Source organism: Kryptolebias marmoratus, linkage group LG9 (assembly GCF_001649575.2).
Source record: "Kryptolebias marmoratus isolate JLee-2015 linkage group LG9, ASM164957v2, whole genome shotgun sequence".
NCBI lineage: Eukaryota > Metazoa > Chordata > Actinopteri > Cyprinodontiformes > Rivulidae > Kryptolebias > Kryptolebias marmoratus.
This window is the reverse complement of record NC_051438.1, coordinates 16,700,381-16,827,879: the sequence shown is the minus strand read 5'-3', so window position 1 is coordinate 16,827,879 and position 127,499 is coordinate 16,700,381. Positions and strand designations below refer to the sequence as shown.

General features: G+C 37.2%; 2 protein-coding genes across 8 annotated transcripts in view; one reads left to right on the top strand and one right to left on the bottom strand.

Moving 5' to 3' along the window:
• Nucleotides 1-6,205: 6,205 nt before the first annotated feature.
• Nucleotides 6,206-118,168, top strand: spock1 (SPARC (osteonectin), cwcv and kazal like domains proteoglycan 1). Of its 4 annotated transcripts, none has more exons than XM_017427224.2 (13): nt 6,221-6,356; nt 6,857-6,994; nt 62,521-62,529; nt 65,595-65,640; nt 77,340-77,420; nt 87,652-87,766; nt 91,602-91,734; nt 96,528-96,648; nt 109,869-109,988; nt 110,267-110,488; nt 112,091-112,153; nt 112,777-112,914; nt 116,801-118,168. In XM_017427224.2, exons 2-13 carry the CDS (start codon nt 6,860-6,862, stop codon nt 116,995-116,997), a joined length of 1,380 nt encoding a protein of 459 aa, XP_017282713.1. In that variant the 5' UTR covers nt 6,221-6,356; nt 6,857-6,859; the 3' UTR covers nt 116,998-118,168. The 4 variants fall into 4 exon arrangements, with proteins under 4 accessions (XP_024864083.1, XP_017282713.1, XP_017282715.1 ...); XM_017427226.2 differs by having other exon boundaries at nt 6,240-6,356; nt 6,860-6,994; XM_017427225.2 differs by having other exon boundaries at nt 6,244-6,360.
• Nucleotides 118,169-122,259: 4,091 nt separating this feature from the next.
• The window catches only part of bicc2 (bicaudal C homolog 2), a 13,640-nt gene continuing 8,400 nt past the window's right edge, over nt 122,260-127,499 (bottom strand). For 3 of the 4 annotated variants that reach the window (XM_017427109.2, XM_037977275.1, XM_037977276.1), the window contains exons 15-19: nt 125,751-125,914; nt 123,679-123,886; nt 123,421-123,584; nt 122,850-122,949; nt 122,260-122,761 (exon numbers count right to left, since the gene is read on the bottom strand). In XM_017427109.2, the coding sequence (XP_017282598.1) occupies nt 122,631-122,761; nt 122,850-122,949; nt 123,421-123,584; nt 123,679-123,886; nt 125,751-125,914 (767 nt within the window). In that variant the 3' untranslated portion in view covers nt 122,260-122,630. The remainder of the gene's footprint in view (nt 122,762-122,849; nt 122,950-123,420; nt 123,585-123,678; nt 123,887-125,750; nt 125,915-127,499) is intronic. The other variant, XM_037977274.1, reaches the window with a different exon arrangement.

The window sequence follows — 127,499 nt, the reverse complement described above, 5'->3', positions numbered from 1 at the left end:
TTAGAGTGCGGGTTTTTGTCTCTTTCTTACTGTTTATTCAATGTCACATGCTGTTTTTATTTTGTTTTTTAATTATGTAAAGCACCTTGAAATGCCTTGCTGCTGAAATGTGCTATACAAATAAAATTTGATTGATTGATTGATTGATTGAAAATCAAGGGGACAAATTTTCCTTAAAATATTCATTGATTTTTTTTGAGCTTTTTCAAGATATCGTTCTGTACAATATGCTGAATGGTTCCTATGTAATGAGAATGTGTTCTAAAAAGTGTTCAATGCAACACAATAGTGAACATGCTTCTCTCAAAGAAAGTGGTTTCCTTTATACTTCTGCCTATTCAAAGTTTCAACAACTTAAAACAGGCAGATTTACCTTTTTGTTACCTTCAAGAAAACTTTTCAGTTTTTCTGCGTATTTTTATTTTCATTTTAACAACAAAAATAATTTACTATGCAGTAGTGATGTTAATCATGAAGTGGTTTGTTTATATTAATAAGAAAATAATCATTTCAAGACGAGTTTGAAAACTTTCAAGGGTAATAATGTATTTCTGAATGTACTGAACAATATGGTGACTTTATTTTGTGCAGTTATATTTTATTTTAAAGAACACGTACCCCTATATTCGCCAAAATTTATTGACATAAACAATGTACACCCCCCTTAAAGATATTTTCACTAAACACATTAGAGTCCTTTTTTAATCAATCTATTGACTTCCCGCTTCTTTTTATACTTTTCTACAAACATTTTTGGGTGGTAAAAATGTACCAGACCAACAAAGAAATGTTGTGATCAAACATCTCCAAGCTACAACAAAGCTACAGAGATATTAAGGGAAATAACAAGAAAACATCCATTTCTCTTCTTTGAAGAAGATTACATATAAATGTAGAAGCACCCAAATAAAAGAGGAAAACATCAAAGCCTATTGGTGGTTTTTTCTCACACAGTCTATCTTTATCTGTGGTATTTTAATGTGTTTACATTCTGAACATGATCTCTTTCTTTATTTGGGTTCTAGATTAATTCTGCTTTTAGATTAGGCACATTACCTTGATGAGGAATTGATCAGATTATGTATATAGCACAATAAAAAAACATCTATATGGATTCTATAAATATTTATCATCCTATTTGCTTATGTGATTCATGCTACGACTTTTCTCTTTTCATCCTCTGTGGAATGTCATGTCTAATTGGATATAAGAATGCCCCGAAGAGCTCTGAAGAGAAATGTCATTTTTGTTTTATGTTATAGAAATGATACATGTTGAGACATTTATTTTTTTCACCTCGCATAATGGCAGCTCAGACACAAAATCCTCCTAAATGTCTGATCTCAGGCAAACTTTCTATGGGGCCACTCAAGCGAAGGTGACATTTTCATGTGTAAAGTTACATATGCAAAGTTCAATAAAGCCCTCTTCACACAGGATAAAGACATTGCCTTGACACAAAAATCAGCCTTCAAGTTGATGGATTTTGTATGGTAGTGGAGAGGTCTACATGCATGCATTAGGAACCCAGTGGGCTCTCCATAGTACCTGATGAAACATCATAGCAAGTGGTAGAACAAGGATGGTTTTGACATGCTTAAAAGTTCTGTAGCAAGATTGGAGGGGTTTATTGTTCTAAACAATTGTGGTTTTATCATGTGCTATGAAGCCTAACAGGGAGGCTATGACACTGATGTGGAGCCTGCTGTGTTTCTAATGTGCACATGTAAACCTTACTAAAACCCTGCAAAGTCCATCACTTTCTGGGTTTTTTTTTTTGTTCTTTACATTATGGTTCATAATAAAGTATGAAGGGGACCACATTAGAGCCCAAACTGGCCTCATGCCTGGGCTATAACTCTAGTGTGCTATTGTAGTGTGATGATTTTCTTCCTCTTTTTTTTTTTTTTTGCACAAAGCTTCATCCAAACACAGTCTGAGAAAGTCATGGGCTTATGTGATCTTGGTGTGAATGTGCTGCTGACTTATATAGCCTGGTGAGGGCACAGAAGAGCTTCTCAAAAACATGGAAAATAGCAGGAAAAAAAACTTTTGGAGCGCAGTAGTCTCATAACTGCCTTCAAACTGAAGGAGGTTTTCCAATTTTTCAGCAATCCAGCCACATTTTAATTAGACGTGTTGTCATGGAGGACTTGGTGGAGTCTGAATTCAGTGTGAAGAAGGCCTAAGACATAGTTCATCACACTTGTTAACTTCTAAACATTGCCCACCTTCTTGTGTCTTTCTCTGCAGTCTTGAATACACTGCTGTCACGCACATACACACACTCAACCTAAATCTTGCTTCATCATTGTGTTTTCCTCCTTTACTCTTTATTATTTTCTCACACCATCTGCACTTGCTTCAAACTTGCTGCTGGGATATTCACTGTTCTCCTTTGCCTTGTTTCATAGGTTTTGATTTTCATTATTAAAAAGTGACTCCCCCACAGCTGCTCTCATGCTTTATCTTTCAGAAATAAAAGGAAAAGAAGAGAACCACTGACTGAAGTGGTCCTTGAGGGGGGAAATTTTGACTCAACTATCATAAAAACACAAGCTGGCTTTAAAACATGACTTCAGATGGACAGTTTATATTATTGTTTTCTTTTACATACTTTTCACTATCACCAGTATTATTAAACACACTAAATGACCAACTGCACTGCATAGTGAATAAATCTTTTCTTGTTGTTGCATACATTTTAGATTTCTGCTCAATAAGAACTAAATGGCCAAATAAAACAGAACTGGAAATATCAGTAAGCATTCGACTGCTGGATGTAATTGTGTTATTTTTCTGAGCCTGGCTTTAACTTTAGCCAAATTTAATTATAAATGTCAGGAAATCATTTAACACAAGCTCCGTGACGATAATTACACTCTTCCTATAAAAAGGAACTATACACTGTTGTAATTAGGTGTTATGAAATCATTTTGATTGTAAGCTGCTTATTTCCCTTTTTAATTAAGCCTCGCACAAAGTGCTTCACGTTACAAGATGAGAAATATGCTTGTAAAGAGAAAAGTTCTCTCTGTTTTTCTGTTTTATGCAAACCTTCACCTTTTGGCTTCAATCTCATGCAAATGTGGCTTTTGTGTGTTATACAACAATCAACAAAATAATGCTAAGCATTTATTTATTTATTTATAAAATAGCTGTTAAAATTAAAAATAGCTCTTCGCTTCTTAATTTAAAGGCTCATAGGTCACAAAGGTTGTATTGTTTGTTGCCTGTTTTTCTCTTGTTACACATAGTAAACCTTAAATGTGTCTGTAGAATTTAGAAAAACTTGCTATAACAGCAACTTTACATGGAAAAAAAAAGAAATTTAGTTACTTTTTATATTTTCTTTACATTTTGATTTCCAATTTGTTTCATTTTTAAGTGTGCTATATTGATTCTTACCTTGATGTCTTTATTTAATCAATTCAAATCACTTTATTCATCCACAAGGGGGCAATTAGAAGGCACAAAAAGTAGCCACCCACATGCAGAAACAAAAGATTAGGGCAGTCACAGCTTTACTGCATATTTTGAGCATTAAAGTCTAAAATTTCCCATAAAAAATACATGATAAAAAAAACAACCAAAAGTAAAAACATAAATACCACTTTGAAAAAATTAAAAACACATTGAATTAGGAAAGTGCTGTGTGCAACTTTATTTGGCTGAATGTCAGCAGAGCTACACAGGATGGGTAGGGAGTAAAGAAGCTGGACAGCCCTGGGGACTAACATTGCCCTCCTCCTCTGAGTCCTGTAAAAGGGACAACAGAGTCTGCATCATGGAGAAACCCACTCAAACACCAGGAAAAGAGTATATGAGGGATCCTGAAGAATCCTGCAAGCACATTTTACAGTTCGCCAATCAAACAGAGGAACTGAGGAACTACAATGTCCTATGCTGTGGAATATAAAAAAAGCCATCCAAAAGGGTTACAAAAAATACTCAACCAAAGATTTTGTAGGATCCACACCATCCCTTTTCTACATTTATGAAGAAAAGAGTGAAGTAAAGTCTTCAAATGGGATTGTGTGCAACAAAGAGCCACTGAGTGTGACTCAAACACAGGCAAAACAAATTTCAGCTCCTAAATTGTCTGTTCACTCAACCCATTGCCCCAGTAACTGAATAAAATTCATAATCCAGTCATTAATTAACTTCTAAAGACTTAATAAACCATTATAGAGCAGTTAAAACTCATTAGGTTAAAAAGGGCAACAGTGACTCATTTCTTTTTAAATGTGACCTGTTCTTTTCAGGTTAACTGTTAGAGTTTTGTCTTCTTGGTCAACTAGATTAGCTAAACCTAACATGTGTCAGGAACATCTTTGACACATAAGTATGAAAGTTGTGTGATAAACAGCAAGCTGAGCAATGATGAGAACAAAGGGAAACAGAAAGCTGATCACTTCATGGAAAGATGAATTAACTAACAAAAGAATGCACACATGTTTGCATGCCATTGTTTTGTTTAAAACATGGAAAAAAGTTCACTCCTGATGCTGGAATTCATCTTTGGTGACAAAACATTTCAGACTTCTTGAGACAGCAGGCTAAAACAAAATAAAGAGAAGTTGTAAAAATTGTGAAAACAGGCTAAAACAAAACCTCCCATATCCGAGAGGTGAGTTCTGCCACTTTGCTGACATCTGATATGAACTGCATTCATCTACAACAGCGATTTCCTTTCATAGCATGTGAGCATTACCAAAAGAAATTGTGCTACTGTACCAGCCAGAATTGTTAAAACCTTTCAAGTGTGGCTGAGGGAAAATAAGCAACTGCACTGAGCCACTGGCCCCAAACAAGTCAACATAACAAAACATATTAGGCACAAAATACTGTTTTCTTTACTTGCCACAAACATTAATGCAAGCACTAAAGCAATGAATTTGTCAAAACATAGAGCTAAAGAACAAAGTTATGAGCATTAAAAATAGATTAAATATTTAATATTGTTTCCTTTAGTCACAAAGAATAAGAGCCTTGAATATGTGACTGCAGCTATTGCCCAAAATCCCAACATCCCAAGCTAAGAAAAGATGCCTAAAAATCCTCTCAATCTGTAATTGTGTAAAAACTGAACTGTGAAAGACATCAAAATTCCTGTTCTGCAGTTCAGTTTTCTAAAGTCCAACTTTTTGTGACACATTTAAATTTTAAATTATATTTTTACTGTGAAGTATGACTCAGCTATACACTGTAAAATTGGAAAAAGTTACAGCATAAAAAAAATTGGATGGAATAGTAATAAAGGTGCTTCAGTGTTTATGTAATGGCATCTCTAAAAACTAGAGACATTGCCTCTTCTGTGAAAATGCAGTATGCTGACTTTGATTAAATTTGCTGAAAAGGTGGAAACTGAGTTGTTGAAACAAAAAGAAGCACAATACTATTGAAAACCTAAAATGAGCAAAATACTTGCAAAAAAGTGAAAAGAATCAAAACGATAGCTTAAAGAAACATTAGACAGCTCTAGCTAAAAGCTGAAAAAAAGTTGAACTAAAAACTAAAAGTGAAGTAGCAGATGTAGATAAAAATAGATGTAGATAAAAATACACCAAGAATGCTGAATAAAAATCTAAAAGAAAAATGTTTTCGAAGGAACTGAATTGATCACATTGTCTTTCAATGGGAAAGATATTTCTAAATAAAGTTGATTTAAAAAAAAATTAAAGTTACATAAAAAGAACTGCCTCGGAATTCATTTCCTGAATGAGCTGGACGTTTTGATATATGAATGACTTAAATAGTGCAAAGTATGCAGACGTAGTTGGATTGTAAAAAATCGTTCGGACACTAAAACACAGGAATGTGTGCAAACGTTGAATCAGTGCCTTTATGACCTGCCTCTGTCCGTGGTGCTGAAACACGCCACACTGAACAGACAAACCCATCCTGCACGCGATCACTAACACAAACTGGCGCAGATTTCACGCTTTGTGTGATTTGATTTTTAGAACAAGCTGGATTTCTCCAAGTGGTGTACTGAAGCAGAATCTGTGTTTACATGCACACAACAGAGCTCTGACTGGGTCCCCAAATCCTGCCTGCGCTTTGGGTGTGAACATAAAAATAAAATCCGCCAGCTGAAAATCAATGACACGGTTAGAAAGAGAGAAGGGAGGGAGAGGGGGCGGTGTCTGATGACCGAGGAGGGGGAAGGGGGAGGAGGAGGAAGAGGAGGAGGAGGAGAAAGCTCCCGGTCCGCTCGCTGCTCCAACCCCCCCTTTTTTTTTCTTCTTCCCTTCAGTCCTACCAGCAGTCCGGTGCTGCCGGAGTTCCCGCTGCCTCCGTGGACTTTATTCTCTCCATTTGAAGCTGAAACGGACCCCAACGAACTATTTCGGGTAGGTAAGGCACTGTTACTGGACTATCATTTGCCAGGTAAATAATAATTATTATAAACAATAATAATAAATTAGCTGCCGTCGAGTTTTGGGTGATGGGTAAAGCAGCTGAACCCGAGACAAAGCTCCGTGGGGGCGACAATTGTGTTGGCGCCGTTAATTGCTTTGCAAATTAGGAGCTGTTTGTTTCGTTGTGCCCCATCTGCCGCGGTGACAACTCTCCTGTGTTTATAATCCGATTAGACAAAGGATAAGCACTTTGATGAAATTATCACTCCACTCCCTATAAACAGGGGTTAGTTTTGGTTTTAAATGTTCCTTTAGGAGCTTTTATTTATCAGAATGTATGAATTTTGTCTTAAAAAGTGCTGAATTGCACTTTTTCTGTTCACAGCCAACACTTGGCAGCATCCTGTACTCTTCTATGTGTGTGATTCTCTTCTTAGGCTCCCTCTATCAGTCTTTTTATGAAAACCTTCCTCTTCTGTCTGTGCTTTCAGAAGATGCTCTTCTTCCTGCTGCCTGTCTTGGCTCTCTTGCTGAGCAGAGAAACAGCAGTCTCCGGCACCAGTCAGGAGAAATGGCCAGGCACTGTGGCTCAGTACAACAAGGACCGACCCTGGAACAGATTCAGAGATGTGAGTTGCTCAGACAGAGAAACCCAACATCCAGCCACAAAGAACGGCAGCATTACTAGGCTCAGTTAGCATGTGTGGATATATTTGTTAATGTGTGCATGTGAGGGAGATGGAGCACACTACGCCCTTGATGCACCCAGTGAGTGCTTGAGCACTTGCCAGCAGGCATAATCCACCTTGTAGAAACTCAGCAGGTTGGAGTCCTGGTTGAAAGCCAGACTGACTCTTAGACAAACAGCATTACACTGCTGCACATGGTGGAATAATTCTCTTATGAACTGGCTGCCTGAGTTATTCCCTCATTGAACTGCTTGATTTTCCTCACCTTTCTTGATATTCTGATATTTTAATAGTTTTTTGCATTGGCCATATTACAAAAGCAGCGAGCCATTGCATGTAGAATAACTGACCTTACAAACAAAAACCACTAAAAGTTTATTGTTTGTTTGCTATTATTGCCTCAGTAAACATGTAGTAACATTCAATGATCAATCCAGTTCTGATACAGTGGGTCACAAGTTTGTGTTGTCAGTGACCTTCAACAAAACAAATTTTAAAATGTTTTAGGCAGATTTATATGCTTATATTGATGTCAACATTTTGTTTCAGGCCAGTTGAATCAGATGCATGTTTACTTCTTTTTTTATTAAAATTTAAAGGCTCGGGGTGCAAATCAGATTAGGGTTGATACTTTGGTCAGCTTTTGAAGGCCTTTTTCTGTCTCATAAAATCCTATATGTTTTCAGTGGATGACAGTTAAAAACATCCTGAAATTTAGTTTAGACCTTATGTATTTATTTATGCACATATGTCAGATTTTCCAAGTGTTTTTATCTACTTCTTGTAGATGTTGACTGATATAACTTTTTCTATGGCTGATGTCAATTTTCAGAAATCGTTGCAACCAATAGCCAATATACAACACCATATTTTTTGGGGGGCCAATATGTATTTTTCATTTTGTAAAAGATAACAGTGATTGCTTTACTTAAATAAACATATATTTAACAACCCTTAGAAGAACTTAAACTCTTATAAATAATGTATAGAAGAGCATTCAAGACTAAAAAAAAGACTAAATTTTGGGCTACAATAAGGTGGTTGTAGCAGCAGCTGCTGCATCTTAATTTTCTTATTTAGTATTGATTAAGTATCTACAGGCATGGCCAACTGCCCATTTTTTTTGAAGTGGCCAATATTGGCTAAAATAGGTCAACCGCTTAATCAATCTAACTTTAAATTATTGGACACTTCCTTCTTTGAGTTTTCCTTTATCATTGATTGTGCTTTACGTATTTACCACTGCTAATTGGTGGCATTTGTGTATTTCTTGTGTTGCATTGCCACATTTTTGAGCTCTATTTGCACAGATGCACTGAAGAAAAGAAGGTTCTATTGGATAATTAAAAGTCCCTTGAATGGAACTGTATTGAGATATACTTTGTCCTAGTGGCAGCAAATGTACCCCGAAAGCGTGTATTGTATAGCAGTGATGTCCAAATAACTCATGACATGTACACATGTGTTGTTGCTGATGCATTACATGTAAGATCTTACTGGTTTTTTTAGAACTGCACAAGGTGTGCAATCCAGGAAGCTTTCTTAAATCAAAACTGGAGAGTGTGGAGTTCCAAGGTTTGAACTGCAAGCTAGAGTCACCTGCAAATTAATCTCACTCCCCTCCCATTGGAGAATCGTTAGGGTCTTTGTTTGCCTGGCTCACAAGAGAGACCTTTTGGTAACATGCAGGAAGGTGTGAATTAAAGGGAAAATGACTGGGTATCAAGCTTAATGCTCCATTGTAAGTTTTAAAAAGCTGAAATCTGAGACCCCCTTTTGTCTTTAAAAGTGTTTTTTTTTTCTCTTTTGACATGCATGGCTTCCTTTACTCTCCTCTCAGCACACTTCAGGACAAGACTCAGCTGTGCACCTACACATCAAGGATAGGAGAAATTCTTTTCAGGATCAAAATGTTGATATTTTGGACTGAGAAGACAGATGGTTTGAGAGGAGAGTGGAAACTAAAGCTTTTCTAATGTGTTCAACATCAAGAACCTGAACTGCCCTTGATCCTGCTGATGTTGATTCTGTTGTATCAACTGAGTTTAATATTGTGAGTTCCTACGGTTTATTTTTATTGGAAAGGGCATGATCTCCACCTACACAGCCAACTCTTCTGGGAGCCCTAAAAGGGTTATCTCTTAGGTTATCTTAAATAATTTACAAACTGAGAACAGATCTAAGCACTCAGAGATGTTTTTGCATGTCTGAGAGTCGTTGAAGAATTAGGGCAAAGATTGTGCTATGTTTTGACTATTTTGAGTAAGAAAAAAATCCCCTGAACCCTCATTCCTACTTCAGATGCAGTGCTGAACTCACTGGCTCTTAAGTTATTTCCATGCTGATAGTGACAGTAGAGTGGCCATGCTCTTAATGTTGTGATGTCCTTCTCTGCCTGCTGACATGGTTCTCCAGACATTTCGGCAGACTGAGGGGGAGTTTTGGCCTTATTAGAAGTGGCCTTCCCTCTTCAGTTACAGGAGCTGTGATGTGAGAGATGTCCATGACAGCATCCTCCCAGCTTGAGCTTGGCTACCTGAGGTGTGTGTTTCTCTGTGGCTCTCTCTTTCTGCCGCTCTGTGGTCTCCTGTGCAAATGAAACTTGTTAATGGCAAACTGTCAGCCGCGGATGGAAGAGAGCAGCGGAGAAGCGGGAGGAATCGGAGAGGGGGGAGAGAAATTGCAAAGGATAGGGGGGAAAAGGCTGTGACATTTATGTTTAATATTTCAGGCATTGCTGCCACACAAATGCAGGGGCTGCTGGGGTGATTACGTGTGTGTATGTTGTCTGACCTATTGCATAGGGAAACCTGCTGGTTGCAATTTGTCTCCTGCAGCACTGGCTGTTGTTTGTTCCTCTGTGTCTCCTGTCTATCTCTTTACTTCCTTGGTGATTTCTGTTCTTGATGATGCCTTAAAATGCAGTTCTGTATGAATGCATGTCAAACTGCTATTACTTTCATTCATAGGGATTTGTCATTCAGCAAGGAATCTGTTTGCTGTGTTACTATGGGTATGTTTGCACACATATCCGACTAAATATTTCTACATACAAATACACAGTTTCTCCAAGTTAATGAGTAGAGCTGTTATTGATTAACTTTATAAGATACAGTAGATGTAGAGAGTAAATGATGAAACAGGACTTTTAGTTTTGCGTTATGAAGGAGTATATTTTCATAAATCATTGGTGTTATTAGCAGAATAAAATCAAATAATTTAATTATGGCATAGCTTAACATGCTCTGACAATCACAACAATTGTTGACATGTAGTTATAGATAACTCCACACTTTGTGGAGACATAAAGACATGAACAGAGGTTGACTGGTTTGGTTTTTTCGATGGCTGATGCCAAAATGTAGAAATAAGGGAAGTCAACAAACATTGTATTTTAGTAATATTTTTTGTTGTGTTTTATTTTGGATCCATATATACAGTGACATTTTAGTATACATACATCTACTAAATAAAAACAAATAAAGAAATAAAACATGATTGAAGACATTTGGGCCAATGTTTTACAGCAAGGCGAAGGATATCAAATATAGGAATAACATATAGCCCAGGGTGTTTTAGGAATTTATCCCAAAGCATGTAATTTTTTATTTTTTTTGTTTCTTTTTTTGCTGTTGCTGACGTATTTGACAGATACTGTTGTAACATCAAGCACCGCTGCCAGAAAAAGCACTCTCAATTTCTGAAAACACATTGACACAAGGACATAATGTCAAATGTAACAACATTGTTCTGCCCACAGAGGTGCCTGCCTTTTAATTAACTTAGTATGTTCAGAGGAAGCCAATACAAGTAATTAAAGAGAATTGCAAAAACTAGCCTTATTATTCATCTGGCCAATCACATAAAAAGCTGCTTACTTTTTTTGGCTTTTTACAAGAATATTTATAGGGCAGGTATGACATAAATGATAATTTAGGATTGCAACATTTTTTGGAAAAAATGGTTTAGGGGAGTGACTTTACAAATGTTTTTTCTTTTAGTTTAATAATGTTAATACTCCCTCTTCTTAGTACTGTTCATCAAAAAGTATGTTAAAAAAATGTTTCAATGTTTCAACAAGTCTGGATTACTTCAATTGCCAAATAGTCTACTTTTGCACTGATAGAAGAAAGTCAAAAGAGCTGAAAATCTCAAGGAAAATTATTGTTTGAGAAGGTCTAATGGAATAAACTGTATAAATATTGAAATATGTTTTGCTTGTTTGTTTTGTTTTTGACCAAACTATAAATAATATGAATATTGAGGACAAACAAGCACATAACAAAATTCAATACCACTTTAATCTTTTGTTTTCCTTTTCATTTGAAGCCCAGTTTATAGCAGTACTTCAATCTTTTTCTGACAGTCCCCTCACCTTTTTTAATTCTCAGTCAGCCGTGAAGTCCATTTTTCCTCTCATATTCCTCTCTTTATCTCACATTTTTCCTCTGTCTGCGGAGCTCTAAAAATGACCCTGTGCTTCCTCAGCCATAGCCTTCTCCATCTCCCCCCTTTTCCTCTCCCTGCCCTCTCCTGTGACTCCCACCTCTCTCTGCTGCTGTCCTCTGCCTGCCATGTTTCACTCTGCATCCCCGTTGATGAGCCACTTGTTCCCTCTCCTGCATAATGCATGAGTGTCCATGCTCTGGCAGAGGAGCCAATGCAGGAGTTGAGGAGTCAAAGTTCACGGGAGAAAAATAGTGTTTGATTAATTCTTTTCTCCAGTTAATTGCTGAGTTGTAGTACGTAGAATGAGGAGTGAAAGACACTGGAGCAGTGTTTCAGGCATGTCCACTTTTACTAAGGAACGAGATTCAGTATTTTTAAACTTTTATTCATAAAAATGCCAATGTCTGTAACTTACGTATTTGATGGAGAAATTGATATTTGCTGGCTTGCAGACAAAATAGACATTTGTGCGATGGACAAATGTTAGACCTGAAATAAGTGTGTGTAGATAGCTTTCCAGGACTCTCACAATTGTGTAAATCTGTGTTTCTTGTGAAAAATAAATGCTTTCATTTGTTTATTTTTGACTGCACTTTAAAGAAGTAGCTGCTTGGCATATACCTAAATTTCATTGTAGAATCTGTTTCCTCACACATAAATCTGACCAACCACACTTTTCTCTTTTATCAATTCACTTGTTGTTGTAAATGCAAATCTGTTTTTTTTTTTTTTTTTCAATTTTGCTTCAGCTACAGTTACTATTTTCAATTTTTCACCAGCTTTTATGCAAACAGAGAATAGCTGCGGAGAATAAGCTCCCATTTGTATGCAGCTCTGACTTCATCTGCGTTTCTGTTTCAGACAGGGTCAACTTTGTTGTATGGCTGCCGCTGCCATGTGCCGTTGGCTGCATCAAAGTATTGTCGTCAGGAGAGAAAACATCTAAATATGCCCGGTACAACTGGAACGGTGGAATAAAAACTGGCAAAAACAAAAGGCCTTATTAGCCAGTCCAAATCTGGTAACAAAGCTAGAGCCATGGAATATCAAAGACTAACTGGGCTGATTTACATGTAGCTGCAAAAATAGTGTCCACAACTTCAGCAGATTAGAGATTCGGTCTGCTCCTCTCAGGCAGAATTATGACCCATATTTTTGGAGGTTATGTAGCTAAAATTACTTGTTCACTTTGCATTCTTATAGGATGATGCCTTGAAGTAGAAGCAAGTAGATACAGCATATTTATTAAGTAGTTTAGATTTACTGTATGAGAGGCAAGCCCAGAAGGCAGGAGGCATGTAGTGATAGCATTCAGATTTTTGTAGTTTTAATAACGACAGTTGTAAAATCCCCTCATCTTTTGATGTATACTGAATAGTTACTTCTTGCCAGGGTAAACATTGCATCATTAAAACATGAAAAATGTTACTTATGAACTCACTTTACAGTAGTCATAATGTTAAGGCTTACTGATGTAGACTAGCAGAAATACATAAAGTTAAAACAGATACTTTTGGCTTTTTCCTTCTTAACTTAAACTTTAGCCTGGGCTTTGTCAGTCTGAATTTTGCCGCTTGCTTCTGTTTGTACAAAATGTATTCCAACACTAACATGCTTTACTGTCCCCTGACACAAAATGCTGCCGTCACCATTCTGGAAGCCTCTTTGTTAATCTCAAGAAGTGGAAAATTTGCTTTAACTCTTCTGAGCCTGTTGTTTGTTTCTCATCAAAGAGGCTTAGCTTGTCCTCCCTCCCTTCACTTTTTTTCTGAGTGAGATCCTGCTTCATGATGTCAAGAGTCTAAAGAGGCACTAAATCATATTAAGGGGGAACACGAAATGCCTGTAAAGTCCTAGACTGTGTATTCATTTTACAAATATTGAGCTAGAATTGAGTGTGGTAGTAGCTGAAAGTCATTCCCAACAAATACTCTGAGTGCTGTCAGATCGTACTCAGAGCTCTAACAGATAATGGCAGATCTTTGTTTAACCCTCCTGTGGCCTTTAAGTCAACTTGACCCTAAGTTACAACTGCTTCTCTTCCTTTCTTCGTGATTTTTAAAATGTTGACATCAACTGTCGAAGCCAACTCTGCCTGTTTTTCAGCAAAATGTCTCATTAACCTTTGGAGTCAACTCAATTCAAGTTGTCCACCATAACTGATTGACCTTAGTAAAAATGGCTATTACACAGTCAATTTTACAGATATTGAGCTAAAACTTGTGGTATACCGAAAAGTAATTCCCAACACATGCGCCAAGCACTAAAAAATTACGCTTTTTTTTTTCAAGATTTGACCAAAAAGGCTAAAACTCCTTTCCTTTTCAAGTTAAGACTATCTTAGTTTCCAACTCTGGCATGAAATGTTCAGGCAATAAGCATTCCTTCAAGGAAAGCAAGGCCTTTACTTAGTTGATGAACGTAATGGAATGTAGAGAATAATAGCAAAGTGAATGTGGAGCATTAAAGCGGCCTGTCTCTCACAGTGGGAATTAAATGCTGTCAGAGTTTATCAGCAGCACACTCTTCCTGAGATGACAGTCTCTCCAGAGCTGCCAGTCAAAGACACCGGCTCTGTTTTCCTGTTTATATGGAAGAATGTGTGAGTTGCTGTATGTGTGTGTGTGTTTTATTTTTTTTATTTTTTGTTGTTGTTTTTTTTTTTGCAGTGGAAGCACTTGACATTTTATTTTTATTTCAGAGTTGGTCCTCTGCCTTGTTTGATTTTTTTCACTTGTTTCATTTATGGAGGAAAAGGTTTTGCTGAGCACGCGTGTTCTTTTTTAGTTCTCTCTACCTCACTGTGAGCACATTCACACCTGGAAGCTTTACTCCTGTATACTTTATTTATTTATTTTTTTTTTTCATTTTCAGTGTATTTGTGTTTGTACCCCGTCGTGTTTCGCACTCTGATTGGTTAGTTATCCAGCAAAAGAGGGGGAAAGGGCAGGGTGTAATTCAAAAAAGCACCCATGGAGTCACCTTCACCCCTCCCTCCACACAGACACACACACATACACATACAAAACCTCTCTTTGTGATTGTTTCCACCACACAGACTTTCTGTCGGTTTGGCTGCCTACCTGTCATTTCTTCTTATCTCTCCCTCCATTTGTCCTTCTCCTCTTCAGCTGCCAGTTTACCTTCTCTTCATACATTCTGTCATCTCTCTCCCATTGCCGTTTCCATTCTTGTTTAATTCCAGATAAAACAGCGTGCTTCCAAATGAATCTTTTCACGTGATTTTTGCTCTTCCTGCTCATTTTATTGTTTTCATTTATAAAGCATTTTCATGTATTGTCAGATGAGAAAATTTACATAATAATTATTGCTCTGAAAGACTTTGAGTCTGTTGTTTTACAGAAATAAATACTGGATAGTTCTAGCTGTGATGCATTCTTCTGTATTGTGTAGTATCTCCTGTGCATATTGACGCAGGCTCACACAGATATCTTGGGGAGATTGATCACTGAGAGATTGATTATTGAATTTCCAGGACTCAGACTGGAGCCCTGATACAATCTGTGGATGTCTAAAAAGCCAGACACACAAGAACAACACAAAATAAAATAAAGTGGAAGATGTTCAGCCACAGACAAGACAAAGATTTCCTACTCTTATATGTGAGTGTGTGTGCATGTATGTTGGATGGTTCGTCCAAAGCAGTGGAGCAAAGTGATTTCCAGTCATTTTGGCTGCCGCTTACAAAACAGGAAATGGGGAGAAGATGATAGCAGATGAGGTGCTTTAACGAGAAGCCAGTCAACTTACTGGGCAGAACAGATGGACAGTTACAGAACTGAGAGATATGAGAATAGTGAAATCCATCATCAGTACAGCATGAATTTGTTTGAGTATTTTTATTAATCTTTGTCATGGCCGCCTCTTCCAAATTACATTCTTTCTGTTTGGAGGTGTCACTCTGTGCTGATGTGAAGCTCTCTTGCCAAGCTAAGTCTTTTGAAGAGATGCAGTTGGATTTGTCGCTTAACACAACACAGCAAAACCGTTGTAAGTTCTGTATTAGGATGTCTTACTTTAAGTGATATTCTCCAAGAATGAGATGCAAAAAAAGCATCACTGTTGTCACTGCAGAACTTGTACTACACACACAGTTGATAATAATATATGTTTTTACCCATCAGAGATGCTTTTTTCATATCTTTTATACTCCAGTTAACCTCCTTTTTAATATCTCTGGGTATGTTATAGATAGATAGATAGATAGATAGATAGATAGATAGATAGATAGATAGATAGATAGATAGATAGATAGATAGATAGATAGATAGATAGATAGATAGATAGATAGATAGATAGATAGATAGATAGATAGATAGATAGATAGATAGATAGATAGATAGATAGATAGAGCTCATTTTCTTTCCATGGCTGTCTGCCTTTTGCTAAAAATCTACACTATAATAATGATGGGGAGACGTCTCTTTGTGAACATAGTGTGTCTATAAAACTGACAGATTTTCATTTTTCACACTTCTACAGCAGCTGGTCTTGATGGGGGTGGATATCTGTCTATGTGTGAGTGTGTGTGTGCGTGATGGTAATGAGCCGAGTTACACCTCCTCATGTCTTGCAAATGAAGACAATTATGCATAATTTTATGCAGAAACTATCCATAGATTTTTTTTTTATCATCATGTTTTCCTGCCTGCAAAGATTTATGTCATGGTAGTTTTTTTATACATGTTTTTCGGAGCACTTTTCTTGTCGTTGATATTGATGAAGCTGTCACCCCTGCTGTGTGCCATTTCTAGTGTTTGATCAGATGTTTGTTTCCCAGGCTTTGGCAGTCTCTACTTCTCCCCATATATCTGTGTTTTATTTGGCTTCCTCCATTCTGTTTTATAGGTTGAATCTATGAGTGCAGATGAGTCTTAGCAGCCTTGTTTGCCTCCGTATTACCCTGCTATCTAGGAAGTCATTCTTGGCACAGTGTTAATGTTGTTGTGCTGATAGTATAAGGTCTCTGCTCTATGATTTATGGATTACTTAAAATACTATGTCTTGGATCATGTCAAACACTTACACAACACTGCTTAAAGTTGGAAGTGTTTTTGTTAAATGTGGTCAAAACATTATGCTTAAAGTTCAATAGTTCAGTCAAATACCTTCTGCTCAGTCTTAATTTGATCTCTTTTTGAGGACTCAGAGACAATGTAGGCTATACATCCACACTGAAAAACTAAACTGCATGCTTGTAGACTGAGAAATAATGGTTAATCTACAACAATATGTCTCTTTTTGTGCCCTCCAATATGTTTCTGCCATATTACGAACCTATTTTTTCTTCCTTTTACCACGTAATGAGTTTTTTTATATGATTTATAAACTAGCCTAAAACAAAGATTGATTGTGTCCACCACCACCCTCCCCCCTGCTTGTTTCCTGTAATCACAGACATTGTTAGTGCCATGATGAACGCAGTTATTGCTTTGCCCATGGTAATAGCTGAGGCAGATAATCATACAAACAGCATTTAAATTGCACATTAGTTTATAGAAAATGCTGTATGGCTACATAGTGTATTTTGGTGAAAGTATGTTCTGATATGAAATGAATTAGGCTATATTTGCAAAGTGGGGACTCTTGCTTTTGAATGTCGCCTTTCCAACCAAAGTGGTGCAATCTAGTATAAATCATGGGCTGTCTATTTCTCTTTTTCACACTTCCTCGGTCCACATTTCGATCAGTGTCAGCATCGCTCCTGTACTGTACTTCTCTACCTCTCCTCTCACTGTGATGTTCATGGCCTCTAAAACCATGTCAGATTGAATTGGTCATTATCTAATTTTTCTCCCCTGAGGGCAGGGATATGGTTACTGTTTGTGTGTGTGTCTGAGTTTGTGTGTGTGTGGGTTTGAGCATTGTCTTGTCTGCTTCAATAATTCAGACGGTTTCTGCTGCTACACCTTATGTGATGCTCGAAGAAAAGAGACACAGAGAGGAGGAGAGCTGAGAAAGGGAGGGAAATAGTGACACAGTGATGATTCAGATCTGTTCCTTCTGGCTTTTAGTTCTTTTTACTTATTTTTACCTGATTGCTTTCTAGATTTAAGGTATAACAGCATATTTAAAAAACATAAAAAGTCATGTCATTATGTTAACATCTCTTTGACAGCTACAGCTTTCCTCTGACTCTACAAAACTAGATCTACCTCAAATGAAGTCAGATCATGAAAAAAGGCTGCAAGCTCTCACTGACTGCAGTAACATCTTCCTAACAGCAGCAAAATGCATCAAGGAGCTTCTCCACTGAGAAAACTTTGAGAAAACTTATAAAATAGCTTGCTACCTTATCCATCAGGTGCCCGTAGCACAAAGTCACACTTCACCGCAGCGCTCACAAGTAGTCATGATTAGTTCTTTCAATGTTCTATAAAAACATACAGGTTGTCTAACCTCACCTTTCTGAGTTTGTATGTGTTGTTCTGCAGTCTGTCTTGCAAAATGAAAAAAAAATGCTGGATGACTTTCTAATATTTACAGTTTCATGTAACAAAGGTGACTGATTAAAGTTAATGTCATTTACAGCTTTAAAAATTGAATGTCTTATGATTATATACAAAATACTCTTTAATATATTTTAAATTTCAGACTCAAAGGTGTTAGGTCAAATCCATGTGTTTATCTAAAAGAGCAATTTGAGTTGTGATCACATCAGTATATCTTCTTATTTGTGCATGGTTATATGTATTTTTAAAATCAGGTTGTTTTGAGGTTTCCTCTGCAAGCATTAGAATTCGTTTACATTAGAAATGTTGTGGTTTGCTTTTCTAATTCTTATTTTATTGCACATTTATACTTGCACTCTGTTACTTGGAGATGAGAGGCATTATTTTATGACATTGTTCGAACAGTTATTCCCTGCAGTACTTTTGTTGAAAATAAGAAAGTGTTGAACCCTGAATCCTGTGAAGCAGTGAATTTTTTATGTTGCTATTATTGTTGCTGTTTATGCTCACTTTAAAGATTGTATTGATCAGATAAAACAAAACAACCCAACAAGTTTTTGTTGTTACTTAGGAAGGTTTCTAACTGAGTGAAAAATCCAGAAATATATAAAGTGCAAAAAAATAAAAAGATAAAGAATTTTCTAAATACTAAGGAAATAATCTGTAATGGATTTTTTATTATATCCTTAAGCAAAGAAAACACAGCAATCTTTCATAAGATGAAATAGGGTTATTTTATCCTACAATTCTTTGCAGCAGTAAACACACTCACAAAGACTTATTATTCAGGAGTCATATAAATAAATAAAAGGTTAGGGAGGTGAGTCTAAATGTGGTCACATTTGCAGTGAAGTAATCTTCTTCTAAGTCTTAAAAATATAAAAAGCCTAATACTCCTTAATGGAATCCATACCGCCTGCTGCTTTTCATGCCAGAGATTTAGTCTGAGCTCTAAAACTGTGAAAAAAGACAAAGTTGAAGCCATTTTGATCAAACAAATTCAAAATTGTATTTCATTTAAAGCTTTTAATAAATTGTTTGGGTTGGGTTGTTTGGGTGTAACTGTATTATGTGTAATACTGCAGCATTTGACACTCAAAACCACACATTTTAACCTTATTTTGCCACCAGTAAGAAAAGTCAAAATGTCACAAAAGCCATTTGGATGTATCTTCTGGGGAACACTAATATCTTTACCAAACTTGATGGGAAATCATCCAGTACATGTCATGACAAATAGATTCTGTCACTTATAGAGTCAAACTGCTATAGTTTCTTTATCTTTTTTTTTTTTTTTTTTTTGAAGGCAGGACAGAAAACGTGTCTTCCATTTTCACTTCACCTGCATGTGTTCTGCAGCTTTAATCTCGGTATCACATTTCAGCACCATGGTCAGCATCAGACTTTCGTTGGCCTTTGTGTTGGTGTGCTTCTGCTGGCAGAGTAGTGGTGAGTTATTCTCCTCTCTGAGTTAAGGGTCATAAATTAAAGTTAAGGTGGATAAAAACCGTAATGTATCTGTTGAGCTCCATGGGTTGCTGCTGATCTGTGTGACACTGGAGCCGGAGGAAGAGTTAGTTTCTCGCTTTTCTTTGCCAACTTTGTTTCTGTTTTCTCTGGCACACCACAGCCGCTCTCCAATCAGATGTCACAGTGTTGTCTGTGAAACAGCTGGCTGGACGTCCTGTTTCAGCCTGACTTTCAAACCCAGAGAGACATCACTAAACAGATTTAGGCCAGATGGTGTTTTTATCCTTCATATAATATTTTACTCCTCTTTTATATATTTGAAAATATTTGTCAGAAGGGAAGACTAATCCATAGACATATGTTATTTTTATACAAATAGTTACCAAGTAAATGTAGTTAGAGAGATGTTTTAAAGAATACAGCTAATTGGATCACAGGAAGAAACCTACTTCTTCTTCATGAAATGATGTACTGTCATTCATTATAACAAAAACAGAAAACAGCAAGTCTATGGTTTCATCAACCATTTCCATTAGATTTATAATTTTAAGTCTATTTTGCATACATTTTTACTACAATTTTCTAATCTAACTCAAATATCTTAACATTATATTTTTAATAAAGTTTATTTCATTCAGTATCATAATCCAGATTAGTTATATTGCACACTGGAGAAAATTGCATATAAAGCACCATTCAACATGATTTGATTTAAATTTCAAACAAATCAGGACACTACAGCTGATTAGACTAATGTAAATCATTGACTGGATTATTTTTTTTCTATATTGTTTCAATAAAATGTTAGATCAATAACATGTCTGCGTGCATTCTCTGATGCATGGGATCATTGCCTTTGATCTGTTTCCTTGTTCATCTTTCAGTTAGCAATATAGAAAACATTAAACTTTATGTGGTTGAGGATTACATTTGTTGAACTGTAAAAAATGCATTGAATCTGTTTGAGGATGTCCTTTGTTACCTTGCTTTTCAATGCTGATGCCCTTAATGCAATAGTAAGTGGCCATTATGTCAGAAAGATGCAAAGAGAATTGTTTAGTCACTGCAGCATTGTTGATTGGTCATGATTATATGGCGATAAATGTCAGTGACTTAATTTATTTATAGCTATGTGATGTTTGGAATCAAATTTGCACAAAAATGTATATTTTCCATTAATGTTAATCACGGGATGTTGTTCAGCATGAACAATTACTGTATGTTGCATCTTTAAGGTGACTTGAATGCATTCTGAGTAGATTCAGTCTCTTTCAGATGAGGTTAAGAACACATAAAAACAGGTATTGACTTGTTTTGTGTTAAAGCATTTTTCATTCAGAGTCAATGGTAAGATTTATTCACAAAGATATTAAATTGAGAACGCTGTTTGTGTGGGAGAAAAAACGTTGTCTTTGCATTAAAAAGATGCATCTCCAAAGCAATTATGGCAAACATAAAACAGCATATATTAAACTCTATCTATTGCATCTTTCATGGCCAAATCTATAGATATCTGTATAAAATCTATAGAAAATTTACTTAATTTGTATTAGGGTCAGTGAACCTGTAAGGTCCTAAAGGTGGTATAAAATGTAAAAATCAGCACCTATTTATAGTTCTTATACAGTACTGCTAAACTTTTTCTGTTGTGAAAAATGACTGTGGTCTGAAGCTATGCAGTCCAGCAGTCGATGTTTTCTGTTGACTTGAAGTCCACCCACCTCATAACAGCGAGAGTGATCGAACCACAGTTCTCATTTTCTTCACTCCATCACTTCTCGGAGCATCTCCTACCTGTGTGCTCCAGTAGTGATACAGGCACAGTGTATGTGTTGGGAGCATTGGGAGCATTAGGAACATTGGGAGCAGCGGTTCCAGTGTTTGCGAGCAAGGGGGGAGGACATGGGAAAAATAATGAGGCCAAATACTCAGTCATGTGTTTGGGGAGGGATCCAGGGAGATTGATTATGCGGATGTCACACACAGAGAAAGAGAAGGGCCAGAGTGAGATGGATTTGGCTGTGAAAATGAATACATGTAAATGCATGTTGGAGGCTGCCACATGAATTGTTTGACACCTTTAATTAAACTCAGCTGAGTCAGCTTCTGTGCTGCAGCTTAAATCAGATTTTAATGAGTCACAAGCCCAGCAACCCACATGGGACCAGGCCTGTCTCTTTAAACCGCCACCCCCCCTTTCTTTCCGTCTGCCCTTTTGTGTGTGTGTGTGTGTGTGTGCACTCCTAACCTTGAAGAGCTCAAGCCTTTGGCACATTCCCATCGACTTTCTCATGGATTTTGGATAATAAGGTGTGCTGGGATGTTGCTGATCAACACTGGGAGCTTCTTTTATCTGGAACGAACAGATAAAAACTGGTCCATTCCTGCCAGTACTGGCAGTCGTGGCTTCCATGTGGATAACGCCTTTTTAACTGCTGCAATTATGGGATTTATTCAGTCAGAGCCTTTCATTTGCACTGCATTAGACTCTCTCTGATACATAGTTTGGCTAGTGTCATCACCTCGACTTGGCTAATCACACGTCTTGTAATCGGTGCATGCTTTGAGTTAGAAGGTATGCAAAATGTAGAAAACCTATTCCAGTAATTTCCTTTTTTTCACATTAAAGACCGACCATCCCTTGACGGAAGACACCTTTCATACTAAGACTATTGTATGATGAGAAATGATGACGTATGTGTTGTGGATAATTCTTAACCACTACCACACCAAATTTTTGCTCAGTATGTGTAAAATTAGTTACAGAGATTTTTGTGTTTGCTAAGGTGGCTAGTCATCTTGAATGGGGCTGACTCCAAAACTTAATCAAATGCAAAGATGCATCCTTTTGTAGCAGGAGATAACTAAGGATTGTTATTAAAAAGTCAATTTAGCATTAAATGTTGAATGTAATTAGCTGAGAGTGAAAATACATCTGTTGCTTGTGTAAACAATGTAGCTGTTTGTAGTAATAATGACTTTATGTTGTGCTTTTGTTAGAGCAACGCCTATTGTCTAGGATTAGATGCTCTGTTCTGTATCAGCTTGTTTCATGTTTGCATAGTTGATTTGTAGTTAAAGATACATTAACATAAGGTTTCAAACATTACTTTCTATTGCCAGTAGAGAATGACAGATTAGCAGAAGCAAATGAGCCCATTTATGCCACTTGCGCAATGCGAAAACATTGAGAATTTGATTGGGGAAGGGCTGAAAGAACACCAGTGGGACAATCTGAAGGATCTCTATTTACTTATGCATTAGTTTTTTCATGCATTAAAGGAATATAGCAATTTAAGTGGTGGGCAGCCAGCATAGATTAAACTTTAATTGGAACACATTTAATTAAGGATTCATGAGAGGAGCATTTACAAACCTAATACAAGATATAATCAGACTGACATTTAATGTACTTTTAGTGGTGGGTTTAACAATCTTATATTGCGTTTGAAGTAATCAACAACACTTGGACTCCCTATGTACTGGCAGACAAATATGCACGCACATTTGTGAGCACATACACTCAAACAAGAAGGTTTATGACCCCTTACTTGTGTGTGTTATTACTCTTTATTACTGCAGCTTGTCATGGTGAGAGCTCTGACATTTAGATGAAAAACAGCCGACATCAACACTCTGACTTTTTCTGGCCTCTTAGAAGGAGAGAGTGGGTGAGAGTTCTTCTGAATCACTTCCTCTGAAAGGACTTTTTTTTTTTTTTAATTGTGTGTGCCCGGGTTTGTTGTGAAGGCATTTGGCATTCAGGATGCTGCCTGCTATTATAAATTCTGCATGTTCGTTTTCAATTTATTCACTTTCTAGGATAAGACTCAAAGTTCATACCAAACACATGACAATGTTAAGAATGGAAATACACTGATTGCAGTTTTTAAACTGATTCCCATTTCTGAATTTTTAAACCTCCGATTTTTTTTTAAGATAACTTCAAGATTTCCTGACTAAAGTGAGCTAATAGCTAATTTATTTGCTAACAAATAAAACCTAAGAATTCAAAATTGTTGCTTTAGTTTAACTTGCTAAGACCAACTTTCAGCCATCCTAAGTAAAGTTTCCACAACAAAGACATGCTATTCTTAGCACAGATTAGCTGCTTAGCTATTTTGGGTTTATGGGCTAGACAACAAATCAGATTTTATAGTTTTCCTGATGTAATGGTCAAGCCACCAGTTTTCTAAGGGTTGGAGCTTATAGGTGAAACCAGCTGGGATCCTAATTTGACATGAACTGTCCCAATCTGATATAATAATTATTGACTGATTTGCTGTAAATGGCAGTAATGGCTCATTTCCAATTCAACACTTAAAAACAAAAGCCAGTGCGATATTGACCATGTCGCTGGCAAGATACAATAGCAGGGTTAACAGAAGGTTTCTTTTTTTGTCTGAAGTTGGATTTCTTCCTATTTACTGTCCATTTGTGTAACACTCAGCTAAGGTTAGAAAACAATCATGTTGACAACCTGTTTAACAGAAAACCTTCAGCAGTTTCTCTGTGCTGAAGCGTTGTTGACAGATCTGTCTAACTGAATCTTGTCACTTACAGAGATTTTGTTTCTCACTTACAATTTCATCTAGTTTTCCCATCAAAGTTCCCACTTCGAGTCAGTTTGTACTGAATGAATGTTCTTTGGAGACCTCCTGAAAGGGCAAGTGATGCAATGCTTTATAGAAGCACATTGTTACTGTTGTCATTTTTCATTTATTTTGTAATGCGAGTGATAATAAAAAGGTCTATCTAATTTTAATGCTGAATAAGACAGGAGATAAGTTTTAGGTGTTTTACTAAAATAAGGAAATTTATTCTTTATTTTTCAATTGTCTTTATTTAATTTCTTGTGTCTTGTGTGCGTCCTAGTCAAAAAATAGCAGCTGATTAGTTTTAATCTATCTTTTTTTGTTCTCTTTTCATGTCTTACTTGATCCTTTTCTATCATCGGTGCAACAACAGGTAAGTCTTTATTTTTCTGTTTGTTGACTGCGTGGTTGACTGTTGTGTGTTTGAGTTGGAAACAAAAAGACAAATGCTTGCTGAGCTCTAATCGTGGAATCCTTCAAAAATATCCTGCATGATAGTTGTTGAACAGTAAAGGTGGGTCCGGAGAAAAACAATACCCACTGACTGTTTTAGCCAAAGTGGGCTGTTGTGCATGTTGACTGGTTTTTGTTACAGTAATTGTGACTCCAGGGATTTGGGCCATTTTTCAGCTCTCTTACACACACACATACACATGAACACACACATGCTGAGGCAAATACACAAAAATCTGTGCTGCTGGCAGGATGGCTTGTTGGCTTCAAGTATGCCATATGTGTCTTCGCAGGTGCAGCCTTGGTTACCACAGCACAGGCCTCCAGGCTCACATGTGACAGCAGGGATTTAGCTTCTCTGCTCTGCTCTTTGCCTGAGTCGACACAGGCGTCGGATAATTTAATTTTACCTCAGTGTGATATCACCACAAATAGCAAAAACTGTACTGCAATTTTAGTCTCACCTCTGCTAACCGGCAAAATAAACTGAAATAACCATGCAGGTGATGATGTAACCCACCGGCACAGTTTTGTACAACGGCACAAGGTGTGATCACACTAATGTGGATGGCATGATCTCTCTGAAAGTGTTTAACTCTGAGTTGTATGTAGCCACCTGGCAAAAGGCAACATTTCACATTTTCACCTTCATTTGAACATCTCTCATACAGGAAGTGAAATAAAAGCCGACATAATTTTAAGGCCAGAATTGCAGCAAATTTGGGGCCTAGCATTGCTTGAAGGAATGCTTAACACCCATTGTCTTTCATGCCAGACTTGATGCAAAGAGACAAAGTCATATATGTTTTAATTAAACATTGCAATTATGTGCAATCTTGTACAGGATCTTGTGCAAGAAATTACCTCTCAAACTGTATGTTGAGGATGACTCTCAGTTACTACAAACTCTTAGAATTTTAGCTAAATATCTGTCAAACTGAATGATAAAAACTCTTTTGTGTTGGTGCTGGTTTATCAAATATTTTGCTAATGGTAGAAACAAAAAACACACAGATGCTGGCAAAAGCATTACCTTCCCTTGATCTTTGGTAATGGGTGATAACAATTGATAAAGATAAAACTAATCTTTTCATGTGAACAACTACAGTTTTAAAGGTAAAGCAGAATTTTAGTTGCTGCTGCAAATTTCACATTTCCTGTAAAAACAGAATAAAGGGAAGAGCACCCACTAGTCAGCTACAATGGCCTCAAATAAAAATTCAGAGTTTAAAAAATGTTTTAATTGGAGACAAGATAACCAAACCCTTGACAAGGACAGCATGTATTATCTAACTTTTTTATAATTTTTTTCTGGAAAGACACACTCTTTAAACCCACGGGAATACAAAAAAACATTGTTTTTATTGTTAGGACTAATACTTATATTCAGGTATGTTATGATGCAAGAAATTCACATATGAGTAGTTTACCTTCAAAATCAATTTTATAAGGACTTTTCTTCTGAAAGTGAAAATGTGTTCTAAGTAAAGTAAAAGTAGATTGTTCATTGTTAAAAATACTCTGGAGAATTTGTTCAGACATGCTTCCCAGAGCCCAATTATGAAACTTGTCCTCTTTATTTTGCGTCATTGAAAACTTCTTCTTCATATTCTGTATGGATGTTATTCTGGTCTTTTTTAAAGAGTAATGCAAAGAAAAGGACTGCTGTATGAGTCCTCATATATCACTGTAGCAAATATTGCTGCATTTAGGGCAAACAAACATGTCTATATATAGCAACAATAATATTTCTGATGGCAGAATAAGTCAAAGCAGTTATATAAGCCTCGGTTAAAAAAGTGTGCACAGCCATTAGACTAAAACCTGACAGTTTGTCAGTAATACAGTTCAAGTGTATGAGTTAGATGAGGAAGACACAGTGAATCAAATTGTCAGAGATATGAAATATAATCAATGGTTCTTTACTCAAGAAAGGTAGTAATTTTTAAATAAAACTAGATACACTCAAAGCTGGGTTTTTGTCTTATCTTCATTGAAGTGGCTAGTCAGAGCTCTCCCCACACATTTTATATCTCAATTAAATTCACTTTACTTATCCAAATCCAAATTAACACAGTTTTTCAAAGAACCAGAAGTCTTGACGTGTTTTATAAATTATCTGCCTACAACATTTTTTTTTTTCCATGCTGTTGCGCTGCCTATAATTGTCAGAAGCAGCAGGAGTGAAAGGTGGGTTTCTTCTGCAGTGCCGTTTTTAATTTGCGAAAGAGATTGTGTGTGATTTGCAAGTGTGGCACAGTAGCAGCCTCCTTAATTATTTGAATCTCCCAACATGATGAATGTCAGGATCTAGCTGTAAATATTGTTCTTCTTTTTCTAAACATCGCATAAAAAAATTGTCATGCAGAAACCAGCTTTAAACCACCTGCAGTAATAGCCTTGCTCAATATGAGATGTATGTTTTGTTTTGTTTTGCTTTAGTAGACATTTAGCATAAGTGTGAAATCATTACTCCTGTGATTGCCACTTGTGATGTTATTTATGTGTTAGAGCTTATATCTATAGGTGTGCATTGATATAACAACTAACACAATTAAACTAGCATTTCTCCAAGGAATGTTCACCCTCATGCATACCAGAGTTTTAAGCAAGCATCTCATGCAATCTGTCAAAGTATGTGTTGGGAATAACTCCCAGCTCCTGTCATACCAAATTTTAGCTCAATATTTGTAAACACAACTGAGTTGTAGCCTTATTTTTTGTTTGTTTGTTTGTTTGCTAAAGATGATTAGCTGTGTCAGTCATCTTCAGTCAGGTTGACTTCAAAAATTGATAAATTGTAAATGTATATACATCAATTAATTTTCAATAGTTTTGTTAAAGTCTGTCTAGTGATTCACGAGATATTTTTCTAATAGACAAACAAACACAGACACAGAGTTAGCGGGTGAAAAACATACTAGAGTGGTCTAACAAAACATATTACTGAAATTACTTTCAATTAAGTTCATGTATGCAAGATTGTTTTGTTAAAAGATTATTGTATTGCTCAGTTGTTCAACAAATTCATCTTCGCCTCCCACAACTAAAAAGGAACTTGGGCCAATTTGTCTCCTATAATTACCTGTAAACAGATTCTGACCCTACCCAGGCTTTTTCATATAAGACTTGACTTGACCAATGATTAAATGAGGCCTCAGAGCTGCTGCTGGGCAGTGAAAGTAAATGCTCACACGGCTCATACTGGTGAAGTAAAAGCCTCCATCATGTTTACACTGGATTATGTGCACCTTTGCTCTGCTGCCTTTCTCTTGCTGATTTGTTTGTTTACTCTGCTCATGCCCACTGAATTGCAAAGTCAACTAAGTCCTACCAAAGCTCAGACCCAAATTATTTGCAACAGTTTTGGGGGTGTTTATTGAATATTATTTATTACATAGAACTATAAAACTTTTGAAAATGCCAGCTTTTAAAAAAAATAGAAATATGTATATTCACCTCCCCAGTAGTTTTCCGTTCATGCATGCCACTCCCACCTCACCTGCTCCTCGTTTAGTCCACAGCTGCATCTCATAATCATCTTTCCCTCTGTCTTTAAAACCGGTCTCTGTTTTGTCGCTTGTCACTGGGTCATTCTGTTTCTCTTGCCATGCTTGTTGTTTCCTCTTGTTCATGCCATGCTCACTGTCTTCCGGGTTCCATACCTTGCCTTGTTTTGCCATTGTTTTGGATATTTTGTTATTGTTAGTTTTCTTTTTGCTGCCATGTCAGCTGTTTGTTTTGTTAGTGTTTTACTTTATTAGATTAGTTTTCCTTTTGTAAAATGAGTGCGTTCTGGGTTCGCCTCTGTCTCTCCACCTTCTGACAACTCCAGGTAAAATTCTTTAAAGTTTGTGGTTGTATTGAGGAAAAGTTCAAGGGGTATAGATTCTTTTCAGTGCATTGTAATGTGAGACTGTTTTTTGTTTTGTGTATTGATTCTTTGTACTGTTTTGTACAGTTAAAGCAAGGAAAGTCTCAGTGCTTTGGGTGTTGGGCCATAAATGTAGCTGAACCAAAATGATTTTAGCATGTAAATTTACATTTATTTAGTTTATTTCATTATTTGTTGTCAGTAAATCATTTTTTATCTTTCAGTACTATTATTTGTTTGGTACGGTCTGTTAAGCACTGAGGAAGGTTCAGAATATCTTGAGCTTGTAAACTTTCAAATATACAAAGCTATTTTTCACCATTTGATTGTTGAGGCCATCCAAGCTTGTGTGCTTTTTGTTGATCTGAATGAAACTTTTTGTATTTGAGTTCTTTGTTTACCCGAATCTCAGACATTTTGCTGATTAGGATGCACACCCATTATTAGAAAAGGCAAGAACATACCGTCATACTCTGTCTTCTCAACCTTTGTTCGAAAAATCAAGAAACATTTATTGAAATAACTGATTCCGAAGCAAAGGAATGACAAGAGCAATATTTCCTCTGGTGTCTGCTTCCTTTTTGTAATCTAATTCAAAATGGCTGTGACAGATCAGTGCAAATCAGGTTAGAATCTGGAAGACCAAGACACTTCTCAAAAGAACAATTTGGGGCATTGTTGGAGAAGCAAATCCAAAGCCTGATTTACCTGCATAAATCCTGAGTGAGTGTGTGTGATCTGACTCTGGAATTGTGGAGCCCAGTTTATTTTGCAGCTGCACCTTTGAAAATATGACCTTTGCAGAAGACCCATCAGACCAGAACCTGTTCTGCATCTGCACCATAAAATTCAGTGTCAGAGGTTCTTTTATGCATACAGAATTACATTAAAAATGTCTAAATAAAGAAGCGTGAATTGATCTTGCTTCGGGCTAATGCTGCACTCAGTGACACTTGGAGCATTACATTGGTAGGGGGATGAATGGATTCAAGAAAATCCCTGCAAAATCTGGCAGCAAATATTGTGATTTCTGTGAAAATATGAAGATAAAACATAAAAAAGATTGTTGACTTACAATGGTGTAATTACTTTAAATACACTTCAGCAAACTACATTGAGAGATGTTGAAGGTTTTACTCTGACCCAATGCATTCGCAAACTGTAAAACTAAACAGAAAAGGCTGAAATTACGACCAGTGAAAAGGTTAGGAGTAAGGTGGAGGTGCATGATAGGTTTATATGGACAGAAAGCCACCAAATTGAAAAGCATGGCTTTGGAAAGTGACAGCTCCATTACTGCTATCATCCATTAATGACCGTCCGGGCTATTAGTGTAAGAAATGAATCCAGGTGTCAGAGAGACAAACAAACACATTGCTAATCTCTGTTCTCATCCATGGTGTCACCAGCCCGACATAAATAAGGGCAATGGAAAGTGAGTGGAAAGGTCACGGGGACGAGAAAGAGGAAGTGCACCCTGAGAACAATGTGGCAAGAGGGAAAAATTGTGACAAATGAAGAGCTGACGAGGACGTTTGTGCTTGCTGGATGAATGAAAATTGTTCTTGAAGGTATAAAAACAGGGTAGTAAAAGGGAAAAAAAGAAAGTATTGAAATAGTTTATTCTGCAAAAAGACTTTCTGTTTGAAGTTTGGAAAATGACTACTGTGTCTTTCTTTCTATCTTCTGAAGAGGCAGTTTTGAGTCATTAGTGCTCCAAATGAGTTCAGCTGCAGAGAGACGAATAAATAAAGCGCTGATCTAAAGCCTCAATCTGGATGCCAATCAACAGGGTGTTTGTGATGAATGAGTATGAAACTGTTAATGTGACAAAAAAAAAGAATGGGCATGTTGGTCTGTCCTGTGTTTCTTTGTTCTTTATTAATAAAAGTTTCCTCTCTATGAGTCTCAGAGCATAGCCTTATCAATCACTTTTCTACCTATTCATTGTGTTACTGTTAGCTTGTTCTCTCTATTTGCCTTTTCATACCCGTATACCGTCACCTTTTCTGTTGTATTATTCTCTTTCATTTGTTTTTTTACCACAACTCCTCCAGTGTTGGCTCTTCTTGTATTTTACACACTTCCCACAGGCCTTTCTTCTTCTCTCTGTCTTTCTAAAAATGAGAATCTTACCATATTGGCTTTGAAGTACAATCACACATTTCCTCCAAATGGGAAAAGACAGAAACCAATAATTTATTTTTGTTGGCCTGCAGGCAAGCTGTTTGCTGTGTTTGTGTGTGTGTGCATTCCAGTCAAGAGCAGTAAATGCGGCAAACGTATGTTGCTTTTATTATAAGAGAATGTACAATTCCATGGTTCATACTAGGGACATGGTATCTTCACAGTACTTAACGTAATCTACCACAGATATACTTACTCTTTGAAATATTTTGACAAGATATAGATCAAATTGTACATGGTGTAATATGAAGATAAATAGAAGTATTTAAACATATTTCAATCTCTACTTTGTAAAAAAAACTAAAACTTTCTCCAAGAGCTACACATTGCACAACATCTTTACTTAAAACTTTGGCATTAACTGTTAGATCCAACACTGTATGTTAGTGAAATATCTCATGAACCTATAGAAACTGTCAAAAAGGAATCAATGAATGTACGTCTACAACAGATTAACATTTGGAGTTAACCCAGTTCAAGATGGCTGCCACAGCAACTTGGCCTTAGTAAACACATAAATGGCTAAAACAAAATTAAATTTACTAATATTGATCTAAAGTTTGATGTGGTAGTAGCTGAGAGTCATCCTCAACACTTAGTCTGAGTGCTAACACATCTCACGAGATCTTGCAGTATCACATGAGATTGTACATAATGTTGCTTTAGGTTTGACCAAAACGGCTATAACACTGTCTGTTTTTATTATAAGATGATCTTAGTTTAAAATTCTGGCTTAAAAAATCGACTGGCGATAAGTATTCCTTCAAGGAATGCTCGGCTTCTAATTTGTTCTGTTTTTTCTCCACAAAAACACACCGAGATGTCAGCAGAATATGTGTGTGTGTACTCTGAGTGATCTGATTCACATTCTGGGAACTTGCTTTGTGTCCTCAAAAGAGATACAGTAAGTCCCTTCAATGTGACTCTGTCAATAGATTTATGTCCCCATGAGAACAAACACACACAGACACACACACACACACATATATATGCAGAAATGCTTCTCAGATCTGTTCAATATCACTGCAGAGTTCATATTAGATATGCACTTAGAACAAGCTTGGTTCCTGGTTGCTGTGTTGTTGTCTCATACACACTGAAAGACATAAATAGAAAGTTGTGGCTAATTAACTTTTAAAATCTTAGAGACAAGAAGCAGACTTGTAGCTCTGGCACTGAAAACAACAAGAAGTTATATGTGGCTGGAATGCAGCATTGGAAGGTGGAGTCGGACAGAGTTTCGATATAATGACCAAACTCATCGGCTCCTCTCAACCCGTTTAATTGCAGAGGACAGTTTTCTAATGAGCCTGGAGTAGAAAAACTCATTGGACAAACTTCTCCAGGAGGCAGTGAAAGTACAATTACATTAACTTCTGCATTATTAATACCATCTGTATTTCTTATTTAATTAAGTGATTAACACATGCAGAAACGGTTGCTTTCAGGGAAACTTTTCATGTGGCCAATAATATGATCTCTCAAAAAAAATTGTAAAATTATCCTCAGTTCTGCATAAACAGAGAACTTCTGAGAATATCTTTTTTAAAATTACGGGAACAGATTCAACCGAAGGGTGTGAGGTGATGTCTAACTTTTATTAGTTGCAAAACATTTTCTTCAAAGAGTCACATTTTCCTTTAAAATCATGATTAAATGTTGAACCTGCATAAAAAAAGTTCACACATTTATCTGAAGTGTAAAAAAACCTTTATTAAAATAAAAGTGGTCCTTGGTGCTAATTATCAAAGTAAACATGTTTATCTCAATCACACATTACAGATGGTAATTGCGACTGTGTTTTATTAGCTCTAAAGACTGACCTCAGAAGAAAAACAAAGTTTTTGAACTTAACCAACAAAGACCTTGTTTTTTTTTCTTAGAAGTTTTAGTTAAAAGGATAATTCAGACTATCTTAAGTGGGGTTTTGTGGAAAAGTTAGACCAAATAATATTTTAGATGCTGAAGGTAGATTTATGAACAACCTCAGTTTGGAGTTGATTTCTAAACAGATTGCCAAATTAATGGCTAGTCTGAACCTTTTAAAGTTTACTGAGCCTGTACAAACAGGTAATAATAACATTTTTTTTTTGCACAAATGCAAACTAAAACTTTAAAAATGATTATCTGACCTTGTATTTGCACTATAAGGTGCAATTTCATGGCGTGTGGTTACAGAAATGGCATGCTGCTGTTAATTTGTATAAATTTAGTATTTACTCTTTTTTTATGCAAAACCATCTTTGAGAGCCACTAAATTATCCTCTTGCATAAAAGAACAAACTTGCATCTATTGAAATAACATACTGTCAGAAAGTTGGTTCATTTTTGGCTACAATAGCTGCTCCTTTTCTAATGTAAAACTTTTCCTCATCTTGCTGTGTTTCACATTGTTCAGTATATTTATTGATTAGACAGGTATTCAGCTTTTTCTTCATTTAGCCTCTCTGTCATCTGTATGTTTGGCTGCTTGCTGCGATGAAACCACATTGGCCTGCATGTCACCGGGGAGCCTGAGGCGCTGATGAAAAAATGATTTAATCGTGTTTTTTTTCCATCGGAGCCTGTGAGCGCATGCGTTGAACTAGTGTCCTTTTCTGTCCTTCATTTTCAAATGATTTGTGTATTCCCTCTATCGTACATTCAAGAAGATGGAAATAGGTGAATAGAGACTAGAAAATAAAATCCCTACTGTGAATAAAGGAGCCTTGAAATTACAGTCTTGCACAGCAAAATCCCCATTCTGCCCCTGCGGTCATCACTCCCTTAGCTGTTTGATGACACTGTGTTTCAGCTTTGCCTTGATCTCTGACCTTGTTTGAGGCTTGCTGCGAGCCTCGCTTTGATTTGTTTACTGTTTGTCCATTGCTGTGTTTTTTGACAAAGAAAATGCAGGATTGGAACACATCCATCAAAGTAGATCTGAGGGGAGAAAAAGATTTAGCCAATACAACTGCACAGGTTTTATGGGTGCAAATGAAATGTGAAGATAAGTTTGAAAACCCCTGAGGTAACAGACCATGCTAATAGTCAAATCAGAGAAATATCAGGTGAAATTTAAACATTTTGAAGATGGCCCATTCTATTCACCTTGTGATACTTTCTTTTTCAAATAGTTTGGACTATTGTCCTTGATTTTTTTAGTTACTGCACTTGCACCCCAATGTACCTACAGTTCACACAGGCACACCAAAAAAGAACAATAAGAGGAAATACATTGTCTGCTCTTATGAGTCGTGATTCAGTGGACTCCACCAGGGTCCACAGCCACCGGATCTAAATCCAATCGTGCACCTTTGGGATACGGTTGAGCGGTGGATTGACATCATGAATGTGCAGCTACTGTATGTTGCTTTTCTTTCAATATGGACCAAAATCTCTGAGGAGTGCTTCCAACACCTTGTTGAATTTATGCCACAAAGATTTAAGGCAGTTCTGAAGGAAAACTAGGGTTCAACCTGGTACTAGCAAGGTTGTACGTAATGAAGTGGCCAGTGTGTACGAGCTAAACTGAGGAAACTTAAACACTGTGTTCAGAGCATAATTTGGTAAAACAGGTAACGTTTTTCATCTTATTAATTTTGTCTACTACTATCTGTCTTTTGTGGATAGTTTATGGATGATAATGACCATTGCACAAAGACTATTTCAAATGAATTTTTATTGTTTGTAGTATGATATCACAAGTGGCTTAAAAATGAATTAAAATCCATCCATGTATTTGGTTTTGGAAAAAAAATATTTTCTTTTTATTGGAAAATAAGTAAAAACTCTTTTTATTCAATGTCCATGACACATTAACATTTAACACGCTACTTGCTTTTCCATTTTTCAACACTGTCTATACAGAATAGCCATAGATGCAGCCTCCTTGTCTTCCAGTGAGGAAAGAAATTAAAATAAATAAAACAAAACCTTGTTGTCCTAGCAACCATTCTTGGCCACAATGACTTGAGAGATCATTTTAAGTGTCTGCTGTCTGGAATTTCTCCAAGCTTATTAAAAACCTTAATAAAAGCAATTGAGTTAAATTAGCTTTAAGGAGAGGATTGTTCTTGATGGAGTATTCAATTTAGAGTCTGTTCAGGTTAATTGCAAGAGAGTCATTTCAGACACAAGTTGCATTAGCTGCACAAATGTGATGCATCCTTTACTGAGTGTATGGTATGATGTGTGTGTGTGGGGTTGGGGGTGTGAGCGTGTGTGTGTGCGTGGGGGTGTGTGTGTTGTCAGTTGGCAGCTGTACAGCTCAAGTCGTTGTCTTCTGGAGAGATAAGAGCACTCAATATCTTATCAACTCTTACTCAAGTGTGCTTCAAAATTTTTTTTGAACTTCCTTTAATCCTTAAACACTAATATGTTTAACTCATGATACAAAAACACAAACTAATACATCTTGACCACCATGTTCAGCTGCTTTACGCCATTTTTTTGTTTGTTTGTTTCGGCACTCGCAGTTTAATTCCACGATCACACTTTCTCATTTTTCACATAGGTGTTCAGAACTTGTCTTCTAAGTGGGTTCAAACTTGGAGAAATGAAGCACAGTTTGTGAAATACATGTGGCATGTACGGCATACATGTAAAATTTGCAATGCATTTCCCCTTACGTCTAGTACTTGCCTATGCTTTGTAGCCTTGGCGAAATGTTTAATTGTTGTAGCTTTTTTTTCTTGCGTTCACAGATGGATATAAAGAGGGCCACTTTTTATCGTGTAAACTGCCTTAATAGGCTTCAGATGATAAGAGAGGTTTTTAAAAGCAACACAATGTATGTGTTGAGGACTTTTAGTGAAGACTGAAGGAAGGCATTTGAGTGAGTCCTGCTGTTGTCTTGACTCTTCGGCTGGACAAATGCCTTGTGTAGTAATGTTGTAGTTTGCCTAGTAAAAGCACACTCATAGGCCTCAGCTACAGCTGTTATTTCTTCTATACAGATCATCACAACAAGCAACACCTGTGCATTGTACCAATAAAAAGAATCAACACCAAAAAAGGACAGATGTAGGTCTATAATCACACCAGTGGCAGTGGACAAAATAAGCAACCACTACCATTTTTATAGAATTGTGTAATGTCATTGTTATTGTTATGTATTGCTATGTTATTTGCATCACTAAGATGTTTACATGAGCTTCATGTGATGTTTCAAAGTTGCTGCATGTACCATAGAATTTATTAATTTGACTAATACATCTGTGGCAGCCTTGTTTTAATGGCAATCGTGCTGCATGTGCTAGAGAATAAAATGCACGAAAAACAATATTGTTATATTTTCTTACAGCCACATATCTCAATATGTTGATACATGAGGCAAAAAAGTGTGACGGGGTAAAACTGCTGCAGTGACAACCAAAATATTTGTCTTTCTGTTTTGTTGAATGATCTGCTTGTGAATTTGTTCAGGGGAATGTTTTGTGCTTTAAAAAGCCACCTTGTGCTATAATTTTATGGAGAGAGAAAAAGGCGCACAGCAGCTTTGTTAAATGAATGTGACGGATGTGACGGTTCTGGCAGCCCAACTACAGTAAAGTGAAGTTGCTGTAGTCAAGTTCCAAGAGCTCGGATATGTCAGCTGTAGGCTGTGTAAGATCACACTTGGCAGTCTGTCTGGGGACTCGCTGTCCTGTTGTCAGCGATGATGGAAAGGTCTCAATGAACACAAGAGTCAGATGGGAAAATTGCTTCTGAGTTCTGTCTGTACGGGCCGCGCTTCAGCTGGTGGGAAGGTGTCCAACTCAGCTCAAAATGTCACCCTGTGAGCAGAAATGTCATCTCATGGAATAGAGAGTCATCAGTAGAAAGGCAGAACATATTTATAGTGCAAACTCATTTACCTAATTTTAAAAGAAGTCGTGGCAATAATGTAATTATGATTTTATTTTATTTTTTTAAGTATTGAAAAAACAGAACAGCTAAAACTTTCACATATTCCATCTCTGGACTATATGCATGTTTTGATGTTGTGAAAAAATGCCTAACCTTCTAGATTAAGTAATTTTAGAGCAATTAATTGTTACAATCTTGCATACTGAATGTGAAACAGTAACTAGATAAAAGGCCCTGAAAATACAAAAGAATAGTTTAATTATTTGGCACAGATGTCCACAATCTTTTATCAGTCCACAAAGCATATTTACAGTTCTCATATTTGAAAGATTTCATAAAGAGTGACCTAAGAAGTCAAAACTGTAGGATTTCAACAAGATCACAAGGATGAAATCATATATTAAAACCAAAGAAGGATTAAATTGAACTAAATAAATAGAACAACAAAAGGCTAAAAATCTAGCATTAGATTGCAAAGACAATCGAGGTATGATAATAAAAGTTGCAGAAACCATGAGTTATAGAAACATGGACATTTATCACAAACAGGACCAAAGATATTTAAAGCAAAACTAAGGGGAGTACACACAAGGTAAAACCCATTTTATCTATAAAACAGAAACGCAATCACCACCAAACTTTGACAAAAAAAATGAAAAGTACTGCATATAAAAGGTTTCAAAACATTAGCAGGTGCAAAGTCCAGATGACACACTTGTGGCTCCTCACCATGTTTGTAAGATAATGTATGCAAACAAACTGAGACAAAAAATATATCCAACTCTTTTTGTAAAAACCTGGTCATTTAGGTGCTTGGTCAAAATGATTATTACAATGCATATTAAAAAAATCTAATGTCACATAGAGTTAAAGGAAATTTTCATAGATTTTCCGTTTTGAAATGTTTGAAAAGAGCAACAAAATGCATCGATGTGAGGTTTTAACTGTACAAACTGGCTGCCATGTAGCTTCTCTTGTCAAACAGAATTTCTGTTTGACAAAACTACAGCTTCAACCTTTAACCTCACTTTACATTTTTTAACTTTTTACCTCTGATTCTCTCAGCAATAATCCATTCCCTCTCTGCGTTTTAGTATGCATAAAGCACCGCTTCCCTCCTCTATCTCTTCTGCAACTTGAGCTGCACTGGCACACATATTCCCAGTTACAAAGATCACAGCAGTCGTGCAGACTCACAGGTACGCAAATGAAAAACTGGCTCCTTTTCTGGCATCACATTCAGAAGGTTCGAAGTCAGAATAAAGTAACCTTTCATCTTTACAGTGGGGATAAATACCTACACGTTCATTTCAATTACCTTTCCACTCCACTGTCGGTGTTTTGATTAGCTCCCTGTCAGCTTTATGATTATGAAGCTGATTATGGTGAACACAACAGTTGTGATGATGATTGTGTTTATTGACTGTTGCCTCATCTCTGGCACAGTTTTTCTCAACACAGCGTGGACTGTCTGGTTGGTCTAAAGAAGATAATGGAATTTACTTTCATGAGAAGTATTGAATTAGGTTTTAAAAATACTATAACAAAGCTGGTATGATCATTTACTGCATGTATAGTACCATTTCTCTGGTTTTATTTTCTTATCCCATTGTCCGACTAAATTCATAATTAAACTGTTTTTCACACCATTTAAACCTTTTATTTCACTGTATGAGATGGTGAATATGAATTTGTTGTTTCTTAAAAACCTTCAATACATTTAAAATTTAATGGGTTGGATGAAATGGGTTATATTACAGTATTCGGCATCTGAGCAGTAAGGTCAATAACAATTTTTTCCCCCTTTTGTGGAAAATGACTTCTTGTTAGCTCACAGTTTTGACTACATAACGGGGGGCATTCGAGCACATGGCATGAATAATTTCTCTCGTCTCTTTGAAGATGTCTTAAAACTCTAACAAAGTAAATAAGTTTAGAGCAACACTAACCGTCCATATGACATTTTTATCATCTGGATCTCGTATTTTACTCCAGAAATTCAGCATAAACTACATACAAAAGTATTCAAACTTGTCAACTACAAAAAGGTAAGAATCATCCATTCATCCATCCAGCCATTTAGCCATCCGGCCATTCATCCATTAACCCATCCATCCAGGAGGTAAACCCAGATATCCCTTTCGCCAGCAATACTCTCCAGCTCCTCCTGGTGAATCTGTAGGCATTCCAGTGTCAGACAGGATACAAAATCCCTCCTCTGAGTTCTGGGTTTGCCCAGTTCTGGGTCTCCACCCAATGAGATGTGCCTGGAAAACCTTGATGGTAGGTACCCAGGAAACATCATGATCACAGCTAAGGGTTGGAATGTTGTAAATTAAGGGTTTTGCCTTTTGGCTCAGCTCTGTCTTCATCACAGCAGATCAGAGGAATGGCCTCAAAACTACAGGCAAGGCCCCAAGACTCCCAGATTTTTAAACTCCTTTAGTTGAGGCAACCCTATCCTCTAACCTGACAGAAGCAATCCACCATTTGGATTTTTGAGCAATAAAAAGCTAAAAATATGAGAAAGTAGCTAACAGTTTGTGAAAAAAGCTAAAATTCAAATCTACTACAGCTAGTTGAATTATTTCTCAAGTAATAATATATCATTTAAGTGACAAAAAAGTAGTATAAATGCCCAGAAGACTAGCTTATTTGCTTATAAGTGAAATGTTTTATTTGGGATTGTGATAACTTCATGGAAGGGCATCTGGCATAAAACACTTGCCAAATCTTCAGTGCAAATTTGCTTGCTGTGGTGACCCCTGCAGAGGGAGTAGCTAAAAAGGGGGAAAAAAATGAGTCAAATGTTTTATTTGTACACAGAAGACACTTTTTAAGTACAATTCTCTTCCTGAATTCAGTCTCCTAAAACACAAATTTTTCATTTTTGCTTATTGTTCAGTGTAAAAGAAGCATTTTAAAAACAGGACATCAATGAAAGGTGTGAAAAATGTCATCTCTATTACAGATGACACTCTTGTTTCATACGTGATGCTTTTGTTAAATGAGTATGAATAGGACTATAAGTGCACTCAGCAAGGAGTGGTTTGTCTTGAAACAAGCAAAAACATATGAGCAGAAATAAAGACCCATTACCACGGCATTAATTTCTAGAATAGAAGAGGAGCAAAGAAGAGGAGAACAAAGTGGGGAACAATCTGCTAAATTCTGCCTCTTTATGCAGAAGCTCAGATCTCATTTAACAGCAATTAGGACGAGAAAATGAAGGATGTAAGAAAGACAAGATGACACGATTGAGGTTGTCTTGTGACGTTCAAAAAGGGAAATGAAAAGAAAACTTTAGTTAATGGGAAAACATGACAGCAATGACAATGAGTTCCTGGAAATGCATCTGTATTGTTTCTTTTTTCATTATTGGTGAATGACATGAAAGTTCACAGATAAAAACAATGGATAGCAATACACTCTTCATTATAAAGTCCACGCAGGTCTTATTTGACAAAGAGTCTGCAGATAGTCCAGCTGGCAGGTTTACACAGCGTATCTCAGTTCTTGTACTGAATGGCAAACCAGCTGTCTGTCTTGGTGAAGGATGTAGATCTCCTTCATTATTCACAGCAGCTTCCTAAACACAGAGGGACCTCACAGAGAAGCCCCCACTCAGAGAGCTTCGACCAAAACAAATCTGCATTTACAGCAGGGCTTCTGAAAACATTATTAAACTCCTCCATCACCCTTACTGAATTACTGTTTGAACAGCATGACAGGAAGCGTGTCTAAGGAGCGTTGGAGTTCTTTACATGCTCCACATCTTAATCCAGAGAGATTTTGTTAAGAGCTTTACGCATAGATAGATATTTAAGATCTACAGAGTGCTCTTTAGCGGAGTCATTGTAATTTTAAGTGAGTGGATTGCTTCAAGCCCCACTTTCTTAAAGTATCTTAAGTATGAGTCTTGTGGGGGGTTTTGTCCGATTCTATCAATCCTGTAACTGCATAGTTAAAAAAAAAAAATAAAAATTTTGTTAAAAGCATTAAGACTCAAGCAAAAAGTCACTGTAAAATGTTGGATAAGCAGGCTGCTGGGTGTAGAAAAAGATTTTTCCAGGGAGCAGCTGGGAAAAGTCAAGACGATGGAGCGTGTAAAAGCACCTCCTTTAGAGCATGACTGAAAGATTGCTGACTTGATTTATATTGTGGTTCAGAAAATAGAGAAGAGCTTCTACTTACTCGAGGAACTTTGTCATTTTTGTCTTAGAGGCTATGTAGAATTCTGTAAATTTAACCATATTGGAGAGGGACAAATTCAACATAGATTTTCATATTAGAGCAGGGACTTGCTATCTGCATATTGCATTTAAAGGTTTAGACAGTATACACCCAAATGTTGTTCTCTCAAAAACAAACTATAATGCCGCACCCATTTAGAACATGTGGTTTGGTTTGAAACACCACTTCACCCCCCCCAACTGAGTCATTTAGTATTGAATCATAACTTTAGTTTAAATGAACTGATCAGCGATCAAAAGCTCACAAAAAAACAACCCCACGCCTACTAAAGGTTGAAAAACAAGAAATAAACAGCAGTCTTTAGAAGGAAGAAAGCATTGTGCAGACCTGCCTTGCTTAAGTTTGCATCACAGCCCTGATAAACTGACTATAGGTGGATATGGTTCAGCCACACTTTCCAAAAAATTAAGATAAAGCAAGCAAACAAGAAAATAATATGAATCCCTGTCATTTTTATATATCTCTAAAATGTTTTGATGAAAGAGTAGCAAGAAACTAATTACATGACCATGTTCAAAGGATTTCCTTAGTTATCCAAAAATCTAGTATAAATAAAGCTGCAAGTGAGTTGGCAGGGTCCCAATCAATGCATGCTGGCATGAAAACCATGTAGTCAGACCAAGTGTGTCAGTTGCTTGTATCACAATAAAAAATAGGTTCCTAGAAAAAGAATTATGGATTTTTGTTAAATGTTTTGAAGTTTATAACTTTAGGCTGTTGGAAGCTACATGACACATAGTTTTAAGCTGTGTATGACTGCAGGTATTACCAAATATTAATGTGTTCAATTAGTCAATAGCACCAGGCTGATTTAATGCCTACATATTTAGTAACAAGTAAACAACAGATCCTGTCAAAAAAAACATAAGGGCGATCTGTCTCCATGTCAGTTACTCTGCAGGGTGCGAACATAAACGGCATCCAGAAAAGCAATCCCAACAATTTATTAGTTGCAGTGAAGGATGGATGAAAAGAAGAATTGATGGCACTGGTAGTTCAAGGTAAAACTGGGTGAGATTTAACACCCTGGGGCCAGTTTCACAGAGGCAATTTGTATGACTATTTATATGCAGATGGTGAAAATAGTGCCAAACTGCCAACATATCGCTTCACAAATGATTACCACTCAGACTGCAAATTGTAGATAAATATGTCTTCAACAGTGCTTTTCTGTACATGCACCCATGCATCTCTCGAGCATGGCGTTTGGTTTGATGACTGAAATTCCAAAAATGAACAGAAAAGAAGATGGTGTCATGTTACAGATTGCAGCGAACATGAAATGAATCCCAGATGCCAAGATGTATATAGGATACAGAATCCTCCAGATAAACTTGCTTGCTTGTGAACTGTGAGCTCAGTTGTGGATTTTGAACGTTTAAAAATATGAATGTTATTTCAAATGAATGCTGCAGGAATCCAGTGTGCTTGGTCAATGACAGTTATTTATGAGATTACATTGGAAACATACATTGTAAATGACAGGCCGCAGTCATGGAGCTGCTGAATAATGTTCAGGTGAGTAATGTGGCCAGTCAGGGTCATTGTTCTGTTTACTTTGTCCATATGACAGAAAGTGAAGGACAGGATATAAATTCTCTGTATCCAACACCATGAACACGCCCAAATCAAAACCATAAATCAGCACTGTGACTACAGTTATTGCATTAGAATCGAACAGTGTGCAGTCAAACTAAAATGCAACACTTCAAAAAGAAGACTTGAATTTTTCGTGAAAAGTTTTCTGATTGTGCTGTGCAAACTAGAAACTAAGCATTTTATGTGAAAATGCAGTGTGGATGCTGAGTGCTGAATGACTTTGCTGAAGAAGCTGAAACAGTGGTTAAATCTAAAAGAAGCAGTATACTAGTTAAAAACTTAAAGAAGCAGAGCATAAGCCAAAAGATTTGTCCAATCTATTTTCTTTACCCGCTTTTCCATTCAGAGTTACAGTCAGCTGGTGCCTATCTCCAGCAGTCACTGTGTGAGAAGCGGGGGACACCATGGACAGGTCGCAGGTCCATCAAGGGGACACAAAGAGGCAAACAAGAACAGATAACCATTCAGACTCACTCACACCTAGTACCAATTTTGAGTTATCAATTGACCTAACCTGCATGATTTTGGTTAGTGGGAGGAAAACCACGTCTGCGTGGAGAAAACAGAAAACTCCACACAAAAAGGCCCCAAGCAGCAGGCGACCCTGTGACCTTCTTGAAGTGAGGCGACAACTCGAACCACTGCTGTGCTGCCAAACTAAAAGATAAAAAAAGCAAAATACAAGTTAAAAATGAAAAGTGGCAAAATACTAGCTAAAAGAAGTGGATAGTATGTTTTTAAAAAAAAAGAAGAGACCTCAGTGTATTTTATTGTGAAAATATTTGTGAATAGTTTTTGTTTTTAATGTGAAAATGTTACAAAACTCAAGTCATTGCACCCATTTTCTGAATGAGCTGTTATGATATAATAATGGTTGAAATAGCACAAAGTATGCAGAAATATATTTCAAAAAATGTGCAAAATATTATTTTTAAAAAACAGAAAAATTGTGTAAATGCTGAATCAGCATTAACACAATAAGGATGCAATTTCTTTATAATCAGGAACTGTTTTCTTCTTGTCTGACCTGTAAAGGTTGAAAAGAAGTCTTCTATCAAAGACAATGAGCAGGATGAAACTTCTCTCAGGAGGGCTCATTAAATTGTATTTTGCTCCTTCTAATTTGGAGTGAAGGACTTTCTGGGTGTCATTTCAAACATGAATCAGATTGTAGTAACAGTAATACAATTCTCTCTTCAGATACAACCATGCAGTGCTGAGGGTCTGATAGAATCAGCTGTAATAATTGCACCAGATCCTCATGGTTCCCATGCACAGACCGCACATCCTTCTGCCAATCAGTGCAGTGATTATTCGGTTGTGAGGGCCAGTCCCCATGTGGGCTTGTTAGGGACCTGATGTTGTTTGTTTGTGAAGAGAGCGAGCTGAGGTAGTGGCAGGTTGTAATGAAAGAACCTGCACTCTCAGACTTCTTCCCTCAGTGTCTAAAGAAGCCAGTGTTTGGTTCTGTTATCAAATGTGGGAATTGTAAGAAAATGTACATATGTGTTTTTCTACTATTAAAAAAATCCTATTACACTCCTCCTGTTCTTTAAATCAGGATCAGTGATTATGCTAAGATGCTCCCACTCATGTCTCCACCCACCAGTAAATAACAGCCATCAGCTTGGTTACTTTGTTTTTACAACACTGGTTTTATGCTATGCTATGGCATAGCATAATATCAAAGTAAAATAGTCTAAAAAATAAAATAGTCTAATTTATCTAATTTTTGCAATTGGACAGCCTAGCTCGAATGAACAGCAACTTTGCTGCTAATTTAGCCGCAACTAGATTGGTCAACCTAGCTCCTTTAGGTGTCAGTTCACCCTGGTTAGACCACCAGTACCATTTTGTACCTTCTAGTTAGGCTTGTTAATTTGACCAGTCATCAAATATTGTATTTCAAACATTGTTTAAAATCTTAGAAAAAGAATACATAGTCACTTTAATATTGCAATAGCAGTCATAGTAGCTATTGGCTGCCCTGAGCAGCCAGTAAATGTTTGCTTCATGGTTCACAGGTTTGTGTATAATAACTATTGTCAAAGTAACTTTAAGATTAAAGGTAAAACCTTTATCTAGGTGATAAATTAGTGCTTTTTTAAAGTCTGGGATTGTTTTCTGCATGTACCACTTATTTATTCCGAAAGGAAGCCCAGCTTCCTAAAAAAGGGTTTGATCTCCTAACCATATGTCCTTATTCAGATAAAGAGATGCTGTAACCAAAAATGGACCCAAAGTCACAGAAAGACCCTATGCCTGGGTCAAGCTAACCCAATAATTTGAGCAAAACGTGTTTCTATGCCAGAGTGTGTATTCGTACTTGTTAGGTAAAAAAGGTTTCAAATTGCTAGAGATTCATCACGCCAAGCTATAAAACAAAATCACCCTGTGGTTACCCCTGTTGGGATTTTGTTGTTGTCTCTTGCTTTTCTCTTGCTTTTCTGATAATAAAATCCCAGTTTTTGTCATCACTTGGGTTCTTCTCTTTTAAATACTCATCGAAAAATCCCCAACATTGTGAACCTTGCCAGTGCACATGCCGCTTTATTCATGGTTCATTTAGGGTAATCTGCTAAAGCTTCTCACACATTGGCATGTAATCAGTGTGTAGTCCTTCTGTTCCTTTTAAAAAGCATTGTGGATATTTGGATCATGTTGAGCATCCATTTTGTTCTTCTCCCTGTCTCTTTGTCTGGTGTATTTTTTTTCCTTAATAGGAGATTGATCCAGGGACTTTACAACAGGGGTGTCATTCAGGCTTCCTGATCTTGACTGAAGCTAGAGAATAGAGCTCTGCCAATTCAAAGCAAATTGTGTGGAAAAAGTGATATGAGTCTACCAGATCTACAACATTTGGTATATCAATATAAACTACAATATTTTCAAAATCTTCAAAAATGACAAAAAAAAATACCATGTTGACCTTAAATATGAAGCCCACCACTCATTCTAACTCAACAAATCCTTTTTCTATACACTCAGATGAGTCATAGGTTAAACATGTCTAAACTGTCGCATTATGTCCAAAATTACTGTGTCAATAACTTGCTATTTGTACCAAAAATGCATATTTCTGTAGAAAGCAGTGGCATTCAAAGAATATAGACAAATGGGAGAAGTGACAGCAAATTGTGAATTTCAACAAGTCTATTAATAAAGCATAATTTACGTTTAAAACAAAAATTAGCATCATAAGGTGAGCTTTTTATCATAATGGATGAGTTGATAAGGGCAGCTAAGATTGTTTTAGAGACTGAAAAATGGCTAAATGTCAAAATTTAAAAGATTGTATAAAAGGAAAAGTTGAGACTGCAGTGCATGAGTTGATGCTTGAATAAGTGCATATTACACAACCACTTTTAAGCCAGTGTTTTAGACTAAGATCATTTAATGATGAGAAATGACAGTTTGGTCAAACCTCAAAAACAGCCACGCACAATTTATGCAATATTGCAGGATGTCATACTCAGAGTATTTGCTGTGAATGACTCTCAACTACTACCACATTCAATTTTAACTCAGTATCTGTAAAACTGTCTGAGTTATAGCCATTTTTGTGTTAACAGTGGTGGGTGATAATGAATAAGAAACATGAAAGAGGACATTACATCTGCTTTTGCATCTGTATTTTTGTTTTTAGACTGATGCAGTAAATGTATTATTTCATAATTGTATTTTTTATATATTATTTTGTATAATTATTACATTTGACCTTAAACATATTGTTTTTTATACATGTTTGTTGGTATTTATAGTTTTTGTCAATACTTCAAGTCAATAAACATTTGCGTTTATAGTTGTTCTCAAACCATGCAGTTCTGTAGGAAAGCGTGATGGAAATGAGCCTTGAAAAGTGTTGACAGAACAATAACTGCAGCATTCATCCTTAAAGTTAAAAGGCAGTCAGTGTATTGTTTGTGCCAGCTTTGGTTTTGACGGAGTCTTTTTTTATTGACATGAACATCTCCATTGTCTGCAGCTGAATTCAAGTTTTTTCTCCTCCAACATCTTACATCTGGTTTTGTTTTATCCTTACTGCTCTTCTCCTCTCCCTGTTCTCTGTAGGTTTTCATCCTGCACTCAGCTTTCTGATTCAGTCTGCTTTTTATTTTCCTACGTCAGCACCTTCCCTTCTGTTTCTTTTGTTTCCCTGACTGACTCTGTTCCTGAGTAAGCCTTTTAAATTCCTGTGAGACGGTGTGAAAATTAGCTTCTGGCTTCTGTGGGCTGTAGATATGTGTGTGTGCGTGTGCATGTGTGTGTGATAGTAGTGGTAGTGAGCAGTCTCACTATAGACTTTGATCAGACGTAATGGGGACTTCTGTTTCCCTGATGGGTTTATGTAATGAGAAGCACGTACTACATCTGCAGGTACAATGTGACCTTGTTTGGTTTCATTTTCATAGAAGTTTTAAATGCTGAACGTACATGGTAAAAATGGCCGTCATTTAAATTTATGAGTCCAAGTAAACACAGATATGACTATCACAAATTTTTAAGGCTTGTAAAATTAAAACCTTAGCATTCCTTGAAGGAATACTTATCGCCTGCCACTTTTCAGGTTGAGCTTCAGACTAATACCATCTTATGTTGAGAAATAGCAGAGTTGTAGCCATTTTGGACAACAGACAAACCAGGTTGACTCCAACAGCTAATGCTGAATGTTTAAGCAAGATGTCACCCAATGAGTCCTTAGAGTATGTATTGTTAAATATACTCAGCTACAACTGCACTAAATTTTAGCAAAATATCTGTAAAAGTGCCCGAATTATGGCCATTTTTTTTTTGTAGTATTAAAGCTGAGTTAGCCATCTTGAATTGAGCTGTCAGCAAAAGTTATTCAGTTGTTGTCATACATCCAGTGATTACTGTCTGCAAGTTTCATTACAATTTCTCCAGTGTTTCATGAGATATTTTGGTAACAGACAGACCTTTTGGCAGCAGGTGATAATACCTCATTAGTTGTATATACATGCTGAAAAAAGATTTTATTTCTAATTCTTCACATCATTTTTTACTTCAGTAAACAATTATGTGGATTTCCTACACATGCAGGGGCATATATGAAGAGAGAGAGTTTATCTCTAGCTAATTACTAAAAAATATTTTTTGATTAGTTTAATATTTACTAAACACAAACACCTTGTTGTTATCTTTGCTGCAGATGTTTGTGTTGTCTACTATCAGATTGAAACTGGGTGTAAATGAGAACAAGTGAAAACTGTGAATCGGGTATTTCAGCTGAGTCCAACAATGAATGAATAGAGGTTTACATGAGTACAAAAGATCCACTTTAAAATCAATTTTCTTTCCCACAAGCAACTGAAGCTTTTATTGTATGCAAAAGTAACTTTATTCTATTTGCGTGTGTGCAGTAAGAAGAGAGTAATGTTGTTTTATCAGTGTTTAGTTCAGACCATGACTGCTACCTTATGTTGTTTTTTTTGTAAACTATGACCTTTTGTTATTTATTGGAGTTTTGTATGTGTAAGCAAAAAAAACCCAACAAAATTCTATGAAACTCAGATTTTTCTTGTGCACAAGGTTAACAATTTATTTGGAAAGATGCTTATGCTGAAGTATCTTGGTATTATTATGATACAAAAAAACTAAATTATTAGAATTTTTTTACTTTGCTTTTGTTTTTTTTACTTTGTCCTCGTCAAAACGGTCGTGGAGGGAAGTGGATTTTTAAAAAATTGTCAGTCTACCAAAAGTGCAGGAAGTGAAACGGCTCAAGGTTTGTTAAAAATAGTGGCCTACTGGCCTCTAGAGTGATGTGCACATATATAAAGCACCTTGAGACAGTCTTTATTCAGGAAAAAGAACAGAGATCGTTTTAACTGTTTGCAGTTAAAATTGAATAAGTAAAGTAGTACAATATGACTTTTTTTTTTTATTTGACTTTTTAGTGATGTGGATGGCCTTTTAGGTTAGACTGTCCTCACTAGGAAGGGTAGTTTGTTTTTTAGTCTTTGCTTCTGGAAGTGTTTCTGTTTGTTTTAAACAAAAATAGCATTAGGCTTTTTTTCCTGTTCTGCTGATCCAACCCTAATTTTCAAGTACCCTTAGTTAAGATCATTTTTTGCAATGTGAAAATTTAATTTGTGTTTTTCTGCTGTTTCATGGACCAAATCACAATACTATTTCTTGAGAACGCCGATTATTTTAAGTTATATGGATTGTTTTAAAATTCAAAAAAATTAATGTTCACAAAAAGTACTTTTTAAGGAAATTTTCAACTAATTTTGAGTAGTTACACTTTTATAATTGCTCTAGTTATTCCTCAACTGTTTAAATTTCTTGGAGAAAGAAAATAATTGTTGCTGAAAAAAAAACTGTGGCATTCTGTTCGTTTTTTTTGGTAAATTGAGCCCTCAGTTTCTTGGGAGATTTCACACCTGGTAGCAGATGGAATTGCACACTGTAGTAAATTACATTGTTGCCTTTAGGGAACTAATCTAAATGCTGATGGTCCCTTTATTCTATTGTCATTACACTGTGCAAACAACATTTACCTCAGAATGATGAGGTAAGGAAAGAAAAACAGCAGTTTATTGCCTCTCAAAAGTGAGGTCTTTGTTTCATTGAGCTCCTCAAGCACCATGTATTTGCTGTTTCAAAATCTAACACAGTATTCTTTTTTAGCATGAATTATATATTTTCTTTTCCTGTTATTTGTACTTTTTTTTTGTTAATTCATCAGACTGCATCAGTATCAGACTTTATGTTTCTTCAAATTATATAAGCCTGAATAATCTCCAGCACATTTATATTGGCTAAGCTTGAGAAAATAAATAAAATGTTTTGTATTGTGGCTGAACAAATTATTGCCTATCTTGGTTTAAAACATGCAAAGTAGTGGGCATCCCTTCAAAGTATGCTAGTTTAAATTTTCACTTGATAATATCACAGGTGAAAATTCGAAAAAAGTTAAAAAACAAAAACAACTGGACTTCTATTCTGTAGCTGAAGACGTTTCGCTTCTCATCCGAGGAGCTTTCTCAATTGAGAATTGAGAAAGCTCCTCGGATGAGAAGCGAAACGTCTTCAGCTACAGAATAGAAGTCCAGTTGTTTTTGTTTTTTAACTTTTTTCGAATTTACCATGGCCTGGATGACTGAGAATCTACACCAGCACACAGGTGAAAACCATAAAATAATATGTATTTCTTGTTAGTACAAGAAACTCTGAAAAGTACCATGTAAAAGATAAAAGAGTAGAAAGTTTTTGTGTATTTGTTTTACTTGCAGCTAAAAGATAGGTGAATTAACATTTATTTCTTCCCACAGAAAACCTTTTTTTCCCACGGACCTCTTCTGAACTTTTTTGCATGTACTTTGCAAGCAGGCATGCATACAGTCAAAATGTCAGAGTACCGGCGCAGAGCGGTGGAGAATGAGGTGGAGCTGGTTAGAGAGAAGTACGAAGAAACCAGCCCGTGACTCATTGGGTTCGGGGACAGCTCCAACATGCCAAGGGGAGGAGCAAACCTCTGCAAACTTACAGAGGGGGAAATGAGGTGGAGGAGAAACAGGAGCAAAGGATTAAACAGAGCAGAGTAATGCACTTAGAGTAAAGAAAGGACATTTATCTCTCCGTCCTCCTGAGCTCTCGCCTTGTTTCCCCAGAGGAGCAGATAGATAAGAAAGCCCGCAGCATGATTGGCTTAAACTCTTGGCTCGTTGCCACCGCTGCTCTATCGCTGCAGAATAGCGGCAGGTGCTGAGGGATTCTGTCAGATAGGATGGTATTCAAACAAGATTGAATAGTTTTGTTCAGGAAGTCATCTGACGGAATTTAAATCAGCGTATTTGAATTCGGCGTGTGAACCGCTATCACAGTCCCTTTACATGTCCTTTGCATAATTTCCTCCAATTTTCATTCATTTTAGGAGCAACACTCAGAAAGATATCTAATTACAAAACGTGAACTCTCACCAAGAGAAAAAAAGAGGAGCCAAGCAGCCTCATGATTACATTTCAACAGTTGTGGACTTTTTACTGTACTTATCTGTGTTTTCCTTTCTCAGAGGCTTTCCAGCAGCTCATGAATACAAGCTGCAGTGACAGCAAATGTGTCATTTAACTACAATAGGTTTCCCTCTAATGCAACAAATTAAAAGTCCAGTTGTCAGTTTAGGAAAAAAATATAGATTAGTAAAGATCAAGCATTTTTTATCGGAATGTATGTTTCCTGGTACCTTTTATAACAGAGTGGTAATTCACAATAACCGCCACAGCCACATCTCGTGAGATGTGCTAGCGCTCAAAATATGAGTGGAGGATGACTCTCAGCTACTAACGTATAAGCTTTAACTCAGTATCTGACATTTCGAGGAAGTTATAGTCATTTTTATGTTGGCAGATGTTGAGTAGCTGTGGCACCCAACTTGAATTAGGCTGAGTCCAAATGTCAGTCATTTGAAGATGTACATCTAATAATTACATTCTGAAAGATTGAACAAAATTTTAACTCAATATCTATTAAACAGAGTTATTTTTAATTAGCAATTTGTTGTATTCACTAATTTTGTTAAGTTGTTTAAACTGGGGTGACTCCATAATTTATTCAAGAAGGATGTAAATCCAGTAATTACTTTTTGAGTTTCATTAAAACCAGTCCAATGGTTTATGAGATATTTAGCTAACATTCAAAACAGGTTGATGCCAACGGTTAAAGCAAAGGTTTTATGCTGTGTTGAGGATCAGTCTTACTTACTACCACACCAAATTACAGCTCAGTATCTGTAAAACTAACTGAGTTTTATCAAGGTCTCTTAGCTGTGGCGGCTATTTTGAATGCATTATCCTTAAAAGTTAAGGATGTTTGTTCACTAATTCACTAATTACTTTCTGAGAGTCTAACTGAAGTCCACCAACTGGTTCATGAGATATTTTTCTAACAGTATAGACAAACAAGCACACAGACACAAGCAAAAACATTATTTCACCACCTTTTGAGTTGGCGGCGGGCGATAAAAATATACTCAGCTGTTTTTTGTTGTTTTTTTTATTTTTTCAAACTGATTTCTGCTGCTCTTTCAATCTGCATCCCTTTCTAATATAGTATTCAGGTTTGGGGATTTAGATGAAGTGTAGACAGCAGAAGAAAAGCAGGTGGGCCATTACCAGTTTGCAATTTTCACCCTGCAGATGTACGTCTTCCAAGGGGGGTATTGAAGCAACAGCTGTCAGTTAGAGCAGAAACTGTGGAAATGTTCACAGCAAGGTTTTGAAAGATGTTTTTTTTTTTTAAACTGGGAGCAGATTGAAGAGACATCCCTGGTTGCTGTTTCACACTGCTGAGAGGTTATAGAGATCTGACCAGCTGTTAGCCGACCACAGTGGAAGAGTCTGTTTATCTTCATCTAGCTTATGGCTGCACACTCACTGATAAGAAAATGAAGGAGCCGCGCTGACACATTAACTGACTGACATGTGGTCAAGTACTGTAGACAAAAACAAACGGCTGGGGGCAGCAGGTCTGTGTCGGTGACAGGCAGAGCTAGTGACATGTTGTCTTATCTAGTATTTATTATACTGAATCCACCAACCTGTTATCTCCCAAAGACTCGGATCTTAGGTTGATCTCAACACGCTCGGGAGCTGCTGAAGTCTTGTGTGGTGAAGAAGCGCTGCTCTGACAGCAAACTGTAACATGAGCCGGGTGTGCGGTGAAGACGTCGAAATCAAAGCTGAATGGGTTTTTTTTTCCTGTCAGTTTTCTTTTGCCCTTGGCTGCCTTTATTCTCTGCCTTATTTCCTGTCATTCTGTTTAAGTCAAACATGTTGGCTCAACTTTTTTCCCCTTTATCTTTGTTGCTTTTTGACTCTTTGACTCTTTTAGTCAGTTGTTCGTCTGTATGGGATGCATCAGCATTCACATTTCTTGACAACATATAAAACACACATTGTACTTTTACAATCCAGAGGCTTTTTCTTGCAATTAGCAGTGTCCACTGCATGTAAAATAACCTATGAGTAATAAACTATGTAACACATAAAAACGTATAAGAACAGGGATAAATAAAAGAAGAGGGAGTAAAAATAGTTTCAATGTTTGGAAATAACTAGTAATAGTTGAATCAAAGGTGTCATCCATTAAACCTTGTCACCTGTATCACTTTTCAGTGTGAACACAGCTCACAAGCCTCAACTTCATGTGTTATAATCAGCAAAAGTGCATTTTAATGAGGAAATATATTGAATGTTTTAGTAAATCTGTAACATTTTCCACCATGAATCAAAGCAGCTATTGCATTTCTGTTGTAAGACTGGGATTTGGTAAACCAATGAATGCAGATAGAAGTAAACATGATCAAAATTTCTGATAACAGTTCATTTGTAAACAAAGAATGAACATTCCTCAGGGGAGTGCAGTATCTCACTGGGCTGCAACAGTTAAAGATGAGCTGGCAACTCAACGTTCCAAGAAAATTGTCTTTTTTTTCTTCAGCTTTTGTGTGCACAGTTTGCTAAACTGTGTTTTAGGCCGAGCACACTATTATGTTGCACACCTCCACCCACATTGTATCTGCTTCACCCCACTTGGCACAAGGTGGTAGCCCAGTGACAAACTACCTTTAAAGTTTAAAAAATATGCAAGGCCAGATTAAAATTTGGAAAAAGATTCAAATGCAAGATTGAGAAGGCAGAGGGCAATTTTACTAATTAAAAGTGATAATTAAATGTATTCTAAAAACAGAAATCCATAACAAATATTGGTCAGCGCAGGAAATAGCACTAACTTGGAACAAAGAAATATTGACTTCAAACAGTGATGTGTTTTATGTAAAGCAAATCAAGTCCCATACAGGATAAACTGTGGGAAGTCAAGATTAAATGTGCAGCAGCTGCGACAAACACGCTTAAAGTTGATGCAACTCAAAGCTAGGAAACAAAACTAACTGAACACTGAACAGAAACAAACAAGCAGCAGTGAAGTAAACTAAACAGAGGTTTTAACAAAACATTACATGAAACTAAAAGACAAAGTGAAAACTGGAGCATGAAAATCTACAAACCATAACAGAATGTTTAAACTTCTCTAAATGGGAGAATTTAAAACTAAGTGTTTGCTGCTATTGTAGACATACTGTAATGAACATCTTTTCTTGCCTGTTAGAAAGCTATAAATTTACCTATTACCAAAGTCTGCCAAATAGTGAGCGGTAAAGGTGCCAGAATTATCCAACCACAGTGCTCGTCACATGAATGATTAGGTTGTGAGCTGTGACACTGAACCAACATGCAAAATACTACAGCTGAAACAAGCTCACCAAAGATTGTTACAAATGTGATTAAATATAAATAATATATAAAGGCAACAAACCTCTGTAACAACAAAATGATTGAAGTAAAAGTTACAGATATTCCAAGACAATTAAAATACAGAGTAATCTTGTGTGAAAATTGAAAATCTATACCTTCAATAAGCTGCCTAACCCTTGGTCCAAACAGTGCTGTTGTCATTCGGAGTAACTGGCTTAAATGTTCATTTGTCAGGCAACCAAAATCTACATTTTTTACTATTTTATTTATTGCTGAGATTAGACTACCTTGATATGTAGAAAGTCAGGACAAAATAAATGTAGATTTCTCTGTCAACTCATCTTTGAGAATTCAGTTTTCTGAGTCAACCTTTCTTTTTGTTCCTTGCTTATTTAGATAATGTCATGGCAATGTGACATAACACCATCTTCTCCACTGCTTTGACACAGACTGAGGATGAATCTGCAACCTGCTTTGGGTCTAACCCCCTTTTTTCTCACAGCCTTGGGTAAACAAAGTCAAATAACTTGTGGCTTAAAGAGTTCTGCCATTTATTGTTGTTACTGCAGTCCATACTGTAAGTTTACTGCTAGAAGTTCAGCCTTTTACAGCTAATTTTCACTGCCTTGGTCATGTTCTCCTTTTGTATCACAGCAAGCTTGTTGCCCCCCACTCCACTCTTATAACACTTTTTGCATCACACCAATGCATTTGAATGCAGTGCAATAGAATATGTGGGTTGGGTCTGGAATGACTTGCCGTTCGGCCGTAATCCAGACTTTGAGAATCGCTGCTTTAACAGCATCTTTTAGTTTTTGCTTTACATGCAAGTACAAACATTTAGAAACGGGCATGAGTGCAAGATAATAAAGGAGTAGTTGTAAGTTGTTTACTTTTCTGTAGTTGCTTTTTTTCTCTTTCAGTTGTAGCATAAATCCAGACTGATGCAAAGCAGTGTTCAAGACTCATTTTCTCACCAAGAAATTCTCTATTCTGCCTTTATTCTGTGCCTCATTCCAAGAGAAAAAGAAATCACTTGACATTTGAATGGAATGATAATTGTCATTCTCCCATCCCAACTCTTTTTTCCTCTCTGCACTAATTGCTCCTGTCATTTCTCCTCTGTTTGTCACAGTTTTTTCTATACGATCTGCTCTGCTCGTTTCTCTCAGCGTGTATGCACAAAAATCTATTCTTTCTCAGAACTCCACAATCAGTCTTTTCCTGTTTCCCATCCTGATTGTTTTTCAGAATATCTCTGCTCTGCTCTGCTCTTTTTTTGCTCCCTTTTTTCCACCACTTTTCTTACTTGTAATTTCTTGATTTTTGTGTTCAATATCCTGACAGAAAATAGGTCTTAAAATGAAAGGAAGCCCGTTTCAATGGCCTACTGAGAAAAGAAGATTGTTCTAAAAAGTGTGAAAAATAGCGAGATGTGTTGGAAAAACAGACTTGTCAAATGAAGGTTTCCCTCTCATTAATTTAAAAAAAGAAAGGACAGAATGAAGAGGAAGCACTTTTTTATGTTGGCTTTGAGCCACGTTGTTCAGTTCTCGGATCTGTTGGGGGTTCTGTTCAGTAGAGAGGAAGAGAGTAGATGAATGTGGGGTGGGAGGGTCGAGGTAAAAATAGAAAGCCATCAGGAGTAGAGGAGGGGAATAAGCAGAAAAAAACTCATTGGTCACACTTGTGAGAGACTGGATTATCTGTGAATGTTCTTGTCATCAGATTGCCAGATTCTTACATAAATTAGCAGTCTTAGTTTTTTTTCTTCTTCTTTGTTTTCTTTCTAAATTCATCAATCTGGCCATCCTTTGTGTCTTTATTTTGTTTTATCCTCTTGTTCTTATTTAATTATGTTTGTGTGTGTGTGCATGTGTTAGAAAATTATCTTATAAACCACTGGATGGATTTTGATTAAACTCTCAGGATGTTATTATTTGATGTATATCCTCACTTGATGAACACTGGGAGTCACCCCAATTCAAGATGGCCAACAGACTTATTCCCGCCATGGTGATCGCTGGAGATAGGCGGTAAAGAAAATGAATTAATGAATGGCTAAATATGACATTACATTTGGAAAACTGTAGAGCGTAGGAAAAAACAACAGTTTAATCTGTTAGCCAAAAGATACGGAATTTAATAAATATGTTAATTTAAAAGTTGAAAAAGTGCAAAAAGTTTAAATTGGATTTTGTGTTTCATGCTCAAAAGTGTTTATTGATTTTTAAACATACAGTAGCCCAAAATATTCTGTTTTCACAGCACTTAAGTATCTGCAAGGTGAAAGTTGGAAAAAAATCTTTAATAAAGTAGATTTTATTCCCTCGAAGAATGTTTACTTCTTCCATGTTAACTGAGAATATCTGCTGTTATTGATTAATGAGGCAGCAGCTGCAGTGATTAATCTTCTTTCAGAGTCGATGTAAACATATCCAGTTACCTACATGACCTCAGATTGATTTTGATTTGAGTGTGGCATGGTCATGACACTGATAGCATGTACAGTATTTCCCTCAGAGTCACACATAAAACCCACTAATCTGAATTATTTATCAAACATGTGACAACAAGGCTTCATAAGATCTAATAATTCTGATACTTCAAATCAACATAATAGTTTCAACTACTCTTGTCAAGAAAAAAAAAACTTGCTCGTAGAAGTTTTTGTGACATTCAATGAAAAGCACTAAAAATATGAGCAGTGACAGGAAAGAGTTGTGCGGTAAAATTCTCATAACACTCCATCGACAACAAGTTCTGTTTAGCATTCCTCAGTTCTGCTGGAGCTCAGCAGGACAGTAATCTGATGCAGTGTATTTCTGAAAGCCACTCTCCCCCTCTGTTGTGCTATCTGCTCACAAAGCTCATATATCAGCTTCAGTGGCTGCTGATCAGATCAGACTATGTAGCCTAAGGAGAGAAGTAAAGATTTGGTAGGAAAGGGAAGAAAAGGAGAGACAGAGACAGCGAGAGAGGGGCTAAGTTATGAGGCGTTTGGGGAAAAGGATGAGAAAGGAATCCGGCATCATTCTAGGGTCCATGAATAAAATGTATGAAAGTACACTGTTAATTTTTAATGCTGTTTAGTTTCCACCGAGAGCATCAGATTTGCATTCTCATTCCCTGATTATGACATCCCACATCAGCATTACAGGCTTGGGTTTGCCTATTTTAATGTTAATGTGAGTATTTGCTCAAGCTCTTGCCACTTATAAGTGGGAGTACAGTGCCCCATTTGTGAAGGTTTTTTATTTTTATTTTTTTTATTTTGCTGGGAGAGGCTGATTGGGTTGAAGCTACTCCCTCTTTGGGTCCCCTGAGAATCAATTTAGCTCCTACTCTCCCTTTTTTCCTGTCACAAACCTCCTCAGGGATTCCACCATCATTGGAAATTTCATGCCCATTACGTTAAAATGGAGAAAAGCGTGGAGTGAACCGTCATGCTTTCTGTGCTTTTCCGTCCTGTGTGAGAAGGGATGATGTGTTGGTGGAGATTTAATATTCAAGTTTTCAGCCACCTCCTGCTGATTTCCACTGACATTCTTACAGTAAAATCTTTAAATCGCACCATGTGTGGTTGATGATTCGTTGTAAAAATGTAGCAACACAGTAAGACTGATAAAAGAAACTTTGTTTAACAGGGATTTGATAATAAGATTATACAGTAATGACTTTATAGTGTATAAAGGCCTAAAAAAAGCACAAGACTTAAACGTGACATATGTCTGACATTACTATCACCCACCTCCAAAGACGAAGCAGCAATAACGTTTTGCTGTGTCTGTGCATGTGTGCATGTGTATGTGCATTTGTCTTTAGCTTTGGCAAAATATCTCATAAACCACAGAATAAATGTCATTGAAACTCTCAGAAAGTAATCATTGGATAGACATCTACGACTGATTCATTTTTGGACTCAACCCAATTTAAGATGGCCCCACAGCTAAGCCACCTCATCAAACACCAACATGACTGTAACTCAGTCACTTTTACAGATCTTGTGCTAAAATTTGGTGTGGTTGTAGCTGAGAGTCATTCCCGCCAAGAGAGGTCATACATAATGTAATTTACAATGTTTGACAAAAACGGCTGTAACTCCATTCCTTCCCAGCAAAAGATGATTTTAGTTTTAAATTCTGGCATAAAAGGTTGCGGGCGATATGCATTCCTTTAAAGAATGCTAAGCCTTCAATTTACATAAGATTCTTACCAAAACCAGCTTTCCTGGCCATCATTCCAATCTTTGTCTTTACACACACTTGTTTTCATATTTACAAATTCCATTCAAACAAATGACTGTATGCTTAACTTAATCAGGTCAGTTATTAATTCTACCAGCGTGGAGCATTAAATAGCTTCAGTCAGTAGTAATGATGTACATTAGGATGGCTCCTCTGGAGTGGTCTCAGTCCCTTACTGATGAGATCCCATTTCTTTCTGAGCTAAAATTCAGAAGCCGTGTTTGTTTTGGCAGCAAGACGGTCTGGAGCAGTCAAGTGTGTGTTAACACAATCCCAGGAGAGAAGGCATCAGCAATGATACTAGAGAAACAATTGCTGCCCGTCAATCTCACAAGGGTTATAAGGCCATTTCCAAACAATTTGTCCATCGTTCTACAGTGTGAAAGATTTGCAAGCAGAGAACATTGGAGACAGCTGCCAATCCTCCCAGGAGTGGACGTCTTAGCAAGTTCACCCTGAGGTCAGACTGTTCAGCGCTAAGAGAAACTGCACAAAAACCCAAGAGCTGCAACTCAGACTCTACAGGCCCCAGTTAGCGGGTTAAATGTTAAAGTTCATGACAGCAGAATAAAAAGAAAAGAATGAACAAGTGCGGCTTGTTTTGCAGGGCTGCCAGGAGAAAAAATAAATCTTGCTAAAAAGGAACCCGGCAGCACAGCTTGCAAGGTTGAATCTGAACAAACCACAAGGTTCTTTAGTCAAACATGGCCAAATTGGAGAATTTTGACTGTAATGTACAGTCTCTTGTTTGTTAAAAACCAAATACAGCAAATCAAAGTAAACACGTCAAAACATAATATTAAACGCAGTCATGCAAAGCTGCTTATGTGTGTCTGTTTTACAGCTTTGAGACCTGTGAACATTTTTTATTAGGTCATCTATGAACTCTTAATCATACCAAATAATTTCAGAACAAAACATTACCTATTGTCACATGATGCAATGTGGGCCAGACTTTTCCACCACAAAATGTGAGACTTTTACCGGTATATAGAAGAATTTCAAGATGTTGCTGCCAAAACTATTGACTTGAGTGCCACATTTAGTTTTCCACCCTCTAGTTTTGCATTTTGGCTTAATTTATTGTATTTATTTTGTCAAGAATGATGCTGGCATGGTTTAATAAGTCTTTTGTTAGTGATCATCTAAGGCTGCATTTAAAGTTGTGTAATTTAGAAATTTCTATCCAACAAATAAATGTTTTTTTGTAATTTTCCCTTAATTCCTTAAACACTAGTACTAAAATAAAAAAGGTGTTCTGACTCTTTAACAGCAAATGTTAAAGTAAATAATTTATTCACACAGAGGAATTTTGGTCTTTTCAATGACTCTGCCAAAGAAAAAAAAAGCATTTCTTTGTGTGGGAACTAAATCTGTCATTGTTAATTGATACAACTAAAACTTTGACAGTTAATATAGCCCTTGTCATTCTTATATCATGAAGGATAATGAATTTTATTTCCCAAACAACTATCTACATAACTAAAGTTAAGAAAGCATTAATCAGAGACGCGGACAGTTTAGTCAATATCCTGACTGCAGGTGAATCACATCAGTTAGGAAATCTTAAATTAAGAACTAAGGGAACAATTGGGTGTTTGAAAACAAGAATATGATTTTTTTTGTGTGCAATTCAAAACTGAAAACAAAAGCTTTGGTCACTTGCCTATAATATAAATCATCTCCTCAACACTGTGTTGTAGCAGTTCAGAAAGACCAAAGCATTAAATCTGAGTTTGACAATAAAAATGGGGTTCACATTGCAGCCCTTGCATTTTTTCTGATTTGTAGTTTCCTTCTGAATGTTCTCATTTCTCGCTTGTTTTCTTCCTCTGGGCCATCTGACTGAACACTGCAGCCTAGATTAACTGGATCATCTAGCGACTAAGCAGCAATATCTAATGGAACCGACTCACTTTGATGCAGAGGTGTTTAAATACTGACATGCAATTAACCCTAATTAAAATGAAGCTAAATGAGCACCGTGTAGTTTTGTAATAAAAACATTCCCTTTTTACTGACTTGTACAGTTCTGCTTAAATAGATTTTCAGTTGAACCCTTAAGCAAACATGAAAAAAAGATTTAATTTTACTTGGCAACCATCTCCTGCAGAGCGTTCACAACTTTGAACAGACTTTGATCACTTTTACGCTCACTGCTGATCAGTTTAGCACCGCTTCCATCAAAGGTGGTATGATAATAACGACAGAGTTTTATCTTCTCGTAATCTCTTTAAAAGCTATGAATGACATTGGGACAGTGTCACAGTGAGCAAAGGAGGCAGTTAATGCTTTAGAGATCAGCACATTAAAATATTAATAGGGGACTTCGGCAAGGAAAGGTCATCCCTGTGACTGTGGCTGAATAGTAATAGGGTTAATAGCAACAGCATGAACTTCGAGTAACGCCGGCTTGTATACAGTATAAGTTCTTCTGTGCACTGATAGACCCCGCTGCTGAATTCTATGAACAGATTAAACACGTTTGTATGCACAACATGGTTGTAGCTGCGGGTCAAAGTAAACTCAGCAGAAAATGCCAACAAAATACAGACAGCCCAGATGGTAGAGAAATACACAAGACAACAAATGTATTCGTTCCACAGGATCTGAGTCAGATATGCTATACAAACTGAGTTATTTTCTGTGAATCACTGGGCTGTAAGCCAGCATCGTCAGCAGTTACATTGGGTGCTGCAGAACCAAGTACACTGAATTTGAACAGAATATGAATGAAAAGTTGTACATTTCAGCAAGTATCAAGTCAATTTTAAACTATTCAATTTTACTTAGCACCTTGGTCAAAAATGCAAACTACAAGTTATCCTAAGAACAAATAGCAATTTGTTTACAGTCAGACAGCGATGAAATGAAGACAAACAGAATGTTTAAAGTTTTTCTTTGGCCAATACTTTGAGGATTTGTAGATATGACTCAGTAGCCTGGGAGGATCTTCAGGGACCTTTTAGATCACTGTCTGATCAGAAGAAAGAAAGACTACTGCCATTACACGTCTGCACTCAGCAGAACTGATCATTTTGACAGTAATTAGGAGTTTACCCAGATGCAGGCATGACCTGTTTCTGGGAAGCCTCTTCCAGAGAATATTGCTGTTTCAACAGTAAATTTTACAAGGCTGGATGTTGAAATTTCATGTAGCGATGAAGTACACACACAACTTCAGAACATGACATGTTAGATAGCAATATTTGAACAGATGCACTTTCCTTACTGCTTCTGTATGAACTGAGAAGGTAAGCATCTGCTGTAAATCAAATGGAGCTTAATAACTGTAACTTATGAGCACCGTTATACAAACAGAAGTTTTGGTGCATTCACTTGTGTATTAACACAATGTCAAGGGGAAAACTCATTAGCAATGATCATAGAAGAGCAATTGTTTCTAGCTAACAGTCTATGAAGAATTATGAAACTGTTTCCACTTTGGGAAAGATTATTCCCTAGTTAAACATTCAGGACAGTTGCAAGATTTTTTTCCACCTGTGGATTTCCTAGCACGTTCACCCTGGGGTCAGACCATGCAGTGCTCACATAAAGTGCAAAACAACTCATAGCTGCTGTACATCTTAGACTCAATGGCTTCACTTAGCAAGTTACATGTATAATTCTTTCTTAACACAATTTAAAACAAGGCTAAGCGTGTCTGCTTTGTTTGTACTGATTGTCAGAGACTCTCTGACAGAGAGCCTCTTCTCCATTAAATATCTGCACATTTTTGGTTTGCAAAGTTGCATCTGAACAAAACATAAGACTTTTGTGATGAAGTTCTTTAAACTGAATGAACCCAAGTGATGATATTTGGCCATGATGCACAGTTGTTTTGTATCTACTAGACATGAACACCTTGCAGGCACTAAGCCAACCCTGTATTCCTCCTCAGAAGTCAAATGTGACTCATCTGTCCAGCTGCTAAAGCTCGGCTCAATATCAGATCACACCACAGGACAATGATCCAAAAAATATCAACACATTTTGACTAGGTTGCTGTCTAGTCAGAGTCCAGGTTTCAGCATGATTAAAAATGCTGGTGTGGTACCTTAGCTCTTTCAGAAATAAAATCATACTCGTATGTTTTGTTCACACACTGTTTCTGCTTTGTGGCAAAACTATTAAGTGAACAACAATGCAATGTATATAATATGCTGTGTACTGTGTAGTTTTAGGACCTAATATGGGTCAGAGCATGTATTTATTTGCTGATACATCAAACCTTCGAAATAAAGGGGGTATACTTACTTTTGTCATTTAAAAAGATGGATGGATGGATGGATGGATGGATGGATGGATGGATGGATGGATGGATGGATGGATGGATGGATGGATGGATGGATGGATGGAATAAAACTACATTTTAACTCCTGCCTTCATTTTTGCCCAACTTCCCAGCCTCTCTTTACTCCTCCTCTTTACTTTCCTTCCTTTATGCTGCGCTGCCACTCTGCCTGTACAATTTGCCCTGATTGTGTTTCAAATTACATGCCACATCAAATAAGGCCATCTCATATGTCTGTGAGCGCAAGTGTGTGCGTATGTGTGTGAGTCCTTTGGTATTTTCCCACCTTTAGAATCAGATTCGCATTAAATGGATCTTTCAAGTTAAACTCAGTATTCAGAATGAGTAACAAGAGGTTGTAAAAGATCTGATATATAGCATACTGTGCCATAATTACTGACATTACTTTCTTTCTCTCCTCTTTCCCCTCTATTTCTGCTCTGCTCTCTGTAATTACTTAAAGGAAGCTGAGGTAAGTACAGTCTTTGTTTCATTATCTTGATACGGTTGTTTTGAAACCTTTCACAGTACCTCTAGAAGCCCCAGACATAGCAGTGTTTGTTTAACATTTTCTTCCAGGAATAGTCAAAGAGCTGAAGAGTTGATGTTGATTTAAATGCACTGCAGGTTTGACGTCTGGTCAGACATTGCAATGGTGTTGATCAGCATATTAAAATCGAGATCTAGTGATTTTTAAGATTTTATATTTTCTTACAAGTCTTTGAAGTATTATTAACAAGTCTAGCTTCATTAAAAGAAAATGAAAATAAATATTGTCAGTAATGCTAATGGAAAATAAATAGTTGTTCATTGTATATGGACACCAAAGTACAATTGGATTGTTTGAATTCAACCGTAAAGACATTCGGAAGGCTTTAAGTGAAAAAAGTGGCCATGGGGCTCTCAGGGCTTTGTGTAAGTCTGTAAAAAACACTTAGGACTCTGGTCAGTGCATTTATTTTCTGTATTACAACAAAATAAATAAACCTAAAGGAGCATGCAGTGCTTTGAAGACTGCAAAGGCAAAATCCCTTTTCCTAACAATAGCCCTTTACTTATGCCTGCCTACACCCACCCTCTTAGCTCCAGCTCAAAGTTCAGAGTGTTATTGGTTAAATTATTCTACTACAAATTAGGACACCTGTTCAAGAAAATGATAAGCCATCAATGTCAATACAGCTTTAAATAAACAAATGCATCATCCATACACCCATTGGTAGTGTATTAGTAGTTATCTACCCTGGAACAGACTTTGACATGTGTCATTCTTTTAGATTTTATGAGGAAAATTGATCATGATACATCAAAACACATCAAACCATTGGGACAATAAAACATTTTGTCACAAAGACATTACGTACATTTGTGTTCATGTTTTTCTCAAGAGCAACTCTTTCTTTTAAAGTATGCATTTGAAAAATCACGCCTTCGCCCTTCCCCTACATCACAAAAAAGTATTGGGACACAGGCGTGAGCTACCATGAAATGTAGAGTAGAGCTAGGTGGTAAAATGGTGAAATGGGATTGCAGGTATTTTGATAATGTAGGAATATTAATGGCTGTAAAAGTTTTAGGTAGCTTGCTCTACATTGAGAAGTGGCCAGTTTTCAAGCAAGCACTAAAGTCTGTCATTCTGGGAGCCCACAGAGAAAAAGTTAAGCAAAGCTGCCTAATCCTCTTAGCTTGCATGGTATAGCTCATCTCTGTTTAGCCTAAATGTTTTGGGTGGAACTCACGGGAACTCATGCTTGTGTACTTGAGGAACATGATGTGGAACTTATCTTCATTGTCGTTGGTTACATTTAAAATTTGCTTTAAAAACACATAAAATGTGAGGAACAGTCTGTGAACAGAACTTTGAGCAGTTTTGCAGAGAATTTTAAGCACATAATAAAACTTTTCTAATAAAGACAAATTAAAAAAGATTGATATCAAATAAAAGGAAGAAACAGGAGACATTGATTAAGGTGTGATTCAGTGGATGAGCTAATTATGTTTTATCTTCTCAGTTCAAAGTCCTTTGTGTTGGATTCAGTGCTGGCAGTCGTTATTGACAAAAGCACTGGATTCATGATCATCTATCCATTTTCTTAGGACTTTCATCTTTTCTTGACGTTTACTCTCCAGTTGTCCACCATACTGCCCCCCCACCCCCACCCCCACCACACACACAAACACACACAACTGCCCCAACCTACCTCCACATCTATCTCTCTTATTAAATAATGAAAGAGATAAAGATCCCACTTTCAGAACCAGCAGGTTTCTCTCCCTTCTTCACAGAGTGTCAGCGACACAGACTCACTCCCTGCTGATAAACATATGGTTCGCTCTACTTGAACTACAGATACCACCTCTACACACTTTTGTGCATGTGTGTGTTTGTGTGTGTGCTGCCATATCCTAACCTTTTTTCTTTGGTCATAAAAACTGACCTTGTTTACTGAGTCATAAGTGATGAATTGTGGTGGTATGGTGGTATTTTATAAGGTATAACCTACTTAGATTTTAAACATAGGGCAAGAAACGCATCAGGTTTGAGTTAAAATGCAATTTTTCACAACATTAATCCTGAAAATTGAAAAACCGTATTAAAGGAGAGCTTATCTGTTGCACGCTGGCAAAACAACAGTGTCGGACACACATGGAATTATAGGCCAAGCTTGAAGTCTTATGCAAGAAACCTATGTATTTTAAATGTCACACATTTGTTTAAGTGCACATTTGGTTTGTCCACTGAGCTACTACAAATGATTACTTACTCAAACAACATCATTTGGTTGATTTCCGTTCATGTTATTTGTTATTATGTTATAACAAATTACTTTTTATGTCACACATGCAAAGTAAAACAGAAACATTTAAGCTGTTTTCTTATTGAGAATCACGAGTCCAGACAAAATAAGTTGTTTCTGACAGAGCAGAAAATATTCTCTCAATAGATCTACAACAATTTTTAACTCAGAAAATCTAAATTATCTTCTTCTTTAGGCTTAAAGAAGTTCATTATTTTCTCCTTTGAATATTTTCAATTCAGTAGACTTGTTCATTGACTGTTCTGAAAAATCTATGAAATCAGTTTTGTTTAAATTAAGAACAAAAATTGCTAAACAGTCATTTAAGATGTTTTAAACTGCAGCAAAGTTGCTTTTTTGTTGTTGTTGAGTGTAAATAACTATGCTGTTTCTGATGTTTTTAATTATAATTCATCTCCTCTTTAGATCTTGTAACTTTTTTAATATTCTCCAGTGCATACCCTGTAGATTTCTCGTATATATGTCCCTATTCTTAAATATCCAGAGAAGTTCAAACCTGACATTGTTTGTTTTATTTCTACTGGAACTAACAATTTTATTTACCAATGAAAGTACCATTCCTTGAAGGAATGCATATCACCTGGCAACGTTTTAAACAAATATCTCAGTTGATCCATTAGCTTTCAGAGTATGTGATGGGGATGACTCTCAGCTTCTACCACAACAATTTGTTTGTTGTTAGTTTGTTTTCCATAACCCAGTTTCTTCTGTATCCACACAGGATGACTACTTCAAAAGCTGGGCTCCTGCCAAGTCTCTTGACCAAGGTGAGTTGAGCTGTTTGTATGGATCCTTAAAATTTTAAGTAGTAACTCGGTGGTCTGTGTTGCGATCTCGTAATCTTGAGGCTGCGGGTCCAAGCCCAGGTTGTGTCAGGAAAAGGTATCCAGCATAAAACAATTGCCAAATCTCTCATGCAAGTTCATTTTTCGCAGTGCCCCCCGCAGAGGGCAGCAGCTGAAAGAAAAACATTAATTTGCACTGCATGTGAGACAAAACTGTTTCAAACTCCAGTACTTACTGTTTAGAAATATTTGCTTGCTTTTTTTCAAATGCCAAACCTTTTTATGTGATCAAAACCATTTTTTTAATATTTAGTCCAAGAATTTAGAACATTTGACTTTGACATAATGATAAGTTTGATAAGTTCAGCATAACTGCAGTTACGATAAAAAATAAGCATGTCATCTTGGTGTCATAATGCTTCTTTAGTGCATGGTTTAGTCTTTTAAACTTCATTGTAAAGCATATTTTCTCAACTAGGGGTGTGCATATGTAATATGTAAAGTTAATACTTCTTTTTATCACTCTCTAACCTGATGGAAACACAAATTTGTGTGTGAATGTGCATAAATATCAAGGCTATTGTTACTACTTTATCTGTAACACTTAAGTATTTAACTTTTTTGGACCACCAGTTCCTTTCAACTACGCTAGACATCAACTCATTCACATTCGAACTGTCCAATGCACACACATACTTACACACACAGTTTGGGGGGGTTAATTGATCTGCAGCTCTCTGAACACCAAAACAGACTTTAAATCTTTCCACCACTGAGCTTGCTCTGTTCTTTGCCGGCTTGGTTTTGCATATCTAGCACAGTAACTGCAACTCTTCGGGGAAAGACTTGCTGAGCAGGTTTATCTGGGCCAGCTCCTCACGGATACAGAGACTAATGAGAACAGCCTCGCCTCAGTGCATCAAATTCCAGTGTTACTCTTAGAGACAACTCGAATGAAAAGGTAAACAGTGCGCTGTTCGGGGACTAAATTCATATGGAGAAATGGACAAATCCTGCCTAAAAAAGTCTATCAGGACCAATGCCTGATATAGTGGCTAAAAATTACCCCAGAATTTCTGTAGAAACAGTGGGCTGATTTCCTTTATGGATAAAGCTGTCAAAAGATCACATATAAAGGCTGTTCGATTGTGAATACAAACAATTCTTTTAAATATATATATATATATAGTTCTAATAATAATGCCACCTCACAAAATCACCATGCACACAAGTTAACTCAACACTGGCTCTGTGATCTTTGCCTACATTTACTACTCAGAGATGTTTCTAGCCAAAGAGTGCTCTGTTTTTATTTCCACACTGTGCACAACCTCAATATAAGCACAAAAGCAGCACTACGCATGTGCAAAATGTCACAGTTAGTGTTTAGAAGACACAAATGCAGACAACTAGGCAGATATCTTTCTTACAGCTAAAGCAAATAAACAGAAGAAATCTGACAAACTACTTCAAATAAAATTCAAACTGGCATCCAAACCAAAACAGCTAGAGGGCTGGCGGTAAAAACAAAATATAATTTGATCATTTTATTTAAAAAAAACTAAAAAGTGTTTACATGAAGAGAGGTGACTGGAGACTAAATCCTACAAACAGGCCTGCACTGCTCAATAAACATAGGATTATCTGTCAGTAAACACTTTTTGTTGTAATAATAATAACAATAAATCTGGTAAATCTTTTGGCAAACTTTCTTAGATGCTGACAATAAGGTGAAGCTAAATGTGGTCAGATAAATGTCAACGTAAATAAATATTAGACTAAATAGCTGAATATATCTAGTTTGAGGTTTTTGGATTGCAAGATTTTTTTTAAAAGTTAAGATTTCTTATACAATTAAACTAATGAACTCAGACTGGCCCAGTGGTTTGGGAGGTTGTCCTTCAGTCAAAGAGTTGTGGATTTGGTCCTCAGTTCCTGCAATATGCTGATGAGTCCTTGGGCAAGATACTGACCCCCCACTGCCCCTGATATGCTTACTGATATATGAGCGAGGTTTAAAAGTGCTGTATATAGTGTGCTCATTACATAATAGAAAAAGCACTGCGTGTGTGGGTAAGTAAAAAATATTGCTAAGAGCTTTGAAGAACCTGGAGGGATTGATAAGGTGTTTTATAAATATGGACCTTTTACCAAATCTAAAGGTTAAATTAGAGCACAAAAATATTCTTGGCTTTTATTGTAGTTGGAAACATGGTTATTTGAAAAAAAAAAAACAGTGTTGTAAAGTAAACTTTTCTGTTCAGTTGTGGGGGGCGGGGTTGGACTTTTAAAGATTGGATTCCAAAATTTTATTTTATATTGATTGAGGTCATTTAAAATATTTAACTACTGTCTTCATAAAACTATCTAGTACTTATAAAAACATAATTAGGTTTTTACTTTTTATGTTTTGCTTTAATACGCAGTTGTGGTCTCTGATTTAAATCATTGACATTTATTGGTATTTTTTTCATGTCAGGAAAAAAGAAATTAATCTTGTGAATAGGAAGAATTTTATATATACTATATGAATATACATCCCCTTTAATAACATTTAATCACTGAACTATGGAGGCCCATGCGAGTCATTTCTATGTTTGTGGGAACTTATTAATATCCACTTTAAAATAATAAAGCATTTACTGACATCCTAAACTATTAGCATAAAATATATTGGCTATTTAATTATGATCTAATGAATTTCTTCTACAATAATGAAAGCAAACCACCCTTTATTTCAACTTTTACTATGGAGTTTTATCAAATGGGCTTTCTTATAATTCTTTTTATCAAAGTGACTTACCATATTATTGCAGAACTCGTTATCTTGATAAGTCATAAGATCGTATTATGTGATCAAAACTGCACATTTTATTTTTCCCCTCAGCAGTATGCCTCAATTGTCATTATTTTATTTATTTATTTATTTCTGTTGTATTTCAGAGAAAGGGTTTATCATACAACAGGAAGTTGGATTAATCAAGTGGCTAACAAACTAGCAGAGCAAACTGATCACTATATATTGCTTCTTATATTACTAGTATCAATCTGTGACAGATATTTTATTCACACTTTTGATCAAATTGTGCATGAAAACATGTAAAACTAGCCTTCTCTAAAATGTAAAAATTACTCATTTCTGTGTTATTTCTGGTCAAAACTACAAAGAGACTCATGTGGCCCCAGAGCCACAGGTTGCAGTCACCTTTCTAAAAATCCTCTTCTTAGTCTTCTGTTTGTCTTTGTGCTGCAGAGCTGAGAATGCACTCTGCAGTCACCCCCTCCCACACAAACTGCACAGCTGGGAGTAATGGACGGCAAAACAATTAGACAACAAATAAGTAAAAGGCATCAATCAGACAATCTGGTCCCCTTTTGGGAACATTAGCTGGTGTCATGTGTAGGAAACTCTTTTCCAGCGCTTTTTATTATCGCCACTGCAGGCGTTACATCCAGCTGTCTTAAGTTGAGTCAGGAGTTTGACTGTAAGAAGATGCATTATGGAGAAAATGTCAAAATGCTTTTGATAAAATAAGTGACTCATTGAGAAGCTGTTTTTTTTTTTACTTTTATCTTTAAAAGTAAAATGTCAAACCATATGTTGGGCCATTTGAATCAAGCTGCAGGCTTTAAAAGGCTAAACTGATTTACAAAGTCACGGGTTGCAGAATCTTTCAGGTTTTTGTAGGAAGCATAAATGTGAGGAATGGCGGACAAACGTACGCATAAAGAAATCTTTGATTTCTTATAATCGGGATGTTTGATGAGATACTGTATTGACAAGTGTGACAGCAGCTCTTGATTGGGACTCAGTGCAGCCCCAAGGATACAGGCATTAATCATCAGCCGATTGATGAATCTCAGGCTGCCCTTGGAGACTCATCAGCAGCAGGAGGGTTGATGGGAGGAAATCCAGTCTCCTGATCAATCACTCAACAATTAATGCTCTCCTCAGTGACATGAATGAATTCAATGGGATCACGAATGGCTTATTGGTGATTCCAAGCTGTTAAATCCATCACCGGTAAATTACTTTTCCAGACTTGTGGTTTAATCTTGATTGCCAGCTGAAAGGCAGTTTTTTAGAAAGTTGTGGCAAAATTAAAATAAACCTAAAATACTGCTTAAAAGCTGTAGCATCAGAAATACAATTTCTCACTGCTGTGAAATCTTAATTTTAAAAAAACTGTTTTGTCTACTAGGCAAATTATAAATTCTTCAGTTTTGACAGCATTTATTACTTATCCAGTATTTGATTGATTATTCTGCTGATTATTTGAGTGATTAAATAGGAAAGAGCTTTGTTTCATTAAAAGCAATAATAAATTATTAAAAATAAATTTAATTAAATTGAAAATAATTGTCTTATCAGGGGAAGAAAAACAATATTAATTAATGTAGCATGCCTTGAAGGGATGCATACAGCCCAACCTTGCATACTAAAGTTTCAAACATAGACCTTGTGTGATCTGTTAACACACACAGACACACATGCACACCCACACACGCAGGGAATTACATGACTGCCCACCTTTCATAGCAACAGACAATAAATAAAGTGCATGCATCAGTGAAAGAAACTGAACCCATCAGTGAAATAGTTTTGCAGACACTATTTACTGCAATCAAGTAGAGTTTAAATTCCTAAGTAGCTTTTAAGTTTAGCCACAATTAACATACCAGTTTCTATCTCCGCTACCAATAAAACTGATTTAGGCTAAAGTGCTAAAGCTTTAATGGTGAGCTAATTTGCTTAAACAAAAGACATAGCTAAAAGTAATGTAGCCTTTCTTTCCTTTGAATTGGTCCCAAAGTTGAAGAATTTTGTAGCTTTTTCTCTGATTTTGCTTTTTGCTGTTTTTTCTGTCTTTCTCATCACTCCATCAAATCACTTCTTCTACACTAAGGTTTTAGCATTAGCATGTTCTGCTACATAATTATCTGTGTGAAACACAGAGACGGCTGGATTAATACACAGTTGAGTGGATTAAACATAGCATCCAGGTAAAGAATTTACTTCTTTTCTTTTTTAAATGGGTAACCTGAAGTACTTAATGAATAATTTCTGCTCTATTTGTGCTTTAATGGCAATGAACAGAAATTATTTACTATCGGGTTTAATTCATGCAGTTTGCATACACATACAGTTGAAACCAGATGATTGCAAAAAAATCAGCCAAGATATCAGTAAGGGTATTGTTGCCATAGTACAGCTCATGAAAATGATGGGTTCTGGATTCCCGAGATGAACACGTTTTGGTGCAGAATGACTGTATCAACCCAAAAACAAAAGAGAAAAAGAGCTTCTGAAGATGCTGGCTGAAGCTGGTAAAAGTGTCATTATCCACAATAAAACTACACCTGTACCAACATGGGCTGCAAGGCCACTCAGCCAGGAAGAAGCCATTATTCCCAAAGCAACATAAAAAAGCCAGATTACAGTTTGCAAATGCACACAGGGAAAAAGACCCTAATTTTTGGATACATGTCCTGTGGTCTGATGAAACTGAAAAGGAACTGTGTGGCCATAATGACCATCGTTAGATTTGGAGGAAAAAGGGGGAAGTTTGGACCATCCCAACTGTACGGGGGTGGCAGCATTATATTGTGAGGGTGTTTTGCTGCAAGGTGCACTTCAGAAAACAAATGGCATCATGAGGATGCCGAAAAGGTTTAGTCTAACTTCATGTCAGATTGGAAGATAAAAAAAATGTGTATGTGTAATTTTATACGTGTATGGAAACATCTAGTTTCAAATGTACGTTTTACCACTTTAGAGTTATTCAGATAAACACCAGTCCAGATTAATATCTTAGCTACTGTAATTTAAACCAAATTTGATTCATTATATTTCATTGGGATGGACAAAACATTGAAAGATAATCATTTTTTAAAAAGCTGATTGCAGATAATATAAACATTTGAAACTTAATCCATGTTTGACTCTGTCTGATCCTCCCAAGTGTCTACAGAAGCTGCTCAGTTTACATGAAGTTGTTCCACAGATGTTGATAATCCTCACTGGAACACAGGAAAACAAACATTTTCATCAGCAGCAGCAATACGGAACAAACACACTAAGATAAAAAGACGACTCCTGTCTCAAACTTACCCACTAATGTTATTTGTGCTCCATTTGTGTGCTTTTTGCATTTTAAATTCTGCATGCGCAGCTCTGTTCTTGCACAATGAAGCCGGCATATTCTCATTTGCCACAATGATATTTCCCCTTAGCGAGACAAACTCATAAAGATAAGTTACTCAATTATACATTCCTAATTAACCCGGATAAAGGAGAGGATACCTCTCAGGATGCCAGGCACGAATCATTTAGCAACTAGAATAAGAAAGGATAAAATTTACATTTTTGTTTTAAATCTGAAGACAAAGAATCATTTGTATCAGAAAGTGCTTTATAAGGAAATAAAATTGAGCTAACAAGACAGAGCAAGAGAATTTTAGTCCAGACAAGAGCAGAACAAATCAAAGAAAATAGCTCACCATAGTCAAACACGGGTTGAACTGCTTTTTAAGTGATCAAAGACTTCAGTAATAGACATTCAAAATATAAAAACCACAACAAGAAAAGCAGCCTGCTTTGGGCTTAAATATAGTGGAAGAAAATGCAAACAAGCCCTGATTAAGGGAAGTGCAGCCAAGGAAGAAATAGGTAATTTTATTTCAAATATCTCTTCACTGTAATTGGTTTAATTTTTCAAGATTTCAGTCAGGACACCATAGTTGCTAAATTAATGTACTTCAGTATTTTAGATTTTTTAAAAATTACTTTTTTAAAAGTGTGGGTGGAATGGTTTTCACTATTTGTTGGGTTACTTTTTGTTTTTCTGATGTGTGTTGCAGTGTATAAACCTTTTCTTCTTTCAGTTTACTTACCAATATGACAACTATATTTTCTGTATTTAAAAGAGTCAGACACTTGTCTAAGATTGACATAATTTCAAACTCTTAGGATTTCTTAGTCTTCGCTTGCAGCCAAATATTTTCTTAGATGTTTTTAGATTCAGTGCTGCTTCCACAAACAATATACTCATGTAGAAAAATGCCGTGTAATCTGGTTCTAGTTTTTATTTCCTTTATCTTTTTATTAAATACAACTTTCACAATGTTTGTTTTTTCTTCAAATTCAAATGTTCTTCATTGTGTTTTTAGGCCAACATTCTCCCACCACCATTTCACATCCTATATATGTGTCTGCTTATTGTTTCTACAAAGTATTACATAGCCCCTGACATATTGAGTTCATCAGAAGCAAATTACATAATGACAAACCATCGCAGACTGTGGCTAAATGTACTGCAGTGCCGCAAACAAACACAAAGGGACAATAAAGTCTTGGGAGAAATAATTGTCTTCTGCATTCAAGCAGAATTGATTAATATTTTAGGATGCTCACTTACTATTATTATTATTATAGTCCCCTTGTGTAAATGTGTTCATGACTCTTCTTTCATGAATTTTTTATTGTTTTGCTTGTCAGCAAATCTTTCATGTAAAGTGAAAAAAAAAAAACTACCCCTACGCTTTCAGCTACATTTGTTTAAATGTATCAAAAGGTAAAATTTAGGATAATGTTTTTATAGTACTCTGAACTGCCCGAAACTGCACCAAGATGCAATATATTACGTATATTATTCAAAAGACAATAACAAGTCTAGCAATACATAATACAGCCCGGTACTTACCGAGCATGCACCTGGTAAATATAAGGTACTATCAGTTAAATACCAGGTATATATCTGGTACTTACAGGAAACATACCTGATACTTACCGATTAAGTACCTTTTAATTATCAGTTATTACATGCCTCGTATCAAGTACTACTTGGTATTTACAGGAAATACTTTTTGTACTTACCAGGTACTGGCAGGGTATGTACTTGGTACTTACCTGGTGCTTACTGAGTGCATACTTGGTACCTATGGGGTACTTATATGTTACTTAATGAGTGCATAACTTGTACATACTGGGTACATACCTGATTCTTACTGGATGTATACCTGTACCAAGTGTCAGGTACATACCCTGAATGTACCAAGTACATAAGCTCTTCTAAGTAATTTCCTTGTAATGACTGGTAAGTACCAGAAAAGTACCAAATGCATACCTACTAAGTACCAGGTATGTTCCCTGAAAGTACCAGGTCTGTCTTCTGTCTGGTCTTCTAATAATTTCTGCTCGTTCCTTTCAGTGTTGCTTTGAGAGTTGCTCTGAGCAGCTCTTTAAGCGGTGAGGCAGAGAGGAGGAAGCAGATAACAGCCTTGCCGTCAGCAAAAGACCCACTGTTTGAAGCAGTATTCCAGCTATTTGAGTCTGACTTCTTGTGTATGGGCATGCCCGGCACAATTGTCAGCTTGTGATTGCAATGCATTATCAAGAGAGGGGAGTCAAAGTGAGGATTACAAATACCACCATTATCACAGCCAGGCCAGGAGACGCCAGAGAGTCAAACTGGCATCAGGACACAAGCAAGGGGGAACACAAAGAGAAAAGAAAACCAGTCAAGTTGACAGTTTTCAGGTGTTTACTGCAAGTCTTTGTCTTAGTAGATTACATAGCGAATAAGCTGTTGTTATGAGAACCTTTTTGGCAACAGCAATCAAAGTTATTTGTGAAGCATTTTGGTACGGCCAAAGCAGCAGCAAACAAAGCCTTGAGAAACCGGAGCTTCCAAATTGCCAATCAGCTTGATTAGGCTTGACATTGTGTCTTCCCAGCAGAGCCTTTGTCATTGTTTTATGTATTTCATCAGCTTTTTTTTCTTCTTCTTCAATTCACTAAGCCTTTGTCACTCTGCAGATATGCTGTCTGTCTGCTTCCATTTCTCATCGGTCCACCTTTAATCTCCCCTGACTCTGCCACCGCCTCTTAATTCAGTCTCATAAAACTATGTTTGATCTGTGCCTCGAGCAGCTCAGAGAATTAGAAAGGAGGGAAACTGATAAGAAAGGCGACAGATAGGACTACAAACAACCACAAGCACCTCAGGTCTGTGTATGAAATGGAGCGTGAGAACAAATATCTCATTTCAGAGTAATGTGATGAGTTTTTTTCTTTCTTTTTTTTTGTTTGTTTTGTTTTACATTGTTTACCTCTCTGATTTTTATTGGCTTGTTGGCCACATCATAAAGAGTGACTCAATATCCACGACCCTCAGCTCAGCCCTTATCTTCCTCTTTCAGAGGGGTGAGCACTTACAGTGCTGAGTCTGAGCACATAAATGGGATTATCTTCTGAAACCTACACATACAAGCAACAGTAATATCAGGCATAAAGAGTCATTTGGCCAATCGAACGCACACAGAAGCTTCTTGAAATGCAGAGGGAAGAAATATGCGCTGTCACACCAAGGGCGTTGTTAATTTAATGAAGAGATGAAGCCAGTTATAGCAACAAAGCTGTTCAATATGTACCTGTGGAGCCAGGTTGAAAGTGATGGCAAAAGAAGGCTATGAGGTTGTTAACAAAAAAAATGCACAAGGGCAAAAATGTTTCTAATCAGGATATGTGGGGGCCAGGCTTTTATTCACTTTGTTTTTTTGTAACTATGACTGGTTTATTTCATTTATTTACATTTCTGCTGCTCTAAAAAGATAGCATGTGTCCTGCTTTTTTTCTCCAAATGTATTACACGGTATTCTACTAATTTTCTTTTTTTGGTGAAAAAGTTTTTGTTGTGACTTTACTCGCAATCACTGTGCAGAAATTGTAAAGAGAAAAACTTAGAATTCACTTTAAATGCTGAATTTAATAATAAAGGCCTTGAAGGAATGGCTGTCACCTCTGACACTGTTGATAATAGAGTTACCCGTCCCGTGGCCTCTGGGTCAAATTGACCCGAAGTTTTACAGGCTTCTCTCTTCTCTTCAGTTACCAGGGTTTCCGGAGGGTTAAAACCATTTTGGTTAACCCTTCAAAATAAACATTATCCACTATCTCACAAGATATTGTCAAATTGCATGCTCAAAGTATGTGTTGTGAGTGACTCTCAGCTACTGCTACATCAAATTTTAGCTTACTTTCTGTAAACCTGACTGAGTTATCAACAACAACATTTAAGAATATCTAAAAAAAAATCACCAGTAGTAGAATATTGCTACATTAGGTACAAACAGGAAGCAGTTATTTAAGTAACTATCACATCTACAGTTAATGCCTGCTCAAACTGCAAAACAACCTCACAGAAGACATAGCAATTACAGTAGGGGCAAAATTAGCTTAAAGAATAGGATACCAATCCCTGGACTCAATCCCAGATCTCTCGGGTTTCTCAGTCAGCATTGAAGTAGGACTTCTTAATATTATATGTCAGTCTTTAAAGTGGGACTGATTACATGTTGTGAGTAGTCAAAACTATTACTGTGTCAAATTCAATTAGATTTTTTTTTCCCCACAGGTCAAATGGAATGAGCTTGTGGGTCATCTCCAGCCCATGGGTCATCAGTTGTTTATCACAGAATTAAAGGCTAAACAAAGTGGTCAAGAAAGGGTAAAAGTTCACAGATGACTCCACAGTGAGCCCAGTTAATTATTAGTGTCCCACACTTTAAATTTTCAGAAAGGTTCAAAACAAAGTCACAACTAAATAAAGTGGTGAATCAATGGACTGCAGTTTGTGAACAGTGCTGAACAAGCTGCTCTTCAGGGAGATTTACACACAGAGGCAGATTGCACAGCGCAAACACTGTATGTATAAGTTTTAATTCTGCCCCTTTTTGCTCCGTAACCAATAGAGCTTCTAATGATCATCATAAATTAAAAGAAATAAACTTCAGAGAATGCAAGGAGACGGCCGTTTCTTGTGATTGTAACAGGAGCCCTGAGGCTAAATGCCAGCTTGTGAAAGTGACAGTGGCGTCAGAGGGTCCCGGGGGGAAGAAGGCAGAGGGAGATCCAAAGATATATAGACACAAGGCCCACAGGGAGCACTTGAGAGAGATTGCCTGTAGAGAGGATAACTCAGAGATAAGACATTTGTTCAGTAATGAGGAGAAGAAAGGTCTGGCAAAAGGAGGGGAAAAAAGAGAGGATAATGATGAAGAAAGAGCTCGTTGGCTGAAGTTGGATGAACTTTTGCTTCACACACACTTTTTCTGGCCTTTACAGTTCCTGGTCAGTCCTCGCTCAAAAAGCCTTACTTGCTAGGAAATACAGAAGATGGATGAGTTCAGGGAGTAAATCATCTCTGGGTGCTAATGTCTTAAAGACAGGTCACGCGCCCTCAGACTGGGCTGCTACGGGATTTCTTGCACGTGAAATGTTAAACTGCAGCATTTTGGGGGAAAGAAACATCTATTAATTTCTATTGTAAAAGTACAGAACTAAAGTTTAGGTTTAAAAAAATCTAACATTTTTGGAAAGACTCATGTTTGCTTTCTTACTGACATTGATCAGAGATAACTGATCCTACTCTCATGAGTACAGCACAAAACAACAAGCCAGACTCCAGTTTAAATTTTAACTAACACAGAAATTGTTTTGTTTTATCTTTACCTTGACAGTAACAGGTAACAGAAAAGGGAGAAACACATTTAATATGGCTGCATTTAGGACTCGGAGCCTCTGTAGTACCAGTTTAACCAGCTGAGCTACAGTATATGGTACCATATTCATGAATAGTTCTGACAGTTTATATGTATTTTTTCTTTGTTTTGCGTTTCAGAGCGAGTGGCTGAACCTGGCAGATATGGAGACCCTGGAATAAAAGCTCCCTCGGTCTCAGCAAAGAAGACAGGACAGAGTGGTGAGTTTGACCGGCAACATTTTCCTTTTCTTTTTATTTATCGCTTCATCTTGTGTAGCTGCATGCATGTGATGCAAGTAACCATTTTGGTAACCAGAAAAGCATCCTTAGACAGAAGTACTAATACTATAAAATAGGGGCAGGAATCTTTAAGCATCGCACGATGCAATTCAGCTGCAGTGCGATTTTAAAACAAATATTGATGCATCTTGAAGAATCCATAATCACACTTCACACAAAATCCTGATCACGGAATCTCTCAGACCTAAAAGAAACAAAATATTACACTGCGTTATAAAACAGTCTCCACTTGAACAAGATTTTGGAAACTAAATGAACAAGAAAAAGATGCCAAAATGCTGAGTACGGTGATATAAGATTCTGTAGTAATGCATGTCCATTATGTATCATGTTAGACCTAACTTGTATGTAGTTTGACTCTTGTAAACATAATTTTTGACATTTGTGTTTCTTAACAGGACATTATTATGATTAAATAATAATCGATTGTTGACATTTATAAAAGGATTCTGAGTTGTTCATGTCTGCATCACAATGCAGCAAATATATATAAAACACCCACCCCTGAAACAAAACTTAGTTACTAGTTAGTTATCACTAATAAAAGAGAAACAAAACTGGTCCTTTTGTTAACAACAGCTACTAAAGAAAAGAATAAAACCCTCTTCTAAACACTGTTGGGGCCATGTTTGTTTATCTGTTCTGGCTGCAGAAGCAGAGTTAATATCTATGTCTTGGTATTTAGGAAAGAAGAGACTCTCCTCCTTTTCTTATTAAAGTTTAATTAGTCTATTAATACTTTATCAAGCAACCAGGTGGGAGGAGATTCGGCATGGAGGAACGCACAGAGGCTGAATTAAAAAAATGTTAACGCTGAGCCTGCGGACTGGGGCTCTTAAGTGATCATATTGGAGCCATTCACAATAACTACGTTACTGTGATTATCCTATTTCTCATGCTGGTAGTACAATTTAATGAAAACTTGGTTAGTAAGTTACAGTAAATGTTTGGAGACTAAATGCATTGTAGCGGTATGAATCTGGAACCAAAAAAGCATCCAGGTTTAGTATATTTATTCAGAGTATAGGTTAGGTTGGTTCATTGTAGCACTTTCACATTTAGTTTTATACTTTTAGTTTTAATTGTGTGCAGCAAAGCCTTTAGAAAAATAAACAGAAAAGCAACAATAACAAGCTCCCAGTTTATTGCCTGAAACTGGCGGGCGATAAGGGCTAATTTGTTCAAAATGAACAAAGGTGGCTGCTTTGCCAAAGAAGATTTTTCTAAGATTAGCTTCAATGCTAAAACTTTGTTCTTTTTGTAAAAGATTGGTTCTGTAGTTTGTGATTTATCAGTTATGGTGGTTTATAAACCTGCCTTTAGTTTCTATGTCCCTCACATGTAGAACAAACTGCCTGAGGAGCTTAGACTCAAGCACGATTTGACCTTGTTTAAATCTAAATTAAAGACATTCTTATTTTATATTGCTTTTAAGTGATCATTTTGCCTATGCTAAAGTTACCTTTACTGTCTGAAAGAGCAGTTTTGGTTCTGATGCTTGTGTGTGCAAGATGAGCAAAACCAGTCAAGCTAATATAATGATATGCAATGTTCACAGATGAGAATAATAAACACATCATCAAATACATTTTCTTTTATAATCAAAGACAAATAGAAAATGTAATTAAGTTATACATTATGAAAAAAAAACAGTTTATTTATTTGCATTCAGTTTTTAATTGTGGCTTGAAGCCTTAGTACTAAAACTCATCAGGAATCTGGACACACAGAGATTTTTGCACATATATAATCTTTTTATACAGCACAGGACTTGTACTTTGCTGTGAGTTATATTTGCTCAGAACATAAAACACATAAATAAATAAATGTTAATCAAAATTGCACTACACAATAATCTACAAAATGTCAAGTGTTAAAACCTTAAAAAAATATCTACAAAAAGGTTGCGCAATTTGGGAATTTTTATTTCTTACATTATTAAAAAAAAAACATTTATAGATTGTTCTCAGATTTCATTGTCATCTTGATGAATAAAATGCGCATTTTACAAGAATTTAGTTTTTGTTGATAAAAATCCTGCTGTTAGTGAAGCTTGTAGTGTTTTACTGTGACCTTTCTGGAAACTGGCTCAAAGTTAAAGTGACACAAACTCTTTGTTTGGCAACAACACACCAACAGTTTGATGTCTGGGCTGTCTTTGTTGAAATAGACAGGAAGAGACCGCTTGACATTGTACAAGTACATACAAAAGAAAGAGTGAAATAACTGTGTGAGTAAGAAGAAAACCTTCACGTCCTGTAAAGCTGCTAACTATTCACTTCTGAACAATGTTAAGCACACTTTCCCATTCCTCTAAGAAATATAGTTATAATACATGTTTGGGTTTTTTATAACATTTTGGTCATTCATAATAGTCAAGCATGTAAAAAACTTACACCCCATTTTAATTGATAGATGTATTTGTTGCTGATCATAGATATAAGTTCTCCATCATTCCACTCTAAAAAGCTTGTCTTTCCAAAAAACCTTGTTTCTACATTTATGAGAAAAAATGGAGAAACTTCAAGTTGAGTATTCCTTGATAGTGATTTTTATATGAAGTCTTAGTGCTGAATTTCAGGCAGGTCAGCAGTAACATGACTAGAAACTGAAGCCTTTGTACTTTACTCCACACGAAGAGACCCTTCAGCTGCAGTGACGACCCCACAGCCTTGCTTTGTTGGGATCTTTATGTGTACGTTCTTTTCGAACAAGCACATTTCATGCATTTTCTGTTTTGTTTGTAGTCTCAAATTCTCCATAACAATGACTGAAACTTTAAACACACTTCAGGCAGCACAGGTTACCTTTGTTTAAGCCGTGACAATTACCAAGTTCAGCCTGAAATGAACGTCCTCTGCGAGGCGTGTTGTCCTTAAATGCATCTTTGCTCCTTTCGCTTTGAAGCCGCCTTCAAAGACCGCTTGATTATTTGCTGACATGGTGTCCTATTAAAATAGCATTGCTGCCAGCAAAGCTTCACAAAGCATCCTCTTTCAGGAATTCTCACAACAGAGTGTGGGTCCGGATGTGCCACTGTGCGTGCATAATGGTTGTGTGGCACTGATGAATATTTTGCTTATAAGCGATAGTCAATAGTGTTTCCCTGCAGATATTTTTTTCTCCTGTAAGCCACTGTGGGTTCTTTTTTTTCTCTCTCTCTCTCTCTGACATTCAGAAATGGAAACAGGCTGTTTATCTTTTCCATTCCTCAGTTACATCCACAATAATATGATTTGCTGATGGTTTCAGTAATTAATTTTCTGCATGGTGAATCTGTTTTATCGCCGCATCCTCCCAGAGGCGCTGTCTGCGCTCTCATCCCTCCATCATTCCTCTCTGACATCCTTCGCCTCAGTGCCACTCTTAGGCCAAACAGTCAGACCCTGAGGACCATTCAGGAAACAGCAAGTAAAAAGGATTTTAATCTCTTTCTGATCTGTTTGTTTTGTAGCTCCCTTTATATATATATATATATATATATATATATATATATATATATATATATATATATATATATATATATATATATACAGATATAGATATATATTGGTTTTCTCTGTAGCCCCCCACCCCAGCTAAAAGAAGAAACACCTTTTTAATTAGCTTATCAAAGCCTGAAAGCATGGCTCATTTTTCTAATAACTGTTCAGGATTTTTCCTTTGGGAACGTTTGTTGAAGCTATTGTTTATTTAATTTCAGACTTGTTTATTTGCTATCTGTAAAGAAAGCATGGGGAGAGCAAACAGTGGAGTGCAATGGACAAAAAATAAATAAAAGCACATCCACCCATACGCACACACATTTCTAAAACACCCCTTTGACCCGTGTCCCGCTCAGCAGCAATTAATTTGAGGTCAGAATCTACTTTCTGACAGGGCTTGTTGCTTGTTTGGCCTCTCGGGCTATCTTTATTATCCAATCAGTGTGCCTCATCCTGGCGTGTGTCCAAAATTAGAGGGCACAGAGAGTGTTTTATCCTCCATCCTGAACCAACACTATTTTCTATCCAGTTTTTCTTGTCTCTTAAAGAACATGGGTTGAAAAAGGGTCACGAGGAAAAAAGACTAATTTACTGTCTACTGTAATTGAAAAAGAAATTATAGCTACAAGTATAATGTGCTTTTCTGCCTGACCCACGTTTTGAAGGTTTCTAGCAATTAAGTTTGTGGGAAAATTGCCGTTTTTCTGCTTGGTGTCACATTTTATCTAGAGATTTATATTGTGTGTGTGTGTGCCTGTTTGTCTGTTACTCTGTCCCTTTTCACCATAAGATGATTTTAGTTTTAAACTGAAAGGTGGTGGGTAATATGCATTCCTTTAAGGAATGCTAGACTTTTAATACAAAGAAGAGACTCAGTGTCGCAAAGGGGACATTTATTTAAAGGCTTGATAATGTCTGCAGTCACTTTAAACAAAGGTTTGCAAGTTGTATTCTTGTCACACCATCTTTGGTCTTCAATTTCTGCATGTGAGGATTAATGGATAATAAAGACTATTCACCATAATCACAGTGTGCATGAAAGACTTTTGGTTCTCACACCAAAATCTTTACGTGATGCTCTTCAGACAGTTGTTGAATTCTTTGCCAATATCCCCATATACATTATCTGGATGTCTGCTTTAGGAGGATGACTTTGATCTTCTTGTTCAGTCAGCCGAATCTCACTTTTCACACTAAGATGCAGCATAGCACTTGATGTCGGCAGCAAATGTATTTTTCTTTTATGTATTTGCTGTGTTCTCTGAGCATGAGCTACCAACCAAGGAGGGTATTGATCCCTCCCCACCGCATATAAAAGCAGATCTGACCAGATGGTCGTTGGCTTGTAGCTGAGTTTACAGCATCAGCAGACTGTTCAAAGCACATATTAAAACAGCCCTGAAAAGTACAACAGACGTGCAGCGTCAAAGTCAATAAATTTGAAAAATCAAATAGCAAAAGTCAGATACTATGGCCACATGAGGATAGTTGGCTGGGTATATACATCGATCAAACGTTATGACCACAAAAAGGTAAATAATACTGCTCATCCTGTTACAGTGTTTTGCTTATCATAACCTGACCCTCCCAGAAGATCTGTTACTAAGGTCCCAGTACGAGACACAACAGCTGTTATTTGCTTATATCCTCTTGATCAAAGCTCTAAGGTGGAAAAAGAAGAACCTACTCAATATTAGGAAAGATGCCATGAAGCCATTAATGATAAGTTGACTGGATGGGAGTTGTTCTAAAACATGCATATACTTTTCTGAACTGATGGTGCCTTTCCTGATGTGTAAGCTGTCCTTGTCTAAAATGCTCTTTTTTTATACCGATGCCATATCATCTGCGTACCTTCAGCAGGTTTCTTGCATATGCAATGAATGATAAATAAATAAAGATTTTACAACACAAAATCCTCCCAACATAAATACATTTCCTTTCGTTCAAACCATCAGCTTGAATTATCGTTGAGGCTTAAGCCCATTTATTCATTATCTGCTGGTGTCTTGTGTTCTTGCTAACCTCAGCTGCAGTGCTTCCAACCCCTCCATCTGTCTCACCATTATAGACAGGGAGCTTTTCTCCCCGGGTCACCATTTATCCTTACATAAGTCTAAGGACATTGACTGAACAAATCGGTACCGGTGTGTGTGAATAAGACTGTTTCACTTCTTCACCAAATGTAACTGCAGCTTTTTGAAGACCTAACTGTCAGGATTTGGGTATTTTTAGTTATTTGTAAAATTAGATTTTCATGTTTTTTTGTTTTCTTGTGATCCTTGTGTTTAGTTCATTCAGTGTGTTTTGATGTGGTGTGTTCTTGTGTACTTTTGCTCCCTATGCCCTCTGTGTTTATTTTGCCACTATTCACTCTTCCTCAGTTCATCTCCTCAGTAGTTTTCCAGTCAGCCTGCCACGCCCACTTCACCTGTTCCCCATTACCTGTCTCTACAGCTGCAGTCAATCTTCTACTCACCCTCAGCCCTTTATCTTCAGTTACTTCCATCTGGTATTTGCTGGTTCATTGTTAGTGTTGGTTTCTGCGTCAGTCACATTATGCTCCTTGTGTCTCCTTGCGAGTTTTTCACTTCCCTGCTGTTTTGCTGCCACGTCAGCTCTTTGTTTTCTCTTTGTTTAATAAATCAGTTTTGTTTTTTCTGAAATGAGTCTGTACTCTGGGTTTATTTCCCTCTCTCTTGATACTAACATGGTTTGCTCAACCTTTGATTTTTTTCCCCCAGTTCTTCGTTTTTTTCTAGAAAGTTTTGTCCCATAAAAAGTGATAACCACTTGAAGGAGGTGCTGGTGCACAGAAAGTGGAGCTTGATGCTCTGCACTCTCAGTTGACTACTGCTCACTCATCCCATTGACATGAAAGACTCTGGAGATAGTGACAGGGTCTTATGTCCCCTTTCCAATGACTTAATTTTGTCTGGCACAAGCACAAAAATGGGTATAGCTATAGTCAAATGAACAAATATTGAGCTAAATTTTCATGCGGTAGTAGCTGAAAATCATTCACAACACAGTGTGTGATATATTACAATGCTGCAATAGATTACGTATAATATTATTTTTGATGAAGACAGCTACAAGTTTGTTGTTTCTCAACATAAGATCATCTGTGTCTAAACCTCTGACATGAAAGGTGACAGGTTATGCATTTCTTTAAGGATCGCTAGGTCTTTGATTAGTTACAGTTGTGGGTATAACATTAGTGGCCGAATTACTGATTACTGATAAGTCTAGACTAGTGCTTGAAAGGAAATGAAATAGCTTGTTCTTCATCATCAACAGTACAATCAAACAAAGGCAACAATGTCTGCCTTGTCTGTTACAGCAAATGCTTTTAATTATCCTTTATACTTACCAAGTAATGGACATTTACAGGGGAAAAACACAAGCCTCTGTTCCAGCCCCAACCCGATTTCATCAGTCAACCAGTTGAGTGTATTGAGCAACTGAAATCAAAGGGGTCAAGGGTCAAGCTCATTGTATCCCCATGCTCATGAGAGCACATTTGTTCCCACTGGAAGAGCCAAGATCACATCTTCTGTATCTTTTATCTGTTTAACTGGGAAATTTGTATAAAGCAGCAGATTAAGTTTTCTTTATTTACATAAATCAATAATACTTTTTAAGCAAGACATACAGGTAAAACTGTGAGACTGGGTTTTACTTGTTAGGATAGTTTATATGCACTAAGATAAATTAAAATTGCTCATGCTCATCGACTGTTGCGTACTCACACAACTGAGGAGAAAGTCATACCTTAGATTAGAGAGATGAGGAGGGAATGAGAGCAGATGAGAGGTTCATTTTAAAGAAAGTAAAAGAGTGGTGACAAGCATGTGCTGCAGTGCTTCTGCATTACAATTGATTGGCTTCTTTAACCACCAGTGCGGCTCACTCAAGCTTTAAATAGATGGATGAAACCCTCCTTTCCTCCAGTTCCTTCTCATTCACTTCTCTTCCTTGCCTCCTCAAGACCCTCTTCATCCTGTCTTATTTAACTCATCTTTCCTTTCTTTTTCTTCCTGTTTCATTCACTTCCAGTCTCCTTTGTTTTTCTCTCCTCTTTTTCATTTCTGATTTTTTTCTACACTTCTTTGCTTATTTTTCTTTCTTTTTCATTTCATTTATATCCAATTTACTTCTACTCCCTCTTTTTATGAGCTTTTTCCTTATTTTTCACCCTTGTCTCTACACACACACACACACACACACAGATATATATATATTGTGTGATATATATATATATATATATATATATATATATATAGACACATACACGCACATGCACAGGCATAAACAGAATTGTTCGTCTTCGCATTTTTGCAACATATGCATGAAAAATAGATTAAAATATGTGTGTACAGCAGGCTGCTGTAGAAAAAGTGTATATGGATAGCAATAAGACTCAAAATGATTTCTTCTTGTTTCTATAAATAAACATCTTGCTGCTATGTGTGTTTGAGTGTTTGCACCGACTTGTGACATATTTCAGATTTGTACGAGTGCAGAGGTCACAGTCATCCTGAATTGTCCTTCAATCCTCCTTTAACCAGATACGATCCTCTTTTTTTTCTCACAATCTGTCTGCTCTCACTTTCTCCTAGTTCTCCTCAGCTCTCATTTCATCTTTGTAGTGAAGCCATTTTTCAGCTAAGTGAAATGAGATGGGTTTCCTCCAGTGCTAGATAGATGGAGGTGAGGACAGGTCCAAATCAGCAGGCAATCCAAGCGCAATGCACATCAGACTTATCTCCTCTATGATACCAGGGAATATGAAAGGGCAAACAAGCTTGTGAATGTGCTCGTGTATTCCACAGATTGTAAAATGAAGGTGTGTCGCTCGGTTATGACAGATGTATACAGCAAGCTAAAAACCTCTGTCCTTGAGGTTGAGTAATCGTCTCCCTTCTATTTATAGGCGCCAGACACAAGACATCTACAGTTTATACATCATCTCTTAAATGAGGGTTGAGATTTCACCATCAAACTAAAGAACTGCCAAAAACATCCTGTTGAGCCTGAGCCTTTGGTCAATTTAACATAAATAAAATAGCATGTAAACAGCCATGTGGCATGTGTGATCAGGTTGGAAACTAGTTGATGTTCACATCAAACGCCAGCTGTGGCTCAAACACATCCCATTAGGCCCCTAATGAAGACAAGGCCAGTTTCGTTTTATGATGTTAGCACCCACATGCTAATGACTTGGACATAACACAGATCTTTGATCTATAAACTATGTTCTCAGTATCTATTAACTTGGCATTTGAAACAGTTTTAGTTCATTCAGCATGTGGTTTAAAACTGACTGTGTCTTTGATCTAATTTTAGCAGCACTGTCTTTCCGCATGCTTTTGTTTCATTGCTTTCATATTCTTTTATTTATTTGAATCAGCATGAATGCTGAATCAACATTCACGCTCTCCTGTTTGTCTTTATTCTTTGTCTTTTCTTCCTTACCTTTTTTAACATGTTAATAATTTTTCATACTGTGTGCTATTTCAGCCATTGAAAAATCAAAATGTTTAGTTCATTCAGGACCCTCTGGGTATGAATTTTTATTTTTTGTAACTATTATATTGTAATATATATTCAAAATATTCTTCTGCATAATAATAGAGCTCCAATTCATTTAAAAAGATTGTTCTTTTTAAAATCTACTTCAGTTTACTTTCTCTGTTTGTGCTATTTTTACCTTCCAACCATCATTCTGCTATTTTTAGATTTTAACTAACCTTTTGCTACTTTTAACTTTTAGTGCTTTTTTTTAGCTTTTAGATCATGTGTTATTATTTTTAACTAGCTGTTTATTACTATAGCCTTTCACTAGTATTTTTCTACTTTTAGTTAGCTTTTTACTCCTTTTACTTTATATACTACTTTTACCTTTTTGCTGTGTTTTTCTTCTTTTAGCTTTTACCTAGTGTTCTGCTTTTTAAGTTTTAACAAGTTTTGGCTTTTCCAACAAATTTCTTTAGTCATGCAACACTCAGCACACTGCCTTATCACATAAAATACAATTTTCCTGGATCATATCTGTTACAGAAAACATTTCTAACAGAATTACTGACCACCAAGCCCACAGTTCACTGTCTTATGTTGATACATCTCTCACTACATTTGGCTTTTTCTTCTCCTTTGCCACTTATTTTCCTCTTCTTCTCTCATTTGTATGAAAGTGAGTTTGTACTGTTAGCCTAGTGCGAAATGATGCAACGCTAAGAGTCGATGAGTTGCTTTGATATTTTTTATTTTCTTTTTTGTCATCTTGAACACCAGCCATGTAACTCGATTGCTACGACTTTAATGCCAATCTCTGGAGACTGATTCACAAGAGGAGGAGGTTAACGCTTTGAGAGAGGAGTCCTCATTAAGCAGCTCACAACACAGAAAGCTGAGCATTTACTTCATACCTTTTACCATTCTTCTTTCTCCCATCTTTCTCTCCAACTCATTATTTTTCTGCCTGCTTCAGTTAGTAAGAAGGTTAGAGTCTGCCGGCTGTAAAAAAGAAACAAAAAAGAAAACTAGAGAACAGGTTGATGTTTCGCTGCATCAACTTTCAGCTTCAGCACCACAATGTGCTGATTCCACTAACTTAGTTTTGCAGTTTGAAGATTAAGTTTGTTCCTGCTGTCTTTGTTTAGGCCCAGATGCCACCAAAGACCCTTGTCTAAGGGTTCGCTGTCCTCCTCACAAGGTGTGTGTCAGTCATGACTTCCAGACTGCAATCTGTACCAATCACAAGCAACCAGCACACAGGTAAGACATTTATTGTTGCTCCGACTTTCATTAATATTACTTTCTCATTGCTGTGTATATAAAAAAAACAATTGAATTAAAATCGCATTTTGGCTTGTAATTAGTTACTAATCAAATTTTGGAATTAAATTTTTAAAGAATATGGTTTTCAGTGAAGGACACGTATGGGTGACAGGCATCATGCTGATAAAGATAATTTGCCACTTTCTTCATAGAATAAGCAGCCTGGCCCTGAAATTATGTAATTTGTATGTTGTTTCAAAACCTGTTCAAGCTTAATGGCGCTATTATGAATGGGCCACTCACCCATTCCGTGTAGACTGAAGTGCCTCAGTACATTAGGGATTCCGGTATTGAAGTGTGTTCTGATAACAAGCCAGATTTCCCCCTCCACTGTCAGGGGCAGTTGGGTTTTGGACTGAAAAGCAGACTCAGAACCAGAGGATGGTTAAGTGGTTTATTAGCCCAAGGGGAATGTAAAAAAAATGATATTGGCTGGGTACACTGTGGCTTTGAAGGGACTTGAGTGTGACCAGTGAGTTCTTGAGGAAGCTGCTGCTACAAATCAAGCTAGGAGAATCTGGGGGCAGAGGAAAGCATAATCAGTTACCATGAAACAAGATTATTTAAAACAAGACTATAAAGTGGCCAGCGGTAACTATGAAAACAGAGTCATATTGTACTGTCACAATGTGGGATGTTGGAATAACCCAAATGGAGACCTAAAGGAAGCAGTTACAGGAAGTCAGCGATTCTCTTTAGTAACAAAAGGTAAACGGCAAAACAGCCAAAGGTAGAGATGAAAAATACAATCTGACAAGGACTGAGCAAAACCAAGGAGCTCATACTCACCGCCCACTTTATTGGGTAAATTGTCAAATTGCTTGTTAACGGAAATGGTTGATCAGCCAGAAACATGGCAAACCAATGCATTTAGGCATCTAGATGTGGTGAAGATGATTTGCGGGAGTTCAAGCCGAGCATCAAAACGGGGAGGAAAGGGGATTTAAGTGACTTTGAACGTGGCATGATTGATAAACAGACTGGTTTGAGTATTTCAGAAACTTGAGTGTATGTACACTAGAATGGATGATTGGTGAGTGACTACACAGGTGAGTGAGTGCTGAAAAGAAGAGCTAACTGAGGACATAGTTGTGGCTATTATAAAACAAGAATAACATAAGACTGAATACCCAAAACTACTCTAGAGCAAAATAAAACCTAAGAAACACAAACAGGAATTGATGCAAAACACAAGAAACTAAAACCAGCTCAAAACCATGAGATCTCCTTTAGTGAGTTATGTTCACAAAGAAAGGATTTGGTTTAGGATTAGGTTTTGATTTAACAGATATAGACAGTTTCCCTTAATGCCTGAGTCCTTCTGAGTGCATCCTTGGGTCAGTGAAGAGCTTGGTTGTCCTCCAACAAGAAAGTTGAGGGTTCAATCCTAGTGCCATGGTAGAGTTAAAACCTGCATTTATGCTTAACCTAATTCTCTGATTGTCTCATGGTTTTCCTGAGCCTATTCACTGATTTCAATAGCAAATAATATCTGTTTTCCACTACTCCCTGAAGGCATGAAACTAAATAACATACAATATTTGTTTCCAATCTCGTCCCTTGTGGACATAGATTGCTCCAGATTTGCACAGATATTGTCTCTAGATGATAAACTCTCTGATAGCTTTGCAATTTTACACTGGAAAATAACTTACTGATGCTATTTATACCAAAACAATTAAAACATTTCAATGCATTATGTTTTGTTTGTGCTTTTGCTTTCTTATTTATAATCTAAACAGCATCCCAGTTATTTTAGAACAGGGTTATTTAAGCGTCTCTCAAAACACAGAAGTCAATTTAACATGCACTATACCTGACCTCTGAGACGTGAGGGCTTTCAAATCATGTTTACTGCAGTAACAATTTGTCTAAAGGTTGAAGAAGTATTAAAATGATAGCACATTGTCAAATGTATTGAAGAGTAAATAAAGAGGAGGTTAAAACTCATATTAGGACTAATGCAATGTCAACATCATCCACAAAAGAAATAAAAAATGGTTTGAAGGATTTTCTCTCTTTTTGACTGAAAAAATATAAAGTTAAACACTTTTCACCACAATGTATTATGCATTGGAAGTAACTACAATATAAGTTCAGCCTCAGTATTTAAAATATCTTTAAGATAGGATAGAAAAATTAGGCACGGTAAATGTGTGAAAAATAAAAGACATTTTTTTGTATTTTGTGTTAAAAGATTCAGAAAATCCCCTGTGCTTCACTGACTGGCTTACACGCACACATTCTTCTTACCAATTAATTTTCATCATACTGTCTGTTTGCTCTGTCAACCCCCAATTTGTTTGTGTTTTCAACCATTGCCAAATATGTTAAGGTTTTTCAATTTCTCAGTTCAAGAAGTGTTTCTCCAAAAAGACATTTAAACATGTTTTTTTTTTTCCTCTTTTCTCTCTCTGTCTTGGATATAATTGATTTCCTCAAGTCATTAGCTCCCAAGAGTTTTGGATTTAATCCTTTTCTTTCTGTTGCATTAATTACAAGTCCTATTTGCTGCTTAATACGTTAGATTATTCGCCTGAAATTTGTATTTTCCCAAAAGCATCATTCACTGAAGCTTGATGTATAAATATAAGTTTTATCTCCATAAGTTAAATTAGTTGTAGTAATTAGCATAACACACACATTCAGTGTCTTCCCAGAAGACAAATCCAAACTCTCTGCAGAAATTTGCAAACAGATACAGTGGATGCACTCTCTGTTGCTTTATTTAGATGTTCTTCACTGCTTGAAGGCACCCTGTACGTGTACTATTATTGTTTTTGCATTGTACCTAAATCCTTAAGCAAATTATTTTTGTTCTCTGCTAAGCAGCTGTCAACACAAAATTCCCTGGCAGGGTTTCTGCTTCCTGTTGAAGCAGAACTGACTTCCCATATTGTATGATAATGTTTACCTCCAGGACTGACCACAGATATTAGCAACAAGGTGTAATTCAGAAGCCATCACCAAGGTTCAAAGTGTTAATTTTGTGCTCATCTGTCCTGCTGTGAGTGAGCTGAAGTACTCTCAAATCACAGGCCTTCTGGATGAGAGCGCCATCACAACTATCAGCAGGGTGCTGAAGTTACAGAACAAGCAAAGAGGAAGATCGCTTTCTAGTGTTTATCTGAAGTAAAAACGGCTATTGATCATCTGCCAGGGATCTTCTGTGTAGCCTTTCCCCTCGAGGAACAATCGTCATGCCTGCACGGCTGTTGTAGATCGTTCACAGATTTTCTTTCATTTGCAAAGAATTCTACAGCAAAGACAAATTACTGAGGCATCTTCACCTGTTCGCTTCGGTGCGGTTAATGTTCACTTTCCATCATTTGTTGTCATCACATTCATTTCTCTGTAAAGAGTCTGCTTGGCTCTAATTCCATCTCTGCTTGATGGATCAGGCAGCGGGGTGTTCAGTAAGAGCACTTAGACAGAAAATTGCTGCAAAGATTTGGATCAAACATAATTATAGTGGTTGTTGAAGAGGCCTCCTTGGACCAATCAGGATCTGCTTCATCTGACCTCAACAGCCAGAAATGTGTTCTGCTCAGCATTGAACTGAATCTGTTTGAATACTTTTAATGCCTGTAAAATTAGAGTAGCTATTTTCTACACACATACAGGAATATATCTGTTGTACAATATACAGTGCTTTTAGACTCTAGCACTGTAATATTTCATAATTTTACAAAGGAAACATTGTTATTTTATTGAGAAGGTTTAGACTTGTGAACTCTTAAAATCTTTATTTTTGTGTTTTTCTTGTTCTCAGTGTGAAAGCCAGGAAAGGCAGTGTTACTCACAAGCACAGGGTTGAAGCCGGTGCTCATGGGAAATGTAAACTCTGCTCAGCGCTCCTGTCAACACCTGTTTGTGGCTCTGACGGACACAGCTATTCCTCCAAGGTGAGAGTTGTCCAATTATCCTTTCTCAAATAACCCTATGTGTGGTTTTCACATTTTTATTTTGTTCCAATTATCACCACTTTATTTCATTTTTAGTTAAACAAATGGCGTCACATACAACAACCCCTAAAGAACTGCTAATGCACAGCATATGGAAGGTATTGGGTGTATTTCTGCATTCCTGGGTCTGTACCCCCAATTCTATCCAGTGCCCCTTTCTTTTTTGCTATATCATTTCACTGTACTCTCCTATACTGTGTTGATTTCCACAGATCTGCTTTTGTAGTCTATTGAAATGGGAACAGGAGATGGCCCTCAGAGCTCTTTACAGTTTTTAAAAGTCATCTTTAGACAGTTTGGAAACGCTCTCAATCCCCTCAACAGCCCATCTGACTCTCGTTTCTAACTACTAACCCATGGCTCATAATCTCCCCCTGAGCAACATAAACTCACACTCAGCCACTGACTCTCAAAGTAATAGAAATGCCAAGGTGTAACCTCTGTGATTAGTCAGCGAAAAGACTGATGGCAGGGGATAAATATAAAGTTATACATAAAATTGAAGCTTTGTCCTTGTTATAACTCTCTGTAGATTATTACAGAGATCAAATTTCACATTATCATGTTAGCCTTGTATTTAGCCATTAAGCTGATGGCTTCAAACTCATACAAATGGATAATATTTGACTGCTTTTGAATGCTGTACACATGTCAGTCAAAGTGTGAGCTGTTGTTAATTTTTCAGCATAACTTATCAATCTATTTAGTTCAATCATAGATGTTGCTCAAATGTTTAAAATTGTTTAACCATTTATTTTCTTGGAAACTTGATATGCGTCCACAGATTGACTATATCACTCAGCTATAACTCAAGATCATGATCACTCCTCAAAATGTAAATAATAGTCATCTTTCTGTGTTTCCTCTACAATAATGGACCCAAGTTTTCTAATATGAGAAGTAAAAATAGCATAATTTGTCCTTCACTTAAAAAATGGTTCAATTTTCTTTAAAACAAAATAGATTAATAGTGAAGGCTAAATGTAGACACAAAACAACTATGAGTGTTAACATTTTTTTTTTCTGTTGCAGTTTGAAAGTGAGCTGTTAAGGTTAGGATTAATCATGGCTGAGCTGTGAAAGATGTTACAACAGGAAACTGCAACAGCTTTGAGGGTTTTGTTTCAGCTTCAACTTCTGCAATGTATTCTTGTCTTTTTATTAATTTTTATTAATACTTTTTATTAAACACAACAGATTAAAAACAAGACTAGTACATTTAATTCTCTGTTTATTTGTCAATGTCAATATTAATTTTATTTATATAGCACATTTAAAGACAACAGTAGTTGACCAAAGTGCTTCACAATTAACACCAACCATAAAAACATAGAACGAGATTAAAAGAAAATAAATTAAAACACAGAAATATAAACAGTAAACAACTATTTGTAGCTCTGTGAGTTGATTGCTGTGAGGCAACTGGGCCAAAAACCAGACTTACTGTTATTAGCAAAACAAACCAATGACAATATATTTTTCCACATCTATGCATTCAGGCATTGTAAAGCAACATGTCAGCTCATAGAGGGAGCACAATACTATGCCCATGGTTGATTTATTGAGGAATAAAAGCAACAAAAATTAAAATAAAAAGTTTGCTACTGCAGCTATTGCAATTTTTCAAGGGCAAGTGGATTTTGAGGTCAGGGCTGATCAGGAATCTCTGACTTTCCGAGTCAGAATTCTGGTTTTTGGGAGCATTCCAGATCATTTTTCTGACTTGTAACTCAGAAATTCCAACTTTTTATTTTAGTACACATTTAATGCACCAACGGCCCCAGGTTTTTAGATGTCCTTTGTCAGATATTTATCCTTGAACAGTGTTTCTCTCTGAATTGCCAGCCTTCGCACACTTTCATTGACAGGAAATAAACAGTATTCTCCAATGTCAGCTGGTAGAGAAGTCTTAGCAAACATGGTCTCAGTTGTCATTTAAGTCTTCTTTAATAGAGCATCAAACTCAAGGCTTTATTCCTCGAGGCACCACAACGGTTACGTTTTATGATTGAGTCATTCACCCACCCAGACCTCCACTCACACCCTGTCATCCCAGAAGTGTGACTGAGGATGAATCAGCTCTTTGTGGACATAGACCTCCTTAATGACCTGGCTGCCTCTGAGAAGAGAATGTGCTGGGGAGAAGTGTAAAAAAAAAAGGAAGAAACAAGACGAGGGACAAAAGAAAGGAAAAAGGCTGGGAAATCCCTCCATTCTCTGTGGTAATTTAGGTGGATGGGTTTGGTTTAGCTGGTGTGGTGATGGATCCCTGTGGCCCAACTTAAACTCCCCTCACCAGTGAACTGCCGGTCTCGAGCTTATTCATGTTTTATTATTACATTACATGCCTCCCTCATCATAACCACACACACACACATATGCTCACACACACACACACACACTCCATATCCTATTAAAGGACAGTGCTCTTATCTCCTGAGAGACTTCAGTCCACTAAGTTAAATCCATTATTTCCCTCCTCCTAAATCATCTTTTCTCCTCTCCCATTTTTTATGTTGCTTCGCTCTCTCTTTTTTTTTTTTTCTTTTTATTTCTACTCAGCCACGTCAGGTGTTAAAATACTGTTTCATCAAAACCACATTAACCCGTGAAAAAGGACAAACATAAAGATTCATGGGGATTCTCTGAGTGCTGACAGTGATTACGGGAGGTCATCCATTTCCTGGACTTTCTCCCTCTTTCTCCGCCTATCCTCCCCAGACAGCTAATTCAATATGTTGAAAACAGAATGAAGCGCTGCTCCTTTTGTCAACAAATTTCATTAAGCGACATTAGCAGCGCTATCAAAGAGGTGGCAGGGAGGAAATGATGGATTTGAATTAGAAAGTTGGAGATGAGAGTGTTTGAAGGAAAAGGCGCGATAAGGACGTATGCATGCACAAAGACGTTTATGCGCAGTCATGGTCTTGCGCTTGCAAATCTTGTCGTCATCATCTTGCAAACAGAATTTACATAACTCATTTCATTTTTCATTATTCCTCTTGGAAGGGTCTTGTAATTGGATTTTTTTTCTTCTTTCAACAAGTCCAAACAATTTCTTACCCCCCACTTACCTGAAATAAGATTTGTACTGGTAAATTACATTCAGAAGTAGTCAATCTTTCTTTTTTTTTTGCAATAGCTTTGTACTGCAATAAATCATAAAATGTCACAGGGCATCTTGGTGTCTACTGCTGTGCCTACATGGCTACCTAATGGACACATCTGTTCATTCGAAGACAAATGACCACTCCTGTCTAAGCAAATCTTTCCCTTAATCAGCTCAACTCAAAAAGCTCAACATTCAAGTTATTTTGGAACAAAAACTTACAAACAGTCCCATCCTGTAAATGAGCTGCCCAGAATTTATGATTCCTGTCTGTGTTGTAGCATTATTTCACTTGTCAACATTTAAAAATGTATTTTTTTTTTCTTTTTTGCTATTTCCTTAAGCTGAGTGTTGGAGTGTCAATGCACAGAATGATGAATGGGCACAATTTGACGTGTTTCACATTCATCTGCTAAAAGTACAACGCTTCTACATGTTCAGCAAATAACCCATTTCATGAGGCGGGCATAGAGCCGTGGGTCTTTGACATGTCAAATAGATTGGAAGCCAAAGCTGGTGCAATATTCTACTTGAAAAGTACAATGTAGAAACTTGAAGCCAGTCCAAATCTCTAATGGGAGTACACTGGTAGTGGGTTTTTTACAGTGAAGAGAAAAATACACGTTTACAGTGACTTGACTTTGAACTTATAGATTGTGTGTTTAATGAAAAGGGAATGTTTGTTTCCAATGACTTTGGCAAGATAATCACTATTAAGGACATATCAAATGCAAGTTATTAATAATTTTCCAGTTTTTAGATGTCATAAAGTGCTTATTACATTATACAAAATTACTTAAAAATCAGGCAAAAGTGCCTTAAAACCAAAATAAAATTAGCCTTGTAAATTAATCAACAGACTTTATGCTTCCATAGATATTCATGTATGGGAAACACTGCAGATTTCTGTGAGTCATGAGGTAATGACACAAACGACACGCAGCCTGGATAAAACTATAAACACGTTTTCTTGTTTTGATTGGTGGAAGGGAAGAAGCACGTCTGAAATTGTCTGTGTTTTGTTTTCTTGCTGGGGCTCAGCTGGCTCTGACAAACAAGATCTGAGAGAGGGCTGTCAGGTGGGGGAGGAACAGTGGGGGATTCTAATTGATCAAAACTTTAAAATGACTTGTTTTTCAGCTCTAATTACCACAAATATATTTCTGTGTATGTTATATATTCAAAATAATTTTATCTTTGTAATGTGGATGACTATAAATAAAGATGATTTAAACAGTGCTGCAAAACAGAAAATATTTTAGTCATGGCCACGTTCTGAATAAATCATGACCTTAATAGGACCACTTATATAAGAGGCGTCTTTAGCTCCTGAGGTAGGGGAAACAAATTTTTGTCAGAAGGTCGCTGGTTCAATTCTCAACTTGTTCTATCTATATTTCAAAATATCTTTGCTCAAGATACTAAACCTCTCACTGCCCCACAGGCTGTTCTTTTGTTTACTTTAGATAAAGGCTCTTCTTAAATTACTTTGACGTTTAAAATGTGTGACTTTGTCTACCTCTTCTTTCTTCAGTAATATTGAGAAGACATTGTTTCAATATTTGATTTGTCACAGCTCCTAATCGTAGTGTAATTGAAATCAAACCTCCTCTGTTTCTTAAAGTGTAAGCTGGAATTCCAGAGCTGCTTGTCCGGGAAGACGATCTCAGTTAGATGTGATGGACTGTGTCCCTGTTTGCCTGGTCACGAGTTCAGCAAACCAACGCACAATCCAGAGAAGGCTGGTGAGTACTGAGCCTCCCTGTTGATGACAGGTGGGCAGTCATGTAATTACCTGTGTCTGTGTGTTCATTTGTCTGTCTGTTAGCAAAATATCCCATGAATCACTGAACAGATTTTATTGAAACTGTCAGAAAGTCATCATTGGATGAGCATCTACAACTCATTAACTTTTGGAGACAACTTAATTGAAGCTGGCTGCCAGTATTCAACTTCAGCAAACCTAAAAGAACAGAACAGAGCTTATATATTTGGGTCAGCTTTTTTGTCATAAAGGCTGCTGTAAAACTTGTTTTCTTTACTTCTGTATGAACATATGAATATGTAGGTCCTTTGTAGGAAATGAAAGTGTGCAGACAAAGAAATGACAGAGGAAAATGATGTCTTTGAACCAGTTTCAAGTTTAAAAACACTCTGCTGCGACTCACTCGCCGCATAAATCCCATTTTACCAGTAAAGCCTCCAACTCTTTGGTAATTCTAGGCTTTTCCATTTTTTTTTTTTTCTCCTGTCACCTCTCCCCCTAACTTGTGTTATTTTCTTCCCGTCCCTTCCCATCCACCCCCCACCCACTCTGTGACAGCTGCAGAAATTGGTGATGGATTGAGTGTGTGTGTCTTATTGTTTGTCATGAAAATAGGATTTCGGCAGATGGATGGAGGGATTCTGGTGGAGAAATGCAATCTAGAGGAAAGCAGAACAGAAAAGGATGAATTGTTGTTGTTTTAGGCTCTCTGTATCTCAACCAGGGGGAGTGGTAGGGTGGTTTTTACTGGTTTTGTTGTGAATCTATCTGTCTGTCTATCTACTTATGTATTCCATCTAAGTGAGTGAATGTTTCTAGCCTTTTGATACTTTTAGGTTTGAGCTTTAGATCCCATTGTGATACTTTAAAGTAGCAATTTCCAACTTTTGGCTTTCAGCTAGCATTTTGCTTCTTTTAGCTTATTGCTAGTTTTCTGCTATGTTTAACTTTTAGCTAATGTTCTTCTCCTTTAAGCTTTAATGGCTGAGTTTCAGCTTCTTCAGCAAAGTCATTCAGCACTCAGTATTCACACTGCATTTCCTTGGAAGATCACAGTTTCTCTAGTTTATCTTCACTTGTCTGTTCTGATTATTATGTGCCAAGGTTCATTAGATGCATTTAAAATAAACAAAAAGTGTCTCCTGATAAAGGGCAGCTCTCTCTTTGTGTCATGCGCTCCTGTTAGTTTAAGCCTAAATGATGAAAGGAAATGTACACACTGTTTTATGTATTTATTGTTTTTTACAGTTTTAGTCCCTCTTTTAACTTCTTTTTGCCAGTCATAGCTAATTCAGATCATTTTCTTTGGCTTATTCGTTCCATGAGTGCTTCTGAATTTCTCTGTACAGCCAAAGACCGCCTGCCAGACTGCTGGTCCAAAACTTTGTAAACTTAGAGGTGGCACAGACGAATCAAAGTGTGTATTTGTCAAGGATGCTGTCTGATAGAATCTCTCATTAGATCAGCAAAGCAAATTGGCAAACAGATGGGAATAGCAGTAAGTAATGAAAAACTCTGTTTGTGTCATACTGAGTTTCTATGGAAACAGTCAAAAGATTGCAGCAGTTTGATACGGGCAATCAACCCGGTGAGTTCACTAATAGCCAAAGATACTGACTGGATTTGAACACTCATAGCGGAGAAGTAAATGTATCGAATCACACAGCACCCCAAGCCCGAACCTCTAGTTTCAAAGTGTTGTTGTTGGCCAGAAACCTTGAATCTCTAAGAACGTTTTATGAAATTAAAAAAATGTCTGACTTTCAGTTAAATAACAAGTGTGTTCACAAGTTGACAAGCTCTTTTAGGCACTTTTTATTGGTTAGCTATTTAAAAAAAAAACACAAACAGATGTGAAGAGTGACCAGTAGAATTAATTTATGAAAAAAAACATGAAATGGTTAAAAAAAATGGAGATACAAGGTTTTTGCCTGACTGAAGTGATAGGGAACACTTATGAAACCAGACCTGTTTGATTTGTCTGTTTTTAATCCCCTGCCACTGTGAAACGCCGACAGTCATGGAATTGCCTGCATCTGTGTGTGCGTCTTTGTGTGTGTGGGTGGATGAGTGTGTGTGTGTGGGGGGGGGGTGTACAGGTGTTTGTTTGTATGTCTGTCTGTTGGCAAAGTATTTCATGAACCACTGCATGTATTTTCATGAAACTCTCAGAAAGTAATCAATGGATTTACATCTCATCTCTTCAGCACATACTTTGAACACTAACAGATCTCATTCCATCTTTGTTTAAATCCTTTTTAAGTTTATCTTACTTTTAAACTTGAGGTCCTTACACTTGAAGAATTACATTATTATCTGCACACATGTGAAGAGTAAACGTCTATTTTAGAATCATAGGGGTATAATAATTATCATTCAGTTATTCAAAAAAATGTTTTTTTTTATAAATTTTTGTACTCTCATAAAGATTGTAATAGAATATAATATTAAATTATGACAAAATCTACATTAAAAAAAGTATTGTATGTATGAAAGCTAGAGAATCGGATTTGAAAAGCAAAAAAGTAATTAGAAGCACTTGTGACAAACCCAACATTTCCTGAAAATTTTATCAAATGTATTTGTTAGTTTTTAAGTTACCTTGCAAACAGATGGACAGACAAACCAACAGTCACTACCGAATCATAACCTCCTTGCTAAAAATGACAAGTGAAAGAAGTGCACGTGTAAAATCTCTGCTGTGTCAATGGTAGATGCTGTCTTGATATAATAGGCTGGACAGGCAGAGCAAAGCTAATTAAAGTCCATCTCCTCACAGCAGTGTTTAAATTACTTTGCTGAGGCTAGAAATCTCACTGGGTTCTAATCATTTGATCTAAATGATTAGAACTATCGTTGTCATTTTATAAAGTTAATCTGTTCAGCTGGTGGGAAAATGAATCCAGACTGTCTTCGCGATTGGATTTAATAACACAGTGATATCAGTGATATCACTGTGATATCAGTGATATCACTGTAGACAGGCAAATGAAAACAGGAATTATATATTCTATGTTATTACAGTTTAATCAACACCGAATCTTGCAAATCCCAGCTGCTGCGGAGTCCGTCAGAACTAACTTTGCTGCATCTTAGTCACTGATGTCTAATTGGCAAAATCTGTTTAGAGTTCAATAATTAAATCAACATATTAAGTCTCTCACTATTTGTTAAATAACAGTTTATCTCATGTTTAGATTTTGAACATAATTCTTGATGATTTTGTAACATCTTAAACAGATTTTTTACATCTGTTTTGTAAAAAATAAGTTCATTTTTATTGTTTAATAAATAAAACTTTAAAGATGAAATATGGTTTCTTTATTTGGACAAAAAAATTTCAGTGTGTTCATGTAGTAACCTAACTAGAGTGGCTTAACCTTTACCATTTATTCCACCACAAACTGACGACCCCATTTTAACAGTATATTTTTTGCTGTGTGTGTTTGTTCTCAAAATATTTAATGAAGCACTGAACACATTTCAATGAAACTTTCAGAAAGTAATCATTAGATGTATGATTAACTTCTGAAGTCAGTCCAACTTAGTATTGTTGTTGCAGCTAATCCACATTAACCAACACAAAACATGCTTATCACTCTGTCATTGTTGTTGGTGTGGATTCCCAGTCATCCAGGACAAAAAAAGGTTAAAAACAAAAACTACTGGACTTCTGTTCTGTAGCTGAAGACGTTTCACATCTCATCCGAGGAGCTTTCTCAATTCGAAGAACAGTCAATGTTACAGATTTTGAGCAAAAATTTGATGTGGTAGTAGCTGAGCGTGACATCCTGTGATACTGAATGAGCTCACACATAACTTTGTTTGCAAGGAATGACCAAAACAGCAACAACTATATCAGTCTTCAACAAAAGGTGATCATAGTCTAAAACTCTGGCATGAAAGGCAGCAGCATCTTTCTTCAAAAGATGCTAGGCTTTTAATTCATTATTATTTTCAGCTAAAGAAAAGATGAATAAATTGGAGGAGGTGATTTCTCTCATTTGTAACAAAAAAATTAAAGGGGCTATGACTACTAACCTAAAAAAAAAAAAACAGTTTTTAGTTTTGTCATGTTTGTGTGTATTTTGTTGTATAATTTTAGGGCTAACACTTGAACAAATAAGCAGAGAACAAAAAAAACTAAAACTTGATTGTATGATAAATAGTTGATGACATATTTCTATTTAAAAAAAGTGGTGTAAACCTTTTTATATCTGACTGTAATATAAAGAAATAGATCTTTTTCCTTTTTTTTGCCCCCTTGAAATTGAGTTTACTTGTGCAGTTCTCCAGTAGCCACGGTTTGGTTACACACCATAAACACAGTGTCACTGGTTGGGAATAAAAAGACATCAAGCAGCTTTTATTGTTGGATCTCTATCCGTCCATTGTCTTGTTTTTTCTCGCTCCCTTGAGTTTGACTGATGTAGTTGTAGATGCTGCAGTGTACAATTTACTTGAAGTGCGGTCTTTTATATTTGACAACATATAGCACTCAGTTTCGAATATCATAACTCTTAGCACCTTTTCCTCAACCACAATAACAACAATAACAACTTTCATTTTTTACTAAAAATTAGCCTGTGAGAAATGTGTTGGTTAGTCATATCTCTCCAAGGCTTCACTTTTTCTCACATTTTCTCCAACTTTGTCTGTAACTCGTTTGTTTTTTAGCCTTAAGTCTCCAGTCTTTTCCTGTTTTTTGTGTCTTTTTATTCGTTGCTTACTGGTCTTAGTTTTTACACTGGACAGATCAGTTCCAGTTGAAACAAAGTCTCTAAATACGCCCTGAAGCTGAGAATTTAGAGCAAAACAATCAAAACTTTGTGTTTATTTGTTAATTTGCCTTTATTACAGCCATTGCACATTGCAGCTGTGTTTTTCCAATTCTCAGTAAAAGTTAGCACTTTCACACGGAGATGCTGGGAGGTAATTTGATCCGACAGCTCCTCTGTAGCAGCAGCGCTGTGACACCGAACATCAACACTTTCTCGTGTTTGGCACGAAACGATTCAGCAGGTGAGAATGTGTGAAGTCTCATGTCAGTGCTGATTATAGTCTGTGAGGTTTTTTAAATTAACAAAAATTTATTTTGTGTCAGCTGAAAGGCCCTGAAAAACAAACCAACAACAAAAAAGATCTGGAGGAGTCTGATCAGGGGCAAATCCACTAACTAAATTAGATTTTTCCTGGCATTTTTGTCTTACAGCTCCGCAGGGAGCAAACAGGAGGACAGACTGTGCTCTCCTCCTTTCTGCCTCCACACTTCCTATTCTCTCCTAACACATGCCAATGATGCGCAGAGATTTTTTTCTCGGAGAGCTCACAAGTGTGAGAAGCGCCAACTGTGAGAGCATTTTTAGTACGTTACTGAGACTGTATTTACCTGCTCGCTTGCTCATTCTTTGTGGCCACATTAAACACTGTGTACTGCTCTCAGTGCAGCTTGTCATTTAACAAAGACTCTTCAGTTAACTCGACCACAAAGTAGAAACATGAAACATTGTTAAATTGCTGCAACAGCATGGCTTATAAATTATGCAAGGAAAGTTGCAATGACAGAACTGAAGCTCTTCAGCCTGCACCATTTTTACAAAAGTTACCCTGCAGAAGTCACAGAAAAAATGCTATCATTTAATACATCCTCATGCAGCGTGACATAACATCTGTCACTTATTTCATGGGTCATATTTAGGAACCCAAACTGTGTGTCTCAGTTCATTTTATGCTGGCAGTTTTGTCAACAGCTGACTTTAACTAAACTTTTTTGAGCTTTTGAGCTTTGTTTTGTTCTTGACAAGGGTTGTGAAACTCCAGGAATTTTTAAAGTTGGAACTTTTCAATGAGAATCAACAGGACTTTGTCAGAATAAATGGGGAAAAAAAACTTGTAGTTCAAAATATTGAAGGTTGGCCCCTAACAGGGATTTTAAATGTATTTGGGGAAAATATATTCTAACATAATCTTGATTAAAGCAACCAGATGTTGTCAGGATCTGGGTGTTTTGTTTCAGTTTTTGTTGTTTCCTGTGCTTTTATTCTCTCATGATCGTTGTGTTTTGCTTGTGTGTAGTTCTGCTCCCTGTGCCCTCTGTGTTCCTTGTGCCACTATTCACTTACCCTCAGTTCATCTCCTCGGTGATTTTCTGTGTCAGCCTGCCTCTTCCATCTACACCTGTCACCTGTTTGTAATCACTCACCTGTTCCCACTTCTTCGTCAGCTCAGCCTTTATATTCAGTCTCTGCTCATCTTCTCACCAGTGAAGCATTGTTGCAGTTATGTGTGGCCTGGTTGTTCTTGTGGCTCGTTGTGGTTACCACAATTTATTTGTCCTCCAGAGTTTTGTAAGTTTACTGCCACTTCAGCCTTTATTTTTATTTATTATAAGTATTTCGTTTCTTTGAGCTCCTCGTGTTGCCTGCATCCTGGGTCCGACCTCCCACCAAACCTGACAGATTTCATTACTATACTATACAATAAAAAGTACCACACCCAAAAAAATACTTTTTCACCTGGACATGTAGGGACAGATGGAAATTGTAACATATAAAAATGTTTTCTTCAGAGTAGTAAAAGTTTTCTTCTGAAATTCAATTTGATAAAATTTCTTTTGTTTTTACGTAGATAAAATGATGACAAATGTTGATCAAAGATCATGTAAATAGTTTTGTCCAGGGTTGTGGGAATGAAAGTTGACATTTTCTGTATGTTTCCTGTATTTATTTAAATACGATTATCAAAAGAAAATCATATAAATGCTTTAGTTAGGCAGAGATTTCTGACAGCTGTTATCTCCCATGTTCAACAATAATTACAATAATATTTGTAACACATGGAAGTTTGAAGACAACAGCAGGGAGATGGTATCAGCTTAATAAACCCAGCAGGGACACGTGAGAAGAAGCACTCTTTCTGTAACTGATCTGAATACAAAACACAGCAGACATGTTTTATTTATCACGACAAATATTGCAGTACAGTGGTGTCTCTTTAGGTAATTTATTGATCACACAAAGCCTGAATTACAAGAATGTCCCCCTTCTCCCCACTTTATTCAGACTTTAAAGTGATATGGGTAGATGAATCAACACAATATAAATTATATTTAGCTTCAAGTCTATAATTTTGTTCATACTAAATGTAAACATCAATTAATAATAAATACCAAATTCCTAACATAAAAGAGGGGTGGACAGTTGAAATGGGACCCAAATGCAAGCGGAGGATGAGCTGCCAGGCAGATAGATTATTCCAGAAATCTTATTTATTTAAATAAAACTGAAACGGCCTGAACTTAGAGCTGTAAATAACTTCACTCAGGGGCAAAAACACCAAGGAATGACAAGGATCTGACCAAGAACAAAGGACGGCAGGTATGTACCGATGGAAGTGAGCACAGCAGGCTACATGTGTGCTGATTACAAACCGAAAGAAGGTGTGACTAAGAAACAGGAAATAAATTTAACCAAGAGTGCAAGGGGGGGAAACGAAATAAAACAGCAAGTGGGGCGCAGAACAACAGAATCCAGGGACTAAAACGAAGCCCAAACAGAAAACAAAATAAACTTTGACAAAACAAGGGACAGAAAACATGCACTATAACAGTTCCTGTTTTATTTATGCTTTGAGTATGTGTTCCTTATATTAATCACATAATAATCTCATTTATTGAGATAACAGAATAGCCAGTGACTGGTGACATATGTCTTTTTTCCTGTGAGATTAAGGCTTTTGTGATTGATTTTTTACTAACAAAATATAAACATAAATCTCTTGCTAACCATGCTAACATTAGCTAAACACCAATCTAAATTCACTCACAGCTCATTAGATACCCATCAGGTTATATTTTAGTATACAGAATGAATCTAGATTTTGGACCTTAACCCTAAGTGTGACTTAAAATGTCTTTTATTGCTGCATTTTTAGCAGTGTTCATGACCAGATGCACACATCTCGGTGACTCTTTTGTCAGCCCACTTCCCCTCTTTCTAGATTTTCTGTCTGCAGCAGCAGAGTGTAGATTCCCAGTCATCCAGGTCAGGTTAATCCTATAAGTGCTTGAATACAAGTCAACAGGATTTCGTTCCTCGTTTATTGAAAATGTTTCACCTCTCATCCCGAAGGCTTTTTGAGCTCAGATGATGGGTTTGGAGTTTCAGGTTTCTATGTTGTATTTGGGAAATCACACTAAAGAGGTCATTGGAGTCATTCGAATCAAAGACCAAAAGGATAGGTTTTTTTTAGGGTTTCGATATCGTGGCGTCTGTTTTAAACACTGAGAGCTTCTTAGACTTCAATGAAAATCTGGTCGTAGCATTTCGCTAATATTTCTTGACTAATGAATATGATGAGTTGAAAGTGAAAGCGTGTTGTAAAAAGCACTTTAAAGGTTACCACTTCAACTTGTTCTGCCTCTCTGTCTTTATCTTTGTATTTATCTCTACCTGTCTCCCTGTCTGAGCACAGAGTGTATTACTGATCATTATCTGGACTAAACTTAACTCACTGTCAGGGAGATTGTTCTGGGGACTTGATAGCTTAGGGCACAAAAAAAAAAATCTAACAAACCTTTGTATCTTTTTAATGAATCTGACCTTCTGTCGTCTTCATGTCTCCTACCTGACTTTTACAGTTCGTCTCTTTCTCCCTCAGTTACCTTGTTAAGAAGTGTCATCCTCTATCACTGCCTCCCATCACCCGTTCTCTCTCTCTGAATATAACTTTCATCTCGATCCTATCACACCTTGCTTCTGAAGTCTCAAGGTGATCGCCACCCACTTTTATTCTGTTTGGAATTAGAGCCACTCCTCTTATTTCTGTGACAAACTTTGTTAATTACTTTTGATGATGAAAGGCCGTTCAGGATCTGACGTCTCCTGGTGTTTGGTGGTGGGAGTCTGGAGGACTGGATGAATTCAAATGTAATTTAGTAAAGTTTAATCATCTTCTAATGGAACTTACAACCTCACTGTGTGTTTTTGCTAAACAGCGACAGTGTTGTCACTATATCTGGAACAATGAAGTATACCAGAACTAAATAATCATTAGATGAGAAGGAAAGATAATGTCAGTGGAATATTTTATGGCACATTTAAAAACAACTGAGGTTGACTAAAGTGCTTTACAGTCAGACCAAATTTAAGACAATTATTCTAAGCTGTGGAGGTAATACTTAATATTTAACATACAGTTTTGATCTTTCTAACACTGGCTGGTTAGCAAACTCCACTTTCTCCTGAATGCTTATTCCTGGGTTGTAACTAGAATTTTAGTAACTCTAACCCAACCCTCCATCTCTTTGTAGCCATGTGTCTCTACTGGGACGACCAGGCAGCGGTTGTTTGGTTTATCAGTCCCAGCTTATTAAAATTTGAGAACATTTGTTCTTTTAAACATAAGATTTGACCTTACAACTTCTTAGACGAATGCCGTGGGTGGCTTTGGTTTCTTCCTCCTCTTCCCTTCCTGACGCCCTCGCAGCTTTGTGATGGGTAACATTTAAACTAGCCGTTAAGTTAAAACCATAAAGGTCAACACACAGAAATCAGGGGACGCTACATTTTCTTCAACTTAACAAAGTCTGATTTTTTTTTTTTTTTTTTTTTTTTTTTTTCCCACCTTTAGTTTTGAACCATAACACAGGAGGCTGAGTCATTCCTGGTTGCCATGGTGAACTGGTCAGAGTTTCACACTCCAGTTGAGCCTGTTATGCTTCATATCAGTACTTGCTTTTGGCGTTCCAGTATCACACAAGTCCGTAGTGGATTGTTTGAAAATTATAAATCCCTTAAAAATATACTTCTTTTTTTTTTAAATAACCAAAGTTGTGAAAGTTTTTAATTGAAGTTCCACCTTTAAAAACATGGAAAAACTATTTACTGCATATAGTAAGAGCCAAGATTAAAACCTCAGAAAGTTTGAAACAACTGACTAAATTTGAAATAAGGATAAAATCATAAAAAATATGTAGGCCTACTTGCAATTGTTAAAGTTAGACTAAATACAACAAATGTTACAAACGTTTCAATGTTTGCTTTGTATTATGTTCACATAGTGCATTTTGTCCCTACGATTGAATCAGCACTTAAAAAATGGACGATAGCCCATTTTACTTCAAGGCGTTTTGAAGCTGAATATTTTTAGCTTCTCAAAACATTGTACACACAGGCAGAACAAAGTGTGACCTCCAACAGAATTTACCGCAGAACAGGAAAGAGTGTATATATATTTTTTTCAAAAAGCTCAGAAATACTTAAATCTGTGTCTGTTGGGGATGTGCGAGAATAAATGGGAAAGAAGGTGCTTAAAGCAATTAAGGTGAGAGAAATAGGAGAGTGGGATTTATCAAAGTGGTTTTCTAAGGTTAGGGACAGCCAGATCTGAAAAGTGGCTGAGACTGAAACTCGTAACACAGACAGAGTGAGAAGAGGGAGAAGAAACGGGAGGAAAAAAGAAACAATCAGTCGAAGAGATTAACCAGGAGGGTCTTAAATGCAGCACAATTAAAAAAACACACAACCTGCTTTACTGTAAATGTCAATAAATAGGAACAGATGGGAAGACAATAGTTTAAAAAAACAGATGCAGAAATAAACTAGAGAAATTGTATTTTCTACAAAAATACAGTGTGAATACTAAATGACTCTGCTGAACTGAAGGAGCTGGAACTGACTTGTTAAAACTAAAAGAAGCAGAACACTGGCTAAAAGCTAGAAGTAGCAAATGGCTAGCTCAATGTAATGAAAAGTATAAAAAAAAAAGTTACAAAAGAGAAAAAGTCATAGCACCTATCTTCTGAATGAGCTGAACCTTTGGATATATAAATGATCAAAGTAGAGTAAAGTATGAAGAGTTAGATTGCAAAACATGTATACAGAAAAATAACAAAACAGGAAAACAATAGTGCCAATCAACATTCACACAAAAAAAAAATCCTTTCAGAATTTTTTTCTGTGTTTGAAAGCACATGAAGTTTACGTTTTTTTTTTTGTTTTGTTTTGTTTTGTTTTTGTTTCTTTTATATTATTATTTTGCGTCTTTGTTCTCAGCTTCAGAGTGTGAAAATAAGGAGCACTGAGAAATTTGAAATGTTATCTGTGTGATCCTGGAGGATTATAACATACACACACACACACAGACGCACACGCAGAGCCCACCTTGTAATTCCAGAGGTAATGTCACACTGAGCGCCTGCAAGATAAATGTTATCTGTCCTCTGCTCCAGCTCCTGTCTGTTACCTCGGGCATCCGCTGCTTTATAGAAGCAGCCATACACAGTCTCAAACTATTACTGAGAAATACTACGCGTGTGTGTGTGCATGTGTGTGTGTGTGGATGCGTGTCTTCACGTGTGTGTTCTGGGCGTGATTTAAAAGCAGGACGAAAGGTATGACTTGAGAAAAAATAGAAATAATGAGCAAAATGGCCAGTCTGGCATGAAAATCCCTACTTTAAAAAGCGTCCTGTCTGTGTGTGTCATACTAATGTTTGCAGCAGGGATGTACCTCATTTGATGTCATGCTGCTGATGTTTTGATCTTCTAACAGCAAAGTGTGATCCCGGTGTTCACCGAGAAAATCTTTCTGCTCTGTTCTTCTCTGATGGACTTAATACCTGTGTGTAACTTTGGATATGTGTGTGTGAACAGGAGTGTTTGTGAGTCAGTGGGAGACTTTGCATAATCTTTCTCTCTGCATTTGCGTCTGGAGGGAGTAGTTATCCCCTGCCGCCGAAGGTGAAGGCAGAGCGAGAATATTTTTGCCCGTGTGTGTGTGTATGTGTGTGTGTGCATAGGTACCTGTGCTCTTTTGTCCGTACTGTTAGCAAAATATCTCGTGACACACTGATTGTATTTTACCAAAAATCATTGGGTTGACACCCGCCATTGATTAACTTTTCGAGTCAACCCAATCAAGATGGCCACCACAACCTACACAAAAATGCCTTTGTCATTGAATTTTACAAATATTGAGCTAAATTTTAGTTGTATTGTAGCTGACAGTCATTCACAACACATACTTCAAACGCTAAAAAGTTATGCAAGATAATGTGAGATATTGCAAAATTGAGTATAATGTTATTTTAAAAGGTTTCACCAAAATAACAATAACTTCATCAATAATGAACATAAAATAATCCTAATCTAAAGCTCTTGGAGGAAAGCCATTGGGTAATATGCATTCCTTTAAAGGATTTGCTAGGCTTTTAATTTCTCTGTATTTGTTATTCTAAAAGTTAATCCATTAATAACAGGTCTTTATAAAGAAGTATAACCCTTAAAAGCTTCACACTTCTGCACGATTCACCGAAAACTGTCTGAAAGAAGAGAAATGTTAACAACCTTGCACTTCGTGTCAGTGTTGGAGGGTCTGGATTGACAGGCTCAGTAAGAAGGGGGAAATGACTCTTGTCCTCTGGGCACATTTATCAAGCTCTAAAAAGAAACTCAATGAGGAAAAAAATTGTCAATCATATGCATGACACATGGGAAAAAAAAATACAGAGATTGAAAAGCAAGGCAGAGGTCTGTTTGAGCTGCAGACAGATTCTATCAGTCCGGCTTAAAAAAAAAAGTCATTTTCTGTCCTCTGCTTTACAGTTTTTACAAGTGATATCATTTTACATATTCAAGGAGAGAATCATCAACATGCAAGACTGTGTCAGCTCAGCTTTCCTTTTGGTTGCACAAAGGAGTGAGATCCAGCATAAATCTACAGACAAGTTTATCTAAACCAAACACGAGAATCAAGTGGCCTTTCATTTCAGACATCTGTTTATTTGTAGTTCGGTGCTTTATGACATCAACTTGCAAAAGGGCCTCTGTCCATATGTGACGTGTGTTTGTGTTACCGAGTTCTCCTGCTCAGATAAAGGAAGCAAACACCAAATGACAGCAAACCTGGAAACTCTAAAATAGTTGCCCGTATATTTGTGTGTGTGTCAGAACTGGTTCCCATGGTAACCGTCAAGAGATAGCATAAGTTGAGTATGCGTTTGCTCGGAGAGAAAAGAAACACAAAATGAAAAATACAATTGAATGAAAGGTAAAAAAAAAAGGTGGAGGCACATAATATAAATGCAATGAAAGTTTGAAACAGTGCGAGAAAGGATTTGCTTTATTTCTGCGGTGATGACAGCAGCAGATTGACAGCTCAGCCTCCTCTCGTTATCCCGTGTTTGTGTGTTGATGAGCAGCCTGCACTGACACGGAGCTCCACAGTTTGGCTGCCAGGCTGAAGGACTGGTTCGGAGTTCTCCACCTCGATGCCAACAGAGACCTCAAGTCCTCTGACAGCTCTGACGCCACTGCTGGACGTGAGTTTTTACACACACACACCAGAAATATTTTTGTCTCTTGAGTGTTTGTGTATTTGTGTGTGCTACTCCGTCCTTGCGAAAGCTGGCGCTGATGTCGACTGTGACCCTTCTCTGTTCTCTGTAATGTCAACATGTCTTAACACATCTCAGCTCTGCCAGTGACAGCACTCACACTCACTAAGATCCTAGTACCCTGCTGTAAAATGGTTTTATTTTAAAAGTTTCTGACCCGTACATGTTCTCTTTCTGTTTCTTTTTTTTTTTTTCTCCACCAGATTTTGACACCAGCATCTTGCCCATTTGCAAGGACTCACTGGGCTGGATGTTCAACAAGCTTGACATGAACTTTGACCTCCTGCTGGACCAATCAGAGCTGAATGCCATCTACTTGGACAAGTATGAGCTGTGCATGAAGCCTCTCTTCAACTCCTGTGACTCCTTTAAGGACGGCAAGCTGTCTAACAACGAGTGGTGCTACTGTTTCCAGAAGCCCGAAGGTGAGGCAGATGAAAGACAAATGGAAGGGTAAAAACGTCCATTTTTTGGGAGAAGATAAAGTAGAATAACAAATGGATGGAGAGGAAAGAAGACGTGTGACTTAAAAAACTGTTGCATTATTGTTTTTAGAAAAGGTTGTTGAAATATCAAATCACTTGTGATTGTTATTGACATTCTTTTTTTCTTCTGAAAAAGAAATGAAAGATCTCAGTTCTGATCACAGTAAGCATCAGCTGAATCTGCCTCTAGAGAATTTAAACACCAGCACAGCTGATATTTTAAAAACATATTTACAGTCTACCACAAATAGTTCTTAAAGCCATCTCTCCATTTTTATGCCACATATATGGCTGAGTTGACCTTTGTTTTCTCTGCCTTTCTTGTGAATTTGCTTCCTGTCAGACAGTCGCTCTTGTTTTTTTCCAGCCATGCAAAAATTTAGCTTGGTTGTTGTCTTTAAGGTCCTGCCTGCACCAGAACTTTGTTTTATGGTTGCAATTCTTGATTTTACAAATGGAAAATCAACAGTGAACAGCAGTGAGTGCAGTGCGTCTCAAGCGCTGGTATAAACTGCATCTGTGCTACGCTAACGACACAGTTTGTTCAGATCGAGGCCAATCCAGTTTATAAGCTGCCTGCAATGTGGCTATTTTGCAAAATGAACACTTTTTGCCGCGTTTGCACCTGCCATTTATATACAGAAAGCAGTTTTTGGTGATAAAAACAGGCATTTTAAAAAAAAACACTTTGCGAAGTGACAATTTGTTTTTCTGCATCCATATTAACATAAAAAAAACTGAAGCCTGTTTTGCGCATGTGTAATATTCACTCACCAGAAAAAATCATCTCTTTTGTCGGCATCCTGTAAGCTCTGTTTTTACCCTGTTGCCTTTACATTTCAGTTTGTCATTTAAAGGGTCATTATGTAGATATTAAATAGTTAATTATGTCATATTATTTAATTAGGGTGCTTAGTTAAATTTAAACAAAGCTAAAAATGTTTTGCAAATAAGTTGCTGGTTGGAAACTGATGTAGCTTGTCCCTGGTATTTGTTTTAACACAAAAACATTACATTTCTTTGAGTTGTGTTTAAGTACTTATTTAAAATATGTGGCAGAATTTGACTGAAAATGTTCTTCAGTCCTCAGATCAGCTTTGTGCCAATAAAACATGTTATCAAGCCAACTGAAATCAAGCAACATATAAATGCTCTCATGTTTAGAGACTGGCTCAGATCTTAGTAGATTACACCCAATAATCGCTAAAAAAAATACCAAAGTTGGAAAGTGGCTCTAATGTTAAGAACAAATAAGTTGTAGTTTTTTGAGGGGAGAAAGTGTGTGGTGCAATAAAGTAATGATGGACTGATAGATAAATTCAGTTAAACATTGAAAATCCCAGGAGAAGGGGTAAAGAGTTGATATTTCGGAGGATAGATGCAGTTATGTAGTAACGTCGACAACTACAGAGACCGATATAAAAACTGAGACCAGTATAAGTGAAATGGTATGACTAAGAAAGATCTGTTTCAGTTCTTAGTTTTCTCAAGGACATAAAAAAAATTGTATTCAAGCTTTTTTTGCATCGTCTCTTGTTGCAGGACTGCCTTGTCAAACTGAGAAGAGCAGGATCCAGAATCAGAGTCGAAGAAAGAGCCTCATAGGTCAGTCTGAAGAAGTGCCAGTTGTCGGTCACCATCTCCTTTTGATGTCCTTGGATTAAAACATGCATACTAATAGAATAAACAGATTTTTCTTCATCATTTTAAAATGGGGGAGATTGTAATGACAGACTTTTTAAAAAACAAACAATAAAGCATGTGCAGGCACAAACGTCTCCAGTTCCCATTGGGCTGTTTGTGTGGTGTACCTGCTCACTGCTAAATAGCTTTAAAAACGAGCTGAGACTGGGTCAAATGAAGGTAACAGAAAATGTGTGTGTGTGGGGGGGATGTGAGTGTGGATGCTTGTTTGCCTCTGGGTTATTGAAAGTGACTGCTTTCCCTTAGGCAGGATGTTTGATTGTTGTCCTGCAACCTTCACAGGAGTAATTGATTGTTGATCTCCCTCTGTGAATACTCAAGAACTTTAGTTGCTCCTTCAGGAAACGTGCACGTAACCTCTGCTGAGCAGTAATCAGATTATATGTTCAATTTTTACAAACTTGATGTTCCTAACCTTTTCTTACCTCATTTCTTTAACCTTATTTCCCTTTCCCTTCTTTTTTTTTCCTCTTTGTTCTCTGGTGTTCTCCTTTTATTTTCCCATCTCGCCATCTTGTCTCTAGGCACCTATATCCCTCGCTGTACTGATGAGGGCTACTACAAACCAACCCAGTGTCACGGCAACACCGGCCAGTGTTGGTGTGTGGACAAGTACGGCAATGAGATCGCTGGCTCTAGAAAACAAGGCAACCCCAACTGCGGTAAAGACTTTACAGAGCACACCAACACATGCACATGCTATCAAGGCTTTTGAAGCAGAACAGAAAACCGTGGTTGTGTTGCGTTTTACCTCACTGACTTCTTATTTATCTAACCGTCTCCCAGTGTTAGTGTTTCGGTTCAGGTGGGCAGCTGAACATCTGTCTTCTTTGTTGACTGGTACAGATCACAGACTGTGGAGTTTTTCATTGAAACCTAACATACCGTAGAAACACAGAAAGCAGGTTGTGCTGATTTTCTCTACTTCTTTGTACAGTAAGGGTACTATCTCACTGTGTTGTGACTGTAGGAGTGTAATCAATGACTCCGAACTGAAAGAAAATTGTGAGAAAATAGGCAAATCTTCTGTTGCAGGCTCACTGAATTCTGAGTGGTTGCAACCAACAACCTCTGCGGTCACACTTTTCCTGGCAGCTGCATCTCTAACATACCAATATATCCACTGTTCCTCCTCTGTACATGTCCAAACCATATCAGTCTGGCCTCTCTAACTTTATCTCCTAGTCGTTCAACCTGTGCTGTACCTCTGATGATCTCATTCCTTCCTTCCAGTTCTGTCTCCTGTCTTTTTGTCTGTGCCACTGTCTCCAAACCATACAACACAGCTGGTCTCACCACTGTCTTGTAAACCTTTCCTTGGACCATTGCTGTCACTTTTTGACACAGATCACTCCTGACATTTTTCTCTTTCCACTCCATCCTGCCTGGACTCTCTTCTTTACCTCTTTACCACACTCCCTGTTTTCCTGGACAGTCGACTCTAAGTACTTGAGGTCCTGCACCTTTGTCCCGCCTCCCTCTCATTCACACACAGGTACTCTGTCTTGCTATCGCTGACTTTCATTCCTTGTCTTTCATTCCTTGTCTTTCAATCTTTCACTCTCTCCTCCCTGGGAATACTCTCTATCACTTCATCTAAATCTCTCCAGAATTTTTCTTTCTCTTCTACATTACATCCAACCTGTGGAGCATAACCACTGACAACATTGAACATAAGGCCTTCCATGTCTACCTTCAGTCACATCACCCTGTCTGACACTCTTTTCACCTTGACTACATTCCTTGCTAACTCCTCCTTCAGAACCACCCCTATTCCATTTTTCTTCCTATTCGCACCATGGTAAAGCAGCTTAAACCCTGCCCCTTGCTGACCTTCCACTTAGTCTCTTGCACACATAACACATCTATCTTCCTTCTCTGCATCATGTCTGCCAGCTCTCTATTTTTGCCTGTCATTGTCCCTACATTTAGAGTTGCTATCCTCAGTACACTCTTGACTTTCCTCTTCTCCCTCTGTCTCCTGGCACGTTTGCCTCCTAGCCTAACACCTAAAAGATAAAACTGTAGTCTATATATATATACGTGTGTGTGTGTGTGTGTATGAAGAAATAAATTTAATAAATATTTTTTCTTAATTTTAAGGGATAAGTTGTTCTTTTGGCTCTGTATGTTGTTATATTTAGGAGGAGGTGGTAAAAATGGCTCTTTTAGTCATAATGGTTACAAACTCCTTTAAAAAAATACAAACTACTGGGACTTTCTCTGAAACCAGTTTACTTTTTCATAAATTCTTTCCATCTTCTGATGTCAACTTCATGTAAATTTTGTAAAACACTTTTCCTCTTGCAGGTTGAATGGAACTGTTTGTCACTTTTGTCAGGGTGCACCAATGTCAAAAAATAAATCTCAGAGGCATGAACTTTTAGCAGAAACTAAGTCATATCATGTGGAAGATAGCAATCCAAATTTGCAAGAGAATGTTGCACTTAGACTTAAATTGTGAATAGTTTAATGTTTTTATACATTCGACTAACACTTTGCTCACCAGTAACAGGAGTTCAAAAAAAGGGTCAAAAAGCAGAAAGCAACACTTGGTTGCAGATCAATTGCAGAAGGATTTCTTTGTGGAGGAGGTAAAGAACAATGTTTAGCAAGAAAGAATCCAGGCAGACATAGTGATTACCAATCAAGTAGCCAAGTCACAGGGAACCATTATAGCTCACACTGGTGCCAGTCTGGTCTTCAGCCAGTAATTGCAGCTTCCAATATTGATAAGGTGTTTATCCAGCCACCACACACAAACACACACACATTCACACAAACAACAGCAGTCCTTTGTCTCTGCTATAACAAGCTCATCAGACTGCCTGGATAGCCTGAGGCTGGAGCAGCTTGAAGTTCTCCCATTCTCTCCTGAATACAACAAGCCTCACAGCTCGCCACTCAATAGCTTAAACACAAGGACACCAAACTGATTTCAATGCTACGAGCACAACTCAACCAAAGTGCATTTGTACACAGGTGTAAATAGCCCTTTTTTAGACTGAGCTCATATGAATTTCTCTCAAAATCCTCTTGAAATAAAAGCTGCTATAATTACTCCTGTTCACACTTTGACTGCACTGGATCAGGCATTCATTGCCAATTAGCCAGACTTCACTGAAGTGAGGTGGTTGACAAGAGACCCCTTAGCTCCTCACTGCGCTGAATAAAAGAATAATAAACAGGAGGTTAAGTTTCTATTTCTCTCTCCCTCTTCTGTGCTGTTCAATATTGTTTCACACCAAACAGATCTAATATCAAGAATGTATACTTGTGATAGTAGCTTAGTAAGGCTGTATGCAATTTATGCCATTTTCATATTGACAGCCTGTTGTGAGAAACCGAAAAAAATGATGGAATTGTTATTTGGTTTATTATACAAAACCTCATGTGCAGGGGAATAGAAAATTTCTGTAAAAACTTCTAGCAGTCAGAATTGGGTTTGCGCTCAAGACAAACAGTGATACAGCCAGTAAACCTGCCTGCTTGTCGGTTCAAACATGTAGTTAGAAAGAGGGTTTTCCCATTTCCCATCGCACCTTGCCAGCTCCTCAGGTTCCTTCTGAGGTTTTCAGTTCTGTTTTTTTGTTTAAAATGTACTTTCTAAAGTAAATCTGATTTTTGGAAGTAATGTCCAAATTGATTTTTCAGTGTCTGACAAAAACTAAATAATTAAATAATAATTGTTTTTTATTTTGTTTGTTTTGTTTTGTTTTGTTTTTCCTTTTTGCTTTTTCGATTTAAAGTAATTTTGAAATAGGGATCAAAACTCAGTTCAGACAGAATTTCTAAATGTAAGTCTGGGGGCCAGAAAGTCCACAGCCCTCTGGATGTTTTTTTAAAAATCCAGATATTATTTCAGTTTCTGGTGGTTCTTCAGGAAATACAGATCTTTTCAGAAACAGTGCCATAGCAGCCTACCTTGACTGTGTAGTCAGTCAGTTTGCACACAATTTATCAGTTTTTGCCCTAGAAACCCAAAAAGTATGGAGCAGTTTTTTTCTGCTTTTTGGGTGGTCTGTTTTACTTTGTCCTGATACTGTTGCCATCAAACTTTGATTGGTTAATATCTGATAGAAAACTAAATGGTATAGAAAAAGAAAGTTTGGGGAGAATCCTTAGCCAAGCTAAGAATGTTCTTTCCCTGTATTTTAAAATGTTAATGTGAACGTTCTGCCATGGCTTTTTCCAATGTTTTTTGTTAGTTTGTGTGGACCAAGAAAAGTATTATAAACTAAGAAAAATGTACTTGTTTATAAACTATCAGGAGTAGTGTAGACAGGGCCTGAATTCACTAGCTGATCATGTTATATTAAAAATGTCTGTTTTATCATTCCTATTGAAACACACAACCGTGTCTAATCCAGAGCCATGGTGGTGTGGAATCAGTTGGGATAAGTTTAGAGCAAACCTACAGGGAGCCTATTTTGTAAAGTCACTGGGGATTCAATATGAGCACCATAATGTCTCACAATCCATTTTGTAGTTGTTCCTAACTCATGGATTTTTTTTCTGCTTGTCTGTATTCTGGTACTCTGTCTACAGACGAGGACCCAGAATCATCAGGGGATTTTGGCAGTGGCGGTGCAGTCATTCTCCTCGATGACCAAGAAGAGGAGCCGACACAGAGCGAGCGGAGCCGGCAGAAGAAAAGACGGGGCCGAATCCACCCCCGGGGAGTCATTGAAGACGACGAGGACGAGGAAGAAGACAAGGATGATGAAATTGGCTATATTTGGTAGCTCCGTTCCATTTTACTTTGCCATCAGCTGACCAGGAAACTCTGTTAACTCGGCACAGATCTAAAGCCATTCCAATGTCTCTTCCTCCAGTTATCTTGGCAGCAATGCATCCTTTGGCTTTTGAGCCTGCTCTCGTCCCTGCACCTCATCAGTTCCCCTTATCTCTCTTCAATGAACTTCACACAAACTTTAGTTTTGAGTGTCTCTTCCTCTCAAATACAAAAAAAGAGCTCGTAAAATTGAAACAACTGTCAAGGCCTTGAAAGAACTGTACTCAATCCACTTTTAGCTTCTCCAAAACCTACAATCTATAAACCCTTCAAACATGGATGCTTATTTCTTTTAGACCCTCTATCTCTCCCTTTGCTGTATGTCAGTATCAGTGTCTCTGATCAGTGTGTGAGTCCAGATGCATTAGCTGATATATTGGATGTAAATATGTTTCCTCCACAGAGGTTTCACTGTGGACTTCCTTCCCCTGTTGTTCCATCAGCAGCTCATTCTCATGGTCTGTGTTCCACCGTCGGGCTCCTTACAGTGTTTGCTGCCACACTCTAAGACTCTGAGATGCCCCCTCTCTTTCTGTTACTTTATGGAGGATTGTAAATTACTTGTTAATCTTGAATGTGTCCAGAAAGCCCGGGAAACAATGAGATTAATGATGTATTGTTGTTGTTGTTGCATGTTTCTCATCTTGTATCTGTAAAAGAGAGATTTACCTGGCCAGGTCCAGCTCTATGCATCTCAAACAGAAAGTGATGCCTGTTTGGCTGCTACAATACTTTGTTGCTATGTTGATGCTGTCTAGTGTCCTTTTGGTTCTTCTCCCAATCTCAGGAGGTAGGACGTTGCATTGCAGAGAGATAGCAGGTAGAATCGCAAACTTTTAAGGCCTACAGTGCAAACCTGTAGTGTCTCGGCCAGCTGTTCTTTTGCTAAATGGTTCATCGGGCTGCTGAGGCTTTTTGTCTGTGCATGGACACTGGAAGAGGAAGCTGCTCCTGAGCTGGGAGGACGTAAGGTGTTGAGCAGAGACAAGACTCTGCTGTGCCTCCCAACATTGGATATGTTCAGTGGTTTGAAATTGAAATCTTCACCATGTCAACTACGTGAATTTTTATTTATTTGAAAATTTCAGTAAAGTGGCACGTCAAGTGTCTTTTGAAACTTACTGGCCTGTGTCTCTTGTTCTCTACACTTATTATTTTTTATTTGACTAAATTTTAAGAAAATGATGGCTATAGAGAATGTGTAGTGATGTCATATTATTCTCAAAACAAAAGCCAAGGGGAGTCCCCCGTACTGTGCTAGAGTGACTTCTGAGATTTGGGCATGGATTATGACCACTGGCACACAAGGCCCCAGACCAAACCTCCACACACAGCCTTTTGCCCAATCTGATTGAGTCCTCAAAGCAGGCTGCCAGGCCCTTGCACTCTCCCAAAACTAGAGTCTGATTCAAGCAGTGGAGTGACCCACATCACAACCCAAACCTGTCACTGAGCAGGAATCTGATACCCAGTTAACGAGAGGGCACAATACAAAATAACTCTACACAGGATCTCACAAAATGGATAGATGGGAGAACCCTAACCCTCTCCTTAACCCTGCATCCTCTGCCGAGAAACCTGAGACCATGGCAGAAACGTCCATGTCGTCATGTCCTGCATGACTAAGAATCTACACCAACAAACATTTAGTTGGTACTAAAAAATACTCGTTTTAATTGCTACTATTCATTTAGACCTCCATTATTGGTCATTCTTTTGGGAAACCGTGAAATGCCAGGCTTGGTTTGTCTACCTTACAAGAATAACCATTTTGCTCATTTTAAGGGTGGATTTCCAGTTTTAATAAGAATTGCACAAACCGATTGATGTCCAACATAACAGATTAACTTAGAGCATATGAGTCTTTGACACAAGTTGCACAAGCTGGTATGAACACTTTCTTTGCCTCACTTTAAAACCACAGAGACATTGTCACAAGTCCTCCCTGCTTGCTTGGGTTGTATTTTTCTGAAGCTTGGATTTCTCCGCAGTTAAACAATCAAAGCTCTCCATCAGTTCTGACCTTTTCCAGCCTTGAGAAAGCATCATCCCTAGAACCAGAGATAAATGCTAACAACGTAAAATACTCTTATCACATACCTTTGGGAAAAAGAGAGAGCGCGCGAGAGAGAGAGAGAGAGAGAGAGAGAGAGAGAGAGAGGGAAGAATGACAAAGCCAGCAGAGACCAAACAGAACATGAAGGCTTAATGAGTGGTTTTTGTAATATCACTGGCTAATGGGACAGCTGACCTCACTCCTCTGAAACAGCCTGCTCAGCACTCTAAAAACACACCATACCAACAATCAGAGGCTGAAAGGACAACTTAATCTTTTGGCTTGAAAATGCTTACTCGGCAGTCCACAACAGACGCTGTCAGGCAGGATAACGAATTGGCTTAACTGTGCGAACCAAATATGTTAACGACTCTGGGACTCCAGCTAGAGTATCATCTTGTGTCTTTGGGGTTCATGGCTAAATTTGATTTATTTCTTAGTTATTATCAGCCTATTCCAGAAAACAATTATGTGAATTCCAGTTAGACGTTTTGCTGAATTATTTTACTTACATGGGAAAACAGAAATAATAACACAGCTAATAAAATTACCTTTGTAGAACTACATTCTGGCTAGAGTCTGCCTGAAATGGGAGACCACAAAATTACCAACATCCATGATTCTCAGCTGTGGCAGGAACCTTAGGCATCCAGAAAAAAGGCAGCTTAGAACAAGGTTCAAGTTGACATCTAAATCAGGAACCTTCTTGCAGGGAGGATCATTTCAAATTCAATCCAAAGGTTTATTTTTACAAATGCATCTTGCTTTTTTTTCTTTCTTTTAAAAGTAGATCAATATAAATGAAGATGAGGGCAGCACAGAGAAACAGCTTGCCTGGCTTTGTCCAAGCATCTGTAGCGCATTACTAACTCTTGCAGCTGCCAGCTCAGTGGGGGGAAAAAATGGAAGTTTCATTTGTAATTCAAGCAAAGTATTGTTAGACAAGATACATTAAAATTATTCAAAACCCTGTAATCACCTCTTTTTTCAGATCACATAGCAATTAATTTAGAAGCCTCAGTAACACATCTATCACACAGTGTTCATTTTCTACCCCCATTGTTTTTACCGCACACACACACACACACACACACACATACACACAATGTTATTACTGTTTCTATTTTCTTCTGCTCTCATTCTCACTTTCCTGGAGTGAGTTCCATCTTCATCACAGTAAGGGGAATGTGTGGTTATGTTTTATCCTCGGGGCACTTCGTTGCTCTGTTTCATTTCTCTATTAGCTTCTTCTTTATTACCCTCAGCTGGTGTTCCTGCTGGGTGGAGCCTCACATCAACTGGAGGTAACCATGGAGACAGGTGATGCATTCAGGTGTGGCTCAGTGGTACTGAGTGTAATCTTTGTTAAAAAAAAATGATGTTAGTTTTTTTCACTGCTGGTTCTTGTTCTTTTAGGGATTTCAGTACTTGTGGACAAACTATTTTATACATCTTTCACACAGTTTTGTGCAATGTCAAGGCAATGTGGTGATGGGCATTCGTAATATTTTCCTCTAACTTTTGGCAAGAACATTTAAAAACACATTTACTGTAAGATCTAATTATTTTTTAAATGCACATATTCTGTAATATACAAAAAGGATATAAATTAACGTGTGATAGAAATATAGATGACACCATGAAAACTAAAGTAACCTCAGACTTAACACGGTAAAAGTGTTTCATAATCTATGAAAAGGCTGTGCTGTGTTTCATGCTTGAGAAATGTTGCACAATTCGTTATTACTTGGAGTATGTGTTAGGAATGACACTCAGTTGTCAGTTGTAGATGTTCATCTAATGATTACTTTATGAAACTTTCAATAAAGTTTGTATGCCCATTTATGAGATATTTTGCAAATGCTACAGACAAACAAACTGACACAGAGAGACAATGGGCAAAAACAGTATTATATCTCGCCTTTGGCAGCAGGTGACAAAAATGACCAAGATAACAATATTGTTTATAGAGAAACTCGCCTGCTTGTTTTATATGTGGAGACTTTCATACTTTAGGTCACATACTTTCCATTACCTGTGGACTGTCAGGGAAACAGCTACATGCTCCATCCTGATCTCTGGATCATTTTCCTATAGTCACATCATCAGCTAAAATATATGGACATGGATGTTGTTTTTAAAATATTGACATTTTTAATCCATTGTCGTACTTCAGAAAAAACCCAAGACAAGCTGGAAATAGAGTCTGCTCACAGCTGCTGTTCACCATGTAACCATGCCATGTGCCAAAACTGCCATTTCACATGTGAAAGAAAAATGACTCAGTTGTCAAGGTTCAAAGCACAGCCCATTTTTCCTATAGCACTTTTCATTCTGGCTGTGCGATCACGGACCGATTTGGACCTCCGACCTCAGAGGGATGCAATTAACTACCTGACAGAATAGAAATCCAACAGTGCTCCAGAGCCCAAGGACCAGATTTGGGGACCACTGGTCCAAAGCCTGTCTATGTAATTGGCAGAGACATTGTAATAAGTAGGGATCATCTCTCCCTAATCGGTCACAGCCCACCACTTCCCCTCACTCTCTTTTTCATGCCTGACTGACACTGTACCAGGCAGCCCGTGGAGCTCCTGAACATGTCGGACTCCCTTCATGCCCCCAAGCAGAAGATCTTTCACTTCCACGTGTTACACAACAACATCACAGAGATCATTTTAAAGGGGTCAGTCTTTCACTAAAAAATCATTTGCAGGAAATTAAAATCAGAGAAATATTGCCTCCAGGTATTTTTTTTACCCTAATTTTTACATGTCTCTGACTGTTGTTAGTATATATTTCAAAGCTAACCCCAGCTTGAACACCAGGAACTGTAATGCTGCTGTCAACAGAAACATATTTAGTTTTGAAACATATCCATTATTTTTCATGAGACTTAGGTGTTTTAAACTCAATGTAACACCAGTGCCCTCTAGTGGTGAGCTCTCAGCTCTGAGTGGAGAACCAGTGACAGGTTGCATGAGAATTTCACTCATAAATATATTATGAAGCTTAATCAGCCACTTAATCAAAAATATATGTGCTGTAGATTTGTTTTGCATTTCATTCACAGTGGTATTTTGTCTCTTTTTCTTAAAAAAGAAAAACTCAAATTCACAGAGTTAATAAATATCAAACCATTTTATTCATTGCTAATTTTGGAATTCCATTTTCTTTTGGTAAAATCTATTTACACCTGCATACACAAAGAGGTTAAACTAGTCAAGGCAACTAACTGGCATAGGTAAGGCACTTTTATTCCAATAAAAAAATACCACAAATAAGCTGCATACAAGTTGTTTGTGTAAAATCTTGGGTTTGTCTTGAGTGGCGTAAAAAACTTTGGGTTTTTGCTGCATAAGAAAAGGTGCTGGGTTTAAATCTTTACATGATCTTTTTCTGCTCTTTTGGGCTTCCATTCTTCATTTCTGGTAAAAAGAAATTGGACGACAGCAGCATCAGTGCATTAATTAACAGATGACCTCTGCATGAGTCTGCTGGAGCTCTGAGCCGATTCGCGTCTCCTCTCACCAGTGGTTACTCTGAGCTGCTGCTGTCAGATCCATGAGTCGAGGAAGTCTGCCACTCGCGCCTCCTTCCAGGTAGCCAGGCTTAACAGCAGGTGTGTCGGACAGCCTCCTCCTGCTCTTGTTCAGGTCTGGATCAGAGAGTGAGTTGTTCTGAGAAATGAGACAAACATAAACTAGCACAGAAGAAGAACAAGCCGTAGGACAGTAGGTCCTTACCTGAGATCGCAAGTAGCATCTTGCGTCTGGCTCCAAAGGTAGAGACACCTACTTCTTTCAGATCTTCATCGGACAGAGTGAGGAATGTCTGGTAGTCGATCTGGTTGAGTACAGATACAGGTTGCATCATGATGTTCATTCACAACACATGAATCCTCTGACTGGAGAACAAGAATGAGTGTGTTTCAGGCTCTGCAGCAGCTTCTCCCATGCAGCCAACCTGTCCACAAATCTGTGTGCTGCCTATGTGAACAATGATTTCATATCATTTTACTTAATTTATTTTACTCATCCAGTTTTACAATGACAATCTTTCCAAAGCAAAACGTCTGACAAAGCCAAAGATAAAAACACACAATTGAAAAGGGAGAAAAGAGAAGAAAAGTCTTATATTACTTTCCTCTTTCTTAATATGAAGATCACAGATCATATATGAAATGCATCCACAAATAAAACCTAAATACAAAATTGCCAGCAATGAATTCATAAAATCTCAGTATTGTTTCTTATCAAAGTTTTTTTATGTCATCTTTCAGGTTATGAAGTGTTCGTCTCACTGCTCGTGTTTTACCTCTTGTTCCTCGAACACATCGATATATTTGATCAATCCCAGTTGGCTGAGCAGCTCAGGCAGGTCATCTATCATGAGGGGGGAGGTGCTCCCCTGACTGCAGGTCGACGCCCTCCTCGACAAGCACAAGCCCTCAAAGTAGCTGCTGCTGACAAAGCTTTCAGCTGAGCATCAAAGGTCAGGGGTCGAAGGATAGCAGTCGGTGAGGGGAAACAATCCATCTCATTTTGTCATGCTTTAAAGGCTGGTGCAACTTACAGGAGTTGTCGTTTCTGCCTCTGCTCAGTGAGGTTGTGAATGCAGGGAAGGAGGAGGTGGAAGAGGAGAAAGTAGGTGAGGAGGGGCAGGTTGGAGAGGAGGGAGAGGGAGAGGAAGAAGACACAGGATGGAATGTGGATCCACGTCTGTCCCTCCAGTTTTCAGAGTCGCTGCCGTTACACACCTTTCCTGTCTGAGCAGCCCAGGACTAAATGAAGGCACGGTGAGAGAAACAGTGACAGTGTTAAAGATTCACTAACATTTGTTATCACCCACCACCTAAAGGCAAGAGGCGGGCAACAATGCTTTTGCCCTTGACTGTGTGGGCTTGTGTTTGTCAGTTATCAAAATATCTCATGAACCGCTGAACAAATTTTAATGAAATATACTGAGCTGAAATTTGATGTGGTGGCAGCTGAAAGTCATTCACAATGCGTACTTTGAGCATATTATCTCACATGATTGTGCATAATGCCATTTTAAGTTTTGTCCAAAATGATTACAACTCTCTCATTTTTCAACAAAGGATGATCTTGGTCTAAAACTCTGGCTTGAAATGCGTTCCTTAAAGGAAAGCAAGGCCTTTCATTGTCTTTGCAAATATTTCAAACAGCAGCAGCATGTACTGCTTAGTCATCAAACTCATTTTGTTTTTCTTCCACATGTGCAAAAAATTGCAAGACAAATGGCTGCAAGTGCTCACAAACTCCTCAGGTGTGTATATTTTTGTGTGAAATCGGGGCTGCCAGAGAGCAGGCTTCGGAAATGTTTTAAAGTGCCAGAAAGATTAGCTAAAACAGGTCAGGTAAACAGGTTGCTGTGTTGACCGTGATGATGGTATCGGATCCAAGGTAATTGAGCGTGCAAATTGGCAGCGCTTACCACACAGAGAGATAAATGCTGCAAACTGTTGGAAGGTTGGTGGCAATAAATGAGGCTGCAGTGCAGTGAAACAAGCACGACAGAAAATTTACCTCAAGTGCATGTACAACAAAACTCAATCTACTGCTCTGGCTGGCCGTCAAAAAGGTCACCTCCTGTATTTAGCTGAGCAAATGTCTAAGAGCCTGTACACTGGAACAGTACTATAGTAAATATTGTGTTTTAGTTAATTACAAAATACTTAACATTGATGCAGTGAGTAGCTTCTCATTCTTTAAATAACCAACTCAAAACACAGATCTAATGGTTGCGAAAAAAAATGTTAGTCTAATTTGGCTGGGTTAAGCACATCAAACAAACAATAAAGTAACAAAAATTGCTTTAACTACTATAATTAGGTTAGAAACTGTCCAATGCATTATTAGGACAGAGGTGAACCATCATTCCTGAAGATGAAATAAACCTGGAGCAATAAAAGTATTGGTTCAAATCAGAATTCACCTGAAGTTTTGGTAAAAAACTTTCTAAAAAACTAGCATTTCTTGAGGGAATGCATATCGCTCGCCATTTTGCATGCCATCATCTTAAACAACAATGTTGTGTGATCTGTTAACGCTCAGAGTCTCTTAGGCATGGCAGCCATCTTAAATCAGGTTGTCTCCAAAAGTTAAATATTTGTAGCTGCTCATCCAAATAATATTTTTCTGAGAGTTTCAATAATATTTGTCCAGTAATTCATGAGTTATTTTGCTAACAGATAGACAATCGCACATACAGATATGGGCAAAAAAATTATTGCCTGCCAGTAAAAATAGAAGCGGTAACTACCTTAATATACTTCTTTTCTAATGATGGCCTCCAGTGTTCAGGTCTTATTATTGCTGAAAATGTTTGGGATATTCTAGAGAAGAATTTAAAAAAGGGCCCAATTTTCCTGTCATCAGTGCAAGATCCTGGCAAAAAAAAGACTTATGTTGTTTGGATGCTATTAAATGTAGTGACACTGTAACGTATTATCAAAGCAATGATTCAGCAAATGTGTGCCGTAACCACATAAATGGTCAAACAAAGTATCCAAGTGCTTTTAGGACCATTTCTTGTGTAACAAATAATAAAGGAGCTCCAATTTGCCCAAATTACAGCATCTAAATTTTCCCATTTATCAAACGGAGCGTGAGAGTTATTTTTACCTGCTGCTGGTTGCTGCTCGTGCTCAGGTAAGGTTTGTAGCTGCGCCGGCTGATGTTGCGGAGCTCCTTGACTGCCTCAGCTGGCATGGACTTGGAGAAGCCGAGGCCACTCCAGGTGTCGGTGGGCGTCCGGACCTCAGTGACCACAGGCTTCCTCTGCATGGCTGACAACACCACACCAGAGAAAATCAAGAGCGGAAAATGTATAGACTAACTGGCTTAAGGCCCAACATGACAGCAAACATTTGTTAATCTAGTAATATAATTACAGCATATTTGTTTTAATTATTCAGTGATGCTGTTTAAATTAACACTAGTAACTACTAGGAACTATTTGGATGTGCTGAGACTTGCAGAAAGTTGTGCAGATGTATGAAAATGCACACACTGGTATTATTAATATTAATATCGATCATGAAAGTGCTTTGTTGGATAGTCACATCCTCTTTAGGATTCTGAATTACCAAAGCTGGGTTCATCTGTTACTTCTTGCCAGCATGTGTCCTTTTCTTTTTATAAAACTCAAACTGCCAAGACTCCAGTGACAAACCCTAGGTCTCCGCCATATGTAACTGTGTGATATAAATGGCAACGGCACTCCACAAAAAGTGCAAAATAAACAGGATTATTACTAGTGGGGTTGTCATTTGTGTGTGCATGTGTGAGCAAATTCCCCATTCATATACTGGCATATGGGCCTCTTAATGACTGTGAGGCAGATGGCCCATTCAAACTGCTAATTCATAATCCCATAAAACAACACTGAGGGAATTTGGTGGCATTTGGCAGCAGATCTCCTCTGTATTTCTCATTCAGCATGATGGATGAGGCAGCGGTTACTACGTGTCTCTTTGCACGTGTGTGAGGGGTGACTGGATCTATGCGCAGGGTGTCTGCATTGTGTAGCTGCCCTGTGTGAATTAGGTGGGAGTGCCAGTGCCTCTTTATTATAACTTTGGCACAGAGTAGACCATAAGCAGGTCTCCTTCATCAGCTGTCTTGGCAGAGAGCAGCACTGAAATGAGCCTACTCTATCAAACCCCTGCCTCTGATATTGGTGTGTTGTTACGATATTATTCTTGAATAAACCACAGAAGGCTTTCTTATATTGCTTGTCTAAAGGGATAGTTTAGAACTTTTAAAGTGGAGTTCTGTGGCGAAGTTATGAACAGGTATCATCTTACCTGTTCCACATAGCTGTCTGAACCACCTCAGTTTGGAGAAACAAACTCTCATTCTAACCAGGCTGACAAGCTACTGGCTAGTCTGAAACTCAGACCAAAGTGGACAGCTACCATCTTAAAACAAGTCCAGCCTCAAAACATTTGTAGTGGTTCACACACTGAAGCAGGCTCCCGATTTAGCAAGTGCTGTAATTTATTCACTTATTCATAATTCAAACTTTCAATATCAAACATTTACAGTAGTGTGAGCTCTATGAGTATTTGTAGATAGAAAGTTTGTTTTGGCATATAAAGTTATTTATCTAAAAAAGTCAGCTGAGCAACTAGCAATAAATTACATTTACCTGAATGAATAAAATGCAGCACTTGATCTCGTCGAATACTGAGTCTGCTTCAGTGTAAGAATAATGGTTTATAACTGTTTTATAAAGGATTGTTAATGCTTTATAAAATGTTTACAATCTCATGAATAATTTGTAATTTTATGTGTCGTACATTAGGAAATAATAGATTTTTTTAAGAAATACTATAAATAAAATGTGCATATTGATAGCTAATATGATCT

Bases quoted from the DNA above. Each gene is read 5' to 3' on its own strand.
- spock1 (XM_017427224.2), top strand. From the start codon at position 6,860: ATGCTCTTCTTCCTGCTGCCTGTCTTGGCTCTCTTGCTGAGCAGAGAA. The intron at 96,649-109,868 runs GTGAGTACTGAG...GTTGATGAGCAG, and splicing joins GCACAATCCAGAGAAGGCTG to CCTGCACTGACACGGAGCTC. The intron at 112,154-112,776 runs GTCAGTCTGAAG...TCTTGTCTCTAG, and splicing joins TCGAAGAAAGAGCCTCATAG to GCACCTATATCCCTCGCTGT.